Genomic DNA, 129772 nt, shown 5'->3' on the forward strand with positions numbered 1-129772 from the left:
TCATTTTCACAACACTGCCTGCAACCGTATCACGTTCTTCTATCTAAGGCTTTTGCCTACTGACACCGAGACCGAACTAATTTTAGAACTGCAACAGACAGCATCGGTGCTCTGTTTTTGGTTTGCTCTCTTGGAAACAGAATAGACATTCTAATCAATCCCGAACGTTGCCCTTAGACCAGCTGATGGGAAAGCTATATAGCTTCATATATCATCTTTCAGAGATCAAGAGAATTAATTTTTGATAAGTTATTTGCAAAACTATCAATGAAGATAATGCAGATGACTAATGGAACAAATTATTGAAACAAATATACAACGCGTGAATAATATTTAATCTCATAAGTCAAAGTTTGCGTACAGAAGTCACTTCTTTGTTCCCTACCAGGCGTTGGGGATGCTGCAATCTGGCAGCTGGCGAGGCGTCCTGTCTCCCTGCGGGGAACGAAGACGCTTCCAAGTCGCGTGCAAATACCACAACATCACTCATCGTCCCAACTAAATACGGCTACGATTGCGTGATATTCTTTGTTTGCACAAAACATTTTGTTTATAGGTTCTTAACACGATGCAGCTACGTTGTAGTAGGGTGTTGGTAACAATCTCAGTCATACAATTTTTTGTTGGGAAAGTTGTGAGGTTTTTTTTCCAAATTTGTTCTCGGACCATTAAGAAGATGTTGTAATTTTGACTTCTTCCAAATGACATACACCCTAAACAGATATATCTAGACTGAAATATTAGCGAGAAGTCGGTCGGGAAAACACCACTTCTCTTCTCGTGTTATAGGATCAGAGTGCAAGATTTAATTTTAGACGTTTGAATGTTTGGATTGATGCTCGGCTTGGTGCTATTTAGTCCCATCTACTAGGAAGAGACGAGCGAATGCTTTTCTGTTGCCGCTGCGCAACGAAGAACGATTGGGGCGAGGAAAATTTGTTATGGTAGGTCGTGTTTGGCTTCTTGTTGTAAGAGATGAGTTTCTGTGTATCTTTCCATGCTAGTAGACTGAGTTTTATTGATGATGGTGAAAACAAATATTGCGTAAACATTCTCTATACAACACGAAGTGACGTGTCACAGGAACAAATAAAACTGGGAAATTCCATCACTATACGCAGGATTTTGAACTAAGTTTATCAAAAATACTTTGTAGATTAACAATAACTAAACGCTGAAAACATTTAAAAAAAAAACTCCACTTACCAACCCACGATGATTGGCTCTCGTCGACGGGGATGAGCGTATCCGGGGCTTGTAGTTGCGGGATGACCACAGCCGAGAACCCAAAAATCAACCCGGTGTTGATAGTTCCGATGTTGGCAATGAAGGCGGCGATAACCTGCCGCAGGGCTTTGCCCCGTTCGCTTTTGCTCGGTTGGCCCTCGACATTGGGCAGGGTAGTGGCAGCACCGCCCTTCTCGCCGGCGGCCACGATCTTCGGGACCGGGCCTTTGTCCACCAGGGCGGAAGTTTCCTTTCTGTTAAGAGAAAAATACAAAAAAAAATTAATAAGTATTAGCAAGTAAAATTATACCAACAAACAGGTCTTAAGTGCAATATCGTGGTAATTTAATATCAGGAACTAGAGATGTAAACTAAACTGAGGCCTTATGAAAGTTATAAATAAAGCATATTTGAATAAAGTTGGTTTTCCATGGAGTTTTGACACATTGAATTTTGGCACCATAAGTTCTTGGAAAAGTGAAAAACTTGCCTTTTTTTTACCCTATCTTTTATGTGTTGATCAACTGTTTTAAAATTATAAGAACGAGACGTATTCTTAAATAACTTCCTCGAAGACCATATCATGATCCGCTGCATTTTCGCTCTATAACGATGAATTTTTATAATAAGCTCATCCATCGAATCGGACATCTGTGTTTAAATTGCTACTGAAAGTTTTTTTGGAACATGCAACTGTGTTATATTGACTTAGATGTCAACTTTCCTTTTTGTCCAAATTTTTCCATTTCCTTTTTGTCCAAATTTTTAGTATTTCTTCACACCTTTTTCTGAAATATTATATAAAGCACAAATATTTGATTGAATTATTGTGCATGCATACAGCTCCGTGAAAGATCATAAATGCACCGGTTTTATGCGCACTATAAACACACTAGACCGCTTGAAAAAAATGACTTTTTGCTCCCATATGTTTTTTTCGATGCCTTTTGGGTCACCAAGCATCAATGTAAAATTTCAGATGATTTGGTTGATTCCTGAGTTAGCGCAACGCGTTACAATTTTATATGGAAATTTGTATGGAAGATTATTTTTTATTCTCATCCTACGGCTACACAGCTTTCAAATAATCAGTCAAAAACGCTAAAATTAAAAAAAAAATTTAAACAAAAATTTTGTATAACATCGAGTATCTTTTCTAGGGTACAAGTTAGGTTTGTGCTTTGTTTACATGAATTGTACTGCAAGAATCAAGGAATATTTTTCACCCAAAGTTATATTTTTTTTAACTTTCAGTACACCTTTGGTGATTTTTGAATGAAAAATTTGTTTTCCCATACACATTTTCATACAAAATTTAAACTCGTTGCGCTACTAATTCAGGACTGGATGGATCGCTTGAAAATTTTTAATTGCTATTTGTGGCAGTAAAACAATAAAAAAAGTGATGGGAGGTGTAAAAATTTAAGAATTGGAAATTTCCATACATCTCCATGTAGATATCTCTTCTTAGCGCGTAGTAAAATTTTTGTATGCTCACTTTTGCAAGAACAAATGGTACCAAAAGTCCAAACAAACATAAGCCTCTTTGAGAGACCCCCTTGAGTTGAGCTTAGGCATAGGAAAGAAGAACTCCATTTCACCGAAAACCTTCCATTCTGGGAAAAAAAAACTGGGAAATAGTCCATTCTGATAAAAAAAATTCTAGTAATCGGTGCATCCAGGTTAAAACTTTGGGAAAGAGTTCATTCTTGGGGTTTGATTTCGGGTATTTCTAAAGAGGAACCATTCTGGGTAAACATATCCGGGTTTTCAGGCCTAACACAGTTAGATAAGATATTTCTTAGGATTATTCAGATGAAGATCACACAATCCTCTTGGGCATCGCAGTACCAACTCTATATATATTTTGTGAATTTAGTTTCTAATCCATATTTGTAAAAAAAAATACAATCGATTACTGACGTTTCATTGAATATCAAGATTTTTTTTCGCTATTTATAATAAGAAAATGTCCCTCACTTTTGAATATTCGTGAAGATGGTAGGGAGATCTTACCGAAAATGTAATTTGCCTATCAGATAGAGATCGATCATTTTTCATTTCTTTGACAGCAAAATTAGTTAAAATCATTGTTTTCCAATGCTGGATTTGTTGTTAATCAATTTATCAATAACTGATAACTTAAAAATGTTAAGTTTACGATTTTTTCTACGCGGTATAACCCACAAGTACAAAATCTGAAAAAAAGATTTAAATTTAGGATCATATTTTAAAGTTCTGGTTTAAAAATAAGTACCAAAAGTGCTGTTTCAGTGGTATTGCACAGGTATCATAATTTTTTTTAATCAATTTCTATTATTTTGAGAAAAAATCAGGAGATATATAAAAACTGATAAAATTAAAGGAAACTATAATCCACCATATTCTTTGCAATCTCGTGTGACTACAGGTTATTTAAGAGAAGTCTCATTCATTCATTTATTTATGAAGTGTATTGTATGAGTATTTGTATGGAGTAGTGATTTTCAAACATTTTTCACTCATCGCCCTCTTTTAACAAATTTTCGAGCTCATCGCCACTCTGGGCAAAATTAAAAAATGAAAATGCTGGATCATTCCAAACTATATTTTTGGCATTTAATTGAAGTAAGAAAAAACTCAAAATTATTCAGCACATAATTTCATGATTTTGGTTTGTTTTCAAAAAATTCATTCTAAACAGTTTAAAATCGTGTGTACAACAAAGAAAAAATATTTTAAAAAACGATATTGCACAATTTTCATACATAAATTAATCCAAATTTGTTACTTTATGAAACAAAATTTATATGGCTTCAAATCCTAAGCAAGAACTTAATGAAATAAAATTTATACAGAACAAACACTTGAACTCTAAAACTAACAGTCTATCTCAAAGTCAAAACCCCTTCTTCCTAATTTTTAAAAACATAATTCTTAAAAAATAAAATTCTCCATTATGAATAAGAAGGTACTTTCAATGAGCATAAAATACATAAAAAAAAGCATAAAAGTATAGCAGTATTAAATCTAGATATTATAAATATCAAACTTTTATTTATGAAACCTAAAAAACTCAATGTTACTCTGAATTAAAATCCTATTCGAAGATAAGCAACATTGACGGTTTTAAAACTTTAACATAGTAACATTAATTCCAAAAATTTTAATGATGACCGAATAACTTTTAAAAGTTAAAGTTTTACAGTTGAAAATTGCAAAATTCAATTTTTGAATTGATTAAATTGAGAATTAACAAATTATTATTTCGAATCAAAGTTCGCTTGGCTTGTCAGAATTCTGTCATTTCAATCTATGATCAAATCTGTGATGCCTTAGTAAAACCCCTTCTATACGAATAATAACAATACGAAAGACTTTTTATGTTCAACAAATTTATATTTTATTATTTATTTTTTAAGATTTTCAAGATAACCATTATTACTTTTTACTAAAATCAAAAATAAACTAACAAAACCAAATCAATATACCAATCGTTGAAGTATTTTGCCTGTGATTGGAGATACAAAGGCAAAAACTTGCTTTACAACTCTATGAAATTGATGATATTTTAATCTAAAACCTGATGTCACTGAACGGGCCTAACGTGCCGACAGCATTGAACGCACTCATAGAGATGACAGTTCTCAAATTGGGACGATGAGAGAGGGAGAAAAGAAAGCTGCAAATTAAGCGGGAAGGCTAGAAGCAATAACGTAGACAAAAGTAAACAAACAAGAATCATTCTTAAAAGTTGAGTTCTAGTGGTGTTCGAATCATAGCTTGATTCTAATTGAGGCTATATTAGAAAAGATCTACTTCAAATTTACGTGCTTAGGTGAGTCTTGAGTGTGAGAAGCAATTTAGTTTGAAATTTAACTTAAAGTTACTTAATCTAGGTAAATAACTTAACCTAATTAGTACGCTAGTGCCGGTGGAGTTGCTTATCCAAGCTAAGTACTAAGTTATCCGGAAGTGCGCAACTGTACAATTTGGAGTAAGCATCATCGAGCAGGTGAGAAAGTAGTTGAGAACCTTTAGAATTTATTGTGAAATTGTACAATTAATTAAAGGTGAAGCGTCATAGCGAGTGCAAAGGCTGGAATCTAGACAGGAGGAAAGAAAGAGAAAGGTCACTAAACGTAAGCTGAAAGAGATATCCTAATATGTTCAAATTACTTTCATTAGAATTGTTATCGTAGGATTTTAAAACGTACCACAAACTTCGAACGGATTAAAGGAGCGTTTACGAATTCGGAACCAAATCTTTCTCTGTTACCAGCGATCCGCGAGTAACGAAAATCAATACCTGACTATAATTTGGTGTTTAGAGTTCTAAAATGTTTTTTCATTGTTCACTTTGTTTCATTATGTATGAAAATGTGAATTTTAAAATGACCTCATCGACCCAATGAGCCCTTCCAAAGCCCTCTAAATTTCAAAGTTGTATTCAACGCCCCTTGGAAGCTCTCAATGCCGCCCAGAGGGTGATAAGGACCACTTTGAAAACCACTAGTATAGAGTTTCTGAACAAATGATGTTAAATTATAAGGAAAAAAAATCGCAACGTCTAAATTAAAATCATATTCAAAGGCTTAACTTCTATTCGGTCTTAAGTAAACAAAAGTTATTTTTTAAAGATAACTAAGTCCTTAAAAGGTTGTTATAGTATAGCTGAAAAAGTTCTCACACACACCAACACACATCGGGGGGTTATAACGAAGCACAAAAAAAACCTGTTCTTCATTTTTAGTTATCTGTTGAAAACGCAGGTTTCAGTGGTGGAATAGAGTTAATCTTCATTCGTTTTGTTCGTCAAGTCCTTAAATAACTACTTATAACATAAGCGATAGCTATTTACATTATTCACTGAAGTGATATTCTCACTTATTAGTTTTCTCATTTTCGTGTGATATTCTGAGCTAACCACTCAGAATATCTGGCAACACTGGTGAGTTACCACGAATCTAAATTGAATTGTTTGGCTTCACAGTGTGATGATGTAAACATTTGTACCGTGTTTACCATCATCAGCTGTCATCATCAATCATCACCGCTATTGTTTCAATTGCGAATTGACTCAAAGTATGCGGAACCAAAACAAACTGTTTTGGTTTCGTCGACGGAGCGGCAGATTTCCTCTGCCGAAACCGTAGGTATCAGCACCTCCCCTCAATTCGCAGATTGAGAATGCTGAACAGCTTTGCGTGCCTCGCCCTTGGTAACGCCTTCGTGAACGCATCAGCTGGCTGATCCTCAGTAGAGATGTGTCGCAAAGATTGCTGACCGCTTCTTATGATGTCTCTGATGAAAGCATACTTCACATCCAGATGCTTCATCCGCTGATGGGTCCGCGCCTCTTCCAGATACTGGATGCAAGGGATGTTGTCCTCCATTAGCGTGAAAGGAGTGCTAATCACACCCAATTCACCAAGGAAGTTTGTTAACCACAAACCTTCCTTGACCGCATGGCAAAGGGCTCCTATCTCAGCTTCGGTCGATGACAGACTGACCGTCTGCTGACGTTTCGTTGACCACGAAATAAGATTTCCGAAGATCATGTAAGCGTAGCCTGATACAGATCTTCGATCGTCGGAGTCGTTGGCAAAATCTGCATCAGCATATCCGATGATTGGTTCCGATTTCGTGTTTCTGCGGTAAACCAACGCCATACGTCGAAGGTATCGCAGAACACGCTTCAGGCCTGACCAACGCCTATTCGCTGGGCTTGCCTGGTATTTGTAAAGTGCGCTAACCGCAGCACTGATGTTCGAACTCCAAGATGACTACAAACAATCGATCAGATCGTTGAACGGCTGCTAGGTGATAACCTCACCATCGTTCTGCTGCGGCCATCGAACATTCGTGTCAGAAACAGAATGGGTTTCCTGTAACTTGGGTTAAGCTAACCGCTTCCCAAATCTCCCTCTCATCCAGAGCTGCTTGACAGTTGCTAAGTGCGTTAAACGCAGCTCTGATGTTCGGCTTCGAAAACTGCAAACAACCGATCAAATCGTTGATCGGCTGCCTAGTGATAACCTCACTTCGTTCAGTCCGAATATCGTTCTTTTTCATGGCTGCCATTCCATTGTCGATGGTGGTCTTCCGAAAAAAGCAGTCCCTTTTGCCCTTGAGCTTGCTGATGATTCGAAGTTGCTCTTCTTCATCATCACCGGCTACGTTAGCCACATAGCGTTGATTAGCATCTCCTGTTCGCTGACTGCGTCTCTGGGCCGGTTCGGGATTGACGGAATCTTGATCATCATCGTCATCTTCGTCGTCGCTACTCTCATAGTCGCTCTCGTCTCGCGCCTTACGCTGACTAGCACCGGAATCGATGATTCGTTGATTCGGGTGGCTGATAACTTCAGCACGCGACTGAACAGAATTTCTTGCATGTTGCTTTCTGGTAACCCCAGAAAAACAACTTCTTTTAGCTAAGAGCATCACTCGATGGCTTCGAGAATTAGCAGTACTTCGTGAGGGAGCACTCGCCCGTAATGCCTTGGAAATCAAGGAATGGCTGAAATCGCTGGCAACTAACCGTCGCCTTAACCTCATCCGCAGCACAAGGAACAGCTTCCAAACATCGAATACAAGCTTGCGCATGCTAACCACAGCGCAGCTACAAAGCACGAGAATAATCCTCTCGACTTGCAGCTTCATGGCGTTTCGCTCCTTTGCTTCAACGCTTCGAGCGCTCCATAAAACCGGAGGGCAACGTTCTGCTGCATGCGACCCATCTGCATCCAATGCAGTGTTGAGGTATCTGGCAACTAACCGTCGCCCAAAACATTTCCAAAGCCACAGAAGAATCGTACTGTGGGCTTGGATGAGCTCAAGCGTTCTGATCGTTTCGTGGCTCCAAATCACAAGAGTAACCCTCTTGGCAAACAGCTTCTTCCTATCTCCAATACGGGCTAATCCATCCCCGGCCGTCGGAAATAAAATCATACTGCTAACCGCAGCGCGGCTCGTGTCGGCATCGAGAGTAGCCCTCTCGGAACCCGACTTCCCGGCCTCGAACTCCAGTGGCACGTTCTGGTCAACATGGAGCATCTCATGGCCTTTGCACTGCCGATCCTCCGCGCTGGTGGTCGTCTGTGCTTGGATTAGCTCCTGTATGCTGACCGCAACGCACAGCCAAAGCACGAGAGTAACCCTCTCGGCTATCAGCAGCAGCTATCAGCGGGGTGTTTTATTAATCTTTGACGGTTTCGAATATTATTGGCAAAATTCTAAAGAAATCACATTTCAAGGTTCATGCCTGAAATATTGCACCTCTCGTAACTTTTGATCTCATCGATTGAACTTTTCGAAAACTTCAGACATACTAGCTTTATGTTTCAACAATCACCGTGCAAAATTTCAATAAAAAATGTAGCGTAGTTTCTGAGATATTGCAGTTTGAATGAGAAAAGTCCAAAAAGCCCGATTTTCGTAGAATTACTGTTTCTCAGGCCACAGAAACTCCAAAAAGCTCAAATTTCGTGATATTATAGTGTGATAGTTGACCTATCTAACGCAAAAAAATTGATCAAAAAATATCATCAGAGTAAAAAGTTATGGAAGTTCAAAGTCAAAGTGACAGTGCGTGTGCTTCCAATTTCTATACAATTATGAACGGTACTGTATTTTGGCAAAAATCTTATCCATAAACCACAATTTTCTTTGGAATCAAGTCTTTTTAAAATGATTTCTGCAATTTGTCCACACTAAGAAATGTTATTGAGATGGGCAAATAACACTTCAGAATGGATATTCTGGTTACATGAAGGAAGGCCTTGAAGAATATTTTATAAAAATTATAGTTACATTATTTGAAACACAATATAAACATAGAAATTAGAAAAGTAGGATGAAGTTTGATATTCTCGTTTTTTTCTTCAACGATTATACATATACGTAGTATGTAGGTAAAAATACATGTTCTAACTCATTGACGTAACGGGTTTTACCAAAATCGTCTACTTATCCTGAATAAAGATTCCAGTTTTATGGTTCTCGTTACCTCGTCTGAGCTAAAACCATCTTGAAGAAATTGCTGGCAGCAATTCTGCGATTTTTTCAACTTTTATAACTCCGCCGTCATCGTTCCGCTGGTTGCTTACGTCGACTTAAGTCTCGCAAAAAAAAAAATGCAAACTAAATCGGACCTTTTTTGAAAGTGTGCTCGTGAAGAAAAACCTGATAACTTAGTTTTACACAAACAGCAAGTGTGTGTCTCTGATTTTTTTTCTCTACTTCTGACCTATGTTTTGATAAATTTTATTCTCCCCGATCCCAAGAAGAGTGGAAACTTACCCGGTCATTTTATCGCTTATGAGTTGTGCTGTTTTCTGATGTTTTGTTGTTTTTTTTTTGCTTTGCTTCGACCGGCAGAACTTAACTTTTTAAGTCGTTTGGTTCTGCTTCCACGCGTCGATTAGCCGCAAACTCAGAATGGTTCTTTGATTTCACTTTACGTTCTTGGTTTATTAACCGTTTCGCTGGTTCACAAACTTTGTTCCGAAAACTAGCGCGCACTCACGAAAGTCGTCAGGTCACTTTTTTGCACCACTAACTTCAACTTCAGGTAACTTCCACTCACAACTTACTCGGTATATGGTAGGAAAAAAATGGTATAATATCACAGTTTTTTTTCTTAACTTGCTGGAACCAAAAGTCTAACGGGGTTCCACTCGTTCTTCAGAGGGAATCGGCCCGGCACATTTTATCACTATCGTTGCTGGTGGATCCCGACTTTTGACGTGCTCGTAATCACCGCAGCTGGAATCATTTTGTTTTCCACAAATCCGGCGGCTGGACAGAGAGTGTGTTCCTGCTAGACGACGATGTCATCGAACGACAACAACGACGACGGTTTCTTTGGGGTTTGTGCTGCCGACTCCGTTGTCCATCAAGAGGCTTCCTCTGAAGCTGGACACGTCCGATTTTGATGCTGATGTTGTTATCTTTATGGGAGAAGAGAAGCAAAAATTGAGTTGAATTAATTACTTTCCGAATGTTCAGCCTGTTGGTTTCGTTGAACAAAAAAAAAAACAACCAAGTGAGTGGGTATAAAGTGATCAACAAACGAAGAGGTGAAGCAAATTTTTCGAACAGATCCGCAACTTGAGCAGCCCGTAAACTATTAAGTGAGATCTTCCAAAGGTCTATGTACCAATTTCGCTGCGTTATAAAAAACTAAAAAACAATGATTGTTGGACATCTCGATTAAAATTTCAGATTCAGAGTTTGGACTCCAAAAAATATTCTGTCTTTCGATTCTAAGTTTTGTTTTATATAGGCATATACAGCGCACGTATGTATTGTACATAGCTAAATAATATTTTATGGACTTTCAAAGTTCGTTTGAAGTTCGAAACGAAGAAGACCGTAAAAACCGTTTTCAATTTCCTTGGGTATCGTTTATTCAATTTAGTAAATTCTACTGGTAAATTTAACTTTTGGTTGCATAGGGATATTTTTCACTTCAATACTCCTTTCAAATATTAAAATTTTCAATGTCGGAATTGACAAAAAAAAACTTTTTAAAGTTTAAGTGAACCACTTTGTGTTTCGCAAGCAATAATAATTAGTATTATGTGTAAAGCACCAAACCGAATAGCGACAGTAGGACTAGCGACGCTTTTTTACTAGCGGGATTCCTGTCATTCGCTGATTTGTTTTTTTTTTAAATTCCAGTAGGCGATTTTGATGTAGTACTCGAACATGCTTCAAGTCTCCTAGGAAACTCGCGCTGCGTCGTTATTATTTTCAACGTCGCGACGTATGCGACGTTTCGCTAGTAGGAAAAGCTGCTATGATTACTAGCGCTCATATTTTGGATTTTTTCTGCATGCATAATATTTGCCTGAATAACGTATTTTCAATTAAAAATAACTCAAATTTATTAATTCATACAAAATTGTATAAAAAAAACAAACCCTTACAGGATCTCAGTGAAGTTCAATGTTGTTAAGAGATTAACCAAAACAAAAGAGACATAATTTAAAAATTGCAGTTTTGAAACACTATTGCATATTCTACTAGTTAGTTCTGTATATTGAAATCATAAAACAAAACAACAACAAAAATCATCTACAACGTTTACTTGACTTGCAATTTAAAAAGTACCTAACAAAAACTTGTACAAATTGACTTCTACAAAGAAAGAAGTAGAAGAAACAAATACAAATTTTACTACGCGAAAATTTGATTTTTCCGATTCAAAATTTTGATGGAGAGAGAAATGGATTGAAAAAAACATATTTTTTCCAAATTATAAGCTGCGTTTTTTTTCAGTTTATTGCAATTTTATTCTTGTGCTAGAGTTTTCACTCAAAAATTTCGTCAATCTCAAATTTCATTCTACGATTTCGTTTTTTTTCTCTCACCGTCATCGTCTCTAGAACTAACTGATCACAGCAATCATGTAATTAATAACAAAAATAAACAAAATAATTCGAAAAATCACAGAACTTCACTTCGAGCGAAATTTAAAGGTAACTCTTGAAGTATTCTATTGTGAAACTTGGTTTAAAAAAAAACGTTTTTCTAGGTCAAACAAAAGGTTGAAATTTATATCGAGGAAGTTTTGTTATGGTCCCAATAATAAATTTTCTCTTTGAAAGTTGTAAGTAAAAATTGATTTGTGCCAAATAAAGTTTTTTCTGTTTTTTTTTTATACTTTTCTAGCATTAAGTACTGGATAGCTAAACTGCTTCGAACCTGAGTGGCTATTCTGAAATCGTGCAACTGAGTAAAGTCTGCTTCATTTAATATTGGAACAAATTCTTTTGCTCATTGTGGCGCTCCTAGTGGACGGATTTGGAAACTTTTTTCACCCACGTGTCGGGAAATTCATTACCTTTCACCATGTATTTATGTCATAACACCAAACGATAGCATTTTGTAAACAACCGCCATGGAAGCCGAACGGAGAGATCAAATTGTGCACAGTTTTCTTGAAAATCCATTGTTGTCGGCATCGAAGCTAGCTAAACAGCTTAAAATGCCCAGAAATACCGTATGGCGTGTTATCAAGCAGTACAAGGAAACATTGACGACGGCTCGGAAGCCGCATTCGAAGCGTCGGAGTGGAACTGTCGACCGAAAACTGCGTGGGAAAGTCATCAAGGCCGTCAAGAGGAATCCCAATATTTCAGACCGCGATTTGGCCAATAAGTTCCAGGCCGCTCACAGTACGGTGCGACGAATTCGTCTCCGGGAAGGAATAATGTCATTCCGAGCCAGCAAACAGCCAAATCGGACGCTGAAGCAGAACAATGTGGCCAGAATCCGTGCTCGAAAGCTGTACGACCAAGTGCTGACCAAGTTCGACGGATGTATTCTGATGGACGATGAGACCTACGTGAAGGCGGACTTTGGGCAAATCCCAGGTCAAAAATTTTATTTGGCGACGGCTCGGGGGGATGTACCTGCAAAATTTAAGTTCGTGTTTGCGGATAAATTCGCCCGCAAGTACATGATTTGGCAGGGGATATGCAGTTGTGGACAGAAAACCAAAGTCTTTCTCACTGACAAGACAATGACATCAGAAGTCTACAAAAAAGAGTGCCTACAGAAACGGATTCTGCCGTTTATTCGTGCCCACGACCGTCCAGTAATGTTTTGGCCGGACCTCGCAAGCTGCCATTACAGCAAAACGGTTATGGAATGGTACGCAACGAACGGGGTCAGCGTAATACCGAAGGACCTCAACCCCCCAAACTGCCCCCAGTTCCGGACGATAGAGAAATACTGGGCAATCACGAAGCGGAGGCTTAAGGCAAAGGGAAAACTTGTTAGGAACATGACTCAAATGAAGAACTGGTGGAATCAAATCGCCAAAACGGTGGACGAAAAGGGTGTGCGCCGCCTAATGTGCCGTATTACGGGAAAAGTAAGAGAATTTCTTCGAAACAGCAATGAATAATTTTTTTAATTTTTCTTATGAAAGAGTAAAGAAAATGCTACATTTGTATGAAAAACAAATTATGAATTCGTTAATAAATGACTGAACTACACGCAATTGTTTGTGTTCCAATATTAAATGAAGCAGACTTTAATTTACGACAAAGACGACGCGAGAGTGTTCTGGGTCTTATAATGGTTTTGACTGTGTATGGATTGAAGAAAAGAAGGAGATTAAGAAGGTGATAGTGGTAGGAACCAGATTCCAACGGACACGTTGAAGTTACCAAATAACTGATGATAAATAAATTTAAGAACTGAAGAAACAATCTTGTTTATTTTCTAAACCGAAATGTTTGTTAATATTTTTCAAATTCCTCTAAAATTCCTAAGGCAGCAGGCCAAAAAATGGTTAGAAAATGGACACGGGTGTGGTCCAAAAAACGGACAGTCAGAAAACTAAACATAGTCCGAAAAAATTTTTCGGCTCGACTTTGAATTGCTCCAAAATTTTTCTGTTTCATGATTCGGTTTAGATTTTTTCTTCCAGTCTTAAACCATTTTTAAATCTGAAAAAATTAGCAGTCTAGTAAATATAGATAGGCTTGAAATCGCGGATGAAATTTTGTAAAGCACATTGCAAAGTTGTCATTGCAGTGTAAACATAACACTAAGGTTGTTTTTACGCCGAATGAATTCCATCGTTAACGTATAAGACTTGGAATATTTTCGCTCAAAAATACGTGTTGATTCGCGAGAGCCGTATAAAAGAATCATATCCATGGCAAAAAACCACGTAAAAAGAAGCCGTGCTAGTAAAACTGAGCAAAATCAAACCGCATAAAAAACACCTTGGTGTAATTCAAGAACGTACTAAGAAAGGTGAAAAACTATTAATGTAAATTTTTGACAAATGAAAGCAATGGCAAGCGAATCTAGTTGCTCAAGAAAACCACAATATAAAGTTTCAAAATTTCTAAACTTAGTTTACAATTTTTTTTCCCACTAACAATTTGAAGTAGGCCTAATTTAAATTTATAAAATGTTATTCAAGGAACAAAATTTTCTGTGCTATATGTCGTTCGAGCTACCGAGTCAAATCTGAAGATTCGTGCTAAGTTTGATGGCCTTTTTTATTTTTTTTATTTTTGCTCAATTTCATTTGAGGTCAAACCTATTTTTTCTCATCTAATTTTAAACACTGATTTTTAAATTCTGATCCTCCAGTCTGATGAATTAAAATAGTTCTTGAACTTATTATAATGCTTCTAACAATATTTAAGGCAGAATGAGAATACTTGATCTCTCAGCAATATCTCGAATCTGGAATATCTCACATAGATCAAATATTAAAGATAAATTTGCCAAATAGAACAAAACGACAAAACTGTTATCTCAAAAAACATTTAAAATTTTATCTTTTGAGTTGATGCACTTTGTTAAAAAAAATCTAACAAAATGTGGCTCGAAGATCTTTTTTATCACTTAGAACGGTTCTGCACACGAAAAAAAAATTAATAGAAAGATTTATTCCAATATGTCAATCGATTCTGAAGCTGAATTCTGAATCTGAATTCTGAATCTGAATTCTGAATCTGAATTCTGAATCTGAATTCTGAATCTGAATTCTGAATCTGAATTCTGAATCTGAATTCTGAATCTGAATTCTGAATCTGAATTCTGAATCTGAATTCTGAATCTGAATTCTGAATCTGAATTCTGAATCTGAATTCTGAATCTGAATTCTGAATCTGAATTCTGAATCTGAATTCTGAATCTGAATTCTGAATCTGAATTCTGAATCTGAATTCTGAATCTGAATTCTGAATCTGAATTCTGAATCTGAATTCTGAATCTGAATTCTGAATCTGAATTCTGAATCTGAATTCTGAATCTGAATTCTGAATCTGAATTCTGAATCTGAATTCTGAATCTGAATTCTGAATCTGAATTCTGAATCTGAATTCTGAATCTGAATTCTGAATCTGAATTCTGAATCTGAATTCTGAATCTGAATTCTGAATCTGAATTCTGAATCTGAATTCTGAATCTGAATTCTGAATCTGAATTCTGAATCTGAATTCTGAATCTGAATTCTGAATCTGAATTCTGAATCTGAATTCTGAATTCTGAATCTGAATTCTGAATTCTGAATCTGAATTCTGAATCTGAATTCTGAATCTGAATTCTGAATCTGAATTCTGAATCTGAATTCTGAATCTGAATTCTGAATCTGAATTCTGAATCTGAATTCTGAATCTGAATTCTGAATCTGAATTCTGAATCTGAATTCTGAATCTGAATTCTGAATTTGAATTCTGAATCTGAATTCTGAATCTGAATTCTGAATCTGAATTCTGAATCTGAATTCTGAATCTGAATTCTGAATCTGAATTCTGAATCTGAATTCTGAATCTGAATTCTGAATCTGAATTCTGAATCTGAATTCTGAATCTGAATTCTGAATCTGAATTCTGAATCTGAATTCTGAATCTGAATTCTGAATCTGAATTCTGAATCTGAATTCTGAATCTGAATTCTGAATCTGAATTCTGAATCTGAATTCTGAATCTGAATTCTGAATCTGAATTCTGAATCTGAATTCTGAATCTGAATTCTGAATCTGAATTCTGAATCTGAATTCTGAATCTGAATTCTGAATCTGAATTCTGAATCTGAATTCTGAATCTGAATTCTGAATCTGAATTCTGAATCTGAATTCTGAATCTGAATTCTGAATCTGAATTCTGAATCTGAATTCTGAATCTGAATTCTGAATCTGAATTCTGAATCTGAATTCTGAATCTGAATTCTGAATCTGAATTCCGAGTTCGATTCGAATTGAATTCTCACACATGTAGCTCTTAAATCACAGATTAACATGTCTTTTCATGAAATTCATTGGAATTTCCACAATGCAATGTCCCAAAAAAAACGCACTAGATCCATCCCTAGTCGGGATAAAAAAAGAGACATTCTGTTTAGAAATGTTTGTGTTCGCGTTACACCGTGACCGATTTCAGTTAGTTGAACCACATCATCCATCCAACAGCTGTCTCGGAATACCGCGAACGATAGCTAGCTATTCTCATGTGCCAAACAACGAGAGTTCTTCCCTTTATCAGACGACGGGGTTTTGTTAAAGTTGTGCAAATATTGACAACACAATAACAACATTCAGTCACTCGGTGAAACAGTTCGCCCATGCCCATGTCCCATGGTATGATTTATTCTTATCCTCGCTCGGCCTAAGTTGTGGCAATCCCATATATGGATGGCCGCAAAAAACTACCATTGCATATTTGTGATGATAAGAAAAAACTAAACGCTTTAAAACTCACTTTTTGCACTCAGCTGTAAGTATGTATAGCTGTAGGGTATCACTCAATCACTGGCACTGGTTAAAAATCCTCTGGATCGATTCAGTTACCAACCGGTCAGTTTTGCCCACCGAAATGTTTCTCCGCCCAAGTCTGGACAGCGACTGATCGACGATCATCGATTCTGGTCTGGATAAATCTTCTTCCGCGAAGACCCAAACTGGTCTCTCTTAGGGATGTTCTAAGCTTCACAAAACACAACCGAAAAAAATACACACGCGGTTCCACTGTTCTTGCTCTTGTTATTCGTGCTGGTGCCTCACGGTTTCTATGACGAATAGTGAGGAGCAGTCTTCCCCCAAAATAATATCAACAAAATCTACCCCTTCGCAATGGCCGCCGATAGGTCTCCTTCAATCGATTCGAACTAAGCCGCGTCTTGTTTCGGACTAAACCGTTGCGGGTCAGTTGCATGACTACTTAAATCGTGTAGCTAAGACGTCGTCGTCATCGCGATTGAACGACGTCGCCTTCGAAACAGGATGATCAGCTGTCTTGTTGTTGTTGAACTCCTTCCTTGGCAGCCGGCATCATATCGAGTGAGAAAGTGAGAGATTGGGAGGAATCAGTGGGTGAGTGAATGAGGAAAAACGACGTCAACAAAGCAAACCGGCGATCAGCTGAGAGTAGTTCGTTGTTTTTCCGCTTTGATGGGAGTATGGGAGAGTTAAAAATGGTGGACCGACTCTCTGTTTACATTTTTCCTAGCTTGCTTAGCGTCGCGATGCTGGCGATTCTACATTAGAGTGACGACGAGAGTTCATATAAAATTATGACCGAGTCTAACGAATTAGCGTAGCGAAGATTGATCCGGGTTTTTTTTTACCGATGTAAACAATTTCTAGAACAAGTCAAATTATGTGAGCCTTTCCTGATCTTGAAAACTTGTTTACCTGACTCAATGATTTTTCAATAAAAATATTTATTTCTGGTCCAATGATCATTGTAACAAAACGGAGAGGCGAGATCATCATTTTGTTTTGGATTAATATAATACACCCATTTCTCAACCGATATAAAGTACCTTCATGTACTAAGTATTTATGAGAGCGTTTTGTCCCTAATCTAGATTATTGCTTGATAAAAATATAAAAAACATCTTGTTACATCTCATAACACGTCAGTCAAGAAACGATCTGCGAACAGAAACATTTTCGAACTACCTTCTAAAATGACTTCATCAGAAAATCAACAAAAGCAAAAATGTTCATTTTTGGTCAACTTTGTATTTTTTTTTATTTTTGTAATTTTGGAAATTTTGTAATTTTTGTCATTTTTGTCATTTTTGTCATTTTTGTCATTTTTGTAATTTTTGTAATTTTTGTAATTTTTGTAATTTTTGTAATTTTTGTAATTTTTGTAATTTTTGTAATTTTTGTCATTTTTATCATTTTTGTCATTTTTGTCATTTTTATCATTTTTATCATTTTTATCATTTTTGTCATTTTTGTCATTTTTGTCATTTTTGTCATTTTTGTCATTTTTGTCATTTTTGTCATTTTTGTCATTTTTGTCATTTTTGTCATTTTTGTCATTTTCGTCATTCCTGTAATTTTTGTAATTTTTGTAATTTTAGTAATTTCTGTAATTTCTGTAATTTTTGTTATTTTTGTCATTTTTGTCATTTTTGTCATTTTTGTCTTTTTTGTCATTTTTGTCATTTTTGTCATTTTTGTCATTTTTGTCATTTTTGTCATTTTTGTCATTTTTGTCATTTTTGTCATTTTTGTCATTTTTGTCATTTTTGTCATTTTTGTCATTTTTGTCATTTTTGTCATTTTTGTCACTTTTGTCATTTTTGTTACTTTTGTCATTTTTGTCATTTTTGTCATTTTTGTCATTTTTGTCATTTTTGTCATTTTTGTCATTTTTGTCATTTTTGTCATTTTTGTCATTTTTGTCATTTTTGTCATTTTTGTCATTTTTGTCATTTTTGTCATTTTTGTCATTTTTGTCATTTTTGTCATTTTTGTCATTTTTGTCATTTTTGTCATTTTTGTCATTTTTGTCATTTTTGTCATTTTTGTCATTTTTGTCATTTTTGTCATTTTTGTCATTTTTGTCATTTTTGTCATTTTTGTCATTTTTGTCATTTTTGTCATTTTTGTCATTTTTGTCATTTTTGTCATTTTTGTCATTTTTGTCATTTTTGTCATTTTTGTCATTTTTTTCATTTTTGTCATTTTTGTCATTTTTGTCATTTTGTCATTTTTGTCATTTTTGTCATTTTTGTCATTTTTGTCATTTTTGTCATTTTTGTCATTTTTGTCATTTTTGTCATTTTTGTCATTTTTGTCATTTTTGTCATTTTTGTCAATTTTGTCATTTTGGTAATTTTGGTCATTTTTGTCATTTTTGTCATTTTTGTCATTTTTGTCATTTTTGTCATTTTTGTCATTTTTGTCATTTTTGTCATTTTTGTCATTTTTGTCATTTTTGTCATTTTTGTCATTTTTGTCATTTTTGTCATTTTTGTCATTTTTGTCATTTTTGTCATTTTTGTCATTTTTGTCATTTTTGTCATTTTTGTCATTTTTGTCATTTTTGTCATTTTTGTCATTTTTGTCATTTTTGTCAATTTTGTCATTTTGGTAATTTTGGTCATTTTGGTCATTTTTGTCATTTTGGTCATTTTGGTTAATTTGGTCATTTTTGTCATTTTGGTCATTTTGGTCATTTTGGTGATTTTTGTCCTTTTTGTCATTTTTGTCATTTTGGTCAGTTTGGTCATTTTGGTCATATTGGTCATTTTGGTCATTTTGGTCATTTTTGTCATTTTGGTCATTTTGGTCATTTTGGTCATTTTGGTCATTTTGGTCATTTTGGTCATTTTGGTCATTTTGGTCATTTTGGTCATTTTGGCTAATTTGGTCATTTTGGTTAATTTGGTCATTTTTGTCATTTTGGTCATTTTGGTCAATTTGGTCATTTTTGTCATTTTTGTCATTTTTGTCATTTTTGTCATTTTTGTCATTTTTGTCATTTTTGTCATTTTTGTCATTTTTGTCATTTTTGTCATTTTTGTCATTTTTGTCATTTTTGTCATTTTTGTCATTTTTGTCATTTTTGTCATTTTTGTCATTTTTGTCATTTTTGTCATTTTTGTCATTTTTGTCATTTTTGTCATTTTTGTCATTTTTGTCATTTTTGTCATTTTTGTCATTTTTGTCATTTTGGTCATTTTTGTCATTTTTGTCATTTTTGTCATTTTTGTCATTTTTGTCATTTTTGTCATTTTTGTCATTTTTGTCATTTTTGTCATTTTTGTCATTTTTGTCATTTTTGTCATTTTTGTCATTTTTGTCATTTTTGTCATTTTTGTCATTTTTGTCATTTTTGTCATTTTTGTCATTTTTGTCATTTTTGTCATTTTTGTCATTTTTGTCATTTTTGTCATTTTTGTCATTTTTGTCATTTTTGTCATTTTTGTCATTTTTGTCATTTTTGTCATTTTTGTCATTTTTGTCATTTTTGTCATTTTTGTCATTTTTGTCATTTTTGTCATTTTTGTCATTTTTGTCATTTTTGTCATTTTTGTCATTTTTGTCATTTTTGTCATTTTTGTCATTTTTGTCATTTTTGTCATTTTTGTCATTTTTGTCATTTTTGTCATTTTTGTCATTTTTGTCATTTTTGTCATTTTTGTCATTTTTGTCATTTTTGTCATTTTTGTCATTTTTGTCATTTTTGTCATTTTTGTCATTTTTGTCATTTTTGTCATTTTTGTCATTTTTGTCATTTTTGTCATTTTTGTCATTTTTGTCATTTTTGTCATTTTTGTCATTTTTGTCATTTTTGTCATTTCTGTCATTTCTGTCATTTTTGTCGTTTTTGTAATTTTTGTAATTTTTGTAATTTTTGTAATTTTTGTAATTTTTGTAATTTTTGTAATTTTTGTAATTTTTGTAATTTTTGTAATTTTTGTAATTTTTGTAATTTTTGTAATTTTTGTAATTTTTGTAATTTTTGTAATTTTTGTAATTTTTGTAATTTTTGTAATTTTTGTAACTTTTGTAACTTTTGTAATTTTTGTAATTTTTTTCATTTTTGTAATTTTTGTTATTTTTGTAATTTTTGTAATTTTTGTAATTTTTGTAATTTTTGTAATTTTTGTAATTTTTGTAATTTTTGTAATTTTTGTAATTTTTGTAATTTTTGTACTTTTTGTAATTTTTGTAATTTTTGTGATTTTTGTAATTTTTGTAATTTTTGTAATTTTTGTAATTTTTGTAATTTTTGTAATTTTTGTAATTTTTGTAATTATTGTAATTTTTGTAATTTTTGTAATTTTTGTAATTCTTGTAATTTTTGTAATTTTTGTAATTTTTGTAATTTTTGTAATTTTTGTAATTTTTGTAATTTTTGTAATTTTTGTAATTTTTGTAATTTTTGTAATTTTTGTAATTTTTGTATTTTTGTAATTTTTGTAATTTTTGTAATTTTTGTAATTTTTGTAATTTTTGTAATTTTTGTCATTTTTGTCATTTTTGTCATTTTTGTCATTTTTGTCATTTTTGTCATTTTTGGCATTTTTGTCATTTTTGTCATTTTTGTCATTTTTGTCATTTTTGTCATTTTTGTCATTTTTGTCATTTTTGTCATTTTTGTCATTTTTGTCATTTTTGTCATTTTTGTCATTTTTGTCATTTTTGTCATTTTTGTCATTTTTGTCATTTTTGTCATTTTTGTCATTTTTGTCATTTTTGTCATTTTTGTCATTTTTGTCATTTTTGTCATTTTTGTCATTTTTGTCATTTTTGTCATTTTTGTCATTTTTTTCATTTTTGTCATTTTTGTCATTTTTGTCATTTTTGTCATTTTTGTCATTTTTGTCATTTTTGTCATTTTTGTCATTTTTGTCATTTTTGTCATTTTTGTCATTTTTGTCATTTTTGTCATTTTTGTCATTTTTGTCATTTTTGTCATTTTTGTCATTTTTGTCATTTTTGTCATTTTTGTCATTTTTGTCATTTTTGTCATTTTTGTCATTTTTGTCATTTTTGTCATTTTTGTCATTTTTGTCATTTTTGTCATTTTTGTCATTTTTGTCATTTTTGTCATTTTTGTCATTTTTGTCATTTTTGTCATTTTTGTCATTTTTGTCATTTTTGTCATTTTTGTCATTTTTGTCATTTTTGTCATTTTTGTCATTTTTGTCATTTTTGTCATTTTTGTCATTTTTGTCATTTTTGTCATTTTTGTCATTTTTGTCATTTTTGTCATTTTTGTCATTTTTGTCATTTTTGTCATTTTTGTCATTTTTGTCATTTTTGTCATTTTTGTCATTTTTGTCATTTTTGTCATTTTTGTCATTTTTGTCATTTTTGTCATTTTTGTCATTTTTGTCATTTTTGTCATTTTTGTCATTTTTGTCATTTTTGTCATTTTTGTCATTTTTGTCATTTTTGTCATTTTTGTCATTTTTGTCATTTTGTCATTTTTGTCATTTTTGTCATTTTTGTCATTTTTGTCATTTTTGTCATTTTTGTCATTTTTGTCATTTTTGTCATTTTTGTCATTTTTGTCATTTTTTTCATTTTTTGTCATTTTTGTCATTTTTGTCATTTTTGTCATTTTTGTCATTTTTGTCATTTTTGTCATTTTTGTCATTTTTGTCATTTTTGTCATTTTTGTCATTTTTGTCATTTTTGTCATTTTTGTCATTTTTGTCATTTTTGTCATTTTTGTCATTTTTGTCATTTTTGTCATTTTGTCATTTTTGTCATTTTTGTCATTTTTGTCATTTTGTCATTTTTGTCATTTTGTCATTTTGGTCATTTGTCATTTTGGTCATTTTTGTCATTTTTGTCATTTTTGTCATTTTTGTCATTTTTGTCATTTTTGTCATTTTTGTCATTTTTGTCATTTTTGTCATTTTGTCATTTTTGTCATTTTTATCATTTTTGTCATTTTTGTCATTTTTGTCATTTTTGTCATTTTTGTCATTTTTGTCATTTTTGTCATTTTGGTCATTTTGGTCATTTTTGTCATTTTTGTCATTTTGCCATTTTGGGTCATTTTGGTCATTTTGGTCATTTTGGTCATTTTGGTCATTTTGGTTAATTTGGTCATTTTTGTCATTATGGTCAATTTGGTCATTTTTGTCATTTTTGTCATTTTGGTCATTTTGGTCATTTTTTTCATTTTGGTCATTTTGGTCATTTTTTTAATGTTTAAATTTTCTTATTTTCGTCATTTTTTATTATTTGTAATTTTCGCTGTTATTTCTTTTTTTGTGACAATTTGTTTAGTTCTTGATTCAAAAAGTGATGTTGTAAGTCATGACATGATCATAGAAATTTCTGAATAACAAGTTAACTACTTAATTTTGTTTGTGTTTTGTTCATTTGAATGAATTTCTTCATTTTGATGGTCTTTTTATCTAAAAGTTGTATGCATTTTTAAGTCATATGGCAACATACGAAATTTCCGAATTTTTTCCTCCTTTTTCCTTCATATCAATCTCAGCAGTAATTTTCGTCATCATATCAAATTCGATGGAACTTTATTTAATCGGCTCACGAAAATGCAGCAATCTTTCACTTAGCACCATGTACATACGTCACACAAATGTTTTTCTGAAAATTTTATACACATCAATATTTACTGGCTTTGCTGTACAGAAGAAGTTAATGTGTACTAACAGCATCGGTACACTTAAATTTGAATCCGAAAAGGAAATCATCACACCACCTCCTCTAGCCGAAACCATGTTGTTGTCCTTAGTTGTTTGCAAAAATCTTTCCCCCGGGCCGGCCGGCTTCACGAAAGATCGTTTGCAAATTGTCAACTTTGCTAGAGGATATAAGCGCAATGAGATCCGAATCCGAAACCGAATCGTGTCAACATGTTTATGATCCAGGGACCGGTCATCGACGTATTGTTGGTGTTATTTTCTAGGTGATCAATAAAGAGCAAACAGAATGGTAATAAAATATAAAATTCGCGACCGCTCAAGGCTCTCGAATTGTTGTTTGTTGCCAGGGCTGATTGGAGCAAAACTGTGTATTAATAATCAATTATCTCGCGTTTGCCAATATGGGTGGATGATTGTGGGTCGAGGTGGCACGAAGAGATACCCACATACTTATATCGGAGCAGAATAACAACCCCATTCATGTTTACCTACCTCATTTCTGGATCCCAACTCGGTTAGTTATCAATTGGAAACAGCCTTCAGATTGGAATGGTGGACATCATCAATGATGCAAATCTTAGACAAATTTAAACCACCTATATCGCAAGGCTTAAGGGGGGGGGGGTAGGGTATAACGTGTATAAAAAACACCCATTTTCACGATTTTTTTCTAGAGCTATCGTTCAAACAAATGTATTCAAATTTTTTGCATTATACAAAGCATTGTTAAAAGAACATTTAGTAATTTTTTCGTAGAAAAATATTGAAAATGAGCCGGTGACGGAGCACTTTCGAGGATGCCTTTTAGAAAACAGGATTTGCGGTGGACACTGTATCTCAGCACAGAATCATCTGAAGTCAAAAAATCAGAGCAAAGTATTTATAATAGATGTTTTTCTGGACCCAACGTTTTTATTTAACTTGAAAATATTTTTATGAAATTTTTGTGGCTGTTTGAAGTAAAAACTACGATTTTTCACTTAAAAATCCGCCATTTTTCAACTATAAAATCTCCCCAAAGTAAAAAAATCAAAAAGAAAAACGTTGGGGTCTGGTATTTTATATGAAGAAACTATGTTCCAAATTTGAAAAGAATCGGATAAGTAGTTTTCAAATGACGATGTCCACGGACTTTAAAAATGTGCTTTCGAGAAAAACGCGTTTGAAGTTTCTGCTCTTGCTTTCTTGCAGTATTAGATAGGAGGAGATAAAGGCCTATAACTTCTACAGTTTTGCTTCAATTGACTTGAAAATTTGACACAACATTCTTGAAATGTTTTACAATAAGAAAATAAAAAATCGATTTTTTTGAAAGTGTTAGACCCTACCCCTCCCTTAAGGCAAAATTTCTATGCGTTCATATAACAAATAAAATTAGAAAATTTTAGTAGTAAAAGAGTTCTAGAGGCTTGGATACTTCATATGAAAAAGAAAACCTTCCCTTCTTACGATACATTTTCCCTCGGTTCGGCTCTAATCGAATGCAATAAGCTACCGAAAAATTGTGACGCTCGAGTCAACCGTGGGGGGTATCACGAGTTATTGAGTCGCATCGAGAGATTTGAGTTTTCAATTGGCCATAAAAGTGTAAATTGACTACACGCGTCATCGGCGGCAGCGTTATTTTCGGCACTCTCGCCATCACGTTATAAATACATACACTCAATTCGAATGATAACTGCAGCATATCGAAACGATCCAATCAGATCAATCAAAGATTTCTTTTTCATCTTTTAGGAGACAAACAAATTCATTGCTTGCTTTTATCTGGCCAATTTGATAACCGAAATTAAACTTTCGCCTCTAACATCTCAGAATGCTGCAAAAAACTTTAGACATTGGAATATTGTCTGAACTAGAAAATCATGACTAAATCCCAAAAACATAAATCATAATGTCGATGAACGTCGTTTCCAATATCTCAGGTTCAGATTTTTCTTTATAAATTATGGTTTTGTTCACCATTCTCTACACCTTCGAGCATAATACATTGTACATAGGTTTGATGCTAAAAAGAATACAAAAAACAGGTGTCTGATAACTTGATGTTTGCATTATTCTCTCGAGGAGAACCCATTTCAAGGGTTGTTATTATGTCCTTCTTTTTCTTATACACGTATTCCATTCCGTGGTTGTGCACCGATCGACCTTTGGACTCCTTTAAATTCAATGTTTTTCTCCAGTTTCGTTTTGAAGAGTTGTTCGGTTTATAGGTAGAGACAGCAGGTTCCTACCTGGAGTACGATAGTAAAACACGATACAATACCACTGATAGGACGTGACGAGTGAGAAAAAAAAATCCAAAGTCCAAAGTCAAGATTTAAGTCCTCGAACATCGATGCTTATCTTCCTGACGGACAGTTACATTTCACAACGTTGATTCGAAATTGGCAATTAAGATTAAAGACTCTGAAATATAAAGTAAACTAAGATCAATTTCAGAATTTTTAATTCTGGCTTCCAGAAACTTTAATTTTCAAGATTAACCTTGAATTTACAAAACATGTACTTCCTAATAACTTAAGTTGAATTAAAGGCCCTCAGGATGAGAGGTTTGTTAAAACCTTTATTATGAGTTATTCACGCTCGGACATTTTGTTCAATCTTTTAGCTTCATCCAGTGTTAAACACAGACGTTGTTATATTTTCAATTTTGATTTCTGAATTTTGATTCCAAAAATTTCAAATAATAAATTTAACAACACTGTTAAGTAGGAAAAAAAAATCTATAAAATCCTCAAATAAAAAGGCTTAGAATAGTGTTTATTTTACTTAAAATAACATACTGCAAATAACCTTAAAGCTGTGCTTAAACCCCAAACACTCAGCTTGAGAGTTGTGGAGGGATGGCGTACAACCGGTCTCCGCAAAACACATGTGCTGCACATCCTTTCCTCTACTGACTACACGTAGGGTAACGGACTTATTTTGGACCAAGGGACCAATTTTGGACCACATTGTCTAGCTCTCTTATAAAGCAACTAATAATGAAAAATATTAGTGCATTACGTTAAGTGCCCGGGCTTCAACAATATTTGCTTAAAAAATATCATTTGTTTATAAGAGAGCTAGACAAGGTGGTCCAAAATTGGTCCTTTGGTCCAAAATAAGTCCGTTACCCTACTTGACCGGCGGTTGATCCTTATTTGCATTAAAATATCTGAACAGTTCGAGCTTTTATGGTTTTTGTCATAAAAGTTTATTATTCTAAATGTGTTTTTTTCGAAGACCAGATTCGAGAACTACTTAGTTTTTTTTATTTTTCCGAATTTATCGATGAAAATTATGCTCACATAGCAGAAATATTTTGACCATATTGACGGATAACATATTAGAAAATAATGGCAGGTTTTGAAAATGAGATAAAGAAAATTTATTTAGAAATATGTTGATCACATATTAATAAAGAAACCCCTCCTACAAAACTACATATCTGTGAATTAAATATTTCATTGCATTTTCAAACTGTTCACTGAGCTGAATTTGAGTTTGTTTTGATAGTGTTTTCATGATTTGATCCGTGCTTTGGGATCATTTTGTTTTTAGATGATTTGAAGACAATTTTGATATTATTATAGTACCGATAGAGTATTTCTAAGCTACTGTTGAAGTTTTTTTTCTTTGGGAAATATTATCAATATCTTAGTATTGTTGAGCGTCATAAGGAAAAAAGGATTAAGTTTTATAACCCTGTCTTTCGCGTTTTGCCAATAATGTTCCAAATGATGTTGATCACATTCAACGGAGCATAACTTTTTTACCATTGGATAAAAATCAACAAAATCTTGCACACTTTCTCATTGATGTGTATCGTTTACATGCTTTCAAACTCGAAGTCGTGTTTTTCGATTCAACGAAAATGGAGGTGAACCAACGCGAGTCGAGAGAACAAATTCTTTCCAAACACCTGGAATTTCCTGAACTGTCGCACCGGCGCAGTTGGTGAAAATGTTGAACATTCATCATTCAACCGTCTCCATAGTGCCGACGTTGGACCACGGCAAAGGAGCTGCAAGAAAACTGGGACCGGAAACAAAAAAAACAAAGGGAAAGGTGAAGCGGGTGATTAAAGCAAATTTCAACGTCTCTAAAATATGGCTAAAAATATCGGCATGGTCGCATAGCTACGTCCAGAATGCAAAGAAGAGAGCTGGACTATATACATACAAGGTACAGAATTTCCGAAACCACGATGAGCGGCAACAATCAACGGCTAAAACTCGGATGCTGTCAAAATATGGCTACTGTGTGACGGACGACGAAACGTATATAAAAGCCGATTTTAAGCAAATTCCGGGGTTGGAGTTTTTCACAGCCAAGAGCAAGTTCGGTGTGGACGACAAATTTAAGAAGAAGAAAAAGTCGAAGTTTGCCTCCAACTATCTTCGACCAGATTTGTGTCCTTGAGTGGTATGAGGCCAATTCTGTTCCAAAGGACATGAACCCATCAAACTGTCCGGAGCTGCGCCAGGTGGAGCAATACTGGGCAATAATGAAGCGGGAGCTTCGGAAGAGCAAGAAAACAGTCAAAGATGAAAAAGGACATGCTAAGAAAATGGGGGGGAAACTGAGAAACTGGTACCGGTAAAGACTTTCATGGAGGGCATCGAGCGAAAACGCGTTCAATTTTACACTCAAGGCTCCATCGATTATCTTTTCTTTTGATTTTTAAAGTAAATATGTGTATAAAACGACCCTAAATATTTGGTTTGATTCCAAACATTATAAGAAAACTGGCATGACATTTTCGGTGTCGCAATAATTTCGTGTTCGCCCTTTAGTGAGAATCGGTTGGCATTCTCACCGATATCCTTCTAAACTGTTCACAGATGACCCAGTGATGACTGAGTTCATCTTCTTGGACTATTCCACAGAAAATAGTCTATGTTTATTTTATTTTTATTTTATTTACATAGTATTCCGTCTCACGACATAACTTGACGAACATAATTCCTAAAATTCACTCGGTTCATAGCAACCGTTCTCCAATTTCTCGGGCACCCCACGTTCGCCAGATCACGCTCCACTTGGTCTAACCACCTCGCTCGTTGCGCCCCCGCTCGTCTTGTTCCTACCGGATTCGTAGCGAACACCTGTTTTGCAGGACAGTCGTCCGGCATTCTCGCAACATGTCCCGCCCAGCGTATCCGGCCAGCCTTCACCACCTTCTGGATACTGGGTTCGCCGTAGAGTCGCGCGAGCTCGTGGTTCATCCTTCGCCTCCACACTCCGTTCTCCTGTACGCCGCCAAAGATGGTTCTTAACACTCGTCGCTCGAATACTCCGAGTGTACGCAGGTCCTCCTCGAGCAATATCCATGTCTCGTGCCCGTAGAGAACAACCGGTCTAATGAGCGTCATATACAGGTTACACTTCGTGCGAGGGCTAAGTCTTCTCGACCGCAGTTGCTTGTGGAGTCCATAGTAGGCACGACTTCCGCTGATAATTCGCCTCCGGATCTCACGGCTGGTGTCATTGTCTGCGGTCACCAGTCAAGACAAAGTCTTCGACTATCTCCAGCTCGTCGCCGTCGATCCTGACCTTGTTATTACTGGACAAGCGGGTTCGGTCGGTCTCGGATCCGCAGGCCAGCATGTACTTCGTCTTGGACGTATTAATCATCAACTAAATCCTTCCTGCTTCGCGTTTCAGTTTGCGGTAGATCTCCTCCACCGCCGCAGATGATCTGCCGACTATATCAATGTCATCGGCAAAGCAGATAAGTTGACTGGATCTGTTGAAAATCGTGCCCCGCATTTCACCCACCGCTCGTCGAATAACACCTTCTAGCGCCACGTTGAACATCATGCAGGATAGACCATCACCTTGTCGAAGCCCCCTGCGCGATTCGAATGAACTCGACAATTCACCCGAAATCCGCACACAGCACTGCGTTCCATCCATCGTCGCCTTGATCAGTCTGATCAGCTTCCCGGAAAAGCCGTTCTCGTCCATGATTTTCCATAGCTCGTTACGGTCGATCGTGTCGTATGCGGCTTTGAAGTCGATGAATAGATGATGCGTAGGGACTTGGTGTTCACGGCATTTTTGGAGGATTTGCCGCAATGTGAATATCTGGTCCGTCGTAGACCGTCCCTCCATGAATCCGGCCTGATGACTTCCCACGAATCTGTTTGCTTGTGGCGTTAGGCGGCGGAGTAGGATTCGGGACAACACTTTGTAGGCGGCATTGAGGACAGTAATCGCTCGGTAGTTCTCACAGTCCAATTTGTCGCCCTTCTTGTAGATGGGGCATATTACCCCCTCCTTCCACTCCTCCGGTAGCTGTTCTATGTCCCAGATCCGGATTATCAACCGATGTAGGCAATCGGCCAACCTGTCCGGGCCCATTTTGATGAGTTCAGCTGCGATGCCATCCTTCCCAGCCGACTTGTTTCTATTCAGCTGGCGAATGGCTTCCTTAACTTCACTCGTCGTTGGGAGTGGCTCCTCTTCGTCGTTGGCTACGCCGGTGATGTACCTTCCCCCACCGTCTTGATCTCCTGCATGTGCGCCGTTCAGGTGTTCATCGAAGTGCTGCTTCCACCTTTTGATCACCTCACGATTGTCCGTCAGGATACCCCCGTCCTTATCCCGGCACATTTCGGCTTGCGGCACGAAGCCTTTGCGGGATGCGTTGAGTTTCTGATAGAACTTTCGTGTTTCTTGGGAACGATGCAGCTGCTCCAGCTCCTCGAGCTCCTCCTCCTCCAGGCGGCGCTTTTTCTCCTGGAAAAGTCGGACTCGCTGCCTCTTCCGCTGTCGGTGATTTTCCACATTTCGACGGGTGCCTCTTTGCACTACTGCCGCCCGCGCGGCATTTTCTTCGTCCATCATCCTCCTACACTCCTCGTCGAACCAGTCGTTCCGTCGAGATCGCTCCACATAACCGATGACGTTCTCCGCCGCACTGTTGATAGCTGTTTTGATGGTATCCCAACAGTCCTCGAGAGGGGCTTCGTCAAGCTCGCCCTCTGCCGGCAGCGCTGCTTCGACCGATTGCGCGTAGTCTGCCGCGACCTCAGGTTGCTTCAGTCGCGCGATGTTTAACCGAGGCGGGCGCCGGTTTCGCTTGTTGTTCACTACGGAGAGTTTTGGGCGCATCTTCACCATCACCAGATAATGGTCCGACTTGATGTTGGCGCCCCGACAGGATCTGACGTCGATGATGTCCGAAAAGTGCCGGCTGTCGATCAAAACGTGGTCGATCTGTGATTGCGTTTGGTACGGTGATCTCCAGGTGTACTTGTGTGGGAGGCGGTGCTGAAAAAAGGTACTACGTACGGCCATTCGTTTGGAGGCGGCGAAATCAATAAGTCTGAGGCCGTTTTCGTTGGTCAGCTGGTGCGCGCTGAACCTTCCAATTGTCGGTTTAAATTCCTCCTCCTGGCCGACCTGAGCATTGAAATCCCCGATGACGATCTTGATATCATGTTTTGGGCAACGGTCGTATTCACGCTCCAGCTGCGCGTAGAATGTAAAGTAGTCGATTAATAGTTCCGGTGAATAAAACCTTAGTGTTTTCTTTAACAAAATATACCTACACTCAGTAAAATTGTTATTATAATTTTCATAAGATTCGTCTTATGAATCACTTTTAAGAGTGAATAATGTTTGTTTCATAAAATTCTTTCACGAAGTTCTTATGAAAAATATAAGAAACGCCACTGTGAAAAATTAGTTTTTTTTAGTTCAAATAACTTTTATTTTAGGCACTTTTACTTTTACAAGTTTCCAGGGGCCGTGGGTCAATTATATAATATAAATATTTGGGGGGAAATGATGGAAGGTTAAGATTTGGGAAGGGAAGAGGAGTGAGGATAAGTTGTCATACGAGCGGTCCGTGCACGGGTCAATATTGTGCAGTTGTCGTCAACTGTGTGTAGATTTTCATCTTCCACATTTTTGACCTGCACGGGAGGGGTTGGCTGTGAAGTGATTCTCTTCCTTGGGGGGGAATCAGATTCCAGCACAGGAACTGGTGTTTTTGCATCTGCGGTGAGGTGATCTCTTTTCGGATTTGGCTTTGTTGGTTGCTGCTGTTGATGTTGGTCTTCTTCTTTCTTTGGGTCTTCTGGTTGTGGTGCTTTCTTGACTGGTTGATTTTTGCGGGCTTTATTATTGTGCGTTTGAGTTTGTCGCTTTACGACGTCGACGTAGCTAGAGTTGGTACTGTTTCCATCAATTTGCTTGCGTGCGGCTGTTAATGTAATTCTTTGTTCATGTGCAATTTTGGCTTTCGTGGTTAGAGGAACAAATGTTACAAGCTATTTCGTTCTGGCATCGAATTTTTGGGTGGCCGTAAGTTAAACACCGACGGCACAGCATCGGTTGCGGATAGTACGGTCTAGTTCTGACCCTAAGTAAACCAAAATTGATGAACTCAGGTATCACAGTACAGTTAATTGTTAACACAAGAGTTGGAGTGTTAACAATTTTACCAGCTACTTTCTTCGTAATGCGACGTACATTTGTTATTTTTTGAGAAGCGAGCTCTTCCTCCAATTGTTTATCGGTCATGTCTTAAACTTCGTTGCATAAAACGACAAATTTCCGCGAGTTAAGCTCCGGATGGCGACCAAATTCAATTGGCGTACCATCTTTCAAAGCAGTAAGAGTGAAAAGTTTCCTACCTTGATCTTTGCTCCGTATTTTTACCACGTACCATGACTTTCGCTTTTCATAGAAACCTCCTTCCACCTTTCCGGCATATTCTTCAACTGATCTCCCAATAACGAAACGGTTTTTGGGGAGTGTGTGACCAGGTTTAGCGCGAAGAAACATATAGTATAGCCTTCCTTGCAGGCTTTCCGTGTCCATCCATTCAGGAACGGTCCGACCAGGATGATCTCCTGGTGAAGGGCTCATTTCAGTCTCACCGAATTACACATCTAATGATAAAAACAGTTGTCCTTTTTGTTCGAAACTATCACTCGGTTGAAAACACGACTGTTCGTCTCGAAGGCAGAGAGTGAACTCCCTGTGAAAAATTAATGAACACATTAATTCTATCAGTCATCTATTTCATAGTCGTCAAACAGAAAAATTCATCGGTTGTTCTTTTACAATTCAACGTGATTTTGATCTTCTCTATGATATGTTTTAGTTCAAATATTTTTTTTAATTATCGTTGAAATATTATAAAATTCAACAACTACATTGTATTTTTTTAATTACTTTTCCAGTTTGGTTACCGGCAAAAAGAGCGGAGTCAAAGGTCCGAGACGAAAATGATGCTGTTGTCAACAAGATGTTATTTCAGAAAATATGCAAAATACTAAAATTTAATGGACAAGTGATATTAAACATTCTTATTTTATACGACAATTTGTTCACCCATAAGAATATCTTATAAAAAGCAACAACCCCTCATTGAAATTGGTGTTCATTTCTTTGGGTTCATTTTCATCATTAGACTAAGTTATGAATTTCATTATTCTTGTGGCGCCACTTCAAAACAAAACCTTATGACATACATACATTTACCTGCAAACATACATAAAAAGGTTTTTCAAGGTGTTAGTTAGTCAATTTTTGTGCCAGGTTCGTCGTCTGCTAGATTTGGTTAAAGTTAGCTCAATCAACCCTTTGGGGTTTTCTTTTTCAGAATAAACTCATTAGTGTGGGTTTTGAAACGGCTTATTGCTTTGACGCGTTGCATCTTTCGATATTTTTTATTTGAGGTATAACGCCATTAATAAAAATTTTCGGTTAAATTTCGTCGAAATTATTATCCGAAAAAAAATCTATTTCAAAACGATCATCGACACTGCCCATTATGAACGAAATGTATCAAGCAGAAGACCTGAAAAACCATTCCACTGACGTGTTTTGATCGTCTGTTTGTTTTGTTCGAGGTTTTCTCGTGTTCCCTTTAAATCTCGAAAAAAAAAAACCTTGATTATGTGTTATGATCTACGTTTTCTGGATCTGCTTCTTCCTTTCTTCTTTGTACGTCCATAGTCCCAGAACAGCTGGATAGCATCGAAATCAAGATAATTACTGATTTGTTGGGTTCCTCGCGTCTGAGACGGAGGAAAAGTAGAAAAAATTCAAGTCGAAAACATAAAATAAGGCAACCGGCAAAAGGAGAAAGAATCTCCTGCGCCGTGTGCTGGAAATTGCGTCGCAAGAATTGCATCAATCTTAATCTGTTTGTAAAACTACCTATTTCAGATTAGTCGTATAGAGCTACCTCTTATCAGCTGGAACTGTCAACAAAATTTTTCCATCTTGTGCAAAATTTCTAAAAACAGAAAACTGGAAGCTCCATTGGCAATCTGCGACCTAATCAAACTCGCATCTGATAATGGGAAATCCGTCTGATGCGTTAAAAATGTACAGAACGAGTCATTTGACAATTCTAAACATGCAGATAACGTAAGGTAGTCAAGTTGAAAATAATTCCAGTATTTATTTAAATAATCTAGAACAAAGCCAATCCAGCTTCAATGTAGCTACTTAAAGCATTACGTAAGAATGGCTTAAAGATGCTACAGAAAATGTTTTCCAAATATTTCCACTCCTAAATATAATCACAATGATAAGGCGAGATTATCAATTGTTGGTTTTCCAGAGTTAAGGTAGACTTCCAAGTATATTTACAGTCTCTATTCAACTTCTCAAGATTCGAAAAATATTGTTTGTATAGAAGGTTTCAACGAATAACAAACCAAATCTCAATACATTATTAAACAAGTTAGTTTCTCGAATTACCAATTATAAATTTTTAAAATTTGACCGTTAAAAGTAACCGGATTTTACCCTCAAATATTTCATGGATGAAAAACATTTCTTTGACAATCTGTAGATAATCTGTTACTGATAAGGTTGCCAATCCCACTTATCTGTTCTGAAGTGGCCATAAAGTGTTCAATCGATCGCTATCGTGACTTTGTCGGTTGTCACGTCGAAGTTTGGCGCGTGCTGAGAGTCAAAATACCTTCGAAGAATTCATCCCGAGAATCCCTCAGTTGAAAGGTTTCTTTTTAACAATTTTTCACAGGAAAAAATTAAGTATTTCTACGTTGAACTTTTGGTGTCATCCGTTCGATTTTCTATGTTTTTTTATGGTAGACTTGAAACTTTAATAAAACTAGTTTACAGCATTTTTGAACTTAGTAAACTAAAGGTCATTTTTAATGTGAAATCGGGCGCTGAATCCGAAAATGAAATTCAAAAAAATCTCAGTAGAACCGTTTTTGAGTTATGCTCCAAATATGAAATTTCGGAAAAATTAAAAAAGTTCTTGTACTTAGATTAAAATATCTCAGACGGCATAACAGTAATTTGAAATCCCTTTCTTGCACATATTGAAGATGAATAAATTTTCTATCGATCATCTAAACACTGTTTTTGCGTATGATCAACAGTATTGTTGATATTAGTGACTTTATGATAGAAAAAATAATAAAAAACGCACTTTTTTAGAGAAAATTTTATTTTAGCAAATGTTTTAGACTCGATAGAAACTTTTAAAAAATCTGATTTTCATCTGCGCTTCATTTTCTGTACTGCGGTTCGTTAAATTATTAAAAACTACAAAAATTACCGGTATGGTAAAGTAGCCATAACTTCTTCAATTTTCTACCGATTTCAATAAATAACCACTTGAAATCTTTGTTTTAAATTGACAATTAAGCGCAGATGAAAATCAGATTTTTTTAAAGTTACCATCGAGCCTACAATTTTCGCTGAAACAAAATTTTCTCTAAAAAGGGCGCTTTTTATTATTTTTTCTATCATAAAGTCACTAATATCAACAATACTGTTGATCATACGCAAAAACAGTGTTCAGATGATCGATAGAAAATTTATTGATCTTCAATATGTGCAAAAGAGGGATTTCAAATTACTGTTATGCCGTCCGAGATATTTTAATCTAAGTACAAGAACTTTTTTTTATTTTCCGAAATTTTATATTTGGAGCATAACTCAAAAACGGTTCTACTGAGATTTTTTTGAATTTCATTTTCGGATTCAGCGCCCGATTTCACATTAAAAATAGTGGTCAGTCAGTCAAGTTCACGATTATTTTAAATTTTGTAAACTAGTGTGATTGGTTTCAAGTATTATTAATACGGTTCAAGTTTTTTTCGGTTTTGTCTATTTTTTTTTCAAACTTAAATGTTTACAAGCATTATTTTTTATTAATTTGTTTTTTTTACTATCACATTTTTTTTTCATTTTTTCCCAAACTGGTTAGGTTTTCAATTTTTACTTTCTTATGATCATTATTCAAGTTTTCTAACTGGTCTTTCATAATTTTAAAATTTTACAAATTCTTTGATTTTATATTTTTTTGTTTATAATTTTTCTCGAATTTTTTTTTAAATTTAAATAAAGTCTATCAATAATTTTTTAAACAGATTCTAATTTTTTTGTAAGTCTTCAATATTTGTTCTGATTTTTAACGATGTTTTTTTTATTAAACATTTTTAAAATTATGATTTGTTTCAAATTTTTCGAAATTTTATTTTTTTTATACGTTTACTAGCTGACCCGGTGTGCTTTGCTACACCTTCCAAAAAATATTGAAAAATTTTAATTTTTTCAATTGTTTTGAATTTCGATTTTAATTCTTCTACTTAAGTATTTTTGTTGTGTTATTTTTTAATTATTCTTGAATTGCTTTGTTTATTTTTTTTATTTTTAGGTATTTTCGCATTTCGATGTTTGCCTTTTATGATTTAGTCTTTGAAATATTTTTTTGATATTCTGATCTTTTTTTAGAATAAGCATCATTTTAAAATTTTTCAGTGTTATCATTTTTACCTTTTTTCCTTTTATTTGCAACTATCAAATTTTTTTGCGTTCCATTCCTTTTTTTGATGAATTTTTAAAATGTTTTTTAGTATTTTAAACGCTTTGATTTTATCATTCTTGACATTGTTATTCTTTTAATTTGATAGTTTTGTTTTTCTTTTGATTATATTCTGTTTTAAATTTGCATGGTTTTAAAATTTTAATATAAATAATAGTAAATAATAATTTCCTAGAAAACCAAAAATTGCAATCTTATTGGTTCATGAACATCTATCATATTTTTTCTTTTTTCAAAATTTAATATCGATGGTATTGATCATATTTTTAGCTAAATTCATATTAGGTAGTTTCAGTATTGGTGTTTATTTAGTTTTAGATTTGATATACAAATATGCTATTTTGGATCCCAAATTTTTTGAATTCTTAATTTTGAATGTCATGAGAATGGCTGGATGAAAACTAGGAGTTTCGAGTTAAGAGACTTCTGATTTCCATTTCTTTCTAATATTTCATTTCAAATCACATGCCATACGACGTCAATTCTAAATCAAGAAATCTTAATAAAAACTCAAAAGCTATTATTTGCTTTCTAATGATATATCTAAGTCTTTAAATCAATGGGTCCCTTTTTTTGCTGATTTTGTAAAATCATTATTCAAATCTATTGACTTGAAATAATTTTCAACTTTGGATTTTAGATTTAGAACTGTAAACATTTTTGTTCTGACGCCGATTTCCAAAATAGGCATGGTTGGTTAAGTTTAAATTTTATCTCTTTATTTATTCATGCGTTTATTAATTGATAATTTGAGGAAAAAAGTGATTACCACACATACGCACATAGTATCAAGATTTTCAATTTTCTAAGGGTAAGCTTTCCAGTTTTTTTCCAAATGTATCCGGGCTAGGCAAATACGGTCAAATCCCGGTAAATCCGTGCATATTTTTCGAAATATTTGGCAAAATCCGGGCATGGTTTTTCAAAATTTCCAACTCGAGAACCGGGCGATATCTGGGAAAGTGCGGAAAAACCCTGGTTTTGTGTATAATAATTCAAGGAAAAAGCGAAAGATAAGCACATGGAAAGTTTTTTTGGAGGAACATCAGCTGCGCTCAAATCTAATTTAAGACTTAAATACAAAAAAATGTTTATTTTGATTAAACAAGCTCGAAAAATTTGGTCTTTAACCTAATGCTTATGTAAGAGGCATAATAGCAAAAAGTTTGAAGCTGTCTGTTGCGGCATTAAAGATCGCCTTTATGAAATTCATATCTCAAATATTCGATGTAGTATCACTTTGCATGAATCCCGAAGACCTGGAATTCGAATGAATAATTGTTTATGAAAGCTTGTTTATGAATGTGTGTCCCTATTAGAAATGTTTGTGATTATTAACCAATGATTTTACATAAAGGGCAACAACAGTCATCATAAACAAAATATCAATTAAGAGAAACGAAAAAAAAATTCTCCCCGAAGTCACGTAGGCCTAAGCGTCATTCAAAGCCAGCATTCTTCCAGAAGCCGGAGCAATTCTGAACCTGGCGGTGCGTAAAGTCGTTCGTCGCCATCGATGTCGTTAAAAGTTATCAATCCCAATTTATATGCCTGCCGCGCGATATCATTGAACTCAATTGAGTCAATTGAATTGCGACCATCAGCACTTTCGTCTTCGTCTCGATGATTCCTTTCTTCTTTGCATCTTTGAGCTGGTGAGCTGGTTGAAATTAAGCAAGACGAAACTGATGTCGTAGACATTATTGATGCTCTCGAAAGCACCCTAGATATTGTTGATTCGTTAATTGTTGTGATGGTGGTCCCGTTATCAAAATCTCAGCATAAGGTTAACCCGACACCCTGAACTGAATGTGTCGAAACATAATTTGGCGCGCTGATTGGACAAGATTTATGGAATGCTTCTCTGGGTAGATATGCCTTGTTTATTCTAGAAACTTTCCGTTCCCCAATTTGTCACTACCATACTTCAAATGCGATACAAAAGAGATAGTTGTCTAAGAGTCACGTAGTGTGCAATCTTCCACTGGATCGCCGATTAGTCTAGCGATTGTTTCATTCTGACGAATTACTTACTAGGAAGGTGGTATGTACCTGTTAAGCTGTCACTATTTTACAATCTTCAACATACAAACACCTGGCATTCGAAGAGGCATGCCAGGGCTTGTGTGACAGCTATCAGAAACTGAAATCACTCGTGTCGTTGACAGTGAATGTGATAATTTGATGTGACCGATTTGATTGTTCCAGTAATGGGTTAATTTATGGGATAACTTTGGTTTGCTCGATTCATCAGTGCAGCCCTATCCTAATGCTATCAGAATGTTTGGTTCAAGCTTGCCACATTTCCCGGTTATATCCGGACTTTTTTTCTGTTTATGAGCATGGAAAAGCCCGCGGGACTTTTTGCCTTTCTTACAGAAAGGTATAGTTATCGGTCGATTTGGGAGATCCTTAATTATGGGTCTTAGATATACCTTTATAGGTACCTATCGAATCAGCTCGACGAGTTCTGTCGATGTCAGTGTATTTGTATGTATTGGTGTGATTTTTTTATAAACTTTGTCACTACGTTTTTGCGAAACTGGGAAGTACAATAAAAATGATTTTTGTCTTAAAAAAATTGATTTTTTTCCCTCTTCAATGTATAAAAGAAAGAAAAAAAAACAAAATAGTTTGAAAAATAAATTTTCATAGTAATTATCATCAAATCATCACTCCAAAAAACGTGTCAATATGGCTGGCTAGCCACAACCAGCAATCACTAAAATCAAGATTATCGTATGTATGACGTCAAATTATACGTAACGTCATAGATACGCGCTTGCTATCAGTATGGACCTGTCGATGTGTGGAAGGGAGAACAGATAGAATTCACTCCCACTAAGGTCTTGATGACATCCTGACAGAAACCGTATGGGAGGAAAATAACAGCTAAAATTTTCCCGACCAATGGTTATTTTTTTTTCATTTTTATGGATCAGTTTGAACCCGATCCATTTCAAAAATTTCGGAACCGAAGGCCCGAATTATGAAACTTAAAAATGGTTTTCACCAAGGGGTACGACCCCAAAATTGATAAAGTCGTCGATGAGTACGTCATGCCCACACTGCATGGTACGGAAGCGATAGTAACTTCGCCCAACATTATATTCAGGCACAGATTGCTCTGAGAAGGGGAAAACAACACGGGTACGCGGACGATGTATGTCCTCTCATCTTCTCACATGCCGTTCGTGCTTACGAAGCTTTTTCTTAAGCAGCAACGACAGGAGAGTATTTCGCCCGTGGAAGCAAATTGAATCCAATAAGACAAATGCTCTCGAGCTTTAAGCTCTCGGGCTTGTTTTTTTGTTCCCTTTTCTCTTCCTCTCTTCAGATCTAACGTTGCGTTGTTGTTGTTGGGGTTGGTGTCTAGAGAAAAACGATGACGGCTTGGAGGTCAATCTGAACTTTCACTTGCTGAAGCCAATGGAAGATGACAACCAAACAGTAGCGCCACCAAGCCCTCCATAGTAGAGTTTGAAGCATTTGGGATTTTTTTTGGAACATGCATATAAAGCTAAAAAGCTAATTATCATTATTGACAAAGTTGAAGAAACAGAAAAAAAACCTTTTCGCCAGGTTGACCAAATACAAAAATGACAAAATCGACAAAATTGAAAAAAAATGACTAAATAGACCAATTTGACAAAATTGACGAAATTGACAAACTTGACATAATTCATTGATTTGACAAAATTCACTTAGTTGAAAAAATCATAGAATTGATGAAATATATAAAATTGACAAAATCGAAAATTGGCAGATAAAATTCACTGAATTGACAAGATTGATAAGACTGACAAAATTAACAAAATTGAAAAAATTGACAAAATTGACAAAATTGAAAAAATTGACAAAATTGACAAAATTGACAAAATTGACAAAATTGACAAAATTAACAAAACTGACAAAATTGACAAAATTGACAAAATTGAAAAAAGTTAACAAAATTAACAAAATTGACAAAAGAGATGACAAAATCGACAAAATTCACTAAATTGACAAAATTGACAAGATTGATAAAACTGACAAAATTGAAAAAAAAATGACTAAATTAACGATGACAAAGTCGAAAAAATTCACTAAATTGACAAAATTGACAAGATTGATAAAACTGACAAAAATCGACAAAATTGACAAAATTGACCAAATTGACCAAGTCGACCAAATTGACAAACTTGGCTTAATTCATTGATTTGACAAAATTCACTTAGCTGAAAAAATCATAACAATTGATAATATTTATAAAATTGACAAAATCGAGAAAATTGGCAGAGTTGACAAAATTGACGATGAAAAAATCGACAAAATTCACTGAATTGACAAAATTGACAAGATTGATAAAACTGACATAAATCGACAAAATTGACCAAAACGACCAAATTGTCAAAATTCACAAAATTGACACAGACAAAATCGACGAAATTCACTTTATTCAAAAAATTGACAAAATTGACTGGCGAAATTTACAAAATTGACCCAATTGACCAAATTGACAAAATTGACAAGATTGACAAATTGACAAAATTGACCAACTTGACAAAATCGAAGAAAATTGACAAAATTGAGAAAATTGGCCAAATTGACAATGACAAAATCGACAAAATGCACTTAATTGACAAAGCTGACAAAATTGACAAATTTGAAAAAATTGACAGAATTTTCAAATTAGAAAAAGTTGACAAAATCATGAAAATTGTTAAAATCGACAAAATTGACAAAATCTAGAAAATTGGTTAAATTGACAAAATTTACTAACTAACAATGCTGACAAAATCATGAAAATTGATAAAATTGACATTATTGATAAAATGGAAAAAATGACCAAATTAACAAAATTAACGAAATAGACAAAATCAACAAAACAGAATAAAAATCTCAAAATAACAAAATTCAAAATACTACGCTTCCAAAATTTTCAATATTATTAATTTTCAAAATTTATTCTACCGATTTTCTACATTTTTGTATCGTATTTTACTCTAGCAATTGAAATTTTATCCAATAGTTTTATCTATGTATTTGTTTCCTCTACTTGAGAGGTTGAATTATTTGAAATACATGGTCAGGTATCTTTTTGCCTTTCTTACAGAAAGGTATAGTTATCGGTCGATTTGGGAGATCCTTAATTATGGGTCTTAGATATACCTTTATAGGTACCTATCGAATCAGCTCGACGAGTTCTGTCGATGTCAGTGTATTTGTATGTATTGGTGTGATTTTTTTATAAACTTTGTCACTACGTTTTTGCGAAACTGGGAAGTACAATAAAAATGATTTTTGTCTTAAAAAATTTGATTTTTTTCCCTCTTCAATGTATAAAAGAAAGAAAAAAAAACAAAATAGTTTGAAAAATAAATTTTCATAGTAATTATCATCAAATCATCACTCCAAAAAACGTGTCAATATGGCTGGCTAGCCACAACCAGCAATCACTAAAATCAAGATTATCGTATGTATGACGTCAAATTATACGTAACGTCATAGATACGCGCTTGCTATCAGTATGGACCTGTCGATGTGTGGAAGGGAGAACAGATAGAATTCACTCCCACTAAGGTCTTGATGACATCCTGACAGAAACCGTATGGGAGGAAAATAACAGCTAAAATTTTCCCGACCAATGGTTATTTTTTTTTCATTTTTATGGATCAGTTTGAACCCGATCCATTTCAAAAATTTCGGAACCGAAGCCCCGAATTATGAAACTTAAAAATGGTTTTCACCAAGGGGTACGACCCCAAAATTGATGAAGTCGTCGATGAGTACGTCATGCCCACACTGCATGGTACGGAAGCGATAGTAACTTCGCCCAACATTATATTCAGGCACAGATTGCTCTGAGAAGGGGAAAACAACACGGGTACGCGGACGATGTATGTCCTCTCATCTTCTCACATGCCGTTCGTGCTTACGAAGCTTTTTCTTAAGCAGCAACGACAGGAGAGTATTTCGCCCGTGGAAGCAAATTGAATCCAATAAGACAAATGCTCTCGAGCTTTAAGCTCTCGGGCTTGTTTTTTTGTTCCCTTTTCTCTTCCTCTCTTCAGATCTAACGTTGCGTTGTTGTTGTTGGGGTTGGTGTCTAGAGAAAAACGATGACGGCTTGGAGGTCAATCTGAACTTTCACTTGCTGAAGCCAATGGAAGATGACAACCAAACAGTAGCGCCACCAAGCCCTCCATAGTAGAGTTTGAAGCATTTGGGATTTTTTTTGGAACATGCATATAAAGCTAAAAAGCTAATTATCATTATTGACAAAGTTGAAGAAACAGAAAAAAAAACCTTTTCGCCAGGTTGACCAAATACAAAAATGACAAAATCGACAAAATTGAAAAAAAATGACTAAATAGACCAATTTGACAAAATTGACGAAATTGACAAACTTGACATAATTCATTGATTTGACAAAATTCACTTAGTTGAAAAAATCATAGAATTGATGAAATATATAAAATTGACAAAATCGAAAAATGGCAGATAAAATTCACTGAATTGACAAGATTGATAAGACTGACAAAATTAACAAAATTGAAAAAATTGACAAAATTGACAAAATTGAAAAAATTGACAAAATTGACAAAATTGACAAAATTGACAAAATTAACAAAACTGACAAAATTGACAAAATTGACAAAATTGAAAAAAGTTAACAAAATTAACAAAATTGACAAAAGAGATGACAAAATCGACAAAATTCACTAAATTGACAAAATTGACAAGATTGATAAAACTGACAAAATTGAAAAAAAATGACTAAATTAACGATGACAAAGTCGAAAAAATTCACTAAATTGACAAAATTGACAAGATTGATAAAACTGACAAAAATCGACAAAATTGACAAAATTGACCAAATTGACCAAGTCGACCAAATTGACAAACTTGGCTTAATTCATTGATTTGACAAAATTCACTTAGCTGAAAAAATCATAACAATTGATAATATTTATAAAATTGACAAAATCGAGAAAATTGGCAGAGTTGACAAAATTGACGATGAAAAAATCGACAAAATTCACTGAATTGACAAAATTGACAAGATTGATAAAACTGACATAAATCGACAAAATTGACCAAAACGACCAAATTGTCAAAATTCACAAAATTGACACAGACAAAATCGACAAAATTCACTTTATTCAAAAAATTGACAAAATTGACTGGCGAAATTTACAAAATTGACCCAATTGACCAAATTGACAAAATTGACAAGATTGACAAATTGACAAAATTGACCAACTTGACAAAATCGAAGAAAATTGACAAAATTGAGAAAATTGGCCAAATTGACAATGACAAAATCGACAAAATGCACTTAATTGACAAAGCTGACAAAATTGACAAATTTGAAAAAATTGACAGAATTTTCAAATTAGAAAAAGTTGACAAAATCATGAAAATTGTTAAAATCGACAAAATTGACAAAATCTAGAAAATTGGTTAAATTGACAAAATTTACTAACTAACAATGCTGACAAAATCATGAAAATTGATAAAATTGACATTATTGATAAAATGGAAAAAATGACCAAATTAACAAAATTAACGAAATAGACAAAATCAACAAAACAGAATAAAAATCTCAAAATAACAAAATTCAAAATACTACGCTTTCAAAATTTTCAATATTATTAATTTTCAAAATTTATTCTACCGATTTTCTACATTTTTGTATCGTATTTTACTCTAGCAATTGAAATTTTATCCAATAGTTTTATCTATGTATTTGTTTCCTCTACTTGAGAGGTTGAATTATTTGAAATACATGGTCAGGTATCTTTTTGCCTTTCTTACAGAAAGGTATAGTTATCGGTCGATTTGGGAGATCCTTAATTATGGGTCTTAGATATACCTTTATAGGTACCTATCGAATCAGCTCGACGAGTTCTGTCGATGTCAGTGTATTTGTATGTATTGGTGTGATTTTTTTATAAACTTTGTCACTACGTTTTTGCGAAACTGGGAAGTACAATAAAAATGATTTTTGTCTTAAAAAAATTGATTTTTTTCCCTCTTCAATGTATAAAAGAAAGAAAAAAAAACAAAATAGTTTGAAAAATAAATTTTCATAGTAATTATCATCAAATCATCACTCCAAAAAACGTGTCAATATGGCTGGCTAGCCACAACCAGCAATCACTAAAATCAAGATTATCGTATGTATGACGTCAAATTATACGTAACGTCATAGATACGCGCTTGCTATCAGTATGGACCTGTCGATGTGTGGAAGGGAGAACAGATAGAATTCACTCCCACTAAGGTCTTGATGACATCCTGACAGAAACCGTATGGGAGGAAAATAACAGCTAAAATTTTCCCGACCAATGGTTATTTTTTTTTCATTTTTATGGATCAGTTTGAACCCGATCCATTTCAAAAATTTCGGAACCGAAGGCCCGAATTATGAAACTTAAAAATGGTTTTCACCAAGGGGTACGACCCCAAAATTGATAAAGTCGTCGATGAGTACGTCATGCCCACACTGCATGGTACGGAAGCGATAGTAACTTCGCCCAACATTATATTCAGGCACAGATTGCTCTGAGAAGGGGAAAACAACACGGGTACGCGGACGATGTATGTCCTCTCATCTTCTCACATGCCGTTCGTGCTTACGAAGCTTTTTCTTAAGCAGCAACGACAGGAGAGTATTTCGCCCGTGGAAGCAAATTGAATCCAATAAGACAAATGCTCTCGAGCTTTAAGCTCTCGGGCTTGTTTTTTTGTTCCCTTTTCTCTTCCTCTCTTCAGATCTAACGTTGCGTTGTTGTTGTTGGGGTTGGTGTCTAGAGAAAAACGATGACGGCTTGGAGGTCAATCTGAACTTTCACTTGCTGAAGCCAATGGAAGATGACAACCAAACAGTAGCGCCACCAAGCCCTCCATAGTAGAGTTTGAAGCATTTGGGATTTTTTTTGGAACATGCATATAAAGCTAAAAAGCTAATTATCATTATTGACAAAGTTGAAGAAACAGAAAAAAAACCTTTTCGCCAGGTTGACCAAATACAAAAATGACAAAATCGACAAAATTGAAAAAAAATGACTAAATAGACCAATTTGACAAAATTGACGAAATTGACAAACTTGACATAATTCATTGATTTGACAAAATTCACTTAGTTGAAAAAATCATAGAATTGATGAAATATATAAAATTGACAAAATCGAAAATTGGCAGATAAAATTCACTGAATTGACAAGATTGATAAGACTGACAAAATTAACAAAATTGAAAAAATTGACAAAATTGACAAAATTGAAAAAATTGACAAAATTGACAAAATTGACAAAATTGACAAAATTGACAAAATTAACAAAACTGACAAAATTGACAAAATTGACAAAATTGAAAAAAGTTAACAAAATTAACAAAATTGACAAAAGAGATGACAAAATCGACAAAATTCACTAAATTGACAAAATTGACAAGATTGATAAAACTGACAAAATTGAAAAAAAAATGACTAAATTAACGATGACAAAGTCGAAAAAATTCACTAAATTGACAAAATTGACAAGATTGATAAAACTGACAAAAATCGACAAAATTGACAAAATTGACCAAATTGACCAAGTCGACCAAATTGACAAACTTGGCTTAATTCATTGATTTGACAAAATTCACTTAGCTGAAAAAATCATAACAATTGATAATATTTATAAAATTGACAAAATCGAGAAAATTGGCAGAGTTGACAAAATTGACGATGAAAAAATCGACAAAATTCACTGAATTGACAAAATTGACAAGATTGATAAAACTGACATAAATCGACAAAATTGACCAAAACGACCAAATTGTCAAAATTCACAAAATTGACACAGACAAAATCGACGAAATTCACTTTATTCAAAAAATTGACAAAATTGACTGGCGAAATTTACAAAATTGACCCAATTGACCAAATTGACAAAATTGACAAGATTGACAAATTGACAAAATTGACCAACTTGACAAAATCGAAGAAAATTGACAAAATTGAGAAAATTGGCCAAATTGACAATGACAAAATCGACAAAATGCACTTAATTGACAAAGCTGACAAAATTGACAAATTTGAAAAAATTGACAGAATTTTCAAATTAGAAAAAGTTGACAAAATCATGAAAATTGTTAAAATCGACAAAATTGACAAAATCTAGAAAATTGGTTAAATTGACAAAATTTACTAACTAACAATGCTGACAAAATCATGAAAATTGATAAAATTGACATTATTGATAAAATGGAAAAAATGACCAAATTAACAAAATTAACGAAATAGACAAAATCAACAAAACAGAATAAAAATCTCAAAATAACAAAATTCAAAATACTACGCTTCCAAAATTTTCAATATTATTAATTTTCAAAATTTATTCTACCGATTTTCTACATTTTTGTATCGTATTTTACTCTAGCAATTGAAATTTTATCCAATAGTTTTATCTATGTATTTGTTTCCTCTACTTGAGAGGTTGAATTATTTGAAATACATGGTCAGGTATCTTTTTTTAAATTGTATTCTTAATTTTTATACCCCTTCCATTTTGAAGATATCATATGCTGTAACTCCAAAAGGAGTAAATCGAGTTAGGTTATAATGTCTTAGAAACGGAATCATACATGATATTCCAGAATCTAGTTATTCAAAAATCTCCAATTAGTTGCAAATAAGGTTATTTATATGAAATTTATGATTATATTAAAAATACTTTTATCCTAATAAAAACTTTGAATCTTTATTTCCTAAATTCATTTTGGATTTATTGCGTATGAAATTCATTAATTATAATTCATAATTCATTTTGTTTTATATGTACCCAAATATAATTTACAGACTGTAAGAAAGGCTACAATCCACTGTCAAGTGTATTAAATCGGGTTTTTTTAAATTTTATTAGAGACTTTTTAACCAACTTACCCGCGGGACTTACCCGGATATTCAATATCAAATTCGGCAAAGGTTCTGTAGGACTTAGATTATAATTATACATAAGTAGGCCATCATAGATAAAGATTTTTGTCAGATCTTTTCGAAGCAGTTGTAAATAAAGATGTAAACTTCCAAGCCTGGATTCTTTTCGTCAAAAGTCGTAAATATACGAGGCTTGCCGAAGGTTTGAAATATTAAGAAATTCGAAGTATCAATGTAAGTAAATCATGTTCGAATTAGATTGCATTTTACTTTTTTTGTCGGCAATACTTATCAACCATACGGTAGTTAACTGTCGATCAGTAGTAAAGTATTGTTCCAGATAATTCTCCACTTTCGATCTCCGACTCACCCGGTAGTTTGCAGGCAATTGAAACGATGTCAAAGTTCTAGCCTTTAGCATTGGAACTAGTTTTTTCTCCAGCTCTTAAATGTGCTGCTATTGAAGAGCGTTCACTCGACCAGTTGTTGTAAGTAATTGGTGCCGTCACTGCCGGTGGTTGATTTGAATACTGGAATTGTACTAGAAATATCGGTGTCATCCCATTATTGGTGTCCTAAATAGCAGATGTTCCTATATGTGTAGAGTTAAGACTATCGATCGTCTTTGTTGGTTAAAAGCTATATCTCAGTAGAAGGAAGAAAGAAAAGAACCGGTTTCAATCGAACTGGCTTCAGGTTTGTCGAAAGAATATATTGGTAGGTACATACGTGAATTAATAACCGCCAAGTGGGGTCGTTTTCAATTTTTTAAGTGGAAGGACATTTCGGATTCAAGACGAGTATGCTGATACGACCGGCAAAGAAGGTTGTTTATGGTTTTTTGTTTGCAAAAATAGTCTGGCCGAAAATAGCGCATGGGCAGAAGAATCAGGTTCTTCGATGGGTTAACGTCTTCTTAACAGAGTGACTATTTATAGTTCCAACCTTTTGAAAATTGACTTTTGAGTTTTGACTGAGTTATTTTAAATCAGAAGAATACATGAGCCGGAGATTAGGCTTTTTTGTTCTTCAGAACAGTCGCACGAGACACAAAAAACGTTTATTGTAAGTGACACTGTTGATTATGCATACTAGCGATGCAAAAGTAAACGGAATCAAAAGGTAAATAATTATTGATCCATCAATTAATTGTCTCTGTTTAGCTATTATGTGATATTTAGGATTTTTAACTGCTGAGCAGATTTACGAGCTTTTGACGAGACAAGAGAGCCTGGACAAACTCCCTAGCCGAAGAGGGAGAAAGAGCCGCCGCCATTGGAGACATCCGATTACTATATGACATTTCTAGAAGCCTTAGTGGTGCAAGGATTTATGCAAGAATGCCGCTGAAAGACCTGGCAGGTCAGCTGTTGACAGATCGAACAAATCAGCTTAAACGTTGGACTGAGCATTTTGAACAACTCTTCCGAGTCGCGAATAGCGATGGCTAACAGAACCCGCAGCTCGGAGCGCCATCAGTAAGTCGCATTAATGGCGTCAAATTGGAAGCGTCCTCGCTGCCTGAAATAGAAGCGACAATCAAAGTCATGAAATCCAATAAAGCGCTCGGAATCGATTGCATTCCTAATGAGATGCTCAAAGCCGACCCTGCCTTGTCAGCACAAATGTTGCACCGTTTTTTTGCTGACATCTGGGATACTGTAACATTCCCGGCTAACTGAATGCAGGGTATCCTTGTAAAAGTCCCGAAGAAAGGAGACCTGCCCGAGTGCAGTATCTGGCGTGGCATAACTTTGATCTGTTAAACTCTCAAAATACTCTGCAAAGTGATCCTAAACAGAATTGAGGAGAAAATTGACGCTATCCTCCGACGGCAACAAGCTGGATTCCGATCCAGACGATCTGGACCACATCACAATGCTACGAGTCATACTGGAACAGATCAATGAATTCCAGGACTCTCTTCTGCTGGTGCATTCAACCGACTTAACCATGAAAAAAAAACTGGGCGGCTCTAAGGCGACGAGGAGTCCCAGAGAAACTAGTCCAGCTCATCGAAGCACAATATGAGGCATTTTCGTGCAAGGTCTTGCACGACGGTGTCTTGTCCGAACCAATCCCGATAACTGCTGGAGTGAGACAGGGATGTATCTCATCACCGCCTCTTTTTCTCATCGTAATGGATAAAATTCTGACTGGATCGATCGACTGTGCACCGAACCGAGGATTACCGTGGAATCCTTTAACAATGGAGCAACTGAACGACCTTGACCTGGCAGACAATACATATTGTTTTGCTCGCCCAAAGACAATAAGACAGGCAGAGAAAAATCGACGACCCCCCCGAAAGCTCCAAGGCAGCAGGTCTCAAAATCAAAGTCGAAAATATCAAGTCGATGAAAATCAACACAGAAAATCGTTCCAATTTCGGGGCTGGGTAACAGGCTGAGAAAGTGGAGGGCTTCCAGTATCTTGGCAGCCAGATAATTCCTGATAATGGTACCAAGAAGGACATCGAAACTCGGATCTCAAAGCCCGATTTGCGTTTGCGAGTCTCCGAAACAAAAATCCGAATCTTCTATTCAAACGTTAAATCCGTATTGCTGTACGAGTGCGAAACTTGGTGTACATATGCGGTGACGACATGAAAACTGCAAGTTTTGTGAGGCCTGCAGAACTGGATCTCAAACGTAGAACTATATAAATCGCCGGTGTCATCAAAAGGAGCTAGAAATCGAGATTCGGGAACGTAAGTGGAGATGGATTGAGCACACGCTGCGAAGAGATGAAAACGAGATTTGCAGAGAGGCGCTTGACTGGAATCCAGATGGGGATCGAAGAAGAAATATTGAAAATTGAATAGTTTTAATTGAAACATTTCTTTGAGTGCATGATTCGTTAAGTTGTATAAATATTTATTTGAGTGCATAATCCTTCCGTTGTGTCAGGGAATGCGGTCGTTTTTTTTCCGCGGTCGCGTTTTTTGTCGTGATTCATCGAAATTTATTTGATCAAGTTTAGATAAGTTTTACAACAGTGCAGTGAATTCTTTTATCTCAATCGTGTTATAATCGGAATATTTATTTAATGTCGATATTCTTTGATGGTTCACGGCTATGACGGTCAACACTGGATTCCCACTTACATTCGTGTAGATTCGAGAAGAAAATGCGCGTGCCCCAAATGTGAAAGATAAAGAAATTTCGGTTGATTTGAATCCACGGATCCAGCTAAATTTTCTTTTGTGATAGTGATGAAAAGGGAAGAACTTTCAATTATTTTTCTAATGTTCACCGATTCGGGTTTTGTGACTGGAAGAAACTTGTTGAGGTAGACGAAAAAATACAAATTCCAGTACTGGAGAGGAGTGGTTTTTTCGGTGGCCTGCTTAGGTTTACATAGTTACAAACACGCAGAAAAAAGACGGGGGGTCGGTTCAACAAAACGTTTTGTTATTTTATTTTGTATTTTCAATGCACATTTTCCCGTTATTTTCATGAAAAAATCAATTGGAAATAATTACAAAATTTTGTTATTTTTGCACACTCAGTTTTTACTACTTGAAATCAAAGTTTGGTTTGCTTTCAAATGAAAACCTAGTTTTTTTTAATAAACGTGTAGTTCAAAAACAAAATAAACATAGGTTAAAAAATGGAAAAAAAAGAAAAAAAATAGAGAAAATTTTGATTCATCTGATACGAGCACACCATGTAGAAAACTGCGAAAATTGAGGGAGGAGGCCACCAGCAGCGGTGGAATCGCGGTGGATATTTTTCCGGAGAGTTTGAACCTCCGAAGAAACCGGCTGCAATAGTTTGGAAGGTAAGTTATTTTTAACTTTGAAAAATCTAATGCTTCTTTACTATCTTTGCTACTAAACTTTAATTTTATTTTTAGAACATGGCAGAATTTTACCACCGACTGCTGCTATATGCACGGTAACTTATGTTAATCATGCTATTATCATGAGTTTACGTGGACTTGAATCAGCAGCAGCAACACCGGTTGGACTGTTGGCCAGAGCGCGGTTTTGGAGGAGGTGCCGCTATGCTGCTGTTGCTTGACGAGGATGACTCGATTCCCGAGAAAATCAAAGAAAGCAGAATAAGTTTGAAGAATAAATTGAATAATTAAAAAAACGGATTCTAAATATAGTGGAAAGATTCGAAAACCAAAAATTATTGCTCTGATTTATTGAAAGAAAAAGAAAATTATTTCAAATCATAAATTCCATTATTTTTTACCTGATTTTTTTCGCTATTTTGAACTTTACATTTTTTTTAGTTTTTACCCAAATTATTTTTATTATTTTGACAAGAATGGTGGATCATTTTCAAAAAGGGGGTATTTCGTTTTCAATCAAACGATAAGTTTAAATGAAATCGATAATTCTAGTCAGTGTTACCAAGAATATATTTGTGCATTTTCCCAACCAAAAATTTTATTATTTTCGTTCGAAATCTTATTGTTTCCAAAATAATTTTTTCTGCGTGAAGGCAAAGCGCAGAAAACAGAAGTTGAGAAATCAAGGTGGAATATGCTGGGTTTCTGCTGGGAGCTGGGTTTCAAAGAAAGTGTTTCGGTTCATATGATAGTAAAATAACATGATTTCCACAATGTGATGTGGTTTCTTAATATTTTGCATGTGCGATCACCGGATAAGAGAAAATACTATGAGAAATCGTGGTTTTTGGAATTATGGTTTCAAATCGGCGAAGAGTGTGTGCTGTCGATCTATTTGGTGAGATCCAACCTTTTTACGATTTTAATCTTTTGCATTGTATGATTTTTATATAGTTATTAAGCAATTGGTGGAATTGGTGAGCCCGATCTATGCCTACTTTATGTACAAGAAGATTGCAATATAATGTTTAAATTTCCAATATTTATAAGGCATGCGGTGCACATTTCCAAGATTTTTAACTTTTATGAAAGAAACCTTTCGAGCTCTAAACAGACCTCGAAAGGTTTCATGATGTACTAATATTTTCCGTTTCTCTTTTTTATTTTATTTTCAAGAGCGAGTAAAGGCGCTTTATCCTTGGTCGATGACCAGAAATGATTGTACACTGAAATCCTCAACAGTTCATCAATGAAAGTAAAAGTTTAGACTTAGGAATCTTTTTATTTATAATATTAAAAATCTTGAAAATTCTTTCAATCTAAGGTTTAGGATTTCTGTGTACAAAATAAATCATTTCCAGCCCTTCTAGGATGGTCAAATATAGTGATCGACAGAGTTTTTTCACATTACGCCTGGTTACTTCATCAAGGAGCATTTTTCTTAGCATGCTTCCAACGATACTGCCCATTTGAAACGTATGGTACTGGTGGTCCACGTTTCTTCCTGTTCCTGTGTTCCAGATGTCTCTGCGTTCTCTGCTCCATGGTAGGCCCAACCACTTTGTGTTTTTGATCATTTTAATATTTTTATGTTAAAAAAATCAAAGACATGAACAAAGACAAGAAGAATAATAAGACAATTTTATTATTCTTTGGGACTCAGACATAAGTTCTGGCTATGGAAGTACGATTAGTGATTAGTGATTAGTGATAATCCTTCCGTTGTGTCAGTGAGAAAAATCATTTCGTTTAACGAACATTGCTAACGTAGCCCGTTTCATGACTCTTGCAAGAGAGAAAGAGGGATGGAAGGACCGGGTTGTTTTGGAAAAAGGAAGAGTGAGTAAGCGAGAAAAACTCGAACGGGAAAACGCTGATCAAGTCATTCTGGAAAGAGGTTTTGAAGTGATAGACGCGTTTTGGCGATGAAAATTTCCGACATAGGGAAATCGAAGTCCAGGAGCCGCAGTGACGAACATAAGAGTGGCAAGCACTTTCAACCGAAACTTCAATCTCTCCGTTCAAAATATCGCCAATAAGTTAGGAATATCGTCTACAACCGTGCATGAAGCTTAAAAATGATCCGGACTATCGACTTATAAGAAGGTAGTGAATGTTAATCGTAATTTGAAGCAAAACCTTACGGCAAAACAAGATCTCGGAAGCTATATACGACATTGTTGACGAAGTTTGACTGCGTGGTAATGGACGACGAAACCCACGCCAAGGCAGACTTCAAACAGCTTCCGGGACAAGAATGTTATACGGCAACCTGATGGAGAAGGGTGGCAGACATTCTCAAGCATATTAAACTATCAAAGTTTTCCAAGCAATATCTCTTTTGGGAAGCCATCTGGACTTGAGGCTTGTAAAGCGACATTTTCGTTGCAGCCGGAACCGTCAATCGTCAAAAGAGTGTCTTCAAAAGCGTTTGCTGCCTTTCCTGAAAAAAAATGACTTGTCTGTGCTGTTTTGGCATCCTGCAATAATGAAAAAAGGTCATGGAGTGGTATGCTGCTAACAACATTCAGGTTGTGTTAACAGATTATCACCGCTGGTTTTAATGATTTAATTGAATGATTAATGGCATTTCGGTGAACTATACATTCTTATAGGAAGAATATCAAATAAAAGTAATGAAAATTATAGACGGATAAATTAGATTAGAAAGCATGAAAGGTGTTGAAAATGAGCCAAGAGCGTGATTTGAGAAAACTTCTTGCCGCACAAGACCATTTGTCCCACACCGTATTATTGTCTAGAAGAAGCAAAGTCGATAGGCTGTCTTTGCATTGATCTATACAATATACATGGATGGATCGAAGCACGTGTTTTTCGTACCCTCCGTACATTTCCTTTTGTCCGATCGGGGTACGAAAAACACGTGCTTGGATCCATCCATGTGTCATTGTATAGATCAATGCAAAGTCAGCCTATCGACTTTGCTTCTTCTAGACAATAATACGGTGTGGGACAAATGGTCTTGTGCGGCAAGAAGTTTTCTCAAATCACGCTCTTGGCTCATTTTTAACACCTTTCATGCTTCCTAATCTAATCTATCCGTCTATAATTTTCATTACTTTCATTTGATATTCTTTCTATTAGAATGTATAGTTCACCGAAATGCCATTAATCATTCAATTAAATCAACATTCAGGTTGTGTCCAAGGGTATGAACCATCCCATCACACTACACGCTAGAAACTATTAAACCATTTAAGATTCAAAAATAACCATTTTTAACCTTTTCCCGGGAAATGTCATTTTATGAGTTCTCCATGAGAACTCATAAAATGACTTTTCGGGGAGAAGTAGAAATATGGTTATTTTTTAAACTTAATCAGAAAGAGTGGAGAAGTAAAAAATGGATATTTTTGAACCGTAATTAACTGCAATAGCAATATTGAACTATATTGAAAATTATCGACAAAATTAAGCAAAAACACGTTTTTCAAATATGTTATTTATATTATTCCTTGTTTTTCTGTTCTTATTTACAATTTACCATAGTAATTAAGTGCCTAGCGCTAGGTGAACACCAACAGCGGTCGAAACACCCGATAACATTTGTAGCAGCAAAAGTGATTTTCCCCCACGATCACCTAACATCGGTGCCGAACAACTCCGGAAGTGGTGATCTCATGCCTGGGTGGCATTTTGTTAATCCGTAGCTTCAGCAAATGGCCAAAATATCTGTGTCGCAACACTAGTGTTGTTCGTTTACGGGGGGTTGAATAATTTACTGGTGACCGGCGGGTGATGTTTCTCAAGTAGTCCAGTCGGTTCCAGCTTCTTCCGGATGGTGAAAAAACGGTCGTCATAGTATCTCGCATTTCGCACCAAAATGATAAAAAAAAACCTAAAACAAGAATGCTTAATTCAGTAACACAACTTTCTTCCTTGGAAGGCTAAATCAAAAGAAAATAAAAACTTACCGGATTATTGAGTGAGGACCGCTTCCAGATAGAGAGAGGAATATATGCTGATATGAATTTCAAGCGGGGTCTTCTCATCCGTGTCCTGAAATATGTTTTGCTAGGTTGGAATTTCTATTTAAAGATAATCAATAAAACACTATTTACCTTTTATGTTTACCAACAGATTTGATGTGTTCCAGAATTACTTGGACCGATTGAAATGATGACTCGATTCAGTTACGCGGTATAGTGGATTTTTTTCTTAAGCGTTCGCCTGCACATCGATTTTTCAAAATGGCTACGATAAAAACACCAAATTATTCAAACATTTTTTGGTTAACGCCCGAGAACTACAAAAATGGTTAAAATTCACGAAGGAAAACTTCTTAAAAAATAACCATTTTGCCAGTTTTCGGGCCAAAGCCATAAAATGGTTATTTTTGAACCAAAAATGGTTAAATAAAATTGAGCGTGTAGAACTTCTCCCAATCGAAAAATATTGGACGATAGTTAAGCAAAACTGTAAGCAGAGACAAGCAGTTCAACGCAAACTGGCGTTCTGCGCCGTAGAAAGTCTATAGTGTGATTGAACAAAATCTGATGGCAGGCGTTAAACGAAAGTCTCGCCAATTTGGACTAGGTCGATCGTAATCTTAACTGAGCATTTTTTTCCGTTTTTTAAACAGATAGAACTTCAAAAAGAAAGATACCAACTTTGATTTTTTTAATAAACAAATAATCGATTTACACGCAGTTTAGTTTGACCACTTTTGATCCGAACACCGTTTATGTATGCTGTCTTTGGCGTAGTGACGATATGGTTAGTTGCAAGTCACCTCACATAGTTCGTATTTTTGGTTTGAGTTCCTTTTTTTTAACGAACACAAACACATACAGGATCTCAATGAAACCTGATGTTTCCTCGAAGAGATTCTTCATCTTTCGAAGATATGATGGCTAGCAAATTACAGACGCCGAAACCACCAACTCTCGGAAAGTGTACTATTTATGTACGCCGTAACCTGGATTCGATCTCATTCCCGCTGGCTTAGAAGATTTGAAGGCTATCCTCAAAGCCACGGGCTGCGGCGGAGAAAGTATTTCTCAAAATCTGTCAAAATGATAATAGATATAAAATACAACAACAGAACACGGCTTTTCCACACGATTTTTGTTTTGCCATGGACACGATTCTTCTATACGGCTCTCACGAATCAACACGTTTTTAGCGAAAATATTCCAAGTCCGATGGATTTCAGAACGCGTAAAAGAACCTTAGTATATACTGAATGTGTCGTAATCTATGATTTATTCTATCTGCAATGTGGTAGTCTAAAACATTTACCAAATATTTTAAGTTCTAGTGTAGTGCAAGCAATCATCGGTAAAGACAATTTCATGCCACATTGCAGTGTGCTTTCCTATCTGTCTGAGGACGAGGGTAATCGGCGTAAAGATTCCAAGTAAAATGACATGTAATCGCCGCCGTAATCTTGGGCCTGGGAATGACACAGATAATAGACATATAGGACAAAGCTTCGATGTCGGTTCGGTAGGTTGTATGACGCTTATCAGTACAGAATACACCTTTCCTTTCCCTATGTCATTGGTTATATCACGCTCGTAAAGCTCGTTAATGTGGAACACAATTCACTGGATGGATGTTCGGTTACTGATCGCCATGTGATAATCGAGAGCAAAACTTATTTATATCTACCGATGGCGATGGAAGATTTTGCGATGACATCGCACATCGCACTACCGATCGAATCCAATCAGAAAGTGCCCGCTAATCAGCAATTAAACACCAATTAACAGCTTATTTGTGAGGGATTGGAAGCTCTGGGATTGATAGAAATTGTCAACAACTTCAAAAGGTAGTACTATTTATAAACTAGTTCTTGAAAACAATCTATTAATATTTAATAATAACTTCTCACCGAAAATTTATTGGATAAAAGATCTCAAAATTAGCCCTCAAAGTTATTAAATTTCTCAGCACAATTGAGATAATCCAATTCCGTAATCGTGACCAACAACGAAAGAAGAAAACCAAATCAAAACAGTTTGAAACCGGTTCTTCTTGACTATCCACCTCGAATCAAAAGCAAAACAAAAACAACTCGCACCGGGATTAAGAGAGCAATAACAACAAAAAAGCAACTTACTTTCCACTGCACGTCCACGGTTCTTGAACGTTGTTGGTTGATGTGACTAAATGGCGCTGACAACACCCTCGCATATCTCAACGTGTGTGAATAAAGAACCCAGGGCCTCAGCTCGTAGTACCCAAGAATAATATGATTCATAACGCGTACATTTTTCTCCCCAAGAATCGCAATCATTATTATTTGTTTACGAACGGATGAATGTCTTGAGCCTGGTGGAGGTTGAAGGCACTGGTTCAACGTTTCTGGGTGATTAGCATCACATCTAACAATTATAGAGGACCACATTGTGTCAAGAGCTGTCACGCCGACACGAATCGTCTACGCAGTGCGATGAAATCGGGAGCCCCCGATTCGACCCCGGAACAAAGAGCGACCCATCCAATCCCATCAACCAACTCGGGTGAGGTATCAACGACCCCGCTAACGATTATATTATGCAGAGTGTATGTGGATATGAAAAGCAGAAAATTACATTTCAACGCGGGCTAGCCGGTTGTCTGATCCACACTGTTACAAGGTAGGTTAGGTACCGAGATGTGTGTCCCCCAGAGTAGACAAAACGAGTTCCCTTCGAGTGACGAGCCATGAATTAGAAAAACCCTTCTCGAAAGACAAAAACCATTTCTAATTCCGGCTTATCTATTGAGCGTCTGATAGGCCAATGTTTATGTTTGTATGTACCAACCTAACCTCACTAGTCGTTTAAAGGCGGGTACCTTCTTGAGTCTCCTGTCAACTGTTGAAAGATCGTTGCCGAGATATACATCTATCTACACTACAATCTATGTCCTATCTAGGTATATCATCGTCATCAACAATAAAAGTACACGCTTCCTCTTGGAGGCCTGCGTAAAGTTAAACGGGAGCAGCAATTGCTTTCTACTTACAGGTGAGATAAATAAAGCGATTACTTTCTTACTACATCGTGCATATAAGTGAATTGTTAATCCAGTTTTCAAAAGCTGAAGTAGGAATGAGTCCATAAATAACGTTCCTGCAGGTTACAAAGAATATGATTCAAATGTAAAGATTAAGTGAAAGGTTCAAAATGATCAAATTTTTCAGAGTATCTCAAAGTATTAAAAAATAACTATATTGTCAAAATTAAAAAAAAAAATTATCAAAATTTTGCCAATCTTAAAATTTTTGTCATTTTTGTCATTTTTGTTATTTTGGTTATTTTGGTAATTTTTGTCATTTTTGTCATTTTTGTCATTTTTGTCATTTTTGTCATTTTTGTCATTTTTGTCATTTTTGTCATTTTAGTCATTTTAGTCATTTCTGTCATTTTTGTCATTTTTGTCATTTTTGTCATTTTTGTCATTTTTGTCATTTCTGTCATTTTTGTCATTTTTGTCATTTTTGTCATTTTTGTCATTTTTGTCATTTTTGTCATTTTTGTCATTTTTGTCATTTTTGTCATTTTTGTCATTTTTGTCATTTTTGTCATTTTTGTCATTTTTGTCATTTTTGTCATTTTTGTCATTTTTGTCATTTTTGTCATTTTTGTCATTTTTGTCATTTTTGTCATTTTTGTAATTTTTGTCATTTTTGTCATTTTGTGTCATTCTTGACATTTTTGTCATTTTTGTCATTTTTGTCATTTTTGTCATTTCTGTCATTTTTGTCATTTTTGTCATTTTTGTCATTTTTGTCATTTTTGTCATTTTTGTCATTTTTGTCATTTTTGTCATTTTTGTCATTTTTGTCATTTTTGTCATTTTTGTCATTTTTGTCATTTTTGTCATTTTTGTCATTTTTGTCATTTTTGTCATTTTTGTCATTTTTGTCATTTTTGTCATTTTTGTCATTTTTGTCATTTTTGTCATTTTTGTCATTTTTGTCATTTTTGTCATTTTTGTCATTTTTGTCATTTTTGTCATTTTTGTCATTTTTGTCATTTTTGTCATTTTTGTCATTTTTGTCATTTTTGTCATTTTTGTCATTTTTGTCATTTTTGTCATTTTTGTCATTTTTGTCATTTTTGTCATTTTTGTCATTTTTGTCATTTTTCCCATTTTTCCCATTTTTGTCATTTTTGTCATTTTTGTCATTTTTGTCATTTTTGTCATTTTTCCCATTTTTGTCATTTTTGTCATTTTTGTCATTTTTGTCATTTTTGTAATTTTTGGTGTTTTTGTCGTTTTTGGCATTTTTTTCTTTTTTGTCACTTTTGTAATTTTTGTAATTTTTTTTCATTTTTGTAAGTTTTGTCGTTTTTGGCATTTTTTTCTTTTTTGTCACTTTTGTAATTTTTGTAATTTTTTTTCATTTTTGTAAGTTTTGTAATTTTTGTGTATTTTTGTCATTTTTGTCAGATTGATCATTTTTTTGTCATTTTCATTGTTTGTTTTCTATTTAGTCGTTTTGATTTCGGCGATTTTTCTAAAAAATTCAACCCCCACGTGATTCATGGCAATGCCCTGCCAATTCAAACAATCAGCTGTGGCCCACGTTCGTATCACGTGCTAGCTAGCGAGCTCTGTTTTGTTGTGATAGATACAGGCGAGAGGGACCTAAAACCGAACTATAGCTACTAGGCAAGCACTATTACTCCTCGGCACAGTTAAGTCACGCTTCTTGTTTATTTACCGTTTGGAGCAAAACGCATACACAGCAATAACTACAATCAATCCGATGCGCTGGTGTGTACATAAACTCTCCCGGCCGGCTTCCCGTGCCACTTGGAGAACTTGGATAGGAGGAGTTGGAACTGGAAATGGCACGGGTCGAAAACGAAAACACACGTTTTTCCAGTAGCAGAGAAGGATGTTCAGCCAGATTGTATTATGCTAGTCGAGGTAAAATTAACGTTTGGACGTCACTTTGCTCTGTTTTTCTGATCCGTCTGATCCCTACAATGTGTAAACTTTAGTTTCTAGCTGATTAGAAAGAGTTAAACCAGCAATAACTGGACAGCGGCGATTAGGTACTAGGTACCATCTCGGTGTAACGGTTCGACACTTGGCGCTCTATCAACCAATCAATCAAAATCAATCTATCACGAGATCTGGTCCTACTGTACGGCCTAAGAAAGAGGATCTTTTCGGTTGAACAAGGGTCACTGCTAAGGGATGTTAACGAACAAAACGAGCATAAATGAACAGAATTAAAAAAAAAAAAACTAACAAAATTGACCAGAATGACAAATTTACCCAGAATGATTGGAATAACCAAAATGGCCCATAAAATCGAAATGATAAAAATTAACAGAATAACTGAAATTATCAAAATTATTATTTAGACTAAAATTATTAAAATGGGCCTGACTTTCCCTGCGGGTATTGGAATTTTCGTACATACAAGCCTCCATTATCAAGTTACCTCCTCAAGGAGACCCTCGCTTTAACTTCCAACCAAAGGTGTTTCCGTTCCTATCCGAACACCGACACTTTCCCATACCATTTTCAACTTTTTTTTTCTTTTTGGCCAACTATTGGTGAACTTTTTCAAAGAAACAGCGGCAGATCTGGGGAGAATACACTAGCCAGGATGACCCATTATTATTATTTATTATTAATGATCCCGCGCCGATCCTCCGGTGCATAGGGCCGTGGTAAAAGACCTCCAGTCAAGACTCTCGTCGACAGTTCGGATTTCAGCGGCTAAGCTTCGCCGCCACGAATTTCTGGGCGTGCCTCTTCCTTGATGACCTTCTGGATTCCAATATAGCGCCTCTCTGCAAATCTCGTTTTCATCTTTTCGTAGCGTGTGCCCAATCCATCTCCACTTACGTTCCCGAATCTCGATTTCTAGCGCCCTTTGATGACACCGGCGATGTAGTTCCTCATTCGAGATCCAGTTGCCAGGCCACCAAGCGCGGATGATATTCCGCAGGCAGCGGTTTACAAATACTTGCAGTTTTCGCGTCGTTACCGCATATGTGCACCAAGTTTCGCACCCGTACAGCAATACGGATTTGACGTTTGAGTTGAAGATTCGGATTTTTGTTCGCAGAGAGATCAGGCGTGATCGCCAGATGTTTCGGAGACTCGCAAACGCAAATCGGGCCTTTCTGATCCGGGTTTCGATGTCTTTCCTGGTACCACCATCAGGCGTTATCTGGCTACCAAGATACTGGAAGCACTCCACTTTCTCAACTTGTTGCCCAGCTACCATGAAACTGGAGGGATTTTCTGTATTGATCTCCATCGACTTGGTATTTCCGACATTGACTTTGAGACCTGCTGCCTTGGAACTTTAGGTGAGGTCGTCGAGTTTGCTCTGCAAGTCTTGTTGTGTTTGGGCGAGCAAAACAATATCGTCAGCCAGGTCAAGGTCGTTCAGTTGCTCCATTGTTGAAGGATTCCACGACAATCCTCGGTTCGGTGCACAGTCGATCGATCCAGTCAGAATCTCATCCATTACGGTTAGAAAAAGTAGCGGTGATAAAATACATCCTTGTCTCACTCCAGCAGTTACCGGGATTGGTTCGAACAAGACACCGTCGTGCAAGACCTTGCACGAAAATGCCTCGTACTGTGCTTCGATGAGATGGACTAGTTTCTCTGGGACCCCTCATCGCCTTAGAGCCGCCCAGATGTTTTCATGGTTAAGTCGGTCGAATGCTTTTTCGAAATCAACGAACACCAGCAGAAGAGAGTCCTGGAATTCGTTGATTTGTTCCAGTATGATTCGTAGCGTTGTGATGAATCCAGCTTGTTGCCGTCGGAGTGTAGCGTCGATTTTCTCCTGGATCCGGTTGAGGATCACTTTGCAGAGCACTTTGAGGGTTGTACAGATCAACGTTATGCCTCGCCAGTTACTGCACTCTGTCAGGTCTCCTTTCTTCGGGACCTTTACGAGGATACCCTGCATCCAGTCGGCCGGGAATGTTGCAGTATCCCAGATGTCAGCGAAAATACGGTGCAACATTTGTGCTGACAGGGCAGGGTCGGCTTTCAGCATTTCAGCAGGGATGCAATCGATCCCAGGTGCTTTGTTGGATTTCATGTTTTTGATTGCCGCTTCTATTTCAGCCCATATTGATATGAACAGCAATTGCTCAACTACGCTAGGGGAATAATTCGTAGCACTATTCCACATTGTTACACAATTCACCAACATCTTTTGCCGGTTTTATATAAAAATCACTTATCAACTCAATTCACAATTTCGGGAATCAGTTAAGAATAAAACATGTTCCGGCAGAAATCGAAAAGCAAAACGATTTTGAAATGTACACTGACAATTGTAAATGTTCACCAAAGCTTGGCGACATGCGACAGCGACGCTAAAACTATCCGCACTGCAATCAATAAAATGAGTTGTATGTTTTCCGCTTGCGGTCTTCGAATATTTCATTGCTATTGGCGATTTGCAACAAAACTTTTTGATATGCAGTGCCAACTGATTTTCACATTTGGAACTAACAAAAGGGTGATGATAGCTGTTTTTTTACACGGCAGTGAATAGAAATGGTTTTCGAAATTGTGATTTTTGAAGAAACTGTTTCATTTCGTACCGAAAAAACGACCTCATTTGTTAAGAAAATCTTTATTTTAACAGTTTGGATGGTTTTTTTTAAATAAGAAGTATAATTTTAACAGTTTTTCAGATAAAATTCAACTTCTATAAAGACTCGATTTAACAGTAACTATTCTGATGAAACTGAATTTGAGGGAAGTTATAAATGATACTTGCCGACCAATGTAAAAGTTGTTCGCAATTTTCGTAGCGAAATATGGTATTTCCGCTATGTTAAAAAAGCCAATGATTGTTTAGTGTTATTGTTTTTTAAAATTTACGACTTTTCTTAACGAGCTATAAAACTCAAACATCACATCCGAACGGAATTCCTCCTCTTATTAGGCTTTTATTTTAACTAGTTTTAGTGTATTTCTGTAGGCTCCTGACATTCGAAGTTGAAGTTATTTAACTTTTATTCAAAAAAAAAAAATATGTATAAGATAGTACAGAATCAGCTCATTTTAAAGCACACAATGAATATTATCGATTTTTATTACTAACATTTCATATCGATATCAATTTTTCCTATTCCGAAAACCGTTTGCTTCAGTGAAGTCAAATAATTCAGAGTTTTCTTCACATTTAAAGATTCCTTACTCAAAGCTTGATGCGCATCTAAAAAAATGTATTGGAAACATGTTAATTTCCAAGCACAAATCAATGTTAAAGATGATTAAAAATATTACGAACAAATCTTTCTAAGTTTCATGGCAGTAAATGTTTGACCGTGCCTTAAAATGTGCTACTGGAAACATGCTCGCTCGCTCTGGGTTGACTTCTAGGCTGTTGCACAATTCTTTTTGGAGAACTAAAATTATCGAAGATTGAACAATGAAATGGATTCAACAAATACCAACATGAATGTAATTTAATTTTTCTTACCTTACTTTCCGATCCAATTATAGGAAAATTCTCATTTAACACTGAGATTTCTTAATTTTCTGTAATGTTTTGCAAAACCACTACGCGTTTTGACATTTGAATCCATAACATCATCATTTTGATCGCAGTGCCCTCTGAGAGTCGTTTCGAGCTGCAAATCGCCAATAAAACTCCACTATGTCCTTTATGAATTTCTGATTTTTCGTAACTTTTTCACCAACTTAAAAAAAAACGTCGCAAGGCAACAAAAGACTGCTTCGATCATCCATCAGATGGATTTTTTAACAGAAGCACATAAAATAATTATACTGGTTCAAATCATTAAAAGAAACATCGCTTTTGAACTGTACACTATGAATCTAATCTATGTGTAAAATTATGTTGTTGCATACTTAAGCATATTTTGAGCAAATCTCGTTTACTACTAGGTTCAACTGTTATATATCTCAGCTTAAGAAAAAAAAAGCCTTGGGTGTCACTCGTAAAAAGTACTCTTTCGACAAACTTCTGGAATTTCCAAGAGTAAGCCAGTCTAGGACACGCTCAAGGACACGAAAACGTTCAATGACACTTTTATTAGTTAAAATTTATATATAGAATTTCAACTACTCTTCACCCACTTTTGAAGGAACTCCTTTTTTTATATGCCTTCCCAGAGAACACAAAGTATTTTGAACATACCGTAAACCGGGGTGAGATTGATGACTTTTTGCAATATTTTTCAATTATTTTTTCTGTTAAAGAGAATGTTGCATGTTTTATATTTTTAAAAGCAGTATTGGACTCCTATGAACATAAAACATGGTTCCAGGAATTAACTAGACTACTTTAAATTCGATTTAGTCTCTGTTCAGAATTTGATGCTTTGGGGTAACATTGATCAGTGTCTATTTTGAAGGTTTTCTTGATAATAAAGGATGCAAAACAGTCACCTTCTGAATTTCTCTGTTTCTTGGTTGAGATTTCTTCGCGGTAAAAAAAAATCAATATCGCGATTTTTAATGTGTTAAGGCCGAACAACAATTGAAATTAAAAGATGGACAAAGATGCTGCATAAATTAAGGGGGTTAAATTTTTTAACATTACTAATAAAATTTTAACTACAAAAAAAAGAAATTTTTCCTTCATTCAATTCCCTAGGCCCTCGCACTTTTCTCCTTTTATTTTTTTTCCTTTTATTTTACCATTTGATAGGGTTTCTAGCCTTTGTCCTAGACTGGCTTACTCTTGGAAAATGTCCCTATTTTTTAAATATAAAAAAATTACTAACAAAAACTACACCAAAACTATAATTTACTAAGGATAAAAGTTGAACTCTCACATAAATCAACCTACTGCTTCTAAACGCTTTAATTTCATCAAGAAGGGTGTTTGTGTAACTATTTTATTTATGATATTTATATTTCACAATAGCTTAACTCTATGAGGAGATTGGTGGGAGGGATTGGACAGGGCATCGAGCGATCCGAAAACTGATATACAATGGATTGTGGAATGAAGCCAGCCGGAGTATCTCGGCAAATTTTGAATCTCCAGAAGGCTCTCCTTTTTTTCTTCAAACTAGTTAAAATTTTAGGTGGTTTTATTCACTTTCTTATAGATTTTTTTTTTAATAATCACCGAATTCTACTTAGATTTGTTCGGATTTGATGTCGAAGATTCGAGATCAAATGCCCAGATATTGTTAGGTATTGTAAAAATTTGTACTAATTTGTTCAGCTAAAAAAATGCGAGAAAAATTCTGTAATGCTTGATCTAGGGGGCCCGCTTAACTTATATTGGAATGAAACTATTGGAAATAATTATTTCAAGCGGGTACCGATACCTGTTATACAATTAAATTCCAATTTTCATTATCTTTTCAAGTTTTCAAAAACTTTATGATTAAAGTATGATTAAAGAAATGATTAATTTTCAATTTTCCTCGGGGGGGGCCTGCGGCAGCTTACGAATCCTGGAACAAGCAAAAAATTCTTATATAAGGTTAGATTTTGATGGTCATTGCTTTAGCTTTTATCTTATTGGAAAAAAAAATTTAGGACATTTCAGCGATTCGCTTATTAAAAATTAACTTCTCTTATGAATGATCATGTGCTTCAACACAAAATTCGAAATTTATGGACATTTTTGACAGCGTTAGCATACTTTTCCACCACTCATACACAGATATTTTTTGAATAATCAACGGTTTTGCCAACTATCGATTTGAATATGATGGGTTATGAAGGAAGGTTCTTTTTCTCTTAAATCGTAATATCTCATAAACGCGTAAATTTTAAAATTTGATAAAAATAGGTCGGATAGTGGTTTCTACTGGCAAGAAAATGCTGTCAAAATTGTGTATATTTGAAAACTAGAAAATTAGCTATCAGCAAAATAAAGTGTTCCATTTCTAAATTAACTTAGCTCTATGTATTAGTTTCATTCAGTTCAGTGTTTTTAGATTTATTCAGACTGAAAAAAGGAGCATTTCCTTTGATATGAATGTTGTCTTCTTCTTCCCTTCTTATTAACACATTAAGGATCACGAAGAAAACTAAGACGGTAGATGCATTTTATATCTTAGAAAACACTGGACCAAGTATTTCAAATTTAGTTTCTTTGAAATACTTAAAGTAATGAGTTTAATTTTCAGAATTTAGTATTGCAGTCGTTGCAAGCGGATAAACGAGATATTTCGTATTTGGTACGCAATGTGTGAAGAAAGTAAAGTAGACCATTGAAAATATCATCTGCTATGAATGAGAACATTCCACAAAATCTACCCATCAATATAATTATGTAAATATCACAACCCATTAAAATTTACTTTGAATAAATGCGATTTCGAATAAGAACTTTTTTAAATAAAATTGCTATCTTAGAAATAAAAATTCTTATAAAATTGCCTCAGCATCATAAACATACTAATGTTCGTCGTCATTCAACGCATCTTGGTGCTGCCATCTAGCCGTCAGCAGATGAAAGAATTTCATCCGCAGTGCATCATTCAGGCTACCATGCGCCTCCATCCGTTTAGATCAACGACATTTCCTATCACAATCTGTCGCGTTCGTGCCCTTCCTACTATGTAGTTTCATCTTATTACATTTTGGATGACTTAAAAAGTCAACATGGGATGCTGCTTCGTAAGAATTGCAATTCAATTTTTTCCAAAGCCATGTACTATTATTACAGAGTCAGTTGATTATTTTAATTGAAATGTAATGTCTACGATGAGTATAATATTGAGTTTTTTTGTATTATATATTATACTTGTATTATAACATTTGGTTGAAAGATTTTCCATCCGTTATGGATTATGAAGATGACCACTTACATTTTACAGATGATTTAAAATTACGAATTGAACAAAAAATAAAACATGAATCGCGTTTAAAGTTCACATTTTTTTAAATCTGTTTTTCACCTAATGTGCTCATGGAGAATTAGATTTTTTTTTGGATAGCAAGCATAAAACCACCGAATTTATTACAACTGCTTTGCGGAAAAAATCTTCTGCTACTCCGAACGACGGCCGATAAATTTGTCTCGCCAAAAATCAATCAAGCGCAGCGGAAATGGCAGAATAATTCCGAAGAAGAAAAACAAGAACGAAAATTGACGCCCAAAAACACGTGGACAAGACAATTTCGTACAAAAATATGTACCTAGCTAGGGGATCATCGAGTGTAAATTAATCTTCCGTATTTTCCAGTTGGTTGAAGTAAAAATATGATGGCACCGTGCCATATCGACTTCATCCGAACGAAAGCGAAACCACCATCAGGGGGTGAAAATGTAATGGTGAGCCACCGATAGGCAGACTTTATGATTCTCATTTTTCTTTGGAATTTTGAGAGTTCAGATTTGATTTTTTTTTTATTATATGAATTTAACTAAACTTGTATAATTTCTAAAGGTTTTTAACAATTATTAAAAGATATCGTTTTTTGTCTATTGCCTTTCTGAATCTAACCCTCAAACTGACACCATCTTTTATGGAGAAACTATCGGCGCCACCGTGTCCCGTGGGCAGAATTTCGACACTGCATGCATCGGATTGAGGAGAAACGATGTCTTGTGTAAGTTTACAGAATTTTACCTCGGAATATCCTGATTCAAAATGGGAAAACGAGGTAACAACTATACAATTAATCTGATAAAACAGGGTGGGGGTTTTGCTTCATGTACAAGTGCAATTAAAAAATTAGATTAACTTGGAAGCTTGCTGCCGTGAGGGCACGAACTATTCCCTTGGAGGGATGATAAAATAAGTGGGGGTATTTGTACCATCCTTTGGACCGTTTAATCTCGAAATATTTTAGTAAATATTTTCAATCGTCATATAGGATGTCTTACCGCAGATCTCGTTGTCGAACACACGATTCCGTTTTACAGAAAAAAAACTCTTGCTCGCCCGCCTGTCGGCATCCCAAAAACGAACGCCATGAAGCATAACGGAAAAAGCCGCACCTCGAAACTTGAACCTATGGAATATACCTAATCATATGCCACTAGAATAGGCGTATACTTGGGGCATTGAGAAATGCTGGATCCGAGAAGAGGAAAATTCGCTTCCGAATTTGGTGCTCGGTTTTCAGTTCAATCTTAGGCGTCGGATCCGCTTGACACGGTTCTTTCTTTCGAAAACGCGAAAACTTGCTTTCCGGTTTCCGGTATCTGTCTGTCTGTGTTTTAATCGTTACTACTAGTACTCGCTGTCGCTTTTCGTTTTAACTCCGCTCCGGGGAAATTGGAAAGTTAAAATCAGCTGCTCCACGGCTCTAGGAATAACTTCGAGGAATCACCGCCCCACCCTCAAACTTCCGGAAATTCACAAGGTGCATATAAAGGGTTAAATTTGGGAAGATAATATCTGATGATGGTTTGTGGGTCGGTGAATCATCACTGAACTTTGTGGCCCAATTTGGGGCTGTGTGGTTGAAAACAGATTCCGTGCAATTTGGAAATGTTTTTGCGTGATAACCATCGTCGAAGGCTGGCCCTTGATAGGTTCCACAAAGTAATTACAGTGGCTGTGGCGTGGTGAAATGATAGGAAAACGGTTGTCACTCCCCCACTCTGCTATGGGTGAAAGCCATAAATCGATGATACCTGTTGATATCGAGAAATGACCTGATTTTATCCTCGAAATGAAATTGACAATCGATCGATGTGATGACAAATTATGACTTGTGGTGGTGGTGCAATCATTACTTGGGCGAAGTTCTTCACGGTTGATGTCAACAGGAGGATTCTTTGAAATATTCCAAGGCTCTTTTTTTTTCAAATTATAATAAGGACAAAATTCAATGACATTATTTTCAGGTGCAATAACTGGAACTTGAATAACTTATCCAAAAAACTTTACCGATTAGGATTAGGAAATTGAAATCAAAAATATTAAATCTAATTAAAATAAGTATAGAAAAAAATCAAACATGTCTGTTTCTATGTATGTAAGCATCTTTTCTTAAAAGCTTATTTTCCAATGATTAAAACTTATCTTAAAAAATCGGCATTTTCAAAAATTCGAAAAGTTTAACTTTTTTTTTTAATTTTAGAATACACGCGTTTTCGAGATATTTAGGATGCAATAAAAAAAAGAGAAAAATTATTTTGCACAGTTCCCTTCCTTATGAGTCATTGAAACCTCACCAACCTCACCTCAAACAACTAATTGTTGTTAGTGAGACAGGTAATTTCTGATAATCGACCCCATTTCAAACAAATTTCAGCGGTTGAATCCTATTACATTTCTGATCGTGGCAAGGTCACTTGCAGATTGAAGTATGTATTTGCTGGTTGTTTGTAAAAAATATAATGATTTACCAATACTCTGCTCCTGTGAAAAAACACAATTTTCAAACAAAAACTTTGATTTTCGCAGGTTTGAAAAGCTTAAAAAAGTAGGTCGTGTAGGTTTATTTCGCGACCTGCGATCTTAACTAACCGATTATGCTTCAAGTTCGTTTTTGTCAGATTTTGCCAGTAAAAACGTATTTAGTGGCACAAAAATAATCAAGTTTTGTTAATTTCGAAACAGCTGAATCCACCAAATTGTCTTCAGTTTCTTTCAAAAGTGAAGTACCTGGCCAAAAAGTGGCGGAAATTAAAGGAGAAGAGGCAGCCACCCAAAACACAGATTTGACGAGGTTCAAGTGGGAAAAACTGATCATTAACATGACTGGAAAAAAGTGTGCGCCGGCCGATGGAAGATACCAAGAATAAAGTAGAAATATTTCTTGCAAAAAACTAGGGTAGATACTCTAGATTTCGACAGGAGCTAGTTTTCGACAAAATTTTAATGAAAGGCTTATGTTTCTGTTTGGTGACTCAAGCTTCATATTTTTCTATTTTTGCTCTCCCAATTTAAAATACCTTGAATATAAAAATTCCTCTAAATAAATTATTGAATAGTTGTAAATAAATAATTTAAAAGTAACATTCTAAACCACCTGTGAAATTCAATTCCAACGACCAAATAAGAATGATTTTGAATCACGAACCCCCCCCCCCCCTTTTATTTGATTAAAAGCAACATAAAAGGAATCAATGGAAAGGTTAAGGTTCTGAGATCAATCTTTTCGGTAATTTATTGAATATTTTTGCTAACATTTAATGAAATTTCAACTGTTTTTTGAGCTGTCGAAAACTAGCGCTGAAAATTCTCCCAATAATCTATTTTTCGACACCCATCTTCTTCTGTATGTTTATACTGTTTCCATTGTGTAAAAAACGCCTTGAAGTAGACAAGCAATTCCAATACGCAAATACTCATATTGCTGAGCTAACAAAGGAGGTGGAAATATGCTTGTCGAAAACTAGATCATCGAGAGGTTTTAGTAAAAGGCTAATAAAAACGTTGTTTTGAAACTTTTGATCAATAAAAAAGGTAGAGAATAAAGAAAAAAATCTGATTCATATAACCAATTACATTTGAAATGAAAAACTTTAGTCAAATACAGCAAAAAAAAGTGTTGTGATTTTACATCGAAAAAGTGCACATAACCTGAGTCGCAAATGGTACCTAATATTACATCATTTTGATGTTCAAGAAAATATACAATGAATGTATCGTAGTAGACAAATTCGAGCGCGCAAATTATGTACCGACAACTTTTGAAGAAATCGTAAGCCGTTTTCATTTGAGGTTTTCATTTTAATAATTTTACTTTCGCTTGATAACTGTTTCAATTTTTAAAATTAAAATTTAAGAACTAAAATTTTGGTTGATCCTTACATGTAGGATAATCAGATTAAAATTGCGATTCAATTTTTCTAAAAATTTATTTACAAATTTGGTCTTAAGTCAATTTTTATTTAAAATCACTTTCCTTACTAAATTATCAATTATCTAAAGTTTCTGTTTAAGTTTGTTCCTATCGTTGAAGAGGTCCTCCATTTTCTGGTTGTACGGATACGAAGCACATTTTTGAGCAATCCGACTTAAATTTTAAGAATTAATGCGCTTGCAACAACCAAATCCAGACAGTTGCACGGGGCAGAATCTACTAAATTTCTAGATCCTTGACAGCTTTTCCACAGAAGGATCTGGATTCCTGACAATAATCATCACGCTGAAACGTTACAGCGATATTCCTCATTCGGCCAACTTGGCCAATTCCTTCCTTATAAATGGATGTCCCTTGGATAACCATGGCACTAGGTGATTGCAAACCTTAACACTGCATTTCTGTAACAATTTAAAGAAAAAGTTCATAGAGATGGTGAAAGAATGGAAAAAATATTCACCTTCACATCCAGTTGTTTCAAGTCTCCGGATCATTTTGTTTGACTGATACATTCAAGCGCAATTTCCTGCAAAATGACAAATAATGGAAAAAAAATTGGGATGAATAGTTTTGCTATGAGTTTTAAAGTTAATTGGTATGACTTACCAAGAGAACAAATCTTTCTGAGCTCCACAATCTTCTTCTCACTTTTTGATATGAAAATTTGTTTTAACGTCAAATATGATAAACATTGGCTACTTGATGTGATACTATATATTAGGTAGTGATATTACACTATGTGACCTGTTCAAGTTGTGTACATAAAATCGATGTGATAATAAAACAAAAATCAAAAATTTTGCATTTATTGGCTTACATCCTCAAAAATTACATCGGCCATCGTTACATTTTTTTTTGCTGTGTAGTTTATATACATGGTTTTTCTGACAAATCAAGTCTATACTGTCGAAATCTAGGTATTTTACCCTAATAATTTTTTTTCAATTTTTTTATGAATTATCATAAAAATACCTTCATTTCCTCCATAGAAAGCATTCCGATCAAACAAATAGTTTTTTTTAGATACACGCATTCGTAACTGTCCTATTTCTAAATGAACTAAGCTTTACATAGTTCACTTTCTCTGGGCAGGTGGTTTCAGATTTTGTAAGATCCTAGTCATCATTTTCTTGAAAGATGTACGCTTAGTATTAAGTAGAATTTTTATCTCTTCAAAGAAACATGAAGTTTCACTGAGATCCTATATGTGTGAATTTGTGTAGAAATATTTCCAATATTTCTACAGTATTTTATTCAATATTCAAATCTCGGAGATGATAATATTGATCATGGCCGTAGGAACGTGGGGAGAGGTGGTTTAGGGTTTTCCCCATCATGAGGGTCCAAAAAATGTCATGCAAAAATTTCTTCTCTAAACTCAAAAAATGTCATGCAAAATGTTCTTCTCTAAACTCAAAATTTTTAATTCTTCATCAAATTTTGATGAACGACTAAAGGGAATCAAGAGTAAAAATCTCGACTCAGAACTAAGACCAAAACCTCTAAATCTTGTGTTAGGTCCACAACTCACCACATATTTTCTAAAAACTTCTAACTTGCTGATAGATATGTTAAGACTGTACTCGAAAAACGCAATCGAAAGTTATTCACAGAAGAAGTTGGTGCATGAATTTTGGGTACAGTCCTTAGTCTCGAATATCGAATTTTCAATAAGATTAGACCGTGGTTGGATTTTTTTATTTGCAAAGTCAAAGAAAAGTTAAAATTGCGTGATAACAGTTATGTATTTTGCGTCCAAAACACTTTTTTTAACAAAGTTTATACAAATAAACTGGCTGATGTGTTTCGATGAAGAAAAAAAAACAACTTTCGAGTTTTATGTATTTTAATTGAAGATTTCCTATTTTTTTTAGAGAAAAAACGAACACAAACACATACAGGATCTCAATGAAGCTAGATGTTTCCTAAAAGAGTTTATTTTTCTTAACTCTTAGCGTACATCTTTCGAGGATATGATGGCTAGCATCTCACGGATGCTCAAACCACCAACCCACAGAAAGTGTACAATGTATGCCGTGATGGGGATTTGATCTCATGACCGCTGGCTTAGAAGACTTGAAGGCTATCCTCTACGCAACGGGCTACGGCTCAATGTGTCTGGATATAGCCCAGATTTCGGGTTGTAATCTTTGAAATCGAATGCTCGGATTTTGCAAGGCTTTGGATGAAAAAGCCCGTCCTCGCCCTGCCCGGATAAGTGCGGAAAAACATATAGTGATCTTAAGTTTGAATCATTTCCGATGCTGTGGTTCAAATTTTTTTTATCTAAATTTGTTGCCTGTGACCGGATTGTGGAATCTGTATCCAGTTTATTATTCTTGATTTTCAGTTCGGTTCATTATTGGGACAAAATCCTGATTCGAGTCTTGGTTTTGCATTTAAAACTTAAATGAGATTCATTTTCCATGTTCGAAACGTATCATTTCGCAATATAAAGTAAAAGAAAATATTTAAAATAACGAACAATTTTTAAGATTTGGATTTGAAATTTATACTCTTAATTCTTATATAGAATTGAAACTCGAAAAATTTCCATAATGGTTATCCAGAATTGACATATGGTTTCCAACAAAATATCAAAAATCTTTTCTTTTTTTTTTCAAAATTGTTTATTGAAATATTTTCACAATATTTGCAGGCTCTGGGTACGCACTTTAGAAAACAAAATTAAACTTTTGAGGATGTCACTCGTTTATGGCATTTTTTAATAAAATTTAAAGGTTAAAATTAAATTTAAACATATCTAAGAAGACCAGTTTTCAATAAAATTTGGTTAAAAGTTGAAGTACTTGCACTTAAATCCTCTTGTCCTCCGCTACATAACATCAATTTCAATTTCTTTTTCTCATATTAATGGTGAATAAATTTTCTATCAATAATTTGAACTTCATTTTTTCTTAAGAATTGAAGTACCGTTGATATTTTCGAATTCATGATCAAGAACGATTTTTTTTAAAGAGAAATTTCAATTTTATCGATGATTTTAGACCAGATTATGCGTTTTTTTTTGTTTTTATGGTTGTATTCCATTTACCCGAAAACCATTGCCCAGAATGAAAAATCCCCAGAATTTCAATCGCCAGAAAGAACCATTCCCCAGAATTTTTTTCCCCAGATGAACCATTCCCCAAAAAAATTTTCGCCAGAATATACCATTTCCCAGAAATTTTTTCACCAGAATGAACCATTTACCAGAAATTTTTTTCGCCAGAAGAACCATTTCCCAGAAAATTGAAAACATTTATCCTTACTAGAAATTAATAATAAAAAAAGGAATTGTTACAAAAAAGGGGGTTTCATAACTTTATTCTTTTGCGGCAAAGCCGCAACCAACGAGGATGAAGGGGCTGAGGCGGCACAAAGGTCTAGGTCTGCCGGGGCTTCCTAGGTCTGCGTGAAAGCTAGGGGTGATCCCTTAGTCCCATCCGCCACGCGACAGCGTGAAGGACAAAACGTCTTTCAAGTTCGAACGCGCAGCGTGAGGAGTCGGATACCAAAACGGTTTTTTAAAGGACCATGGTAAGCATTGAATCAATTAAAGTACCATAAAACATCAAAAAAGCACAATATTGGTTTTAAAATAAATTTAGTTGGAAAATTTCAAAGTTGTAGTTTCATTTAAAAAAATCATTTTGAAAAAATGAATTTCGAATCATATGAAATTTACAAGAATTCATAAGAAAAAAAAAACAAATAAAAATAAGAGGAAAAAATCTGGGATTTGTGCCATTCTGGGAAATGTTCCATTCTGGGGAAAAAAATTCTGGGAAATGATCCATTCTGGGAAAAAAATTTCTGGTAAATGGTGCATTCTGGGGAATTTTTCTCTGGGAAATGGTTCATTCTGGGGTTTAATTTTGGGTATTTGTCATTCTGGGAAAAATTCATTCTGGGCAATGGTTTTCGGGTAAATGGGATACAATCGTTTTTATGGATCTCTGTGGTTTATTCAAACGAATGATTTTTATAGTTTTTACCATATTGTTATAAAATTGTAGAAGTTATGATTGTTTTACTGTAACATTAATGCTTCATTATGGTTCTATTTAGAAGAAGAACTTCAGTGTACAGTAGAATAACTAAAATAAGTAAGGGATGAACAAAATATGATGGATCTTACGCGCTGCAGGCTAACTTGCTATCGATCATTTGCAATTCACTTTTGCCAACAGTACTGTTAATTTTTGTACATTTAAGATCTACAAAAAGATTGAAATGCATTTTTTGGAAAGATTTCAAATTTATCACAGTTTTAGATAAGGTTCGTCCAATAAATAAAATTATTTCCAAAAAACTGTAAAATTTTATTTAAAACAATGAATTTGAGAGATTATTTAAATAATATACTGGGTTGCAAACCGTAGAAGCTAAGATTATTTAACTTTAACAGTAGAGTTCTTTGAATAAAATGGAAGAATCACAGAGTGCAGCAGGGTTACAAAAATTGGGCTAGGACATAATAAAAATAAAAAGGTTAAAGGAAACTCCGGGCTTATAATGATCACTGTATCAAAAGACAGTAACAAGCAAATTTTAAGCTAGATTGAACTGCTGTAGCGATTTGCATTCAGTCTGAAGTGCGAATGGAATTTTGAGAAATTTAACTCAGGAGAAGAATAAAAACTGATTTCTTAACAAATATAGTTTTTAACGTATCGTTAACCTTTCAATATTCATTGAGGTATTATTTTTTTCAAAGCTTAAATTAAGACAAACGTTTCTACTCCACATCGCATCACGATAAGCGTTATCGTAAAAAAGTTATAGGGGTTCCTAGTGTTTACTTATTTTCTTAATCATTGAGCTTTTTTCAATAAAATTCCCTCCTGTGTTGCCACAATCAGAAAATCTAATGATAATGGATTTAAATGGATTCATATTATTTGAGATGATTCTAATAATTTCAGATAATTTATCCCTCTCAGACTGCTGACATGATTTGCCAGCAAATTTTTAAATTTTAGGATCAAAAGACACTCTCTAGGCATTTTTTTCTGTTAAACAGCTCTGTAACTAGTTTAAAAATTTTGAAAATATTTCAAAGTTTTTGATGGCATTGTTGAGTTTAGTTTTTAAAATATTTTAAGTTGAAACTATGAGAGTTAGCACCTCTGAAATTATAAAACACTAAAAATTGATTTATTTTTCGAAGAGTTCAAATAGAAAATTTTCAAAAAAAATTTTTGTATGGGGGGTCACCGACAAAATATTTCAATTTTCGGTGAAAATGAACCGGAATAAGCTCTACTTTCTACCCATGCAAAAATAAGTGTTACTGTATTTTTTTTTCTTTAAGTCCTTCTACGAAACACACCGTGATTAATATAAAAGAACCTAAACCCGAATAATGAGATACTCTTAGTATCACTTCTTTTACTATTCTTTATGTATGAATTTTTCAAGCAAAAATTTTACAGGAAACGATTAGTCACAAAAGAAAACCACCCCCTCCCCTCCCCCCCTTGAGAAGCAATTGATTTGATTTTTGTTTATTTTTTTTTGAAATTCAATCACCATTTTTTATTACCGTTCTGATTATTTTTGCTTAATATAGTAGAATACCTGGCTTTTAATGGCTCTCAATTGAGAATTTCATATCGGAATACAACACATAAATTCTTGAAAATGTTTTGCAGAAATGTGATTGTAAATTCTGAATCCTATCCCAGAATTTTGTGTTCTTACTTTTGAATCCGAACTTCAATTATAAAAATTTATAAGATTTTTAATCCCATATCCAAACTGTGTATCTAAATCTGAATTAAAGTTTTAAAACTGAAGTTTTAACATTAAGTCCTGATCCTGGAATATAAAGCTACTTTATTCTGCATGCACACTGCACACCTGAAATATATAGTTCCGTTCATAATTATATAGAAATGGGAAGCATGCGCACTGTCTCTTTGATTTTGAACTTCCAAAACTTTTTACTCTAAGATATTTTTTGATCAAATCTGCGTACTATCAAACTATGATTTCACAAAATTTGAGCTTTCTAGAATTTGTGTGGCCTGAGATACAGTATTTCTACGAAAGTTTGACTTTTTTTACTTTTGCCATTAAAACTGCTATCTCAAAAACCAAAGTTTTTGAAAAGTTTTATCGATGGGATCAAATTTACGCGAGGTACCATATTTCTGGCATGAACCTAAAATAGCGGTTTCTATAGAATTTTTTGAAGAATGTTTCCATATGAGATTCATATTTTATGTTCATAAATCTATTTCCGTCAAAAACTTTAAAAATATCCTGAGAATCTGATTTCAAAACACAAATCAATTCATTCCATTTTTTTTCGTTCGCTTTTGTCAGACATTTAGAGACTGATTTTTGAACGGAGTAAATATTTTTCCCATGAACCGTCCAAAATTCTACAGAAATCAATTTTTTCATTGCAGCCAGGGCCGCAATAAGTAGTCGGGGATCCCGGGGCAATTTTTCTAGGGAGCTCCGTTTTTTTTTATATTTTACTGTAAATCTAATAAAGTTTGTTTGTTCTAAAACAAGCTTTATTTCTGCTTAAAAATTTGCATAATAAAACTTCAGATCGTTTAATCAAACTCAATAGATCAATTAGATTAAATATTCATCCCCACAATAAAGTTTTAGTTGAAAAATTTAAAGTCAAAATTATAATCAAAATTCTCCTTTAGAAATATACCTACTTGTGAACCACAAAAATACAATTCAGAGTTCAAGTCTCAAATTATTGTGCAGAAAATAAATTAAAAAAACTAGTGGCTTCTGCATTTAAAATTTATATTCAGTTAAAATTCTGAAAACCAATTGAAATTTTGTTCTGATAAAGATTCAAAATCTAAAAAATACTATAAATTGATATCAGTTTTCTTAAACAAAATTCACCCTAATTTAATTTTTGGCATTTCGGCGAGTTGTGAAAATTCAAGGTAGAATATTTAGAAAGAACATGAAAGTATTATAGGTGGAAAGATCAAAGCTAGAGCGCTTTGGGTAGAAGAAATTGAATAGTTGGTGAAAATGTGAGCAGGGCTTTTGTTGTGTGAACAGCTTTTGAACTACTTGCGTGATTCTTTGCCGCGCGCCGTTTCAATGTTGATAGGAAGCGATGAAGAAACCCATCGCATTCCTACCCACATTGAAACACGGACGGGTCGAACACATGTGAGATTGTGTCCGACCGGGCAAAAAATCACCCAAGCAGCGCTCACATGTGCTGTTCTATTGCTAAGCCAATTCTATCGATGCGTGCTACTTTTTTAGGTACATCGGATGGTTGCTACTTTTTTGTTTTCGCATATTATCCATCCGATGCCTTACTTTTTTGCCAAATGCATCGTGGTGAATTGTGTTGTAATTTTTGTTATCCCATTTCCCCCCTTCTTTAGCCAAGTGATTCTGTTATCTTATTTTAATCGCCGCTGGGATATATTCTAATTTAATTTTTGGCATTTCGGCGAGTTGTGAAAATTCAAGGTAGAATATTTAGAAAGAACATGAAAGTATTATAGGTGGAAAGATCAAAGCTAGAGCGCTTTGGGTAGAAGAAATTGAATAGAAGAAATTGAATAGAAACTATTCAATTTCTTCTACCCAAAGCGCTCTAGCTTTGATCTTTCCACCTATAATACTTTCATGTTCTTTCTAAATATTCTACCTTGAATTTTCACAACTCGCCGAAATGCCAAAAATTAAATTAGAATATATCCCAGCGGCGATTAAAATAAGATAAACAAAATTCAGTATTGAAGAGCAGAATCTTAACTTCGTTTGAAGGAATGATTCAAATAACAAATTAATAATGTAGAATTTGAATAGTCGACAAAGTTAAAAGAAAAATGTAGATTTATTTATTCATCGAAATCTACATTAAATATGATTCCGTTATGAGAATTCGAATCAAATTCATTCAAAGAGTGAAATAGAAATAAAACTTAAAATAGAATTCAACAATAAAGAGTTTTAAATAAAAATCCAATCTCAGAGCTACGTTTAGTTATCCAGAACTCATTCATCCATGAGTTATTCATAATGGATTGAAAAATCACATGAAATAGAAAAATGTGATACATTTGCATTCTTTACCATCAGATTTAATTTGTGCCCGACAATTCCCAACAGTTTCTTAGAACTTAAAAAATCATAACGCCAATTTGTTGTTTAGCACCAACTCGTTTTTTTTTAGAATTTAATTTTATAATCTGAACATTTTTCCCATTAATTTATCTATCCCTCTAGTGTTTTGAGCCTACTTGGTTGAATAATTCTACTGAATCAAAGCAATCAAAACATTCCCTTTAATTCAAAAATGGTATACCGTGGTTGAATTAAAAGAAAACTTTCAATTGCTTTGATTCAATTTATCTTAAAAAAAAACAGGTTGATCAGTCCTTAGAAGAAAATCACGGTTTAAATTGACGATTCTAATTCATGTAAAAACTTAAAAAAAAATGACAGAATTGAGAAAATGCACAAAATTGAAAAATTATTCAAAATTGACCAAAATGATCAAAATGATTGCAATCGACAAAATCGTCGATATTTTCAACATTGTAAAAATCATCAAAATTGTCAAACTTGATAAAATTGACATGTTTGTCAAAATTCATCAGAATTTTCAAACTTTTTAAAATTTTGAAAATTGAAAAAAAATTACAATTGTGAAAATGTTCAGAATTGTCATAGTTTCAAAATGGGCACAGTTGTCATAATTATCAATGTTATAGGAATAGTCGTCGTCATGGTCAGAATTTCAGAATTGTTAAAATTGCCAAAATTGACAATGTTAATTTATTGAAAAATATAACAAAACTTACAAAACGTTAAAAATGTGTAAATTTTAAAAATTGGAAATTTGCAATTACTGTCAAAATTGCCGAAAAATAATTTTTACAAAATTGTTCAAAAATTGACAAAATTTGAAATATTTCAAAAATTTTCGAAGGAAATGTCAAAATTTCATAATTTGGTAATTGATCAAAATATCTCATTACAGTATCACCATTAGTTACTGTATCAGATTGCGCTTAACAAGCGTCGGCATTGTTCTACAGCAAAGGACATCAATACCTCGGGTCGGGACCCTCAGGACGGAATTCAATTAATTTGTCGCAATTAAAACCAGGGCCTAGGGAGGAGGCGGCTCCCGACTTTGTAGCATTTACTTATGTATTTAGCCCCAAACGGGTGCCAAATGGATTAGCTAACTACTTTCGTTTCCTTCCGTTTTGGGCTAACACAATCCGTCACGCCATCATCCATCGCTACCATACATAAAAAGTATGGCGACCGTCATAATAATGGCAACCGACCTTGAATAAAATCAACCTGGCGGCACACGACCGATACGTAAGAAATGGAGATTTTTCAGTGGCTCATTTGCTGGCATAAGTGGAATCTATGAGGAAATCAAGGTTGTGATTCGAGCGATATGCCCGGTTTACTTATAATTTGTTACAACAATCTTTGCGGGGGTTTTTGGGAAATTTTTTATTTTCTTCGATCTGTAACATTAGCTAGAAGAACAAAGGCCTTATTTTACATTCCATTCCAACACAAAATCGAAAAAATTACTTTAACATTTCACATTGCGCGATGCCGTAGCATTGTAACTAAATATTCCAAAAACCTCCCAAGTGCTTTGCTAATGGGCACTGATAGCCATAATCCGTACATCAGTCCTTGTTGATCGTTGTCAAAAGTCGTGTCCGGCAACGATACGGCCACGTATGTATCAATGTAATATCTTTGTATATCTATGAATCAACACAAAGAATCATAGAACTTCCGGAATGGGGAGGGGTCTTCGGTAAAGATTCGGAGAAAGTTGAGTCGGGGTAATTGCGCAAGACAATAATAGATGCGATACATATAGGATATGGGGAAAAACAGTGTTCCGATTCGAGGACGAACTTAATGATATGCGGTGACATGTCTATGGCATATGCTGGAGTGTGTCGATTTTTAAACAATCTTTAATCAGTTCATAAATATTTTAGCTTTCAACATAAACCTTGGGGTCAATCCTGATTAATCTTTGTTCAGAATAAATTTCTTAAAGAATTATCAAACTTAAGAGCAATGTCGATAGGAGTTTTTCTAACAATGACATCATTATAAAACATTATAAAACATCATCATAGCCGAAAAGTCTGAATTAACTTCAATTTGTTCAATTTATGCTGAAAATACTTATACATTATTTTATTTGAAAAGCAGATGAAAATTTTCAAGAAATTCAGAAGGAAAAATTGTCACAAACATTTATCTTTTTCTCATTGACAAGTGGTAGTAAAAAACGCATAGTCATTTACTAGATTTAATGATCTAGATATGGATTTTCTTTGTAGTGGGTATGTATATATCCTTGGAAAAATAAAAATTGTTCCTTTTATTGAAGGAATTGCAGGCTGACACACAATGTGACAAATTTAAAACAAAATTAATTTAATCTGAATGTGCAAGTTTTTGTATCTTTGAATGGCCAAAACATATGACACTTTTTCCCAGAAAATTTCAGATATTGTGTCACATTTCTAATATCATTGATTTTTTTTTCTGTTTCCCATCTCTCCACTATCATATCGCCAACCGCGGTCAAATACGTGTCCATAAAAAACCCTGGAGGATTCAATGGCCTGCGATTGAAAATTGCTTTGTGACAAACAACGATTAATAAAACATTACCCCCTCCTCTTTGATAGCAGCTAGCCCCCCCAAATGGGACGAGTGAAATGGAGGCTCGTAATGGGGTGTGTCGCTTGACCACAGGTTGGAATTTGACAGTCAATATCCTTTTTTTTTTTGGTTGAACTTAGTATGATAATTTTACTAATTTTGAGCAATTTTCAAAGATTCTACTATCTTTTTTTTCTTATTTTGAGTTGCTGCACTACGTGTAAACATGATTTTCTTTTTAAGACAAAAGAAACCACTGAGCTCGAGTCGTTTCTTTAAGTTGAAAGTCTGTTTCCACATATATCTGTGGCCCTATCGCAATGCATCATCTGTTGGTGACACAGCAAAGGGATTCCACCCATTAGCATCTGTCTTCTAAGCGATATTCAGTGCTAGGCGACAAACCGCTTAGTATTGGTAAAATAACAGTAAAGGCCACAAATTTATCACTTTGGTGGGCAATTTAGAATTTATGTCTATGATTCTTTTGGAGACGTCTTTCCCTTTAAGCTTTCCGCGCACATTTCTTCGGCAATTTAAATTCTAGTCTCACCTCACCAAAAAAAATGTTGGTTTACGTTTAAATCTTTTAGCCAATTTTTAACGGTCTCCATTGAAAAAAAAAAGAGTCATTGCACTCCGCATTCAATCAAGTGTCATCATTTTCAATTTCAATTCTTTCATGTAGATTCTTCTGCATAGCATTACACTGGATTCTTTTTTTAAACGATCTTATTTTACACGGTTTTATTTTAAACGATTTTTTTTAAACGATTTTCTCGAAATAAGACGATTTCCGAACATGTCGAAAACAAGTTCTATAAACTCCCGCTTTTTTTTCAAACTACTTTTGGGTGGTAAATTGATTCGGACGTTGCTTTCCGACAGAAACATGGGCCGGAATGGCCACTTAGAGACTTTGCGGAAGTTCCGGAACAACCGGAATATATCTAAATCTACACTAACAAAACAAATCAATTCAAAACAAACCTTTGAGCGTCTCGATTTCACTCAAATCACTTCAGAATGGCCTACCTGATTGGAAATGGACGATTTATAGTCCAAGTTGGCCACTTTACTCGAAATGAGCGAGAAATTTTGCCCGGTTGTTTTGAACTTTTTTTACACGATTTCTTTTTTTGCACGTACACAACAATCGTTTAAAAAAAGAATCCAGTGTACTTTGATTGGCAAACCAAGCGGTTTATGATACACTCAAACAAAATTTCTATTTAGAGTTTTTTAATCGCAGTTTGTTTGAGTAATGTTTAAAAGCTGGATGAGCAAGTTTATCTTTTTCAAGACAATTTTTGATACGATTAAAGCTTTTCTGAGTAGCCTTTCAATGCTGACTATAAAGTGTTCATTACTTTATCAGGATTATATTTCAAAACTTAAACTTGAGTTGAAAATTCACGATTTCTATATCAATATATGAGAATTTGAGAGAAGGCTATTTACCCATCAACAGGGCCGGGTTAAGCCATCGGGGCCCGGACCAATTTTCCTCGAGGACCCTTATGAATCGACTTCTTGCATATGCCGTCCCATAGAATACATAATACATATATTACATACACAAAATAACTGGATATGGGTTCAATATATTGCCTTCAAATAACCATTATTATTGCGTAGAAGGTAGTTTCTGGTATCTTCAAACAACAATTGTTTATACATCACGTGCAAACATTTCAGTTTCTATTATCGAAACATAATTTCAATTCAAGTTTGAGAAACAAATTCAAATATAAAATTTAGAGTCAAAGCTACTATCAGGCCCAAAGAAAGGAACTGAAGTTTCTTAATTTATTTTCAATATCATATCTTCGAAACAACATTCAACAAAAATGTAAAGTTCTCAATACTAAAAAACATGAAATTGAAGAAACAACACAAGGCATCAAAATCTCAATAAATTAAATCTCTATTGTTAAATCTGAAAGAAGATAGGATTGAAAACATAGAGATGTTAAGAGAATCACTCAAAGAAATTCGCAACTCAACTATGAGGAAATCTTTATTATGTAACTAATTTGAGAAAAGTCAATTGGATTTTTATTTCAGTAGATATAGTTTAGAAATAAAACCTCGAAATTGCATTAAATTTCGTTAGTTAGAAAAGCTTCAATTCGAATTTCAGATCTAAGACTGAAACTGGTATAACAATCAATAGATAATCTCAGTTTTGCCGATTGGGCCAGTTTCAGCAACTCTAGTAGTTTTTGTTTTAATTTTGGTTTTTATCGGAAAAAAAGGATGTAGTAGATAATGATCGAAAAATAGATTCTAGATCCCCCGGTTTGATTAATTTTTTTCCCAGCAATGCTGGAAAAAAACTCATAATTTCAAATGATTCTAAAGGTTTTTTCACTTTCTTCATTGTTTTTTCTGCATTTCAACAATACTTGGCATTTACCCAATATTGCCCGGATAAAATTCTGCAATACTTATTATTAAGTCTATAATAAATTTAAGTCAACACAAATCCATCTATCGCATATTTATAAAAGTTCTCATAACTAATAAAAAAAAGCTTAAAGTAAATGCGATACACTTAGTGCGAGATATGTTTTTCTCTGTTCTACCCTACCTATTTTGATTGAAAACTAATATTTACTGTAATTTATTCAAATTGTTAAAAAGCTCAGAAAGAGTTATTCCAGCCGACATACAAACTGCGATCTAGCCCTGTTGCCATAATATTGAAAAATCAAATCTGTATTTGCTGAATTCATTCACATTGTTTTAAAAACAGAAAACTCAAATTTACCTCAATATATTTTGAAATAGCTTTATCTAAAAGGTTTATTTTGGGAGTTTGAAAAACATATTGAAAACTGCTGATATGTTCCGAAAAAAATAAAAATAAAGTTTGCGGTGATTTTGGTCGTTTTATTGTTGATTTTTTTTAAATAATCACTGGCTAAACATTGCACAATGGGGGAAAAAGTGTTTAAACCGCGAAGAAATTCAATATCTTCCGCCACATGACATGAGCCAAATATTTGAAAATATTCTTTTGTTTAGTGAAAATCCCGGAAATCGATTGGACATAGTTTCCGACGCCGCACGAGTTTACGAACGTTTAACCACTAATTCGCGTATATTTTGTAAACAATTCAGAAAAACACTGATTTTGACTGGAAAATTTTGAACAAAAATAGTCCTATCTTATGTGATTCTTTCCGAGGAATAAAATTAACCTTCCAGAGCTGTTCACAAAATATCCGTTTCGGGGAAATTTTACTTGTAGTTTGTTCTTATTCCCGTGGCCGCAAATGTTAACCGATCTCGATGATATTAGATTCATTTTAAAGGCAATTTATTCTAGTTTCTAAATATTTAAAAATAAAGTAAATTGGTTCTACCAGGTTGTCTGTAATAGGTTCTGAATGAAAAAAGTCCCAAAAAACAGATTTGCAGTATTTGAGTACTTCTTTGATTTTTGGAATTGTCAAGAATACATCTATCTGACGATGTATGAACATTAGGGGGTTCGATGAACATTCTGACCTCTATCCCGAATTTCCCGGTTGAAAGAAAATCTTACTTAAAACAAAGTCATTCAATTTTGTCTTTGCTCCGCTGTATCTCATTTCTCAATAAACCGATTTTCGAAACTCATATTTTAGTTTTTTTTAACGTTAAATTGATTATCATTTTCATTGAATATACTTAGTCTCTAAAAAATCTCAGTTTTTCAGTATATTGGAATGACGATTAGGATGCTTTGATTCTGCGCTTCGGGTCATATTGACCCGAACGGCTTTGGAGGGTTAAGGCTCTTTGAGCCACCGCACGCATCTGAAAATGGAGTTATGACCGTTTTACCTTCAACTCCCTTACATTTTTCGATTAATTAAGAAAAAAGCATGTTCGGACTTGAAAACTTGAGCCACCGCACGCATCGGAAAATGGAATTATGGCTGTTTTAGCCACAATTCCCTAACATTTTTTAAATATTTCAGAAAAAGCACGTTCTGACTTAAAAATTTTGAGCCATATGAGACTTATCTAGTGTGATTTTTTTCCGAGGAATCAAGTGAAGGCAATTCAATCCATCGCACGCTTCGTAAATGGAGTAAGGGCTGATTTCACCCTCGATTCCCCTATATTTTTCTATAAATTATGAAAACAGTAAGATCGGACTTGAAAAATAAAGGCTAAATATTTAAGTCACCGCACGCATTGAGAAATGCATTGTATGTAGAAACGGTTTGATACTAGCAAATCCTTCAGAAGGACAATTTTTAATATATATAGGTAAAGTTTTTAATGAAACCCTTAGAGGTTTTGAATAGATTTTGACTATTAAGAAGTCTCCGAACAAAGTTTTTTAATCTTCCCTTCCTTTACAGAACACATATTGACAATGGTAATTTTCGTAATTAAGCATAATATTTTCACAGAATCATATATTTATGATTTCTATAAGATGGTTTGAATAACGAATTTAAAGCCTCAATTTTTAAAAGTATGCACTATTCAAAAATTACTTTCCTTTCATATTTCTTCATTTATCAAATCCTTTATATATACGAGGATTATAAGATACGACGTGAAAAACATGCTCATAAAATTAAAAATTTTATTATTAGAAATGGATCATGCTGTAATTTTTTTATGTTATCCATATTTACATCCATTTCCAGAAAAGTTAAGGAAATGTAAGGCTGATTTTCCTCTTGATTCGTATTGATAAATGACAAATATGACAAAAAAAAAAACAAAAAAAGAAAAATGACAAAAATTATGAAAATGCGAAAAATGGCGAAAATCAAAAATTACACCAAGTATGAAAATGAAAAAAAAATCAAAAATAGATATAAAAGATATTAATGATAAAATTACAACAAAAATTATGATAAACACAAAAATGATAAAATCGATACAAATGATTAACAAAATTATGAAAAATAATTTTAAAAATGAATAAAAAAAACATAAAAGACAAAATTTAAATCATGAATTAAATAAAAAAAAAAAGAAAGTTTAAAATTGACAAAAGTAAAAACTTGACAAAAATGTCAAAATGATCAAAAGGACGAAAATTGTTATTAAAAAACAAGAAAGATAATGACAAAAATGATGGAATAGTCAAAAAATGACAAAAGTGATAAATCAATTTGAACAATGATCAATACAAACAAGAGACGTAATTATTTTACATAGTATACCGTCTCACGACATAACTTGACGAACATAATTCCTATAATTCACCCGGTCCATGGCAACCGTTCTCCAATTCCTCGGGCACCCCACGTTCGCCAGATCACGAGATGTAAGTCAAGAGATGTGAATAAATATCGAATATACGATCGCCGAATACCGACCAAAAACCGTAAAGTTCACCGTATAGTTGAGCTATTTTAAAAATTTAGACATGAACAGGCTTGTCAAATGTTTAAAATGATGTTTGATTTTTGTTATTAAATATAAAAAGGTATTGTTGGAAAAGCTGCACAATCTCCATAAACTCTCCCCGTGTATCTTTCACTCTAAAGTGTAGATTAGGATGGCAGCCAAATGGGTCATGTCGAATTTCGCAAACTGACTAGGGGAGAGGCGGGCTATATGCGCATATTAAAAAAAGCACTCATTTTCTCCCATTTTCCAATAGATAGGAGTCTGAAAACTATATACACATGAGCGGACATCTGTTTTGTATACGTTAGATAAATTTTTCTGTTAAAATCTCTTACAGTTTTTGTGAAAATAATTTTATAATAAAAGAAGTCAAAACAGCCGATTTCCGAAACTGGCGGGCTAAATGCGCATATTTATGTTTTAAGCTATATTTCATTAACACTTGCAATATTTTGATATAATTTAATTTAAAATGGTAGAAACGGATGTTAAGCATACGTCAAGGCTGAAATTTTGGTGAAATTTTTTACATCACTAGTTCTTTTGCATAAAACATAGTTAGGTATGCCATATGGCCATATTTCATGGTAATATTTTGTTCATATCGTATTTTTATCGGATCAGTATGAAGTTCTTCTTTTTTCGCTGTAAGATCGTGATTTGAGCGTAGATTTAATGGTTAAATGAAAAAAAGTAAAAAATGTATAAGACTATTCTATTTTTCTTGATATAGGCATTTAACCTGCCTTGATATGGGCATTCAGAACCTGTCTCTTATTCCAATATCTTATCATTTAAAACTTTGCCAAAAGCTTCAATTTGTTGAACTTCTAATTTCCAGATGAATAAGAAAGAAAAACAATTGAAATTTTTGTTCACAGAATCTGTACGCACGATAATTAAAGTTCAATATATTATAACAAAACTGACAAAAATCTTGTTTGAATTTTTTATTTTTTGGCTTTATATAACTATCAAATTTCTTCATGCCATGTTTCAATAGCGTATTACCCTCAAACTGCACTGATTAGATACGTTGAATCTCCAGCCGTATCGTCAATCGGCTGTATGCGCATATTAGCCAACATGCGCATTTAGGGACACTTCCCCCTATATTCATTTTTTTTTTTTCAAACTGACCTGTGAAAAATTTCAGCTCAATCGGACTTGATTTCGGGGTGCCTCCAAGCGCTCAAAGTTTTGGTTTAAGACCCTCAAAAATCACGTAAGTGGAGACAACCAAAGGAAATCCGGAAAATCGAAATTTTGATTTTGATGCCAAATGACTTTAAAATACGTAAAACTCGGCAAAATTCCGGAACATTTTGACAATATCTGGGCATTCTGGCTAGATTTGACTTATCTAAAATTCTTTAATGCATTTGTGAACAAGTTCAGGAAAATCAGACTCGATTTAGGGGTGTTCCAAAGCGCTCGAATTTTCGGTTTTTTGACCCTCAAATATCTTAAAAGGGGAAATCAAATTAAAATTATAACTATGAAGCCAAATGACTTAAAAATTCATGAAACGTAGTCGAGATCTGACGTTATCTCGAAAAGACTTTCTGGGAGTAAGTTCAGATTTTTGGCCAATTTTCTTTCGAGATAACACCAGATATCGTTGTTTCATGATTTTAAATCATTTGGCATCAAAATTAAAATTTCGATTTGGTCCTCCCTTTTAAAATGTTTGAGGGTCAAAACCCGATACTGCGAGCGCTTTGGAACACCCTTAAATCTAGTCTGATTTTCCTGAACTTGCTCACAAATGCATTAAAGAGTTTTGGATAAGTCAAATCTAGTCAGGATGATATTGTTGAAAAAAGTTAAGGATTTTGACGGAGTTTGTTCACATTATTCACTTTTGAACTTCAATTCCTCTTTTTAAGAGTAATGATGATTATCAATTTTTGTTTAATTCAAGATACGATTATAACGCTTTTGCTGTGATTCGATGAAAAACTGAAAATTCAAGTAGTTTTCTTCCTTTTCACTCTTGTATGTTTTATATCTAACACCTAGATTTTGTTGTTTGAAAAAAGAGTAGGCGTCTGCTGGAGCATCAATCATGTTTGAACGAGTTCCAAATTGTTGTTGTGCCGAGGAACAAATTCAATCGAAAAAATAAAAGTGAAACAATGTTTTTGGAGACGCGTTCCTGCAGAAACGAAGAAAAAGCCAACCTTATTCCTTTTAATTTGAAACGAAGATGATTTCCCGCATTTGCTGAGCTGCAAAGGAAAATTTATTAAAAATTATTCGGATGAATCGTGTGAACCAGAATTACCTACTATCAGGTACTATCGGCTTCTGAGAAATTTTGGGGACAAAACACTAGCGCCAAAATAATATTGACGAATAATACTTTAACCATTAATTTGAGAATTTTAACAGCATGCTTTGAAGTTTTTGTTTACATCGGAGGCAGAAGATTTTTTTCTTCAGTTGTCAGCAGAGCTATAGTCCCTGCTTCTTCAAAAGTATTTAGCAGATACGATACGATGATCCGGTCTCCTTCTTTCAATATCTTGTTTTGGAAAGAAAAACAGTAAGTCTTTTATCGCTAGTTTTCCTAATTACAATTGAGTTATCTTTTTCGCATTTTTTTATGTTATCTTCAGCTTTATCATCGGAACTGCTATGAAATCTGGACATTCGACATGGTACATGTGAAAATTTCGAAAAACTACGAAAACAGAAAATGAAGGAAAGAACATCTTTACTGCTACTGCTTTCAAGCTCGTCAGCTCTCTGTAGTTTCCGATTGAAAAGAAAATGAGAAATCTAAACCGAATCCTTTTGCCCAAATAGCAGCAGCAGAAGCTGGAAGATATCAAACAGGGGACAAACACGGGAGCTAAAGATACGCCGAATCATCCGCTGATTGGTGGGTTTTGGTTTACGTAATTTATAAATTTCATTTGTTGTATGGAAGTAGCCATTACAAAATAATTTTGTTTCTTCTAGAACACATACTTTCACAAAGTCAAACCGCGGCAAAAATGGTAATCAAAACCTTGGCTTAGAAGCAGGATTTCTCTGAAGATGTCAAACTGCCTTGTTTTGGATATATTGAAGTCCAGATACCATCATCGACAAAAGAAACCAGTAGTTCGGTTTCGGCTAGGTTCCAGTCCCCCAAAAATGAAATATCAATCTAAAGAATCGATGAATTTATTGATCCAAAAGTGCTAATCTTGCTCTTGAAACATTAATTGAATTCTCATCTTATTTGTATTGTATTATCGCTATATGATTCGATTATTGAGCTGCATTTACCTTGTTCTCATGTTATTTTTAGGCCACCTGTAGACCATCAGTACACTAAATAAAGTCAAAAATACAATTGCTATTGTCTCTTCTTGTTCAATCCCTTTAATTCCAGTTTTCGGTTTTTAAACCGGAAGTTTCGAAAATTGTTCTTTAAAATAAACATTTTTTAACTTATCCGCTCCAATCCCATGTGTTTGAAATAATAAATATATTTCAATTTCCTTAAAATTGATCTGATGAGTTCTCGCGGAAGGAGAAGTCATATACCGTATTTTTTTTCACCTGGAGGCAAACTAGAGGCAACCTAGGTTCGCTCTAACTGCTGTCATCGTGCTCATTTATTGCTCGAGAGGCAATCTAGGTTCGCTCGAAAAAGGGACGGAGTCGCCCTGAGAAAAAAGTCAGTTTTGCAAGAAGTTCACCAATACTCTCAACGTTGTTGTCAAAACATTAAACAGCTGTTTTTGGCTGAAAACAAAACAGTTGAAATAATGAACGGGCAAATGATTATTGCCGCGATTTTGAAGCTCTCAGCCAAGCAAAATCGTACTATCTGCAGTCCAGTGCAATCCGGACACGAAAAACGGCAATCCGGACACGAAAAACGGAAATCCGGTATGAAGAACCGAATGAAGGAATCCAGAAGGGAGAACAAAATGACAGCTGCATGTAAACATTGCGCTCGTTCTCACGCACACCTACGTATGAAATAACTCGAAACCCGAAACTTGCTTTTTTATTCTGACGGTTCGAGAGCCAAATCCGGAATCAAAAAAAAATACGCCAATAGAAATCATTTTTCAAATATGAGCGTCGAGCGCAACGGACGTTTCTTTATGGGTTGTTTTGTCGATCAAAACTTATGTGTTTACAAGGTTGAATGCAAGTTGAAAGCTTGAAGCCTTTTTCGCTGGTGGCAGCACCATAAACAAAAAATTGATGTCCCAGACTACTTGTTCGAAAAACTATGCAGCCGGGTATCTTGATAGAATAAGATATCTTTGCTACTATTCAACCAACCACCTAACTTTTCTCAATAACCTACTGTTTAAATTTCATATGCACACTTACCTAGTGGTTTACTGATTTTAAAATTATAAAATTTTCAAATATTTTGGTTGAAGATACATATTTCCTTTTAAAAACAAATATTTCAAGAGCGAATAATGGAGCTGTAACCAAGGTCTATATTGACCAGAAATATTGGCATGCAGAAATCTGAAATTTAGAGCAATAATTCGATAAGCGACCCACACTGACGATGTACTGAAAAAACTAAAAAATCTCGAGAAAAAGTTATTGTTTTTACTTCATTTCGGATTTCAAGATAAGATGAATAGTTAATGTATTTCACCGGAATGCATTAACCGGAATGCTGACAAGAGATATGACGTTTTTTTTTTTTTTCAAATAACACAAAAATCGCTCAAAATTGCCCAGCCTTGCGGATACGCACGGTAGAATGTATGGTGTACTTAAGGTTGAGGATCATAATTCTTTTCAACAACTGTTTTGAAGATATCTTGCTCAAGTTCCACCTTCATCTTATTTGATATCAAATAAACAATCTCAAATTGTTTTGTTGATCTTTCAATAGATCGCTCTCAAGTTAAATTGAATTTTTGAAATCCTGGATAGATGAGAGACCCATAAAATTGATTTTATGTACACATCTGGATGAAAATAAGCATCTCAGAAACTTGAGAAACAATTGGCGGATGAAATAGGAGGAAATTGAAATAATCGCTTTTTTGTTTTTCTAAATAACCCTATCGGATAATTGAAAAGGACATCCGGTATTCGGCCATTTGCCGAATGTTACTGTTCGGTGCATCAACAGACAATTCAACAATCAACAAAAATTGAAAAAATGAAAAAATAATATAACTTTTAAACAAACCAAAAATACAAAAGTGTCAAAAAAAATAAAAATTACAAAACTGTCAATATTGTTAAAACAAAATATCACTGATTAATATTACAAAAAAAATCAAAAATAATTATAATAACACAAATAAGCAAAACACAGAAATGATAAAAATAGCACAATCAGGAAAAAGAGAGAAAAATTGTAATTTGTCATTTTTGTTATTTTTGTCATTCCAAAATTTTTATGAACGGTACTGTAGATGACTCGCGAAAAGCTAACCGATACTTTTCAGAACATTTTTCGTCTTTTTGGTCAGTATCCTTCAACCACCATACTGCAACCGAAACTTTTCATGGAGATAATGGACGTCGAGCGTCGAATAATTTGTCCTAAAAAGCATCGGACACCAAACGAATTTCCTCTTTGGGGAATTTTTTTACACCCCCCACCCCAAGGAAGGGTAAAAGATACAGATCTCGCCTGTTGACTGTTACTGTTGCTGTTGCTGATATTCACTTGTACTTTAATTACTAGTAGTAGGTAATACATCCATTTTTGTATTCTTGTGGGGTTGTATCTTCACCTCGTATCTCGGGTTGGGAGTACGACCACAGATAAATGGATTGAGTATAATAGTTTATGATAAAACTATTCAGAACCATACCTGAAAAATGTTCCCAAAACGACGCATCCACTTGTCTGTGACTCATACATATTAGTGCATTGAAGTGTGTTGCACGTGGGTTCGCTGGAGCATTTTCAGCGAAGCCCGGCAAATGGATACAGAAAAACCAGTTTTATTTCCATTCGCGATCTACGCTTTCGGTGGTGCGGTCTTGTTGTTTTCGGTCTCGAGAGTTTGGTAATTTGCAAGCAAGTGTTACTTACTAATCGTATCGGTGGACTTTGATAAAAGTTTTATCTTTAAATCAATCGAATAGATGAAGTGTTAATTAGTTGGTGGTGAAAGTGCCATTGGTGTTTGAACTGTAATAAGCTCTGAAGCTTCGTTTTTCTCCGGAAGTCGAGGAAGCGAGAAACCTTTTTTCATCTGTGGGGCGTACCATTGTGTAAATATCTTCTTATTTTTATCAGATTTTATAAGTGTATGTTATAATTAAGTGCATAACTAGCTCACAACGTCCAACTAATAGATTTGATCATGCTGATTGACGTTGAACGGCCTTGAAGTGCCCTAGCCTGTGATTCATTGATCGGGCGAATATTACATCGCAGCTCAGCAAAGTGTTTGCCGGGGCATACGCAAAGCCAACTCACTTAAGTGACTTATTCATCGTCACATTTCATGGTGCCTGAGGCTGACTAATTCATCTGTTTTGTTGTAATTTTTTCATACCGGAAAGTGAATTTTGATTTAAAACATTTAATCTAGAAGTTCTTTGTCTTCTTGGCAGCCAGAACAGTTTTGACTTCATTCAGATGACCGATTCACACTAATTTAATCAGATAATATTTCATCCACACAATGAAGGCATTGAAGAGTGGTTGGGTGTCTTTATTTTTTAATCCAAATGTGTATCAAAGATCCTCACATGGGTAGTTCGTAATTGAAAAAAAAAAACATAGCTAAAGCTACAACACTATTATGATCTTATTTGGCTCCACCAAGAAAATCGACCCAAAAAGCATCTAGATGCTAGGTGGTCGGTATAAAAATTGCGAACGGCAATCATTTCACGCCTGGCTGGCTGGTTGGTTGGCTGGCTTGACTCGACGAGAAACTTCCCTTTCGGAATCGGTTCTGCGTAATTGACTGGGGAACGTTTCCGGGTCATGGCCCCACGATCGGCGATCTGCGATCTGTCTTTCTGGAACAGGAGCTTTGCCATGGATGGATGGGTTATGCTGAAGCCGATTGATGTTCTCTTTGGAAGGTGCCCCCGGTGTTTATTGGCTGTGTTTGTTTTTTATTGTATCGATTTTAGATCCGGCCGGGCCGTAGGTTGATCTATAAAAAATTAGTTTTATTTGTTGAGACGTAACTCGATTAGTTAGTTGTGCATTCTGAATTGTTGCTTCATTATGGTTGTATTAAAAAAAAACTCCAAAATTAGCGAATACATTGAATAACCAGATGTTGACGTTTTTAGACATTCTGAACAGCTAACTAAGAGATTCCGAATCTGAAAATATGTTATTTTCATATTCATAATTTATTTTTTTCGTCAAGTCATAGCCAACATAAAAAAACGACAAAAACCAAATTGAATCATTTTTGTAACTAAAATCTAAAAATAGCCAATAGACGTGAATAAATCATTTGTTGATGCTTCCAGGTACCAAGGTATCTGGAAATGATTCCTGCGAATATAAATAATGCTTCCTGTCTTCAAAATTGATAATTTTTTAATCAAATTCCACTTGTGAAATTAAAAAAAAACTAAACACAAATATGTAAAAAAATAGAATCAAACTACATCAAGAAAATCCGATAAAATGGCCAACTTTTGAAAAAGAAAAAAAGTGCGCTGTCTTTCAAAACAACTTTGATTTGCGTTTTTAAATACAGTACGTGACAAAATAAAGTACGTACTTGCTATCAAAATTTTCAAAGCACTCTAGCTTTTTTTCGCATAAGGAATATCAATTAAAAATATTCGAAAGAGTTGTTGCAAAAAATTTCGCCAAAAAACTTAAAACGACGTTCTACACACACTGAAGCGTAGTTGTAGTCAAAGTCAGTTTTCGCAAGGACAAAATAAAAAACGTACCCTTAAAAACCTTAACAGATCGCCGTTTCTCTGCTTAGAAAACTATTCCGTCTTCTTATAAGCCAAGAGGGATTCAATTTCCTTCAAACCCAGTCGGTTTTATTATTTGTTTACCCCTTTTATGACGCAATCAAATCCGCAATCAAAGATGGTGAAAAAGAAAGTTTCCGTGTATATTCGTAAACTTCAAGCTAAGAAGCGTCAGAATGATTTTTTAAAGAAAAAGGCTTGAAAATACGTTTAAAATGAGCCAGGAACAGGAATTGGAAGCCATACGGCTAAAACCCGCAGCTGTTCAGCAATACAGAGGAACCAAGCGGATATCTTTAAACAGCAATAACTGCCGAATTCCTCGATAAATGGCTGAAAAACTATGGTTCTACGATCTGGGTGTTACGTAAAAATACTGAAAATACTGTTTTTTTTACATTTTCTAAGCAAAAGGTAACTAAAATAGGAAATAGAATGGATTTGTGCGACCATTATTGGTGAGATATGTTTATAGATTTGATCGTTTTGCATTCAGCATAAAATTTCGGCTAATGTTAATTTCATACGCCCCAAACACCTCAAATTCGCTCAAAATGCATAAAAAAAACTTCGGATAAAGAACATTCAAAACACGTCAAAGTGCATTACAATAGTGTGGGGTGCTTTGCTTGTTTCAGCCATGATAATATTTAAAACAATTTGGGCATAATGACAGCAAATTCTGAAATCAATATTTTGAGAAAAAATTGAGAGAAAAATTTGAAGTAGTTAAAGAAGTATTTAGTCACTTCTCGAGGAATTCATCAATTAAATATTTCTGATTGTAGACTTTCGCTTACTTCCTCTAGCGTACCGAGCCGCACTGGTTTTTAGTCTTTTGCATCTTTTTTCCTTTTTCTAGTTTATTTTAAAAGGAATTTTTCAAGCAACTTTGCTCTAAAAAACCTTCCTGATTGTTTTTAAGGTTAAAGTTATGAATATCTACGGAAATTTGCTTATTCATCATCTTACCGGATTATCGTGCCATGAAAAGTATAAAGAAATAATAAAACCCTGAGTATGCCGGGAAATGAGTCCTTTTGACATATAAGTCGGAACCATTTTCTATGGAAAAAATTGCTATCTGTTAACGTTATTGAGAGTGCGTACTTTATTTTGTTCATGTGAAAGCTGACTTTGACTACAAGTACGCTGGAGCGTGAAGAACGTATTTTATTTATTTGACAAAATTTTATCTCCTTTAGTGTATTAAAATACTAAAATTCTCCAGAATATTTTGAGTTGATATTCTTTATGTGACAAAAGATACAGTGATTTGAAAATTTTGAAAGCAAGTGCGTACTTTATTTTGTCGCGTAATGTATCTTTTGAAATATGTTACGGAATCGATTTAAAAAAAAAGGAAAAATGCCAATCAAGCAATGAATCAGAGCACCGATATTTCAACTTTTTTTTTTTTTTGTCTTTATTATAGAGATTTTCAACTTTTGTTGGTTCGTCTCTTATATTTCAACTTTTGTTTTCAAAGCAAGTTAGACTATTACGACGCTGTGAATTTAGTCACATCAACCTTGTTTCTGATACAAGAAAAAAAATCTTTTGAATTCAAACAGAAATTCGTGATTATATTCAAAATATAGAAAATCTGATGAAATTCCTCAAAAGTTCAGATTTAAATATTTAACAAAATCTAAAACTAAGATTGTAATTTAAAATTTTCTTTTTAAGTATTTGAATAAACGCATTATTGCATAATCATGGATCCAATGTTATTGCTTCGAAAATTTTAAAACAGATCCTTTCAAATGAGTTCGGTGATGACCGATTGAAAATAACATTCAACTAAAAAGTAACGTTTTGAACCTGGTTTTAATGTTTTAAAAAAATTAAAAAATCAGAATAGTTCTTTCAAAAACACATCCGCGATAAAATAAAAAGGAATAGACTCACCAATTGAGATAAATTAAGATTGAGGACTCCTAAAACAAAATTCCTTTTCAATCCTTGGATAGTGCTACGAGCTGATTTCAGGATTTTCCAGAAAATAGATTTAGGGTTTTTTCTGGACGCCACTCCTTGTGAATTTTTTTTCTAGACCCGTTCTTGAATCAATTTTAAAGGGCCAAATTCGATTTGTGAAAAAAGAAATTTTCTTACTCAAAAACAAACACTGCCGTCACTTTCGAGCACAGCCTACCGAGTTCGATTTAAAATATCCTGATAAGTTTTGATGAAAAAGATTTTTTTTCAAGTTTTTTTTCTCGATTTTTGTTGAGTAATTCTTGGGTTTTGACCAAATCTGCCCAGACATTGCCCAGATTTTTGGTCGACAATTAATCAAAGCTAGGCTTTTGCCAGATTTTTAAATAAAGTAGCCTGGATTTGTTCGGCCCGGATACGTGCTGAAAAAATTCTGGCAGCCTGAATCTACACTAAGGGAAACAAGAATAGTATAACTATCTTTTTTGCCTGTTACAATATGAAATATTTAAAAAAAAAATCTTCTAGAATTTGTTTTAAATTGTTAAATGGATAAATCAAGCATAAGTTTACATATTTTTTTTGGATGAAGCAATTGGCGTTGAGGACTGGAAACATGAACAAAAAAGTGCAAAATATGAATAGTACCACTTATGTTTTCATACAAAAATAAGATTATTTTTTTTGTTAAAGTGAATAATAATGCTTTTACGAACTATTCGAATAGATAACTGCATTTGTAGGCGTTTTCTAGTATTCCAAAGGTTTTCAAGGGGTTTTAAAGAGGTTTTCGAGCTGATTTCGAGACAAAAGCTCTTGAACTTCATTGTGTTCCAGTAAATTCCATATTTCTACAAAAGACAATTTATTTTTTTCTCAACATGCCCCAACAAAGGCTGATTTTCAGCTTTTGGCAAAAAATTTTAAAATACATTTTTAAACGTTTTTATTTACTTTTCCAAATTTCAACTACTTATGAAATAGACTTTTTTAGTGTCTGAACACGAAACAATGATGTAACATGTAACTCACATATAATAGCTGTTCTGTGGTTCAATAAGCGTCCTTCTTAAGGTGGTCATTATGCCCTTATCTCCCCTATTTATTACGCTTCCCATTTTAATGAATGAAGACTCTCATATTCAATAAATGTAACATACATATTATTAACAAAACCAATGTTTCGTGATTTCTTAGGGTTTGACACACTTATAAAATTTGCCTGTTTAAATACAGGCTCCCCTTCATTTCAGAAAGGGGCGATTTTTCTTTAATTTAAAGGTTTTATTTATTGTATTGAAGATCTCTTGCTTGGCTTCATCAACCTTCAAACTTTCAAGCTATTTAGAGACTCAAGACAAACTAGAAGCACAGATGCCATAAAAACTAGTTCGCTTTTGAATAATGTTGAAGTTTAATTTGAAATTAAATTTTAATTATAATAATTTTCACAAACTTAATTTTTTCCATGGAGGGGGTAGCATTTGTGGTGGCATTTCACAAGATCTTTTCCAAATTAAAATCTCTGTTTTAATAACCATTGTTTCTCTTTTTTATATTTCAGTTGTTCACCTTATTGTCCACAAACAATCACAAACACTCAATAAGGATAATGTTAGGTTGGGGCTTGGGATGGCCACAAGATTGGTTTTAGGATGATTTTTTGAAGTATTTAAAATAAGACTGCAGTCTGTTTCAGTACTTTCAACTTGTTGCGCAATATTTATAGAAAGGAATTCAAACGACAGATATTCGATAAATTTTATCAATTGTTGAACTTTTTTTAAAAATACTATTCTCCGTCCCGCTCCGCAACTTTTATATTTTGTGAATCTTTAAATTTGATTCAAAATTTAAAAAGATTTCGATTCTCGATTCCATATGCTAACGTTTCGATTTTTACCGTGTTCATAAACTAAATTTCATTGATCTATATATCAAGAACTGATGCGAATATTCGAGAAAAGTGATATTGAAATTAACGCTAAAAATGTTTTAAGTTTGGTTCAAGTTATTATTCAACAGTATACTGTTGAAAATTTTAGAACTCTTTTTCACAACATGACATGAGAATGACATATTGCAAAACAACAATTTAAATGAACTAATCGTCTTTGTGTCAATGGGATTCTAGAGCCATAAATTATCAAGTTCTAAAAAGGATAAATTGTCAATTATTTTGAATGATTTTGAAAACACATCAATCGATCTTTTTCTATAGTTGAAACAAAATAAAAAAAAATGCATAGGCCTAAGTCACACAATCTAAAAAATCGAAACAAATGCATTATTGATAGTGCAAATCAATTATTGCATTAAATTATCGCCCACGTGTTTTCGCATCTGAGAGGCAAAACAAAGTTTCCCATAATTTCCAAACCGGTTCGAACAGGTTCGAACCATTTGCGGTAGACGCGCTGCTGCCGCCATCTATCATTGAATAGCTGAGTCACTGACAGAGTTCTAACTTCTAACCGCTTTAACCGTTCTCATCATACTCATCCATAATGTATTTTTCGTATTCCATTTACAAATGGAATCAATAGAAAAGACAACTGCCACTACTTCTAAAGCACACCTCCACCTCCATCATCATCGAATCAGGTTTCCATCAGCTGGAATTCCTGAAATCACTGTGCTCGACTTACAAAAACAGCACACAAGAGAAGAGATGAACCAACCCATTACAAATCGGTCCCGTACGTAATCACCTTTTCGCATGAAATGAGTTGCAGTATCGTGCGCCGGAAATTCCCATCAACACCTGGAAAAAAGAGACGAAAAAAAACCAGCTTATCGAAAGCGAAAGTTTTCCCCAGGCTCGATTTGCAACGGTGTTCTGTTGTGTTTTTTTTGCAGGTCGCTTTTCTTTTACCTTTGTAGGTAGGTTCGTTTCCAAGACGTTTAGCCGGTATAAACAAAATTCGAATCGCCACCCAGCTGGTTGGGCTGCTGAAGTTCTCTCTCCTGGGAAATTTATGAACACTCAATGTTCCTTGGGAGAGGAAGCTTTGAGAGAGTATTGTCTTTCTACAAACAGTATTGTGCGATAATATTTAAAAAGGAGTTAACAAACATGGTTTCCTACAAATGAATTTTCAATCACTTATCAATAAGTTTATTTTGTTTTGGATTTCTAAGAGAGCTTTCCCAAGCTTCCTTGATAAGTAACATCGTAATTTAAAAAAAACCCTAGTCTGATTCAGATACCATCTTAAACGCTTCAAGGAAGTATTTTTTTTTTCATTTGAGAGTTGCGATACTAGGTTATTCAGGAAGCTTATTCGTTTCACAATTAAAACTTATGATAATTTCAAACGTGTTAGGGAGATTTGTAGAGAAACATGGAAGATCGTGAAAAAAAGAAAAACTCTTCCCATTACATCTTAAAAATTCTAGAACTTTTTGGTTCAAAATGTACCAAGGTTTAATGAGAACATTCAACCTGATGAGCTTACATTTATTTAAAAAACTAATACAAGTGGCTCCAGAGACTTCTTATAAAAAAATGAATATTTTTGACAAAAGTCGTTTCTCAGAGGAAAACATCTGTTTTGGTACCTATGTTTGTTTAAATAACTGATTATGGAAGATATTTTCGTCTTGGATCCAAATCATTTGTCAAGTTTAGTCTATTTCTTCTAATCTTGGTGATATAGTGTTTAGAAGTTTTAAAATTAATAAGTTTTCAAAAAATCAATCACTTAAAACGGATTCATAACCTTACATTCCATAAAGTATTAAGATTGTAGTTTCAGAGATACAATGGTTAAAAAAAATGAAATTTCACAATTCAAAAAAAATCAACGTAAAACATTCCTATCAATTTTTCCCATCACAATATGACTGACGTCTGGGAGTTTTTAATAATAAAGATTTTAATTTACCTTACAATTTTTTGATGACTTTGAAACGTTTCGACTTATGCTTTAAAATATAACTGACATCCTTTAAGCTTAAATTTTCACTAAATTCGAAAAAATAATCAATAATAAATTGCACCTTTTTTCTAAGAAGTCAGAATAATTTAAATTACTCACGATCTTCAAGAAAATTCAAAGATGCATTAACATTTTTATTTTAAATTTTTTTGGTAATATTCTACAATTTTGCTAAAAAAGATTTTTTTAAATGATTTTTTGACTATTTTTGAATTTCAAGGGTACAGAAACTAGGTTAAGGTCTAAGAAACTAGAACTGATAGAGAAATTTCTATATTTGGATTCAGCGCTGCCAATAATAAGTTAAAATTAAGTTCTTGGTACCTTAGAAAAATGTAAATTTTGTTGCATTGTGTTATTTCAAAATGATTCTCTATATTTTATTTACAATAATTTTTTAATACAGTGCTGATTTGGACTTATTTTTTTCACAAATTTTCAAATATTGAAATAAATCAACAATGCTAAAATCTATTTTTTAACTTTGATGACGGTAACCTCTAATTATTATATGCAAATTATAGCAAATTTAACGCAGATCATGTCATCAGAACTTTTTAGACTCCAAAATCAATAACTTTCTTATCAAAGTAATATTTCTGAAAATTGGACGAAAAATCTAGCAATGCTGCTAGATTCCTTCCATGAAAAAAACCTATTTTAAAATTTTTACACCAAATTAGTACCATAAACTCTGCTGGAAATTCCAATTGATCATTAAGGGGGGGGGGGGGGGGTAGGGTCTAACACTTTCAAAAAATCGATTTTTTTATTTTTTTATTTTCTTATTGTAAAACATTTCAAGAATGTTGTGTCAAATTTTCAAGTCAATTGAAGTAAAACTGTAGAAGTTATAGGCCTTTATCTCCTCCTATGTAATACTGCAAGAAAGCAAGAGCAGAAACTTCAAACGCGTTTTTCTCGAAAGCACATTTTTAAAGTCCGTGGACATCGTCATTCGAAAACTACTTATCCGATTCTTTTCAAATTTGGAACATATTTTCTACATACAAAATACCAGACCCCAACGTTTTTCTTTTTTGATTTTTTTAATTTGGGGAGATTTTACAGGTGAAAAATGACGGATTTTTTCGTGAAAAATCGTAGTTTTTACTTCAAACAGCCACAAAAATTTCATAAAAATATTTTTAAGTTAAATAAAAACGTTGGGGTTCAGAAAAACATCTATTAAAAATATTTTGCTCTGATTTTTTGACTTCAGATGATCCTGTGCTGAGATACAGTGTCCACCGCAAATCCTGTTTTCTAAAAGGCATCCTCGAAAATGCTCCGTCACCGGCTCATTTTTCAATCTTTTTCTACGAAAAAATTACTAAATGTTCTTTTAACAATGCTTTGTATAATGCAAAAAATTTGAATACATTTGTTTGAACGATAGCTCCAGAAAAAAATCGTGAAAATGGTGTTTTTTTATACCCGTTAGACCCTACCCCCCCCTTAAGAGATGAACCAGCTGAACAGTGGAAGTCTATCTATAGAAATGAAAAAATTGCGATTCTTGTTTAAAAAAAATTTGAACAGAAATTAGTTACAAGTACATGAAAATAAAGAATGTAGGCCACATTAAAATTAATTTATCTAGTACAGCGTAGAGCTTTTTGTTTCATATATTTATGGCACAATTGAAATTTATAAAAAGTGTTTAAATTTCATGTGTTTTGCTATTATTTCTAGACAAATTTTGTTAGAGATTATTGTTTTTAAAATTTCGACCAATTTGTAAAGTTAAGATATTCTAAAATTATTTTTGGGAAGACATCCAAATTCTACGTAACTCGAAGTTTAAAGTTTATTCTACTTAGTGTTCTATAGGGTGTCCTATTATGTCAAAGCACGATTTGAAATTTACAGCAATTTTTTTTAACTTTTATGTTCTGTATAGTCTTCTTTTACAATAAATCATTAAAAAAAATTAGATACCAGTCAATCGGAGGATCGAATTTTTGATCGAAGGCTGCTAATTAGCTTCAGCACAGACTGATTTGCTATAACTTTAGGCTAGGCTTACCAGATACTTTAAAAAAAGCGGGACATTTTTCGAAAAAAAGCGGGACACAGCCGAAAAAAGTGGGACATTAAAGAAACTCTTAAAACATGCTTATTTGTTTAGCCAAACTTATACGTATATCATCATCTAAAGTTATTCCTAGAAAGTACACTAAGGTTTTTTTACGCGAATTTATTTTGCTTTGTTTTTCTTACATGACCTCCTATCTACACATTTTTTTTGTCATAAGCACAGTTATTTTCCACGGTTCGCAAATTTTAATAACATATATATTTCAACTGTATAACATTATAAAGGTGGGAAAATTTGAGGTTAAAATTCAATGATCAGCTTTTCCGACGACCGCGTGTCATTTTTACTTCTGAGAAAAAAGTTATAGAAATTTTCTTATTGTTTATGTTTCCCAATTCTGCAAATGTAAGGAATTTTGACGACAGTTTTAGGCAATTTTAACCCAAATCGAATCTTGGATGTTTTTGAAATCATAAGCCCAAACGTTTTGCAGTATTCATCAAAGTTCTTAAATAAGCTAAAATCTTTAATATCAAATTCTAAAAAATTTTTTTCAGCAGTGTCAGAAATGCTATCTTTTAAAATTTCTTCAAATTGTAGAATTTAATATTTTTAATGAAAGGTATCTCTGAATCTAGAATATCTAGACAAAATCTTAATCCTTGATTGGATGGAGAATATTAAAAGGGTTCAAAATTAGTTTTTGTTTTTCAAGTAGGTTTGTTGGTTCTTCAGTTATCAATCATCGATTATACCCAACTTGGTCAATTTCAAAATTTCCACACGTCATATAACCAACACAAGAGCTATTTACGCCGATTTTGCACACAGAACTTGATCATATAGGATTTATGAGCTCTTCGTTTGACGAAAGCAGGTTGTTTTTGATTCGGCTTCGGCGTCTTTCGCTTTCTATATGCATATAGACCCAATTTTACCTTGGTACGATTGACAGTCCTGAGATGGAATCCACGTTTTTGGCCACATCCTGCACTGAGGTTGTTTTCTTACTGGCGTAAGCAGGCATGAATTTCCGGTCCAAAGTTTTGTCTCCGGACCCAGTGTCCGCCCAGATTTGTTTTCGTCCACGGAGCTACTTTCCTGTGGTCCAGCGGATAGGCTGGCTCGAGTCTGGTTTTGATATGCCAGGCATACTGGGTTCGACTCCCGGTATCGGCAAGAAAATTTTTGGGTTCGAATCCCATAGGTTGCCGACATGTAAGATGTGATTCCTCTTATAACTGACTATATAATAAGAATGTTCAATCAGTTGCCAGCTGGCCAGGTATATACACGGATGCCGGAATAACTGTAAGTAAACTAGCCCACCTGATTGACTCGTTCTTCCAACATACACCTACATCAACACACGCAATAAATTCACTCCATAACAGTTCATACGAAGCCATGGGGTCCAGGTATGGAGTACGCACTGCATTGGAGATTTGTCGAACTTAATAATCTAATGCATGCGAGTGAATCCGTGCACCCATGGTGGATAACCAATATACAAACATACATACATACGAAGCTACTTTTCTATCCATACTTCTGAATGGAATTTTAGACCGCTGCAATGCTCTTTTCTTCCATTTCCGCTAACTGACTTAGCGAAATACTGGGGATAGTACACCATTTGTGAACGATATTGATGCGCTTTTCCGGAGAAATGCTTCTCATTTTCATGAAAATTATGAAAGGTGGAGCTTGTGATACACAGATTTTTAAGTTAAACTGTAAACAACAACACCTAGCAGAAATCGGCCTTTAAAAACGTCATCCGGAATGAGCAGAGTTGTATAAAAATCGTGCTTAGACATAATGAGAAACCCTATAGTTCTTCCTATTAATTGAGTTGAATTATCAACGTATGAATCTTTCATTTGCCTTGACCCACAACATTGCTTATGAAACTTAAATTTACTTATCCTAAATCAGTTTGTTTATTCGAGTTTGCAAACAAAGTTCCCAACGTATTTAGCAGGTTAATGCGAAATCCCTTAACCTGTTCGGTGAACAAATCACACACCGAAATGAAAATTGTTTTCAAGAAGCGACAGTTTGACGCGTTTAGTTAGGGTGATGTTTGCCGAAAAAATTGTTTTCACTTTCCCTTTGGATTTTCTCTAAATTCAGTTTTACTCTGAATCTCGGACTGCAAAGTTCGAAAAGGATGTGCAGTGATACAAATATTGATTTTAGAATAGTGCAACTCGGGGAAGAGAAAGACGTCCGGATGCATGCAAGCACCAGGATTTGTATGCAGATAATCACATACGATGGACACATGCAACGAACAACGGTTTTTGTTGACAATGTTGAGTATATTGATTTTCTTCCTTTTCCTACTAAATCAGCTCTTGTTTTAGTAATCTTGCCGGGTAACTTCTGGTTAGAAAGCACTTGTGTTTGAATACTATAAAGCGTTTAATGAGAAAGTCATGTTAAACTGTTCTCTCACCCTTTCAACACCCACAAGGCAACTGGGTGGGTACTATTTTGTTCGGGTATGTTTGCTTCCCAGTAGTCAACATTCTTCTGATACCTAGTCGGGGAAATTCAGATCAATCAAACACGTTGTTTGAAAGTTAACAGAATTACAATAGCCAGATGATTGTACTCTTTATGGTACATGACCTAGCAGCAATGGCTGATTGTACTACTGGAAGCGAACCAAATCGTTGTTCGTTCGTTCACACATCGGCAACATTCCATTATTAATCAGTAGGTTTTTCTACGTCCTTTCGGTTTCCGTTCGAAAAAGGAAACCCTTTCCACCCACCACCATGTTGTTTTTTTTGTTGGTGGTTCCGAGCATGCTTCCTTCTTCTGACCGTAGCCTGTCCAGGTGTATCGACTGACTCCCTGTGCTTTCATACCTTCGCTGAGGGGCTTTCTCGCGAAGAAAATTAGTATGAGTTGAACTTTTGCAGTAGAAGGAATTCCGTTGGTTACGCGCGGTATCGATTGGGAATAACAAAATAACTCCAGTACCCGGGTACCCTTGAAGTTTTGAATTGCAAACCGGATAACGAAACAAACACCCGATTCGGAATTATGAGCTGTGACAAAGTGCAACCGTTTCAGAATTCTTCAACCGAAGATTTCAAGTGAAGTTTGTACATCATCATTGAGTGAAAAATACCGCAGTGCTACCCCCAGTGCTCCAACAAAGTCTACCTCATTCCATTTGTTGGAATATTTGCTATTGCTATTTTACATCGTCCACCAGACAGCCGCAAAAACGGATACTCCATTCTTTTTAAAAGTTACCACCATGCGTGCGATTCACAGATTCAACCACAGAATTCCGCTAAAGGTAATGTTTTCTTTGGGTTCCAAACGGATCGGTAATAGTTTAAAGTCGACCCCATTGCGTGTCTACAATTGTCTAAAAAACACCAAACGATGACCAAACAGAATCCTCCTGGGAGAAATCGATGACTACCGGGCTGGCTTGGCTCTTTCGGTCACTCCGAGAAATCGTACAAACACAAACGCACTCGGACAAATAGAATTAACCAAAACACAGATTTTTCGAAGGATTTTTGGCACCCTCTGTGATCGTCTGTTTTGGCCACCCTTCTCTCTAACAATCTGTCAGCCCGGTTTCCTTTTTTTCCCAATCGTAGAGCTACAACACCTTGAAGCAGGTCCGCAACCTTGTTCGGCATCTTGCCGGCACTCTCCTTGGGGTGGGAATGGATGGAAAATTGAGGTCACCACCATCATTTGCTTCGCATTAATTACTATCGCCCTCAGCCCTTTTTCCTTTTTCTTTGGTCCTTTCATAGTTTTTCTTCTTCCTTTTCAAGAACGAACTACTTACAGGGTCGATGACAATCTGCTGAAGGTTCGTTCGCCTACCCTAATTGTTCTCAAATGCTCCAAGAAAGATGATAACATATACGTTGAAAATTCCCCAAGGAGCCGCACGGTTGTTCGTTAACGCAAAACGGTTGAAGTGTCTTCCAAAATCTTTTGAAAAATTCAAAAAAAATGTAAAAATCAGTTTTTTAACATAAGTCGTAAAGGGTGATACGGTCAAAATTTGGTCAAGGGAAAACGCGTGTAGATCGGTGAAATCGTTTATTTAAAAAATCAAATTAAATTTCTTTTTCAAGTTTAATTTGTATAAAATTCAGGAAAAATATTCAGTTTGGCTTCCGCTTTTCCAAATCCGAATTGCCGGGCCTTACGCTTAACCCCTGCCATCAGATTTTGTACAGCCCCCTTGTCCACCTTCTTCGCCGCAGAAAGCCAGTTTGCCTTGAACTGCTGCTCGTGCTTAGCAGTTTTTTGGTCTTCTTTAGGTTCCGCTTGACATTAGCCCAGTATTTCTCAATTGGGCGGAGCTCTGGCGTGTTGGGAGGGTTCTTGTCCTTGGGAACCACCTACACGTTGTTGGCAGCTGACCACTCCATGACTATTTTACCGTAATGGCAAGATGCCTAATCCGGCCAAAACAGTACGGAACAACCGTGTTTCTTCAGGAAAGGCAGCAGACGTTTATTCAAACACTCTTTTACGTAAATTTCTTGGTTGACAGTCCTGGAAGCTATGAAAATGCTGCTTTTCAAGCCACAGGTACAGATGCCTGGCCAAACCAGATATTTCTTCACGAACTTTGACAGTTTCATGTGCTTGAAAATATCTGCTACCTTTCCCCTTCCTTTTGCCGTATAAAACTCCTGTCCCGGAAGCTGCTTGTAGTCGGCTTTGACGTAGGTTTCGTCGTCCATTACCACGCAGTCAAACTTCGTCAGCATCGTCGTGTACAACCTCCGGGATCGCACTTTGGCCGTCGTATTTTGTTTATCATCGCGATTTGGAGTCAGAGTAAGTCGATAGTCCAGCTCGTTTTTTGGCTCGATGCACGGTTGTAGACGATACACCCAGCTTATTTGCGGCATCTCGGAGAGAAGAGAAGTTAGGGTTTCGCTTGAAACTACCGGCAACTCTCTTTGTCGTCTCAGCGGCTTCCGGTTTTCGATTGCCCCCCGATCCAGACTTCCTGGCTGTCGACAAACGTTCCCCAAACACTTTAATTACATTTGTAACGGATGATTTGGCAACTTTTAGCGATTTTGCCAGCTTTGCTTGCGAGTAGCTCGGATTTTTGCGATGCGCGAGCAAAATTTTGATACGCTGCTCTTCTTCCTTGGACGGCATTTTCACAACTGAAGAGTGAATTCCAAAATCAAAATAGGAGCAACATTCTACACATACACACAACTTCAGTTGTGTTCAGGGGTGTTCAGATTTTTTAAATGCAAAATTGAAAGAAATACGATAGTTGATATTGACCAAATTTTGATCGTATCACCCTTTATACATTAATGAAACGAGACTTGCCGGATTGGATAATTACTTTGAGTGCCAGAAAATCTCTTTTTAACTAGAAACAAGTAGGATACGATTTGAAAATACTTTTGAAAATACTGCCAAAACATCCATTTTCATTTTTTTTTTTTTGAAAATCTCAACTATCAACAAAAAAGATCACGGGCCATGTTTTGTTCAATTCATAAAATTTCAAATTCCTGTTCGAATTTTTTTAAGTCTCGGTTGGTAAGCGCTAAGCGTCGTGGGACGGTAATCGCTGCTTCACTAGTGGCTAGGGTATGATTCCCATCTTGGTACTAGTTGTTAAATGTTAATGTTAAGTTGTCCACGTTTATCAAGTCTGTAAAGCCTTAATCATCTAGGACGGTGCAAATCTTTCAAAAGAAAACATTAAAAATATTGAACATTGAAAAATGATTGACTTACTCTAAAATATAGATAAGAATTCGAATGGGTGGTATAAAACAGTATGATTTCTGAAATTCGATATCAAAGCTTTGTTATTTCAATTGGAGTCTTTCTAAGGCTATGATCATTTAGTATCCGGGTAGTTACAAACGTGTGTAATTTAAAAACTATTCATTTGATCGAAAAACTTTCTATGGAGGTGTTAATATGAAATTTAATAGAAAAATATAAAAAAAAATATTTATCAATGATTTCAAGAAATACTCTAACTTTTTCATAAAATCTCTTTTTTATCTTTGCACACTTTTTTCAGTCATATATTGATTTATTTTTTTTACCACAGAAGCAAATCCTTTGCAAAATCATGATATTTTACACAAACTCACCTGGAAAAAGCAACTGAAATCTGGTTGGAACCTTTTCATGAGTAAGCATCTCGAAGAATTTGATTTCTTAAATCCGGTTTTAACATAAATTTTGTTGTCCATCAGAACACATCTGTCATATTGCGAAAAAAACCGGATGCACAGATTGCGATCTTTGGAACTGATCATTATTAGTTGTTTACTTGGTGTCTACTAGTCAGGCAACACTTTTTGCCTGCCGGAAATGGATTTTTTGCATTATTTAAGGAGTCTGCATTCAGTTTTCTCCAAAAACCATAGCCTTTTTTATCGTATTTAAGATCAAGGGTTGCACTCCGATGGTTAGTTTGAACTTCGTGCGGATCCTAGAGTGGCTCCTTATAGTTCTTAACAATTTGGTCCGAAAAAAAAATCAGAAAAAATCAACAGTTTATGAGCTTCCAAGTCAACAATGAAGAATTTTTTAGGCGCAAAATGCGTAAAAGGAGCAAATTTGTGCAAAATTATTTTTACCATGTCTTTTTGCGTCGTGAATATCTCAAACACACGTTAACTTAAAAATCTATCAAAAATAGGCAAGATAGTCCTTTTCATAACCATCACAACGCTACTAAAGTTTTGCATATCCGAGGTCTATTAACGTAGATCTCACCAAAATAAAGTGCCCGGATACTAAATGACCATAGCCTTACCACTGCAAAGTAGTAGGCGCATGAGAAACAAAGAGATGAAATGTGATGAGAAGTTTTTCAAATCAAAATTACCCATCCGCTCATTTACAACATCTTTCATCTTATTCTTATCTTCTACCCGTTCATAATATTATAGACATATGTATGTTTCCATACCTAATTTTGAATTCTGACTATAGTGATAAGAACTAAACGAATTGGATGATATTCGACACGTTTTTCGTACATACTGAAAGAATGCAAGAGAGCATTTTTACTGTTAGCTCATAGAAGCCGTTGCCAGCGACAATGGCCCTTATTTTGTGCCACGCGTGACTTAACGATAGTCGAGTCACTCGATTCCAAGAGTCGCTTTTGACGAAGATCGTCACTTCGGATGAACTTTGTGAGATCTTGCCCTATTTTCGTAGTCATCTTGGGTGAGAAATCGGTACCTTTTTAGGTGGTGACGAGGCAAAAATTTATACAAAGTCAAGCGCCATTTTAACTATAAATTAAAACACAAAAATTCCAACGGTTGAGCGAAAAGCCTTTCAAATTATATTCCATGTCAATTTGAAGTATTTTAAAATAATAAAAAATTAAACTACAAAATTTTCTTTTTGTGTCGGAATTTGAAACCGTTTCTGAATAATGAGCTAAGTATCATTTCTATTGCGATTTTATAATTGCTGGGTGAATTTTTTAGATAATCATGCAAAGTTAGGTTATGTTAAGAGTTCCGAATAATCGTTTTCAAAAAAAAAGAACGTTGCCGGCCAAACTACGGCAAATCCATCCCCTGTAAAATTGATTGTCTTTAGCTAGATCGCTTTAAAGCGTTAATTTTTCAATAAAATTGTTCATTAACTATTTACTTAGGTATACTCCTGAGTCTGAGTTATGTTAAGAAATTTCATTTTTAGCTATTTTGATGTCATGCAATTTTTCCAGGGAATGCAAACCAAATTTGTAAGCTTCAACACGATTCTAATTGGCTTGTATCTTTTCCTTTTCTTCTTCTTCTTCTCCTTCTTCTTCTTCTTCTTCTAACACCAACATGGCCAAAACTTGTAGGCATCCTGGAAAATGATAAACTTGTGTTCCTCATTTTTCATTTCAACATAGTAGATATCTGATACATAGAACATGCATTGCAGGTACTACCTTGGCCAGGCCAACCATGATATGTAAAACGCAAAAGATACAGGAACAAGAGGAAGGAATGTAGCGTGGAGTTTCTTGCCAAATACTTCATATGATTCTAGAGAATTCGGGTTTCAAGTGATAATGTTCAATTTGCAAAGTTGAAAACTAAAAAAATACAAAAAATAGATTGAGCTAACTCGAAACTTCCACAGTTTGACACTTGTTCCACAGGTAATCCAATCTTTGCCACCATTCACCTTTCCAGTTCTTCTCAGTTAATGTTTCAACATTTTCACTGAGCCTCAACAACAGCTCTCGTTCTTTCAAACTATGATTTAGATTTTTTTTTATCTGGCGACTGTCGAATACATCTTCGAACGATCGATGCTTACTTAGATCTCTCTGGTTTGTATCTTTTCCTTTCATAAAGTTTCTATTTTATTTTATTTTATTTATTTCGTCAACTGTAACGTAGACTAGTTTGATACATGTGCATTTCCTTAAGAATAGGTTTAAGCAGTGTCTGCTTTACAATTTCTCCTTAAGAGTTTAGATTTCTTCGATTAAAATATTGTTTTGATTGATAAAAAATAAATTTCGATTTCGGAGTTGCCGAGAAGGTGCATAAAAGTTTAATTTTGATAGAATTTCTTTTGAGTCAATACGCTGCGAAACAATATCGTTTACAAATGAAACCATTGCATATTCACGGCGTTCTTTTAGTGTTTGTATGTCAATGAGCATGCAGCGCGCTTTATATGATGGAAGTGGAAATGGTGTCCAACCTAATTTACGAAGGGCATATAGTAGAAATTGCTTTTGTACTGATTCTATTCTTTCTTCGTGTGAAATTGAATAACGGGACCAAACAACGCTGCAATATTCCAGTAAAGACCTTACATAGGCAATATATAGTGTTTTTATTGTGTATGGGTCTTGAAAATTAAAGCAAAAGCGCTTAATAAAGCCCAGCATGTTATTTGCCCTATGGATGGTAGTATTGTAATGGTCTGTGAAAGTAAGTTTAGAGTCTAAGATAATTCCTAAATCCCTAACTCGTTCACATTTTTCTACATTCTGATCTCCTAATGTAATTGTGATGTTTGGTGTTGTTCTTTTTCTGCTAAATGATATTAAATTGCATTTTTTTACATTGAGCTTCAGAAGGCTTTTTTTGCACCACAGGTAGAAAATGTGAATTTCATTCTGGAATATGCTGATGTCTTCCTCATTTCTTATTTCCAAATAGAGCTTCATGTCGTCGGCATAAATGAGCATTTTGAGATTTTTGAGAATAAAGGAAATGTCGTTTACATAAAGTATGAAAAGTAGAGGTCCTGAGTGAGATCCTTGCGGAACTCCTGAAGTGACTTGAATAGGGAGCGATTTCTTTCCATTGAAATTTATTATTTGTTGGCGATTCGTCAGGTATGATTCAAGCCATATCAGGAGTTTAGATTTTATTCCAATTTTTTGTAATTTGAAAAGAAGCATTGGTATGTCTATGCGATCAAATGCCTTACTAAAGTCTGTATAAAGAGCTTCCACATGGTTGCCTGAGAGAGACTTTTTAAGATCTGTGTTGATCATGCATCAAATAACCGTTAGGAAACCGTATATGAGTTAGACCCTCCAGATTTTAACATGCAAAGTTTAATAGTTCCGACGAATATTACTAAGTGAAGTATATTTTACATAACAAGTTATGCTCCTTGAGTAAAATAAATTAAATGAAGATCATCAGCTAAACAAGCACAGAGAAACTCGAAATGAGATAATCAATAAGTGTTAACAGAGAGTCATTATTGAGTTCTAAGAAGCGATCTGGACAGATATGACCTCAGTTAATTTTGTTGTTTGTAATTTAAAGAATGATGAAAAAAACTATTATGTTGAAACTCGTGTTTTAACCTTCAAAAATCGAAATTTAAAAATATGAGAAAGGGGGGGGGAGGGTATTAATCAGCGTTACGTAATTTTTATAGAGAGGTACGTCGCAGCGTTACGATTTGTGACATACGAGGGGGGAGGGGATCGTAAAAATCGTTTTTCTGCGTTACGTAATTAATGGGTGCCGTCCTAGTACTTTTTGACCAAGCATTGAACGGAAAACAAACTTTCCCTGGCAAGTTAAATTGTTGATTGGTTTTGATACCTACTCACGGGCAGTTACCTAGCCAATATAACTTTTAATGAGTAAGGATATTGATGGAGTTGAAGCCCTCACTCACTTCATCCAGCATGGCGCATTTTCCACACCATCAACCACAATGCAAGTCGAATGTCGATGACCCCATCGATAATGAAGGTGGGGTTGTTCGACAACCATTATTCATTTCCTAAAGCCACGATATGAGTGTTAATGAGACCACCATCATCAATAGGTTACTCCCAGTTGAAAGCTCATACACGATCAAACAATTAGTTGATTCTGTAGGCAGAAAAAATCGAATAGAATGATACGACTGTCAAACATACCTGCCCGTGTAGAGGTCGAGTGACGCTTGGAAATTCACACGTAACATGATGACAAGTTTTTCACGGATCGCCTGCTGTCATATTTTTTCCTTCTACCGGGATGTTTGACGTGTCTGATTTGACGGCTGTTTATAATCTCGGCACAACGGAAATGGTAACCGCATATTTCCGGTGTCATTAATCACGACAAGAAAATGAAAATTGGACGCTTCCGGTAGAATAGTTTATCACGTCGTAGTTATTGTAGATGAATATTTAAACAAATTTATTAGGTATATTTGATTGATACTGTTTAACACGTTTTTTTACATTTTCTATACCATACTCTGTTTCTTTCAACTGTTTTTTTAGTTTTGAAATATGTACCTAATAATTTTTCTTTGATATGTCAATTAAAAATTTGATATTTTATCAACATACATAGTTGATGACAATTTATTACTTCTGATAATGATTTTTTTTATTAAATTCGGCTTAGGAATTTTGATTCTGTTATTTTACAATGTTTCCAATTTCCAATTTTCAATTCTAATTTTGAATTACGGATCATAGATATATCATCTATGATTATGAATTCTAATTCGAAACCCTCACGAAAGGGTTTACAGTCCGTTTCTTTTACTTTAATTAGATTGAATCAAAAGTATCGGCGCGGTGCCCATTTCCTTCCCAGTGGCTGTTGGCTCCATGAATCGATAGAGCCGGTAGGTAATAGACGTTTAATAATTCATAAGATATGGTTGGTAAAATTGACCAGCTGTTCTCTGAACTGAGATATCTTATATGTAGCGGGGTATTTAATATTCGAAAGGGCCTTGACTCGTACTGGACCTCGGTATTTGGTTCAAGGACGGGAGCTTCCGATATCGATTTCTTGATTCTACTAGTATCTTGTCGTATCCATCCAACTCGTTATGTTGATATTGTGTAATATCTTAGTTCAGATTTCAGATTAGTCAGCAGAGCTTCAAATTGAATCTTCCGAAACAGCTTAGGAACAGCAACTGAATAACTGCTGCGAAAGGATGATTTCGATTGTAAATGTACTACGGCTTGTTTTAAAAATGATAAGAGGGCTCCATAACTATTTCGAAATAAGTACCTTTCCACATCCAATCTGACATTATACACTGGTAAATCTGTATATATAAAAGTGGATATCTGTCTGTTCCCTATAGACTCGGCAACTACTGAGCCGATTGGCATGAAACTTGGCAGGTGGGGGTATTGGAGGCCGGGGAAGGTTCCTAATATAGTTTGAAACCCTTCCCTATCTCAGGAAGGGGGGAAGAAGGCTTCCCAAACAAATGACAAATGTTTGCATAACTCTAGAACCGATCAAGCAAATAGTACCAAACTTGACGTGGGAGGGCATTTGGGTACGAGAAATATTACTTATATTATTCTATCTATTAATCGAGAAGGGAGGAGAGGGCCTTTCATACAATTTTTATATAACTCAAAACGACGCCTTTCATACATTTTTTTATATAACTCAAAAACTATTCAAGCAAATGGAACCAAATTAGGCATGAGATGGTATTAGGATTCTAAAAATGTTCCAATGAATAGCTGGCACCCTTCTCTGGGAAAATATAAAGAGGGGAAGGTGGCTCACATACAATATTTTACATCACTGGAGAACTAATCTAACAAATGGAACCAAATTTGGCACGGGAGGATATTTGGAAACGAGAATCATTTTTATGAGTATTTGAGAACCCACCCTCTTTCAAAAAAGGAATTAGGAGGGGAAGAGGTGTCCCCTTTTACAACTTTTTAAAATAACTGGAGAACAAATCGAGCAAATGGAACTTAATTTGGCATGAGATTAGGTATTAGGGTACATTAAAAATTTCCCTGAATCTTTGGTATCCCTCTCCTCTTCCAGTGGGGAGATAGGGAGAGAGGGGGGGTTTCTGTATAATTTTTTACATAATTTGAAATCTTTTCAAGCAATTGGAATACGAGAAATATTTCTGATTATTTGAGACCCCTTTCTACTTCCTTAGGAAAGATAGGAAAAGAAGAGAGAGGCTCCCAAACCTGGAACCAAATTTGGCATGGAAGGGTATTTGAGAACAAAATAGGTTTCTATCGATATTTGGTACCACTTCCTACTTCCAGTTTAGAGACATGAAAGGGACTTCTTTACACCATTTTGGCTTGAGAACTAAGCAGGCTTGAGAAGCAAATGGAATCAAATTTGGCATGGGAGTGGGAGAGCATATGATACGAGAAATGGTTATGTGATTATTTGAAACCCCTCCTTTACTCTCAGTTTATGGCTAGAAGCCTCCTATCGTCGACATTGCGCGGCAGCATTCGAGCATGAAAATTTTACTGGTATCGACATTCTCGTTAATTTTCGAGCAGCGCCAAAAATCGAAATTGAGTGTCCAGTTAGTGTGTATTCCAGCTGGATTAACAAACAAAATGATTGATTTTTCATCATTTGGTACTTAAAACATCTAATTTTCTGTTTAACTTTTATATCCCAAAATTGAGCTGAGAACTTTTGCTAAAAACCTGTGAATGAGAATTGAATGAGGACCCAAACATTTGCTTTGCTTTCTCAGCGTGTAGAATTGGAAAATAAGGAATCAAAACAGGTATCGGGAAATGTCAAAAACAGTGAGGCCAGGCAGTGCGTGAATTGACCTACAATCGAATTTATAGTTAAACTTTGAAAAATCGAATAAGATAACAGTCCTCGGCCGGAAGCGTAGCAGGAAAAACCGATCGTACTAAGTGTAGTACGACCATTTTGGATTCTTTTGATATTGATGATTAATGGAAATATTGAGGCTAGTTAGAATATTGTACTATTAATTTTCAAATAGTTAGCAAAGGTCTTTAAAAAAATATCTAATAATACCCCAACTTGCTAAAGTACATTTTCAAGAATATGATGTGTCAATTTCAAAAATTTGATCAATCAACGTTAGATGCTTGTTTTGTAAATTTATAGTACAAACATTTATTAGGGAAAATAGTAAGGGGTTTATAGTAAACTTTAACATAAATATTGCGAATTTTCTAGCAGGCCCAGCAATTTTGATGGGATCGTTTTAGTTTCATGTTTATTTAAAATATTTCGGTAGGTATATAACATTAAAATATCAATGCATTTGACTAAAATTACGTCAAATTTAAAATTTTTCAAAATTTTTGTTTATCAGCCTCAATGGTAGAGCTAGATGTTTCAGTAGGAAACTTTAGGAGAATAGGAGGTGTAGGACGAAATCATCACCCGCAATGCTGGCCAAGCATCTCCCAGGGTTTACCTTTCCCAATTACCTGTTACAAACCTCCCCACGTTTATGGGTGGATCGTAGAGATCTCTGCATCTACTTGTCAAATAAACGTGAGTCACTTAAGCGACTAACATTCCTTCCCCTTTTCCCCACACAGTCCGCAGGGTTCGGCCAGGGCACCTTCAACATTCTGTGGGGACTGGTTTTTCAGTTTAAGAGATTAAATAATCTAAGGCAACGAACTGAAAGACTTCAGTTTCTATTGAAACTACAGGTTAGAAAGTGTAACATCATCTCAAAAGATAAGCTGGTACAATTTTAAAAAACTGTAATTTCATAAAACGGAGAGTTGCTGAGTAGCGCCAACCGAAGTTTTAGGCGACTGTTCATGCGAATGCGAATGCGAATTTGAAACCCCTCCGTTATTCCGGCTCCTATCCCAAACTTCACATGGAAAAGGATTAGAGAACGAGAAATTCGGTTCTATCATTATTTGAGATACCCCTCTTCTTCCAATAAGTTTATATGAAGGGGGAGGGGGCCCGAATACAATTGTTTTTTTTTTATTTTTGAATGACTGGATTGTGGAATATCTTGAATAATATCGATTCTATGACATTATAATCTCACTTTTTGGTGTCACGGCATATGGTAACTATAAAATAGAAGAGGTATAAAAATAAAGAATACAATTTAAAAAAAGATGCCTAACCATGTTTTTCAAATAATTCAACATCTCAAGTGAAGGAGAAAAATCTATTGAAAAAAAAATTAACTATAGATATAACAATTTTTCAGAATTTTGAAATAACAATATTTTCAATTTTGTCATTTTTGTCAATTTTGTCAACTTTTTCAAGTGTGTCAATTTTGTCATTCTTTTCCATTTTTGTTTTGTCATGTCTTATCATTTTTGTCATTTTTGTCACTTTGGTAATTTTTGCCAATTTTGTATTTTTTCCATTTTTGTGTTTTTTGTTATTTTTGTCATTTTGTGAAATTCGCCATTATGTCATTTTTGTAATTTTTTTTTCAACTTTTTAAATTTTGTCAATTTTGTCATTATTGTCAACATTGTAAATTATGTCATTTTTTTCTACTTATGTTTTTTTCTGTCATTTTTGTTATTTTGGCATTTTTTGTCAATTTTGTGAATTTTGTCAATCTTGTCAATTTTGTCAATTTTGTCAAAACAGAGTATTTGAAATGTTTATTGTAGTAGGAAAAGATTTTAAATTATTCAGGTATTTTTTATAGATTTATTCAAGTGTCGTATTCTACTCATAAAAATGTACTTCTGAAATATCTGCTCTTATGTGAGAACTGTTAGCAAATTTTAAGATAGTTTTTGTAAAAATTTAAATGTTTTTCCGTCTTTGTGTCTTGTAAGCAATATTTCTCCCAACAGTTATTAAAAAATAAGACGACGAGCTTTTTCCCTTTTTATTATATGTATGCTTGTTTTTAAAAGCTTCTCAAATGCTCTAAACTCTACTATGGAGGACTTGGTAGCGCTACTGTTTGGTTATTATCTCTCATTGGCTTCAGCAAGCTGAACTGGGTACCTGAAAACTTCTAGACTTTAGAGTTTCGATATAATTTTTTTGAAAAAACAGTCAAAATTCAAAATTTTTATTATAAAATGGCAGGAAATGATTCGAATAAGTAATTGAAGAGTGAGGACTTGAGAAGTGACACGAAGAAGGTTGTAAAAGATCTAAGTTGTTCTCATAATCCAATCCTAAAAAAACAGAAAAAAAGTAGTGGTTCTGATAAATACCTACCAGCCTACTGAAATTTAATTGTTTGGAATTTTCAAGAATACCTTCTGAGTGTTTCAATCATATTTTGGAAACGGGAATTTATCCAGAAGTTTTAAAAATCACAAAAGTTGTTCCCGTATTTAAATCAGGTGATGCCACATGTATCAACAATTATCGTCTAATTTCAACGCTAAGCGTATTTCGTAAAGTGTTTGAAAAACTTCTAATAAGCAGACTAAACCAATTCATTATACAACCTGCAATACGGCTTCAAAGCCGGCTGCAGTACACTGATAGCTATGTGTGAACTGATTGATTCTGTCATAGAAAATATAGACACGAAAAAAATCTTTGGAGGATTGTTTCTAGACTTGAAAAACAGCCTTCGGTTCTTTAGATCACGAAATCCACCTCAAAAAAATTGATCGGTATGGTATAAGAGGTGTTGCTAATACCATTATAAAAAGCTACCTTACATGTCGGAAACAATTCATTTCTATCGACCAAACAGAAAATTCCTTGGAACCCCTTGATGTGGGTGTACCACAAGGCTGTAATATTGGGCCATTGTTATTCTTACTATACATTAACGATTTGAGCAATCTACCTTTCAACGGCATCCCCAGATTGTTTGCGGATGACACTGCTTTGTTTTATCCTGAAAATTGCCAAAGATAATAATAAAACAAATAGCAAAAGACTTAGAGATTCTTCACAAATATTTCAATAGTAACCTTCTAACTTTAAACTTATCAAAAACTAAGTACATGATTTTTCGCTTGTCCAGAAGAGTTATCACCAGCAATAGTCACCTTTTATCGCAAATTCTACAATTGAAAAAGTTGAAAACTTTAAATACATGGGGTTGACACTGGACGAAATCTTCATATAAACAACATAATCAAAAAACATCGTCCTTGAGTGGCATTCTTTGGAAGAGTTGGGAATTTTGTGCCACGTCATGTTCTTATGAAATTTTACTTTGCTTTCCTCTATTTAACTTCCTTACTTTATTCAAATACATCTCATAATGTTTTGCCTTTATCTAAATTGTTCAGCTTTCAAACATTAATATACGTGTTCGAAAATTTGAACTCCATAGATAATAACCGTAATTTATTGTTTAGCTCAGATATTCGATCTCTTCTATTAGACCATTATCCTACAACAGTCTTCCAGAAGTCTTTAAAAGCACTAACAACCATAGCTCTTTCAAATCTCAACTCATTCGTCACCTCAAAGAATTACTTTAGTCTTTAACCAAATCATCTTGCCAGTTTTTTTTTTTTTTGAAAGGGAAGTGCAGCACTTTTGATGATTTGTTTAAAAAAAATGATTACGAGATTCTACAGGAAAAGTGAAACAACCAGCCAAAACACCTAAACAATGCTTGAAAATGATTACAAAATCTGATGGAAATAATGGAGAAACTTGTCAAAAATTTTGACTGAAAACTTTTTTCAAACTGTTAAAAAACAATTTTTTTTTATTTAACTCGCAAAAACCCCTAACACGGTCTGGAAAATATCATAAAATTCAACTTAAAGTGAAAAAAGCTCTATTACTCTTTTTACTGGACTAAATTTTCAACGACAAGTTTCCGAATTAACCCTCTAGTGCCTAACCCCGGCTTTTGACAAGGGTTACAAAAATTGGCATAAAATCAGAAAAATATGTTATTTTTTACAAATTTTTAATCTAATATTCCAAAATGATGACAGGTTTTGGGGAACAGGTTCAAATGGCACAACCGAGATATGCTTCTTAACCAGTAAATTTGTTTGCTTCTGTGGATTTTTTAGAGAGAATAAAAATTAGGGATTTGGAAGGTTGAATCATTTTTTTTTTGTTCAGATAGACTGTACGAAAAATTTAAGTAATTTTTGTATTATTTAGAGTTGAAATTAAAAAAATGGTTCTACATTCTCAAATCTCAGACGGACAAATCAGTATATAATGCTCAGGAAGGCTTAATATGCTGTTTGTAAACTTTTGCACCAACATCTGTTCTAGGATAGCACTTGAAATCTCAGTGCTATCGCCCTGTTGGAGTTCTTACAAATTTTGCCAGTGTTCTATATTATTGCTGTCAGTTGTGTGTTATCAAGAAGTTATTCATCATACCAAATTTTCCTCCTCGTTCCAGATGGCACATCGTCCCGTCAGTGCAATGTCGCGTCAAGAATCTGAAATGATCAACCGCAGCCGACGGGCTCTGTCCTCTGGCTCGCTAACCGACTCGATCGAGAAGCTGCGGCACATGTGTCTGGCTCGCGGGGCTTCCGGGATCCTCGGCCTCGGTCGGTGCTTCCGCCGGATGGACGACGACGGCAGCAAGGCCCTCTCGCTGGAGGAGTTCATCAAGGGACTGCACGACACCGGCCTGGACATCACCAACGAGGAAGCCACGGAGATGTTTAACAAGTAGGAGGTTTACTAGTGAGGTTAATTTTGTCAGAAAATTTGAATTTTTTTCCTTATTTCAAGGTTCGACACCGATGGCAGTGGTTCGATCAACATGACCGAGTTTCTGATCGCAATTCGGCCGAACATGTCTGAGTCTCGGAAGAACATCGTGAGTCAAGCGTTCGCTAAGTTGGACAAAACCGGTGATGGAACGATCACCGTAGAAGATCTGAAGTAAGCAACCTTACTCCTCAAAAGTGCAATCTCATATAAACAATTCCTTTTCAACGTTTTACAGGAACGTCTACTCGGTCAAGAACCACCCATTGTACATCAGCGGCGAGGAAACTGAGGACACGATCTTGCGCAAGTTTTTGGCCAACTTCGAAGAGAACGGCAATCCCGATGGAACCGTGACCAAGGAGGAGTTCCTGAACTACTACTGCGGTCTGAGCGCTTCGATCGATTCGGATGCGTACTTCGATCTGATGGTTCGTCAGGCGTACAAGTTGTAAACTCGGAAACTATTCGTTACGAAACACGTACCCCTGGACGAGCACTGATGAAACTCAAGCTTTTTTTACATAGATCTACTTACTTATATTATATTCTAAGTCGTTACAAATGCAACAATCTTATTTATTGTATTATGATTTCAAAAATTACAACAAAAGAAAAAAAATACGCAAACAGCATTCCACCAAAAAAACAAAAGCAACTACATAAATCAACTCCTCTTCTATCAACTACCCTTAAAGTATGTGGTAACAACCAACCCAAGTGAAAAAGTCTTTTGCCTAGAAATATAGTGACAATTTGGAACTGCCTTGATACTACTTTAAATACATTTAAAAAAAATACTATCCATATTGCGTTGTGGTGTTGATTTTAAAAAAGAGATAACAAACACTGTAGCATTTGAAGGGAGGAATGCGAAGTGACAGAGAGAGTGAGATTTGGAAAAGGGAAATAACAGAAAACATAAACGATGCTGGATTCTTTGCAACTGTGGAGAAATAAATGTTACACTAACAAGCTATGTGTTTTACTACAATAACGAAAGAAAATGTTTTGTTTTTTTTTTTTTTTTCATTTATGATATAGACAGTTTTTACATATCTCTAATATTACTGAAAAGACAAAAAATTGTCATAAAAATGGCAATAATAACAAGAATAACTAATAATCAAAGGTTTGAAGAACCTCTTAGCTGAATGAAACTATTATTTCAAAGTAGTCGAAGATTCCTTTGAATTCAGCTACAGTATTTGAAAGACCCAAATACTAGTATTTCACTAGCTACTTGCTAGCATCCTCAGTGGGTTATCGACTTAAGAATAACTAAAATAATGAAAATTACAAACTTTACAGAATGGGAAAAAATGGGAAAAAAGAAATAATAGGCGCAAAAATGTCAAAAGTAAAAAAATACAGAAATTTTAGTAATGAAAAATATGAAAAAAAATATAAAAAAGGACAAAACCGACGAAATTGACAGAAATTTCAAGAAAAAAACCATTACACAAAAATGACAAATATAACAGCTATGATGAAAATGACAAATATGACAAAAATAACAAAAAAAATCAAAAATGATTAAAATGACTAAATTTATAAAACAAAAACACAGAAGTGATAAAAAGGCAAATAATGCACGACAACAGTGCAAATGAACAAAAATTTAAAAAATTCTAAATATGATGAATTGAAAGAAAAAAAACTAAAATGACAAATGGCAAAAATAGGAAAAAAAATAAAAATGACGAAACGCTCGTAATACTAAAAAGAAAAATTTACAAAAATTAAAATTGTCAAAAACGATTAAAATTTCAAAAAAGGCGTTAACATGACCAAAACGACATTTATAACAGGAAGGAAAATAATCCAATAATAACAGAACAGAGAAATGTGACATAAATTACAAAAAAATGAAAAGTAATGGCATAAACTAGCAAAAAGACAAAAATGACAGGAAGGACAAAAATTTAAAAACAATAATCAAAAATAGCAGATATGACAAAGAAGACAACCATTAAAAAATAACGATAATAAAACTACTTTGTCAGTTATGTATGTATGTTATTAAGCCCAACAGTGGCTGATAGGTCTTTCAACCCGAGGCGGTACGGGAAGTCTCGATTGCATATTCAAATATTGTTTATGCTTAACTCATCAACAATAATTGCAGCACTACCAAGGGGTACGTTACCACTGGCTTGGGACAGGTTTGACTCATCTTACTCCCTTCCAACTGTTCGAAACAAATAAAAAGTCATGAAAAGGTACCTAAGGAGCCTACTCAAGATTTGCCGAGATACTCCGTCTGGCTTGAACCCACAATCCATTATATATTAGATTTCCGCTCATTTCATGCCCTGTCCTACCCCCCTCTTATTCCCTTGAATAAAGTTAAGCTTATTTAAATATATGAATGTAATTAAGTTATACATTTTAAACATCTTATCTTTCCACCATTTAAAAAGCATACTTATCTTCAAACCATAAAAGGCATCGGGAATTTTTAAATAGTTTGATTGATCGCAGCATGCCGAGATTGCTATAGCGATCGACCGAATGACAAAAAATTAGTTTCCCACAACAGCATGATATTCACTAGTGTGTTATGAAAAAAAAAGAAAAAAAAGAGAAAAAAAAACATTCAAAATAGTGTACCAATTTTAATGTTCATATTTTCAACTTGAAGTTATATTTCTTCATCAAGTGCCATCCAAGGATTTGGACCAACAAACACTTTTCACTAAATGTGAAAAAATTGGAACCACAACCCCTGTTTTACACCAGAAAGTCTTTGTTTTTACGGACCACTTTCGTAGCTTGCGAGATCTATAAGTGGTTACATCTCAACGATGGTATGAGATAACTTTTTCACAAGCTTGGTTTAGTTTTTTTAGGTGAAGTTTGTCTTCAACCCATGAAAGTCACGAACTCACCATAGGTAAGGTTGCCAGAATTTTTTCCACTCTCATCCGGGCCTAGCAATTCCGGGCATTTTTTCAAAAAAAACCTGGCAAAATCCGGGCATGGATTTCAATTTTTCAAATCCAAAAACTGGGCAAAATTTAGGTGTTATTATATATAAAAGCAAAGAAAAAATGCAAAAAAATGAAATTAATATTTTATGAATGTAATTGCAGACTTCCAAAAAGTTTTTGGAACACTTAAATATTTAAAGGTTTATAAAAGTAAATCAGCGAAATTATTTGAAACCATCGTTGAAAATTTCCATACCGTTAATCGATTTTGCTGAAACTTACTCAAAAACTTTGATTTTTTTTTTGGTTTCTTTGTAAAAATTGTGAAAAAATCCGGGCAATATTCGGACTTTTTTCACGATATCCGGGCAACCGGGCCGGACCGGACTTTCTCGAAATTTTGCATCATATATCCGGGCAAACCCGGATAAATCCGGGCAATCTGGCAAGCTTAGACATAGGCACCTTCAGTTGCCCAGAAAAAAAACCACTTGCTTAGAAAAAACTCTATGATCGTACGAACATCCCACAAGCTCGATCAAAACATTTCCGGGGATCAGTATCCGGTCACTCCAACGATAATAAAACTGACAAAGATGAATTAAATAATAAAAATCGACAAAAAAACAGGAAAAAAACAATTACAAAAATGATACAAATTTTTCAACTGATTGATGTTATAAAAATTAAAATGCGGAAAAATTACAAAATACTTAAGACAAGACAGAAATGAAAAAATAAAAAAGAAATGGCAGTAAATCAGCCATTACAAAACATATAGCAATGTTACAAATTTCAAACATAACATAAACTTCAAAAATTTATTTTAAAAACAGAAATCAAACAAATGAAAAAACTACAATAACAAAAAAAAACTTAAAGAAAGTTAAAAAAAATGACAAAAATTGAAGCAAATTTCCAAAAATTAAAATAACTAAATTGACAAACATAAAAAATGATGAAAGGACCGACATTTAAAAAATTATTGTTGTAAAATAATACAAAAAAGACAATTATGACATCAATAACAAAAAAGAAAAAAATGACTGAAATGAAATAATAAAAAATATAATAGGCCCAAAACGACATATAGAAAATAACAAAAATTAAAAAAAAAACAACACTACAAAAACAATAAAAACTAAAACCTTGATAAAAATGACGAAAATAACAAAAATATAAAAAGATAGAAATAAGAGTAACCACTAAATGATAAAATTGGCAAAAATGAAAAACATAGCAGGAATAACAGATATGGAAAAAGAACGAGGTAAATCATAAATGTCAAAATAAATTGACAAAATAACAACAATTGAGAAACAGGACCGAAATGACAAAAAAAAAACACATAATTAAAAAAAAAGGAAATACAAAAATTTAATAATTAAAGTCATGACAAAACTCACAACAGGCTTTATCATTTTTGACATTTTTGTCATTTGTGAAATTTTTGCCATTTTTATCAATTTTTGGCTGTTTTTGTACTTATCGCTTTTTTGCCAGTTTTGATGTTTGTGTCATTTTTCTTAATTTTTATCATTTTTGTCTATTTTGTCATTTGGTCCTATTTGACGTTCTATTTTTTTTGCCATTTCTGTTATTATTGTAGTTGTCGTCATTTTTTATATTTGTTTTAATTTTTGACACATCCTTATTTTTTGGTATTAAATAATATTTGTCATTCTAAACATATCCATCAACTTTGGCATCCAGGTCATTTTTTGGTGATATTATTTTGATAATTTTGTCATCAATTATTATTTTAATTTATACTTTTTGTCATTTTTGTCACCATTAATATTTTTTAAATTATAACCATTTCTTTCATTTCGAGTCATTTTTGACACTTCTGTTTTTTATCATTTTTATTAATTGTTGTTGTTGCTATCTATATTAGGGTGGCAGCAAAATGGGTCATGTCAAATTTCGCAAACCGAACATACACATGTTGTAGATTGGCCCAAAAAATTGACCTGTGAAAGTTTTCAAGTCAATCACACTTGATTTAAGGGTGTCTCAAAGCGCTCAAAGTTTCAGTTTTTTTAACCCTTAACATCCCCTGAGGGGTGATCCAAAAGGAAATCCGGAAAATCGAAATTTCAATTTTGATACCAAATGATTTAGAAACGTATGAAATATCGAGATCTAGTGTTATATCAAAAAAGATTTTTTTGGAATGCCCAGTTTTCGGGTCCTAGAAAGTCAATTTTTGACAAAAAAAATTTTTCGATACACCAGATCTCGATGTTGCATGCATTTTTAAGCCATTTGGCATTTAAATTAAAATTTCGATTTTTCCGATTTCCTATAGTCTCAGCTTTGGTGATTTTCGAAAGTCAAAAACCTGAAACTTTGGGCGCTTTGAGGAACCCCAACAAATCAAGTCAGATTGGGCTTAAATTTCAACTGGTTAAGTTTTTCGAGCCAATCTACAAAATGTATATCTTTTGGCGTTTTTCAAAACTCGATCATGTAATTTTACCCATATACCCATTGCCACCATAATCTACATTCATTATTTTGATTTTTTTTAGGTTTTCTTCGTTTTAAACTCAAATCTTCACTTAGGGAAGAAGCAGACTATAAGCGCCTATTAAGCAGAAATCTGATTTAATCAACTATTACATCGAATATATGTACAAAAACTATATACACATGAGCAGACATCCGCTTTCTATGCATTGGAGTAATTTTTATGTTGAAATTTCCTCCAGTTTTCGAGAAAACGATTTTATTATAATTGTTGCTTAAATTGCCGAACCTCAACCGTGCAAGCTAAATGCGCCTATTAATGTGTTAGGAAAAGTTTCTGTTTTTCTGGTAATATTTTTGTATAATTTATTTGAAAATGCAAAAAACTGATAACTTTCTATATATGATAAGTTCTATAAGTAAGTAAGATATAGTTCTATCTATGTCTTTTATGATTTTAAGGAACAAAACAAAAGAAGGTTGTCATATTATGAAGGCAGTTCATGAGTAAGAAAAACTTTATCGAATCTATTTAGAAAACTGCAATTCTCTCTTAAGATGTTAATTGGAGTATGGATTTGAAGTTTTAATAAAAAGTCATATATTTATTTTATTTAACCTGTTATTTTAAGATAGAGGCATTTTACAAAAACATGATGGGTAAATACAAAAACACTCTCTTATTTCCATTTTCTATTCAATCATTACGAAACATTCAAAAAAGCTTAAATTTGTGTTATTTTTTTAAGATCATTTGAATAAGAAACAAAAACCACCCTTTAATTATATTTTGAGCCTCTTTACGTGCAATTTTTCAAAGTTATTACATATTACATCAAAAAGTATCAAAACCATGTATGAATTTTTAATTTAGCTTGAGTTGGTAAATTCATAAAATTCGTTCTTGCCTTATGTTAAAGCGTATCACCCTCAAAATGCGTTGATTAGGATTAGATATGTTGTCTTGTCATCCTTTTCTTTAAACGGCCGTAGGCGCATTTAACCCGCTAGGCGCCTTTAGGAACACTTCCCCTATATACCTACATTGTTTTAGACTGTTGTTTTTGACTAAAACTTTTAGTATTGATTTATGTATAACGCAATTCCATTAACAAATTATATTTTCTTCCAGAACAGATACTAGCGTTTTTTATGCTAATTTGACATACTCTCTCAAAGTGCATTCGGACCAAATGACCATCTAACAACTTCTAAACCTGCCACATTTGCATCACACTATTTGTGAACAAACCCCGTAATGGTATTTTTCTCCAAATTTCTTTCGAACCACTTCTTTGGATGACCTTCCTCCGACCGAGCCAGACGCCTAGTTCAAGGCAGCGTAGTGCGTTTTTTTATTTATTTTATTTTCGGAACCGGTTTTTTTGCCAGCACAAAACAAACAGGTACATCGCACTCACATCACATTTTCACCTGTCTAGGAAGTGTTGATTTTAGTCAGAGAAATATATAAAACAAATAACAAAATTTGAAAGAAAAGAAAATAATTATTTGAATTTCAGAATTTTTGTTAAGGAAGTCAACTTATAATTCTCTATTCTTAGTTATAAAATTCAAAAAATTCAATTTTGAATTCAGGGACTGAAACATGGACTTTCGATCCTGAAAACAATAGTACGGAGCCTCGGCTTTGAGATCTATTTTCTGAATTCAGAGTTTAGAATACAGATCTAAAAATTGAAAATCAATCACGCCCTATTTCGAATAATACCTCGACACATCGAATACCGGCTTATGTTGAAATGCTCATACGACGAGAATGCAGAACAAGCTGCTGAGAGTCACTTCTTCTTCTGCTCCTTCGGCCGGCTGCCAGGGAGAATCCAGCAGCTCAATTCCAGCTCTAGCTCAGCTAGGCCACTAGTCTAGGTTCGAACTTTGCTTAACCCGTACCGTACCGTCCGTATCGTATCTACCGGTTCTCTGTTTCCTCGCGCGGTCAATCACATGAGAATCCCTTCAAAGCGCCATCATCGGAATATGGCATTCTTGCCGAGGAAATTGGTTTAGTGTTTCGGTTCTTTCTTTTCTTATGTGATGTCGTCGGTTGGTTTTTACGCCCGGTAACGCAATACGCAAACGCCTCAGTTTCAAATTTATAGCTCAAATTTGTTTACTTTATGGTGAGTTGAGTAAAAATTCTACACAACGTAGCTGTTTGTTTTTGGCTTACTCATCAGTTTGGACGCTTTGTTACTGTTAAGTGTTTTAAAAATCACATTTGCAATTCATCATCTTAAAAAAAAAACAACCAATCAGGAAGCCAAGTAGATAAATCAAATACTAAAAAATTTCATAACCAGTCAGCCTGTAAATCATCGTGTCAAAAGAATGTTATAGAAAAGTGAAAAGTCAAAACAAACACAAAATAGCTGAAAACAATCATCAATGAAACACTTGGTACTGAAGCCTGGATTCAATCAAACATTTTGGAAACGATCCAGCACCAAAAATAAACAACTAAAATTGTTTAGGACTAGAATATTGAAAAAAAAATTCAAATTACCCGTGAAGCCTCAAGTTGAAATTGAATTTTGGAACAGAGAAGACCTTTTGTTCAAGAATGTCGTTTTCATCGTTCTCCAAACGGGCGTCGAGAGCCTCACGTTTTTGATTAGTAAATATTTACAATATCTTATCGGCTTTGATTTTTTTTCAAGTTTGTTCAAGGTCGATTAATATTGTGGAATGCGTAAACAGAAAACGTAAATGATGTTTTTTATGAGCGGTCAAAAAAACCTCAACAATTGTGGATCAAATGCAACATTTGGAAATGGCAATCAACATAATTACCAAATCGGTAGGCAATTGCCTTGGTTCGGAAGCCATCGCTGAGACGTACTCAAAATTTAACCCTGGCAGACCATTATTTATGAATTAGTAAAGCTATGATTACTCAAAAATTCAAATACTCGTGTTATCCATTGGATTGGAAATTTCTTAAAAATTATAAAATTATGTCAAAGTTAAGACTGTTAATTTTCCGTGTTTTAATCTCAGAGGAAAGTGGGTAGAAAATCATTTCTTTGGGTGACTTCAATTTCAATTTCGTATCGACTCAATTTTGTTCAACAAACTTTAAGACAAATAAGTACAACTAAAATACAAAACTTTGGCTTAATTTGAAACTGTTACTAATTTTTCATCAGACATAGAACTTAACAATTAGTTAATAGTTCCTATAAAACTAATCTTTCAAAAAATTATTTTTCTATTGATTTGTCATAGTTCTTATAGAAATTCAAGCTGTCATGTTGTGATTTTCCATGTATGTTTCTATTTGTGAGTATTGATTATGACATTCTAATGATATTGCGGCAATATAAATTCTTAAGACACATTCCACGCAATTTTCAAATAACTCCTGAGCAACTGCGTTTCTTAAAGAGTATTCAACATGTTCGAAAATGTATAAGTGGCATGGTCGTAGAAACGGGGGAGGGGAGGGTTTTTTTTTTTTTTTTTTTTTTCAATTCTTTCTTTACCCTTTTAATTTCTCTGTAGGTTTCACTTTGACTCTCTTCTCTTTACTTTTTAGTCACAATATATTTCACTTTTTATTTACTATCCATTCTTTCCACTTTCTTGTTGTTTTAACTGTTTTTAATCTTTCTACTTCACATTTTACTCGCTACGCTTTTCTGTTTTTTTACTCTTTATGAATAACTCTTAACTCTTCAAGATTTATTTCTCACATTTTGCAATTTTCTTTTAACATTGTTTTTTGTTTTTTTTTTTGTTTTTTTTTTTAATTTTCACTTTTCAATTTATTTTTACCTGTTTACCTCTTGAAATTTTATATCTTAGACCTTTCTCTGTTTTCCCGTTTCTCTTTACTTTTGACTATGGTTCATCATTATCTTACTATTAATACTATGCACTACATTCCCTCATCAATTGGTTTATTTTACTCTTCACTTTTCTGCATACTCTATTCATTTTTTTTTACTTTTCGGTCTTTAAAATTGCTCTTCACTCTATTTGTTTTCTTCTACGTTTTTTTTTCTCTTGACCTCTTATTCTTTCCTTTTCTGATTACTATTAACCTCATACTCTTTAATCTTACTCATTTCTTTTTTTATTCTTTAAATAGAATTTTTGTTTGTACTTTTTATTCTTCTCTCTTTTCTTTTTACAGTCTTGACACTTTATTCTTTACTTTTCACTTTCTACTTTTCAAATTCTGCTTTCCAAT

At 34.3% G+C, this 129772-nt stretch overlaps 3 protein-coding genes across 5 annotated transcripts in view; 2 read left to right on the top strand and 1 right to left on the bottom strand.

Annotated features, from left to right (window-relative positions):
* Positions 1–1096: 1096 nt before the first annotated feature.
* LOC129755448 (uncharacterized) lies at positions 1097–16898 on the bottom strand. Its single transcript, XM_055751947.1, has 3 exons — positions 16446–16898; positions 9511–10160; positions 1097–1481 (listed from the first exon to the last, which is right to left on the bottom strand). The coding sequence occupies exons 2-3, from the start codon at positions 9516–9518 to the stop codon at positions 1112–1114; spliced, it is 378 nt and encodes a 125-aa protein (XP_055607922.1). The 5' UTR covers positions 9519–10160; positions 16446–16898; the 3' UTR covers positions 1097–1111.
* A 50786-nt stretch (positions 16899–67684) lies between these two features.
* On the top strand, positions 67685–120805 carry LOC129754524 (calcyphosin-like protein). Of its 3 annotated transcripts, none has more exons than XM_055750652.1 (4): positions 67685–67919; positions 119832–120109; positions 120173–120325; positions 120390–120805. In XM_055750652.1, the coding sequence occupies exons 2-4, from the start codon at positions 119832–119834 to the stop codon at positions 120604–120606; spliced, it is 648 nt and encodes a 215-aa protein (XP_055606627.1). In that variant the 5' UTR covers positions 67685–67919; the 3' UTR covers positions 120607–120805. The 3 variants fall into 3 exon arrangements, with proteins under 3 accessions (XP_055606627.1, XP_055606626.1, XP_055606625.1); XM_055750651.1 differs by lacking the exon at positions 67685–67919 and adding an exon at positions 92361–92633; XM_055750650.1 differs by lacking the exon at positions 67685–67919 and adding an exon at positions 105201–105567.
* Positions 120806–127455: 6650 nt separating this feature from the next.
* The window catches only part of LOC129754482 (27 kDa glycoprotein-like), a 26062-nt gene continuing 23745 nt past the window's right edge, over positions 127456–129772 (top strand). The window contains exon 1 of the mRNA XM_055750585.1: positions 127456–127700. The gene's annotated coding sequence lies outside the window, so the exon portion shown is untranslated. The remainder of the gene's footprint in view (positions 127701–129772) is intronic.

The sequence above is a fragment of the Uranotaenia lowii genome, chromosome 3 (assembly GCF_029784155.1).
Source record: "Uranotaenia lowii strain MFRU-FL chromosome 3, ASM2978415v1, whole genome shotgun sequence".
NCBI classification, from domain to species: Eukaryota; Metazoa; Arthropoda; class Insecta; order Diptera; family Culicidae; genus Uranotaenia; species Uranotaenia lowii.

What these genes read in the sequence shown, in the direction of transcription:
- LOC129754524 (XM_055750650.1), top strand. Translation starts at nt 105,526, where the DNA reads ATGCGTGCGATTCACAGATTCAACCACAGAATTCCGCTAAAG. An exon ending in GCCACGGAGATGTTTAACAA is followed by an intron (nt 120,110 to 120,172) that starts GTAGGAGGTTTA and finishes CCTTATTTCAAG; the next exon opens with GTTCGACACCGATGGCAGTG. An exon ending in ATCACCGTAGAAGATCTGAA is followed by an intron (nt 120,326 to 120,389) that starts GTAAGCAACCTT and finishes AACGTTTTACAG; the next exon opens with GAACGTCTACTCGGTCAAGA.